We start from the raw sequence: 130,449 nt of genomic DNA, 5'->3' as shown, positions 1-130,449 counted from the left end.
CCTTGGCAAAAGTTGATTGGCAGCATTTCGTCACTGTATTCAGACACCGCTATGAAGACAAAGGAACAAACCGGCCTATCCCCCCCCCCCGGTCTCTTCCCATTCGGAATTTTAACGTTTTTCCCCGGGTCTGTTTTGGGACGCCACGTTTCGCCAAAATAAATTATACAAAAATACGAACTAGGAGTGTATAAACTTGGAATGAAAAATTGCCTCCTAATTGGGGCATGAAACTTTAAACTAAGGAACTCCCTTCCCCGCTAAGAGAGGGAGCTAAATTCCAGTTGACATATATAGCAAGAAGTGACAAGGTGTGTTCCAACGTTGACCAATGAAAAGCATAAACCATAAACGATGCGACCTAAATATTTACCGGGAAATCAGAAAAAATTAATCATCGTCAGTGAAAGAATGAACATTATAATGAAACAGATTGTATAAATCATGCTCTTAAAGCTCTTAAAGAAAGAAATATCTTGATTTTTCATAAATGGGATATTACTAAACTCACCAATGCTGTCTTCCCAGAATCCCATTCGGTCTTATCGTTCATAGTTTATGCTTTTCACAGGGTCAACGTTTCTTCAATTTGGTGTCACACTGCACAGCCCCAATACTCGTATAGGATCAATTTAGGTTTCTGGGAAACTGCTCACCTACCCCTCCCCAAACCTAACATTAACCCTTACTTATCGCTTTGGGCAAAATTTTAGGTTTGGGGAGGGGTAGGTGAGCAGTTTCCCAGAAACCTAAATTGATCCCTCGTATACACATCTCGAACAATGTCCATAGAATTAGCGCGCTGTAAAGGTTGACAGTAGCGTATTCTGTGGCTAAATAATTAAATTTGCGATTTGCAGATAAAGCCGCAATTCTGGCAGGTGATCTGTGCGTGGTCTAGGGTTGTGGAAATCTTAAAACTGGTTTTCTGCTTTGCTCTCTTCATCTCCGCCACCAGCCGGTTTCCAGAGTCCGCTGCCTAAATACCAACTTCCGTTTTAAGGTGGCTCGTAATAGTTTAGATATTCCCGTCTTTGGCATTCTATTGCTGCTACACCTGTAATGTTGAAGTATAACTTTCAGAACATCCTTGTTAAGGTTTTACTAATAAACAAATTGGAGTCACTGTGACGTCAAAATTCGTTGCCATGGCAACTACAAAAGTGGTCAAAGATACCATATTTTTGACCGTTTTAGGCTAATTACTCTAAAACTAGACGGTAAAATGTTTTGTTTTTCAAATATTTTTGTTTAAAGGACAAAAGAAACGATCTGACAACTTTTTAAAAAATTCTGTCAGAAATTTTCAGAGCCACCTTAAATTTATGCAAAAATAACGTAGCTCCGAAACCCTTTGACAGATTTTTTTAAAAATTGGCAAAAATGTTTATTTTTAGTTGGATAAAAATATGTGAAAACGAAAAACTTTCACCGAGTAGTTTTTGAGTTATCAGCCTCGAAAGGTCCAAAATAGTGTATCTTTAACCTCATATGGCGTTGCTATGGAAACAGATTTTGACGTCACCATGACCTCAAATTGTTCATTGGTAAATCTTGTTTACGTTTGTGCAAAAAGATTTTTCTTAACGTTATTGATATAGCTGTGATAGAATACCAAAGACGGGCATATTTAGTTCTGACTAAACTATTGAGAGCCACCTTAATTTAATATGCTCGCTCGGCCAAACTATCAATTTAAACTATCAAGTCAGTTCTTTCTAAAAACCAACCCGTAAATCGTAAACCGACTGGACTCTTTACACCATTTTTAGTAAAGAGCTTTTATACTCGTGTAAAGTCAACAAGAGAGCTGGATACCAAACGTTACAATCGGGGAATACCGACTCCCTATTCGTAAGGCTCCGCCCGAAAGGATACCTTTCTCAGGCTGTACATATATAAAAGGGTAAGAATTTCACGAGTTGGACTATACAAAAGCCTCCGAACAGTCGATTCATTTAAATAGTTTAAGAGTTGTTGGCCGTTTTTATACTAGAGACGAGTTATCCGTCTAGACGAGCTTCGGTAAAAATTTCGAAAAGTAGCTCGTCTAGACGGGTAACTCGTCGTGTGTCCGTCTTTATACTAGAGACGCATAACCAGACAAGCAACAAAAAATTTTGCCGAAGCTCGTCTAGACGGGTAACTCTTCTCTAGTATAAAACGGCCATTCAAGTGAAAAAGGGTACGTTAAGCGATAGACCGCACTTTGTAGGGTTTTACTGGCGTTATAAAGCCACGCGGAATGCCGCGGCGAGTGATTTACAAGCTTTTCTCGTGTTCTCCCACCATCGCAAGTGGTTTTATTACACCAGTTAAACCCTAAAAAGTGCGGTTTATTGCTTTTATGAAATTACTAAAGAAAACGTTCGTCAAAGAGGGGTATCATTTTCCTATCATTTTCCTATCGAAAGCATACGAAAAGGTACCTTTCCTGTCGAAAATGGTATATGAAAGGGCCGAAGTGTTTACACCCAGGGGACGACCCAATTTCGGCTGAACACACTGAACACACTCGTTTCTCCCATCATTTTTTATTCGCCATTTTTTAGCTCATTCTCCAGAATGAGTAATAGAGTGATACAGATGTTGACGGAAGTCTGCGTGTACAAAAAGTGATACAGATGTTGACGGAAGTCTGCGTGTACAAAAAGTGATACAGATGTTGACGGAAGTGTGCGTGTACAAAAATTGTGTGGACGGAAGTTGTAAAACGGAAGTAATTTTATATGCTACCCCTGCCCCCTTAGTAACGCCAAAAATAACTTCAGTGAAGCTCAGATGCAAATGTGAAAAGAAAGGAAATCATTGTATAGTGTAATAAATAAATTAACATCAAATGACAATTTCGGAACTACTGGTAGAACGGAAGTAATTTTATATGCTACCCCTACCCCCTTAGTAACGCCAAAAATAACTTCAGTGAAGCTCAGATGCAAATGTGAAAAGAAATGAAATTATTGTATAGTGTAATAAATAAATTAACATCAAATGACAATTTCGGAACTACTGGTCTACAATGAACCAAAAATAAAGCTTCGTCAACTACGACTACGACCCGCACGTGTCGTTATTACAAAAAATTATCAAATGTATATTTTCATTTTTTTTCTTTTCTGAGACCGCTCAACATGTCCTCGGCCCTGACCCCAATCTGTCTATGTCCAACAGAAAGTATAAAGAGCGATCTAAAAAAAATATTCAATGGAATTTTTTTGGTGCGTTTCAAGTAGAGTTGGTTTTGGCTCATGACGTGACGCAGCTGATGTTCACCCGCGACCCCGCACGCATTTCTGTACGTGCATAATAAACCAAAAATAAAGTTACGTCAACTCTCTTTTTAGAAATGCACGATCTGCGCACGTCGCCGAAAATGTATCAAATGTATATTTTTTATTAAATTTCCTCTTTCTAAGAACCCTGGACACGTCCAAGTAAAACGATAAAGAGCCATTCAAAAATTAACTTATGACGTTACGCAGCGTGGACAAAAAATGTGTGGACAAAATATGTGTGGACGGAAGTTGTAGAACGGAAGTAATTTTACATGCTACCCCTCCCCCCTAAGTAACGTTAAAATAACTTCAATACTTCAATGAAGCTCAGATACAAATGTGAAAAGAAATGAAATCATTTTATAGTGTAATAAATAAATTTACATCAAATCACAATTTCGGAACTTTTAAAAAGGAAACGTGTATCACAAAGTCGAAATGTTGACAACCTGGGGGTTTATTTTATCGTGTGCTGACACACGTAATCAAGGTTCATTTTAACGTGCACTGTTACACGCAATGAAGTCCCACCAGGCAGTCGGAAGTAAATTTAATACGCTACCCCTCTCCCGTTGTTGAGATTATACATCTACATCTACATTTAATTAGGTCGGTAAAAATCTAGAGATATCACACCAAGATTTCTTCATGGCCGAACTTATTTTTAACTTTTACTATGGAGTTACGCTTGCCATATGACGTGTTCTAATAAACGTTTATGAAGCTCACTGATAAAAACACCACATCCGAGCAGCACGTTTTTGTCTCCTGTCACGTCATCTCATTTCCCGTGACTCACGTCATCCGTTTTACACGACGTATTCGTGCGCATCTTTCTCTCAAATTTCATTCGCTGCTCAATCCATGAACAATGGTTGTCACTGCCCGGTAGATGCGTGCTGACAGAAAGGTAATTCAAAACGCAATTCAGTAATCTAAAACGGTCACAAATATTCATTTCATTTCTTTTCACATGTGTATCTGAGCTTCGTGGAAGATGTGAACTATCCAACCAGAAGAAAGCTCGTAACCACAATGTCCACACGTTTTAACAGTAAAAACATGTTCTTCAAATATCGAAATTATATTTGTCAAGAAGACGAAAAGCTTTGCAGTTTAATTACACAATAGAAATACCAAACGACTGCGATCCTTCTAAGATCGATTAAAGCGATGTATTGGTGAAAAATATTGTGAAAGCCCTTTCCGTGTTTAATTGTTATGTAAATATTCCAGCTTTTCTGTCTATGTTGTTGTTGACTTTGTACATTTTCCATCAATAATAGCGCTGAGAAGAGTAAACAAGACTGGATGTCTTCGGATGTCTCCTGTTTGCTGGCACGGAAGGGTAAAGGAATCTGCATGGATGCAAAAAACTTGACTGTTTCGCAATTCCTCCCCGCGTAATACTGATTCTCGACTTAGGATCTTCTCTTCTTATCATTTATATTTTTATTATGCTCATCGTTCCGCGATCCGGAAACGAAATACCATTTCTTTTTAAAATAACTGCTTGTGGACTTTTACGTAGCGGGGAATGGGGCCATGTAAAATTACTTTCGGCTGCCTCAATGGACTTGATCGCTTGTGTCAGCGCGTGTTAAAATACGTGAAAATACGTCCAGGGTCCCTAAGGTCTAAACAGCTCGGCAACTTGATTCACGTTGCACCATTTTTAGAAGATGTGAAATTGTGATTTCATTTCTTTTTACATGCGTACCTGATTTTGACTTTACAGGGGACTGTACTTGACTTAAGTGGACTGTACCAGTACATTTTCATTACCCACCACCACTCCCAAACCCTAACCCCCCCCCCCTCCCAAAAAAAAGGCAGAAGAATGAGCTGGCTCTAAGTGCCCTTTGATTTCTACATGACTTTGTTATAGACACTGCACCAAATTCTATAATGTGCTATTTTGTCCCCTTAACCAACTACCCCTTGTGTCTCCCAGCTTAACCTGAATGTTTTTTTTTTTCTTTATTTTTTTTTAATCCCCTTATTTCAATTTTCTCCGTTGTTTCATTATTGCAATTGGTTCATCGTTGGTCCGTTTTAGGTTCCGTGTGTCCATTCCAGTTTGGTAAGTTCTGAATCACCTGTTAATAAGACAAAAAATTATTTCAAGTCTGTTTTCGATCAGTGTGCCCCATCAGGCCGGCCCTTGGAGTATTTCTATTCTAACCTCTCTCCCTCCCTCCCTCCCCTGGATAGGATGCTAGTTCATCGCATATCCCAGCAGAGAATTCAAACAAAAATATTACCGTAAAAGACAGTTTCTGAAATACATTTTAGAAACTAAGTTGTTAAACGTTTTATAAATATAAGGTATCTGGCAACATGCCTATTAGATTATGCTGTAAATTTTATTTACTGATTCTTGTACAGATTCTATAATTGAGAAATTAAGGCACACAGACAACATCCTGCAATGCAATAGATGATTTTCTTTGTTGTCGTTGGCTACCGGTCTCCGCAATTAAGTTTTTTCTCCCTGGCTCGGGAGATTGAGCAACCACTCCTTGCGTTAACGACTTCCTAGACTTTCTAAAAGTCGTTCGCCTCTCGTTTCTGGTTTGGTGAGCACTCGCGCTTCGCCGACTCGCTTTCGCGCTCCGCGCTCTGTGTGCTCTCCGTCGCTCTCTGTGAGCTCGACTTGTAAGCAAGTCTAACGACTTCCTTACCTTGCCTTTACCTTAAATTGTAAAGAGAATTAACTAAAGATGTTAATCACGATACATTCTACTCATTTGTTTTTGTCAAGCTATACAAGTTTACAACATTTTACATTGAAAGTACTTACAGACACATCTGCAGCAAAATATCGTTCAAGACTCTACTGTAATATTTTGCAGCCGCTCCTGCCCGGTTCTTGGTGTTTATTACAGTGGCAGCGCTTTTGGTAGCAATCGTCTTCAGGTTATTCTCGGTTGTAGTGGTCACATCATCCCCGAATCCAACAACAACAACGTTGACTCCATTTCCCTGGAACATGGAAACCAAACATGCAGTAGAATTTCAGTTCGATCGGGAACAGTGGATGTAAAGCCACTCTGTGGGAATGCCACTGTAAATTCCCAGTTTTATTTATTAACATCTACAATACCGTATTTACTCAAATAAGCGCCGCCCCCGAATAAGCGCCGCCCTCGAATAAGCGCCGCATTTGTGACAAAAAAGTTAATAAGCGCCGCCCCCGAATAAGCGCCGCAGTCCCGATGCAGCGCTTATTCGAGGAATTCCTTTTAACGAAAATCAGCTCTACAAAGCAACTCTAAAACAAACTAGGGACATTCTGTAAATGTTGTGAAGGCTGCAAACTTTGCCAGGGCAGCTAGCGCCACTTCTTTCTTCAGCAAGAGACAAATACTGACAATCAAAAGACGCTATTTTTAATTACTGTAAAAGGCTAGATTTTTTGTGGCGCTCAAATTTTAAATAAGCGCCGCCCTCGAATAAGCGCCGCACTTGAGGTGCGAAAAATTTAATAAGCGCCGCGGCGCTTATTCGAGTAAATACGGTATGCATGAAAGTTTATAGTATCAGCTACCAACCTGCTACTGAGCCCCCCATTCAACAGCGACTGTTATTTCAAACCTCATCGATAGGTTTAATGCTTACAAAACTACACAAGTTGTGTTTCAAAACTTAAAAAGTCCAAGTGTGACTCAAAAAGTTGTTTAAAGTAAAGGTTCGAATAATGACGTCAATGCATTGCTGCTATTGTTAGGAAGCAGAGGTTCTTTTGTGTGAAGTAATTGGGCAACCATTACACACGTCATAAATTCCAAAATGGCGCTGCGCGGGAAACTGAAAAGTGATAATCTGTTCTGTTTTTGGTTATAATTAAATGCTATTTCCCTTGTCCAAGAAAATTTGTATTTTAGGCATTATTTCAAACAACTCAACGTCAACTTGAATCAAGAGCGGAGGTTCCCTTTAAAAAACTAAAAGATTTCCAATGATCAAGTCTTTCGACAATTGCCTGATAATCTCCCGAGGATTTCGGAATATTTTCCGATGACGAATTACACATGTTCCCTCCTCGTTCCTTTCTTAACATCACTTGAAGGCTTTTTTTTTTGCTTATTTAAGCATAGATCAACAGGGCAAGACAAATCTCTTTCGTCAAATTTTCGCACATTGCACCTTAGTTGGCCAAAATAAAATGTTACCTTCAAGGCATTGATTTTGTTGGTAGCAGTACTAGTGTTGGTCAGAGTGGTGAATTCTTGAGTCGCATCAGTCATGATCAGCAGGATATTTGGAGAGAACTTTCGGTCACCGTTGTTCAACGTGAATATCTCTTGCACCCTCGTGAGAGAATTGTCGTAGTCACCGCTAGCAGAACTAAATCCTGTTGTCTTAGCAGCAGCACGGATTTCTCCCAAGAGAGCTGTTTCATCGTACGAAGTTTGGTCGCTGAATTTCACCTTGATGTTATTTGCTGCTTTGGTTGCGATGATCCCGACGCGGTTTTTTGCTTTGGCTACTTCCAGGCTGTCCACGAGTGTAACCAGGAATTGAATGTTCTCTTCATACAGGTCAACCACGACGGCTATGTCATCTTTGGTTATCGGATGCACACACGGCGCATTGACTTAAACGTTAAAAAATCTGAGATCAGACAAGGGCATTTTTGAGAAGGGCTTTGTCGTGCAGGTCACGAAATTAAAAAAAAAACGTGCTTGTAGGATTTTTTCTTTTAATTTTTATTTTTTTAAAATTAAAACACGGCTTAGGTTCAACCTCAAATAAGACATGGTGCAAAAATGGCTGATGTAGGCATTTGTCGTCCGCCATGTTGAAACCCATTCTCGACCCCAGAGCTCTTCTCTGTCGCCGTCAGTCACGTGGAAAAGACAATAGCTCTGGGGTCGAGAATGGTTGAAACCTTATAGGCAGAAACTGAATACGCATGCTCAGCCGTTTTTGCCAGCTTAAAAGATTGCAAACGTTTTCAAGAAACCATCAAAACTAATGTGTAAATGTGTAAATTGATTGAAGTATCACTTTTAAAATGTTTTTGTTTTTAGAATGGTGGAGATTGGCTAATAAGAACTTCTTCATTGTCAATTTGTTTGTTGTTTCTTGTGGTTTTCAATTGAAATGAACCTTAACATGTGCATCAATCAGGTATTTCCTGGTAGCCGTACCACAACGTTTATATGGAACCAGGACGACGAAAAGTCTTCGCCTTGCCCATTTAAGGTTGCTTCTCATATGATCGCCCGATCGTTTCTATCGCATCTAATATAGTTTCTAAATTTTTTTTGTGTTTTTTGTTTATTGCCATTTTTTTTTCTCGGCACATTAGCAAACTTTTGCTAGGGGCCTAATCAGCCCCATCAAACCGAGGGTAAATAAATGTTATTATTATTATTATTATTATTATTATTATTATTATTATTATTATTATTATTATTATTATTATTATTATTATTATTATTATTATTATTATTATTACAATCGTAGGCGATCAAAGCGATTGGAAGCGATCGAAGGTTCTCATATGATCGTCACGATAGCCTGGTATGAGCGAAAACCTACGAAAAACAATCATTTTAGCCCTTCAAGCAGTTAATATATTTAAACTCAGAACTATTCCTTCACTTAGACGCTAAATGGGATTTCATGATCCCTGTGGCCTCGTTCTACGGGGAAGGCTAGGAAAACGACCTTGGGTACCCTACCCTACTGGTACTTCATACCTCCAACAAAGAACAGTTCGCGCTCTCCGTCAGTGCCATGACAAGTCGGCTCCAAATTAGTGAACAGTTGTGTTGCAGTGACGTTTGACGCGGAGCACCCTGTCACAGTTCCACCGGACTTCACGGCAGTGAAAAGGTAATCGCGCTGTGTTCTCGCAGCCCATGCGCATCTTTCTGCAGTCACCTCCCCTGGCATGCGATCTACCTTTTCTTTAGCAATACTGTCCATAACTGGAGCACTCGGCTTAAGACAGCCGATTAAGCCATATGCTACAGAAGGAGCAATTTCTGTAATGTAAAAAGCACTGTCAGTAATGACTCGCAAATGTCTATTAGAAACTTTGGTTCATAACAGCTAGCAATGCCCACCATCTAAAGGGGTAAAGTACAGGAGGAGGAGGAGGAGGAGGAGGAGGAGGAACAGCAGCAGCAGCAGCAGCAGCAGCAGCAGCAGCAGGAAAAGAAGGAGGAGGAGAGGGGAGAATTTCCAAGAGAAAATTGTTGTTTTTCCTTGTTGTCGTTGTCTTAAGCTATACGAGGCGTTTGTAAAGCTCGAGGTCAAAACCGAGACCTGACCGATGCTCTATTAACGGAACTATTTAACGGACATACATACAATTTTCCCGCGATTTGGTTTTGGATGGCCAATCACAACCTCGTCCACCTGGGAAGTTAACAAAGCGGATACAAGCGAGGAAACTTTTTCGGAGAGATCTGACAGCATCTCAAGCGACGATTTCAGTATTTCTTGCAAAGTAGTAGCTGACTTTATCGGAATCAGTAATTTTCGCTGGAAAGGCTTAGCTAAAAATAACTCAACTTGTGAAAACGCCGTCGCACAAATATATGGAAGTTGCACGCTCCAGGTAATGGGCTCCTGATGTAAGTTACTAGCATAAACAGTCTTAATTCTTATGATTGTTCCGTCCTGATGTGAAACATTTACCTTTAAAGTAGTAGACAATATTTGAGTCATTTCCGCCGAGTTTCTCCTGACAGTTGTCTCGAGCACCGCCCTTGAAAAACCTCCACGCCACAAAACCTGAAGAACATTGTTTATTGCCATTGACACCAAACGTGTTATAACCTCGCTTCCACGCCAACCAGGCACACTTCTCAAATGCTTGATCCCTCGTTGCGCTGTCATTGGCCATAAGAAAGCATTTGTCATTTTCCATGGAATCCATGGTGTCTGCACCACTGAGGGTAGTCTTAGAAAAACAGCCAAACTTTTCCACTGTCGGATATACCGGGATCGCGTTTTCTGTGCAAGGAAAGAAAAAATCGGTCAAGGAGATACATGAATCTTAATAGACTTACGCCGTGTTCACAATAATTATGCGTCTTGTTCACACACAGAAAACCAAAGTACCTCAGTTCGAATTATTGCGAGGGTAGTTGAAAAATATTTTCACATTAATGCCCAGCGAAAACCGTACCCAGGCACCAAGTGTGAACACAGCCTCATGATTTTTCTGACTAATTGTTCGCAGGATTTTATTAAGCTTAGCAAATATTTAGTATTCCAGCAAATTAAATTTAAAGAGCTGGAAAGTTTTAAAAGTATCAAGCAAATTGAAACAAACTGGCAGCGTTACACAAAATGTCAAAATATGAGCTTGCCATATTTTTTAATCGGATGCAGTGATTCAAAAGCCAGAGATTTGCGAATAATTAACTATGCTGCTCAACTTACGCATTAAAAAGGCTATTGTCTTACCACAAGGGAGGAAATTGAAATTATCCATGATGTCCTTTAACACGTCCCTTTCATCTCTTTCCGTACCATCGCTTTTTGTCCATTCTACCACGTCATCCGCGATCTGACCGAGTACCTGGAGATTTCTTTTGCTTCCCGTAGCTACAGCGATCACAGTTACGCCATTCGTGGGCTATAAAGCATAAAAAGTTGAATTACATTAAAAATCCACGAGTTTGTTTCTTCAGTGCGCAATTTCCAGCAATGGTACTAAGGCCTGGTTTTCACTAGCGACGCAAACACAAGCGAAATCACGCAAAAAGGACAAATTTTGATCCTTGTTTTTGTGTTTGCCGCAAGCACAGGCGCAAGTTTAAAACTGCAATGCCTTTGTGCTTTTGCTTGAGTCGAAGCCGGTTTCGAGGTGAAATTAGAGCTTTTATTTTTGCGCTTGTGCTTGCGTCGCTAGTGAAACCAGGCTTAAACAAGTGGTTTGATCATCGCTTAAAGATTTTTTCCGATTTGACAAAAACGCGAAATTCATAAAATATTGGTTTCACCACAAAGCAAAGGTTGTGTTGTTTCGGCAAACTAAAACCTTAAAAGTTAATTTAAGCTAAATTGTCAATGCTGTCTGTCAAATCAGTGCTTATCTGAGCACTTATAACGGAAGTCAGAATTCGAAAGGTCCATACTCACAATACCTTCGTTAAAAAATCCAGGCTGGATTCGTTGTGCGTTTTTCCGTCCGTAAAAATGATCACAACGTTTCGTGCGTTTGTTCGGAACTTTTTCGTCTCTTGAAACGTGTCATAGTTTTGGTGTGCATCAAACGCCTTTTGCAGTCCTTCTTCAAGGTTAGTTATGTCGTCCAGTACATCCGGGATGTAGTTGATCAGCTTTTCTACCATTTGCTGTCTTCCTGATTTTTTTTGCTGTAACTGTAAGTCGCCTACGTACTGGGCTTCTTTCCCAAATGTCATCAAACCTAGGTGAGTTTGCTCGTGTGAAACGAAGAACCTGATGATAAAGCAAAGATAACACTCCCGTTTAAACTAGCAGCTTAGAAGATGCTTAGAAAGATATTCAAATCAATGATATATTTTAGAGACATATCCTCGAAGCTCTCTTAATTCAGAGATATTTAAAGCTGAATTCTTACACTTGCTTCGATATTTTTAAGTTTAGAAAAGGATAGTGGTAGTTAAGTAGTATAGAAACTTTATAAACTATATAGCCTGGGAGGATCCCATTCTCATTTGGGATAGTCTGTGACAGCCTTCCCGCTCTGCGGTATTTTTTAGCGGAGCGGGATGGCTATTCATAATAGAAATTATAAAAAAACAATATGAAATACCAGAAGTACATTATTATGTACTTCTGGAAATGCCTCATACCGGTGTTATTAACCTAAGACCTAATAATTTCTCCTGATCCAATAACTTAGTAATTACAGAATAAAAACAAGAAAATAAAACTGTTTTGTTATGATGAGCAGAGGGTTCAACCCTTGCAGCCATCATCCATCAGCAAAGTTATGTCGCATTTGCGAATCTTATTTTTAAAAGCATTCTGCTGATCTAACAGCATATAATTTCCCTCATAACAGGATCTGAAGTTTAAATGTGTTTTTTATAAAAACTCGGTACCTGTCCATAACTTCTTTGGTAAAATTCTTCATCTTATCAGATAATACTGATCCCACGCTTTCTGTTTGATCCAGAACGATTATTACGTCCAACTTGTCACAGGGGAGAGGAACACTCAAGGCGCGTGGTTGATCTGCAGAGAAAGAAATAGTTAAGGAAAGTGTCTCTGAGAAAAATTTATTAAAGTTAGTAAGAAAATACACAAACTACAATCCCGGCCGAAAGGGTTGAGACACTTTGCTAATTTTCACCAATTTTGGTACTACAGCTCATGTTTGTCAATCCCCCCTCCCCTATTTCAATGTTGTCAATGTTTTCGTTTTATGAAAACTAAGCCTGGTGAATTGCAAACCCCATAAAACAACATTGAGTAGGGGGGGGGGGGGGGGAGAGGGGGGACAACATGTTTTTCACAAGCTTGCCAGGCAAGACATTCGCGAAAAATCTGTGAAATGCGTTTGTCTCAACTGGTTTCGTTCGGGATTGTAGCTGCTACCCTCTAAGTATAATCATTTGTGAGACTTTTTAAAATCTTTACAGCTGAGCTTAGCGTTATCCGCTGGATCTTGAGTTGCCAGTGGCTGCGCGACTCATTCTAGCACCAAAAAAAAAACAAAGTGTTACTATGCCGCACGCATCAATTGCAAGTCGATAATAATGCTGAATTGCTTTGGTTCATTTTGCTTTACTAAAATCTATTCTTTAGCTAAAAAACACGCGTTACCATTACCTATTTATATTCAATCAGTACAGAACCAAATTTCGTTTTCACGCGTATTTAATTTGAGTTCTTATGGTTTGGGTGTTTGAGTACTCATTGAAATATTCGCTTGGCCACCGATACAACAAACAGTTCACAATATATGTTAACTTCTCTACGCCTGAAATCCAGCACTTAAGGTGGCTCGATCGGATTTTTGAGTGACGATACCTTACAACTTTGAGCAGCTTGTATGTCACCGTAAATAATCCGACTGAAAATCGATCAGTACAGCTGTACTAAAGAAAGATGAAAGTTTCGAATGAGATAAGTTTCATCGAAATCGGAGTAACCATAGCAACATAATGACGTCACCACCCATTTTACACGAGGCCGATTTTCTTGTAATAGAGAGATAATTTTGAAAAAGGCTTCTAGATCTTGGACTTGACAAAGTTTTTTTGACTGCCAAGTTTAAAAAAATTCTATCGAGCGCTTTTTATTTTGCGATCATTTTAGTAAGCGAAGGCCCTTTTTCGATAAAAGAGCGAAATAACACTTCATACCAGTTCATATTCAAGCCGATGTTTCAAGAGATTAAATGAAACGATTTCTCTGAGATTTTCTCCCAAGGTAATTCGATAGTACAAGATTCACTTAAGGCCAAAATGTTACTTGATCGCGCCTTATGAACGTTTTCTCAATAATGTTTTAAGACTGCTTTGCTTTTGTTGTATTTTAGCACCTGAAAACTTCATCCAAAATTTTCTCGAAAACGCTCTCGTAAAAATTCTTCAAATTTTGCAGACGTTGAGAAACCTATGTCAAGTCCGAGATCTAGAAGCTTTATTTCAAAATTATCCCTCTATTGCAAGAAAATCGGTCTCGTGTAAAATGGGTGGTGACGTCATTATGTTGCTATGGTTACTCCGATTTCGATGAAACTTATTTCATTCGAAACTTTCATCTTTCTTTAGTACAGCTGTACTGATCGATTTTCAGTCGGATTATTTACGGTGACATACAAGCTGCTCAAAGTTGTAAGGTATCGTCACTCAAAAATCCGATCGAGCCACCTTAAAGGGACAGTGTGACAATGATTTAATTAATGCTACTTGAAAATGCAATGAAGGTGTTAGTATTTATTGGAAATCCACTAATAGTGGCCTGGCCTTGCTAAAATGTACTGTACTAGTCATGTAAACTGAAAATTGTTGATAGGTGGTTTGGTTACGGACCGATAGGACAGTACTGGACTAAAACTTTAAATTTACTAGCATGTAGTTCTACTTGGAAGACAAACACATAAAAAACACTGATTACGTTTATTCACACCGTGGAGAATGAATTTATGCCTTTCTTTTGTTGTTCAAAGGTTATGTTGTTGATTACTGAGTGCACCCACATAATTCTATCACAGTTTACACAAAAACACAGGAGACTGACTACTATTGTTACTTATTTTCGCGGGAACTTAATTTCGCGAAAATGGAACGGCCATATTTCGCGGGACTTTATTTTCGCGATTTGGCCAAAAATACGTAATTAACATAAAAAATACAATAGAAAACGCCCGACTAGTAAATTTTCGCGGGTCTTTAATTTCGCGATTTTTTGAAAATCGCGAAAATTAAGTCCCGCGAAAATAAGTAACATACTGCCCTTTAAAAACGACGAGAAGTTAAGAGATAATGCACGCGTAAGGAAGAGGGAAGACAGGAGTAAACCATAACTTGTTTTTCACTGAATTCGTTCTACTTACTTTGGATTCTGGCGGCTTCCAGGGCTGTCAAGACTGCCAAAGATACCAACAACAACCACAAGAGCTTCATTTTCGTTTAATCGCTTTCTGTATAAAAAATAACAACAGCAAGCTTAATCCACATGGGTCGATGGCTCGGTTTGCAATTATACCTTCTGTTTAAAATATCAAATCCGGCCAGGATGTATGGGTATTGAATGGTCTTTGCGAGCATGCGAGCAGAGCGTTTTTCTTTTAGAGCACGAGCATTGTCAAAAGTCAACCTTGCGAGCAACGAGCACTTTTCAAAAAGCTACTTTCACTAAAAACTGAGCATGCGAGCACTTAATAAAAATATGCGACCACGAGCAAACGAGTACCCAGTAAATTTTGCGAGCATTCCGAACATAACTGAGCCTAATTTTGCGAGCACTGCAAAATTTTGATCGACCATTGATGACCCCTTCACATACCCGATGAGGGAAGCGATCATTGACATAGACATAAAAAAGCAATGAAACTAAAAAGAAATGAGAGTGTATCTCTCTCTATTAAATTATTTAGCAACTGCATCACATAAACTGACCTTTAGAACACTTTAGTTCGTAAGGCTTTGATTCAAATGCCGGGCTGATTATATCTGAGCCGCTTACACACGAACAGTACTACTTTATTTTGTCAGGAGTCTTAGTATTATGCGCAGCCCCGCGTTCGGTTATTATGTAGGTGCAAATTAAAACAATTAAGGGCTACTTTGTGTGATATAAAAGATGAAATTAACACTGGACTGTAAATGTTTTTTTTTTCTATTGACAATGTATTTTGTTTGCGACTTTGTGGCAAAAATCTATAATAATTCAGTTTTTACAACTGAGCCAGTTTTGGCAGGGTACTCTTGTTTCGGACCTTTTTGAATAAACCTTTTTTTTTTTTTGTACTATTAGAAGAGGGTGGGGTGGCTTTGTATGAACAGTGATTCACTGTATTTTTTCAATTGGTTTTATTAAGCATTAAGCATTATTATATTAAAGTTAAACAGCTTTCTCAGCTGTTATTTAGTGGTTTCAGTCATCCTTCCTTGTTAAAGAATAACAAGGCTTGTGCTCGGAATGCTCGCAAAATTTTAGTGGGTGCTCGTTTTTTGCTCGTGGTCGCATATTTTTACAAGTGCTCTCATGCTCGGTTTTTAGTGGAGGTAGCTTTTTGACAACTGCTCGTTGCTCTCAAGGCTAGCTCTTGTCAGTGCTCGTGTTTTAAATTATGTTCTTCATCTGACAGTATCGTAAAATATGGTTTTAAGATCTGTGTTCGGGAAATTTAACGTGCTTTTTGCCGCGGAATCGCGAAGTCATTTTCGCGAAATTAAGTTCCCGCAAAAATAAGTAACAATTGGGTAGTTAAAAAGTAAAAAAAATAAAATAAAATTTCCTAATACTTAGAGCGCTATAAGAATTTCTTTAATAAAAGGTAGAATATTTCGTCCGATTCCACCGGAATATTACACCTCTTAAGAAATTCTTAAACGCTCTGAGTATTAGGAAATTATTATCATTTTTTTTTTACTTTTAAATCATGATCCCAGAGCAGGAAAACAATATTTTTGATACGAATAAGGTAACAGTCAATAATTTATCTACTTTATTATAATGTAATTTTGCGGGACCCTAAAATTTTTAAAACAAACGCGAAATTAAAGAAAATATGTCACGAAAATTAAGGACGCGGAAAAATGCTGATCTGCGTAGTATACCGCGGAGCTTTGTAGTAATAATATTACAAACAAACTACTTTTTAATTAATGTGTGTACATTGTTTTCTCAGGGATAGCGTTCACTTATTGTCTAGGTGCAAAAATAAGAGCTACTGTTGGAAACTCAAAGGAGAAATTAACACTGAGCTGTAAATGGTCCGTACATTTCAAGTTACAATGTTTCCGAGGTATTTTGTTGGGACCAATAAAGATCGAAGTCCTTTGCATCGACCTAAAGAAATTAATTTTTTTTCGCGAGATAAAATTTAAATGATTTTCTCTGAAAATTTTGTTTTCCATCAAAAATTTTCCTGAAATTTTTTTTATAAAAAATAAATAACTAAAAGTGGCTATAAGCCACTAAACTCGGAAAAGTTATTATGAAACAAGAATCGAAAACAACAAAATGACAAATAAAGGTTTGCTAATACAAATGATGTTACGGTGTCGGCTTATAGCTGAATAAATATAATAATAAATATCATAATATTATTTCAAGAAAACTGACATTAATACAATATTTCGGTTGGTGACTAAGCATGTTAATTTTATGTAATTTAACAAGAAATGTAGGTATCAGAGAAAAGGTCTCATTCTCTAGAGGCCTTAAAACAATTGCACGCATTGCGTGCATATGTCTAACAGGAAACGAGTGAAGGAGTGATGGAGTGAAGGAGTGAATTCACTTCGTCCACTACAACTCTTTTCCGAGTTAAAAACGAAACATTCTGGTCCAGGCTTTCCTCCAGGCTCGAGGAAAGACATTTCAATAAGAGATACACGAAGTATGTATCCTGTTTCCATGACAATACCGCTGGATAAGTACACGGTAGGCTCTGGTGAAGCGTGAGAGCCATCGAGCGCCGAGCGAGAGGGAAGCAAGAAATTTCGTGAAATTGATCGGTCGTGATTTAGTATACATTGCATGTACTATGTCTCTTTTTGCGTGTACGAGCTGTAACAGCCGCCATCCCTTCGAGCAACTTTCAAAGGGAGATCAAAACTGAGCATGCGAGCACTTAATAAAAATATGCGACCACGAGCAAACGAGTACCCAGTAAATTTTGCGAGCATTCCGAGCATAACTGAGCCTAATTTTGCGAGCACTGCAAAATTTTGATGGACCATTGATGACCCCTTCACATACCCGATGAGGGAAGCGATCATTGACATAGACATAAAAAAGCAATGAAACTAAAAAGAAATGAGAGTGTATCTCTCTCTATTAAATTATTTAGCAACTGCATCACATAAACTGACCTTTAGGACACTTAAGTTCGTAAGGCTTTGATTCAAATGCCGGGTTGATTATATCTGAGCCGCTTACACACGATCAGTACTACTTTATTTTGTCAGGTTTCTCAGTATTATACGCAGTCCCGCGTTCGGTTATTATGTAGGTGCAAATTAAAACAATTAAGGGCTACTTTGTGTGATATAAAGGATGAAATTAACACTGGACTGTAAATAGTTTTTTTTCTATTGACAATGTATTTTGTTTGCGACTTTGTAGCAAAAATCTATAATAATTCAGTTTTTACAACTGAGCCAGTTTTGGCAGGGCACTCTTGTTTCGGACCTTTTTGAATAAACCTTTTTTTTTTTGTACTATTAGAAGAGGGTGGGGTGGCTTTGTATGAACAATGATTCACTGTATTTTTTCAATTGGTTTTATTAAGCATTAAGTATTATTATATTAAAGTTAAACAGCTTTCTCAGCTGTTATTTAGTGGTTTCAGTCATCCTTCCTTGTTAAAGAATAACAAGGCTTGTGCTCGGAATGCTCGCAAAATTTTAGTGGGTGCTCGTTTTTTGCTCGTGGTCGCATATTTTTACAAGTGCTCGCATGCTCGGTTTTTAGTGGAGGTAGCTTTTTGACAACTGCTCGTTGCTCTCAAGGCTAGCTCTTGTCAGTGCTCGTGTTTTAAGTTATGTTCTACATCTGACAGTATCGTAAAATATGGCTTTAAGATCTGTGTTCGGGAAATTTAACGTGCTTTTTGCCGCGGAATCGCGAAGTCATTATCGCGAAATTAAGTTCCCGCAAAAATAAGTAACAATTTGGTAGTTAAAAAGTAAAAAAAATAAAATAAAATTTCCTAATACTCAGAGCGCTATAAGAATTTCTTTAATAAAAGGTGGAATATTTCGTCCGGTTCCACCGGAATATTACACCTCTTAAGAAATTCTTAAACGCTCTGAGTATTAGGAAATTATTGTCATTTTTTTACTTTTAAATCATGATCCCAGAGCAGGAAAACAATATTTTTGATACGAATAAGGAAACAGTCAATAATTTATCTACTTTATTATAACGTAATTTTGCGGGACCCTAAAATTTTTAAAACAAACGCGAAATTAAAGAAAATATGTCACGAAAATTAAGGACGCGGAAAAATGCTGATCTGCGTAGTATACCGCGGAGCTTTGTAGTAATAATATTACAAACAAACTACTTTTTAATTAATGTGTGTACATTGTTTTCTCAGGGATAGCGTTCACTTATTGTCTAGGTGCAAAAATAAGAGCTACTGTTGGAAATTCAAAGGAGAAATTAACACTGAGCTGTAAATGGTCCGTACATTTCAAATTACAATGTTTCCGAGGTATTTTGTTGAGACCAATAAAGATCGAAGTCCTTTGCAGCGACCTAAAGAAATTAATTTTTTTTTCGCGAGATACAATTTAAATGATTTTCCCTGAAAATTTTGTTTTCCATCAAAAATTTTCCTCAAATTTTTTTTATAAAAAATAAAAAACGAAACATTCTGTTCCAGGCTTTCCTCCAGGCTCGAGGAAAGACATTTCAATAAGAGATACACGAAGTATGTATCCTGTTTCCATGACAATACCGCTGGATAAGTACACGGTAGGCTCTGGTGAAGCGTGAGAGCCGGAGAGCGAGAGTCCGAGCGAGAGAAGCAAGAAATTTCGTGAAATTGATCGGTCGTGATTTACTAGTATACATTGCATGTACTATGTCTCTTTTTGCGTGTACGAGCTGTAACAGCCGCCATCCCTTCGAGCAACTTTCAAAGGGAGATCAACTCTGCAAGGTATGCAAACGCAAACAAATTTATGTTCAAGCTATACGTAACTTTTAATATCCAAGCCTTGATCTTCAAACCATATAAATCTTCGTTTAGCGTTCAGCTGTCAGATACAGTTTATAGCTTAAACTTAAGTTTACATCAAATCCATTGCCGATGTCGTGTATAGTGATGAACCAAGAGAAATGCGATCCTATTTTCAATGTTTTTTCGAAAGAAAGTAAACTATAACAGACCCATAACAATTAACGGGATTTGGTGTAAAAAGCCCGGCTGCTTAAGCTCACGTTATTATAATTTTCTTCTAGCTTGTTAGCCGGGCGGCCCAATATTTTAAAAAATAAAGGACTGATATATCAATCATGTGCAATGGAAAAGATAAAGTTGGCAACAGTGTTTGACAACATATAAAATAAAGTCTTACAAAATACATTTAATATCCAAAGTTGAAAGCTTAACAACAATAATTACAAGAATAACGCATTAAATAAGTTTACATGACGTCATTCAGTGTACAGTCCAGCCACATATACATTGTATATCATATACCTTGCAGCTTCAGTAGAACCCCAGTAACTGAAACCCTGAAGGGAAAGGAAAAACAGTTTGAGTTAGCGGGGTGTCGAGTTATCTGGGTCGATTGAATATTAAATTTGCCAAGTTAATAATTGATAGTTTACTGATTTTTCAGCACTTTAGTATACAGTACAGTATAAATTAAACTTATCTCGTCAGAAACTCTAACACAATCATAAATTCTTATGGCAAGAGTGGAAAATTACTACAGGTCAAATACATGATCTGTTTATAATTTGCTCAAATCAATGGGCATCTGTGGTGAGTTGCAAGAACCGGAATTCAGGTTATTGGGGTAAATTTGACCCAAATTTTGATCAAGGTAAAAAAAATTTGGTGCGAGTTAGCGGGGTTTTCGAATTATTTGAGTTTGAGTTAACCAAGTAAAAATGAGTGAAAAGTGGGGTCAAATCCAAGGGAAATGGAAGTTAGTTCATGTTAGCAGGGTGTTCGAGTTATCCAAGTTTGAGTTACCGGGTTTCTACTGTGTAACCTGAAAAATGGGCTCTTGACTATGCTGTATAGTGCTACCAAAAAAACTGAGGGCTCAGTTTATATTATTATAAATAGTATATTATTGCTTTCAGTGACATTGTAGCACATAATTATATACAGTACATGTATTTCAAAAGTGTGTGAATGGACAGAGATCATTGGAACAAGTGACAGTTATCTGTAAGCTTGCTTGAGAACGGTTGTTTTCTGAATGTACACTTTAAACAATTGTGCAGTTTGCTTTTTCACCTTTTTTTATGTTTTTGTTCTTTAATATAGGATTGTCGCAAGACATTTCCTTTGGTCATGTGTACATACTGTCGTTTGGAGTTCCATCTCCTAAGGTTGGTATATCACAATCAGTCAATCAATTAATTGATTATTAAATCAATTGACTGATTGATCATCAGTCAGTCAGTCAGTCAGTCGGTCGGTCATACTGAAGAAGTAGTAAAAGTAAAAACACTACGGTGCTTCCCAGCCAGTAGCCTGAATTTCAGACATCCCTCTGTGCTCGCCTGCTTGCCAGAAGGGACATCTGAACACATTTGGGCCTAATGCCGTCCGGTGACGTCACTACCCGAAAACCAGGTAGTGATTTTGATTGGTTGATTTAAAAATTATTTGCATAATTATGTGAAATTATGACTGAATTTTACCGCGCAAGGATTGTAATTTGAAAACGTTTGGAAAGAGTTCGAAAGAGTTCACCTTCCCAGAAATGAATTTATTAGTCATTTACCTTGAGTTTATTACTTTATTAGTTTACCTACGGATGAAGAATAGTAATGGAAATCGGTAGGTTTTAAGTTGGCGGCATTCGTCGCTGCGACATGCAGTGTTTTGCCAAATTTGTATGTATTCTTGTTTTGTCAACAAAGCCGCTCGACGCTTATGTCCTGCAGCCTCGATGAGCCAGTGATTTCTGAACTCAGTGCCCACAGTCAAGTAGGATATTTTTGTATTGAATTCCGTTTCTTGATGCCTCTGTAACCGTCTAAATTGATTCATTTAAGTACTCACGAGTGTGTTGTATTTGTCCGCTGCGTAACATATTATATTTTGATCGCTAGATAAAGCAAATCAGTTCAGATTAAATCGGTTCCGTAAAAGAATATAGCCTGCAGTCGATTAAAATCTCATTCATTTGTCTCAAGTTTTCAATAGTTTACTATTAAAACAATTTTATACCCTGTAATCCTTTATTGAAGCGATTTTTCTTTCACAATTTCATGGCCTCGACAGAAAATTTTCCGCATGAATTAAAACCAAAGTGTAGTGACGTCACCGGACGGCATTAGGCCCAAATGTGTTCAGACGTCCCTTCTGGCAAGCAGGCGAGCACAGAGGGATGTCTGAAATTCAGGCTACCCAGCCAGCAGCTCCAATGCTGGATCCAGCTTGGAAGTCGTCAGGAGGAACCATGGCAGACAGTTTCAGCCCCTATTCCTTGACTGCCTTCTGCCATAGCGGGGCCCCTCCCTAAGGAGGCTTCACAAGAGCTGGTGCTGGCTGGGACATGAGTTAAAAAGAAAAAAAAATAGCTAGCCGAGCCACACTTTGTCATCACGCTTTAGCCAGATAAAGTATGAGGCTTTCTCTGCTTCCTGTTGCAGGGCGGCTACCAACGTTCTCTGTTCTCTTGTGGTGAATCCAAACCGACCACGCATCTGTTAAAACAATAACTGTCCAGATGACTGACTGACTGACTGACTATTAGTCATACTGACTGTTACTGTTACTGTAGTCAGTCACTCATTCACTGACTTACTCACCCAATCAAACAAAATCAATCAATCAATTAATCAATCCAGTCAGTCAGAATGCTAAGTATTTCCATAACGCAGGTGCAAGGGGGTAGCAAAGCCAGCTCTTCTTTCCACTTTGATAACCTGAGACCATTTGGGGAGCAATGAATTTCCTGATTATTTGGGGCTTTTCTGACTTGTGAAAACCAGGTATTAAATAACTGTGATTTTTGTGTCTATTTTAGGAACACTGAAAAAGATCCAGTCTGCAAGAAGTGCACCCATAACTTTAAGACTTATGGCCAGGTAATACAAAGTAAAGTAAACTTTATTTAGGCAGGGTAGCTCATTCAGCTTGTAGGCTGTTATCCAGAGGGGCCCTGCATCTAAAACATTAACATAGACATTTAAAAAAGATGGTTGTCTCAACAGGGACACTGTAATTAATTAGTTAGTAGTTAGTTTTTAATAGTAATTCACATTTTGTTAAGCTCCTTAGAACTTTTAGGAAGGTGCTATTTATATAATTTTATTTGATATTATTTTATTTGTTATTTTTATGTGTACTATTTTACACATCTCACATCTTTGATTGTGCGATTTTATGCTTAGGCTTAGTCTTGCCATTCATACCTTTGTTTTGCCTAGTCAGTGATTGGCTTTATTTGCAGTGAGAATGACTTAGAATCACAAGCGTTAGTGTGTAAAACATACTCTGATTATATATTGATCACATACAAGATTTAATGTGGTTAAATGCAATTTAAGTTAAGTTAAACACAAAACAATGCTGGTCATGCACAGTGGTTGAGGGTCTGCAGGGGGTCGTGTACAGTACCGCCCGAAACTATTAAATTACCCATTAGCACACGGTAAAACCTCGTCCTTGCTGCGCGGTTGTGCTGCAAATTCACCGCGGTGCCGCGGTAATCATCAACGCTTTTCTTGAAGCGTCGGTTTCTTTGAATTCATGACATGAGTAATATTACATCGAAGCGTGAAAACTTGCCTTTTGTTCTTAATGAATTCTAAACAAAAGGTTAGTAAGCCTATTCAACTCTACCGCGTCTTACCGATTACCGTGGTATTGCTTGCCGAAAAAAACCCGGTAAAACCGGCAATTTTTTGCGGCATGCCGTGTCTATGCCGAGGCGAGAACGCAGTATCAATCTGCAGTTTGACCGAGGTAAAACCACGGCAAATGGGTATGTAGTTTTGGGTGGTACTGTAGCTAAACAGCTCAACTTTTGAGGTCAGCTCATTTTTACGTGCACTTTTGCCGCTGTGACTGTGCTTGGCGACTTCACTCCCTGCCCTCCCTCCCTCTCTGGTAAGTATAAGGTACCTTATTGTTACTTATTTTCGCGGGCACTTAATTTCGCGAAAATGGAACAGGAATATTTCGCGAGTCTTAATTTTCGCGATTTGGCCAAAAATACGTAATTAGCATAAAAAATACAATAGAAACGGGTTAGAATTAATTTTCGCGGGTCTTTAATTTCGCGATTTTTTTAAAATCGTGAAAATCGCGAAAATTAAGTCCCGCGAAAATAAGTAACAATAAGGTAAGTATCATGGTTCCACTGTTTTTTTCAATGTGACAGTGCCTGGTGGTTGCCGCTTACAGGGTTGTCATGGTTACCCTACGTGCTCAGCTTTTTTTCTCAAGGCTCCACTATCTTGCCATGATTTTGATGAGTTTAACATTACAATGCTTATAATATGTTCATGCTTTCACTTTTCAGCCATCATGTTGTGAGTACTGCAATATTAGAGCAGCATTTGATGGAACAAAGTGCTCCAGGCAAGTGTAAACTTTATTTCTTTGGTATACATGTAGATGTTATGGTTAAAATTTATCATCAAATGATGGTAGTGGTATTCATTCAAGTTTTGCAAATCGGTGGAAAAGAAATCTTCAAGTTTTTATTTTATATGTGATGCCTAAAATTGCTTCTTAGCTGACTTAGGACCTGATTCCATGAGCTAGGTTGGTCCAGTTAGCTAAATGGCAAGGGTTTGCCGAGATTGCCATGTGACCTGTTAAACACAACAAAAATCAACTTTGCAATAACATGACAACTGGGCCAGTCCGGTTAGCCAAGATCCAGGTACTTGTGAAGCTGGGATGCTGGCTAGCCAGGATGGAAATTTTCCATGTAATCACTCCATGTAATCAATTGTAACATTGTTGACACTTCGAATTTTGTAGGTAATCTTTTGTGTTCGTTCAAGAACGTTATTGGTCCGTTGCAAAAAAAATGTCCCTATCCTTTGTTTTCAATGAACACTGTGATTGGTTAATTTTGTTCAGGGTGCCCCGGTTCGAGTAGTGGCACTGTAGTTGTGTAATTATATTCTGTAATTTCACTTGTCTTTAGGTGTGTGAGTTCAGAGAAGAGGTATGGTGCTCCTGTTTCTTGTGATCAGTGCAAGCTGAACTGTGCTTTCCAGAAGCCCATGGAGTCCAGAGAAAAGGTCAGAAAAATATTTCTCTCCTGAAATAACTTCAGATTCTACTGTTGCTGTTTTTTTCAGAACCTAGTGATGGTTATGATGTTTACTTCTGAAAATTTTATTAGATAAGCCGCTGAAAATATAGAACCATATGGTAATATTATGATTATCATAACATTGATAATGAATATAAAGGGAAATACAAAATTGTACCAAGGGTAAAATTGAACCACAAAATTAATATAGTTTATGTTGAATAATTGTTTCCAGGATAATTTGTTTCCAACCAGCTGTTAGGTTAATCTGTAACCTCCTGGCCTGACCAATCGATGCAATCTATAATTGATGATATCAATGTCAAATAATAACAAATGATGCCAGTTGATCTATTGATGTTGGAAATCGATGACCAATCAAAGACAGAAAATTTTGTGACTTTTACATTATCTTAATACCTACAGCATGTGAAAGCATTATATTATTATAATCATATAGTTTTATATTAAAACTTAATATGATAGTTTTAAATTTTTCATTTTTATTTAACGTTCATTCAGTTTTTTAATTAATGCATATTAATTAACTTTGTATAGGTGGATGGCAAAATCCTTTGCCTTTTGTGTACATTGTCCTACAAAAGAATTCTGCATAAAGCTAAAAAGAGACCAGCTAATGAACACGAGCACCACAAGAGGGACAGGTGTGACAAATAAACTTAATATTGAAGATTTTTCTAGTTAAAGACTGGGAGCATTAATTATTTAAAATAAGTACTCCTATCAGTGAGATTCTGTTTTACAAGGTCAGTGTTGAAATTAAATGCTGGACCTCAAACATGCACCAATAGACCCTTTGCAGAACATGGTCACACAACCTTGTCAATCATAAAAAAATAGGTGGTAAAACAAAATGGTTGGCAGAAATGAAAAACGCATGATAAAATTAGTAAGGTAGCCAATTTTGGAACTGCTGATGCTTAAGCATGAGATTCTATTAATAGTGATTTGAAAGGTTGCTGAATGGCAAGCCTTGTCATCTAGCAACTTTTTCTTTACAAATCTTCTACATTTTTCAAGAAACACTCAAACCACTACAAAATATGTATTACACTTTAAGCATCAGCGGTCTAGATATTGGTAACCTTACTAATTTAATCATGCTCTAAAGCTCCATTTCTTCCAACCATTTTATACTACTACCTTTTTTATGATTGACAAGGTCACATCACTGTGTCCTGCAACTTAGGGCCTTTGGTACCTCAAATAAATTCCAGTGACAATTATTTTATTTAGATCTGGCGTTCAGTTGACAAACATGTAAGGAATGTGATCATGTTTGGATAAGCTTTAATTGTGTTGTATGTATACATTTTATTTATTACTTTTTTTTTTTTAAAAAAAAAGGAAAGACAGACGCTCTAAAATTGCTAAAACTGAAAATGGTCACAGTCCTGTTAAGGATGGCAAGCCACCTTCAGCTGCCGCTGCCGCCCTGGAGAGAAGTGGAAGTGCTAGAAATAGTCCTCTTACAATCGCACTTTACAGCAGCATGGCCAAGTGAGTTCGTACCTTGTAGTGGCCATCCATGGTACATGGTTTTGTTTTATCTTTCTATACAAGTTTATGGATTAACTAAATTTAAATTAATTTTATAATTAATTAATAATCTTATTGGGAGGCGTAAAGGCCTATCAGTCTATTGGTGGTTTTCGTAAAAGTTACAAAAACTAGTAGGGCATAGAGCAGGAAGAAAGAAAATGTTTTCTTCAAATTATAGTACTGTGCCGTAGTGTTTTTCACAACTGAGCTGTTTGTAACCAAAAGGTCCATAAACCACCATAAACCACCATAAAATCAAACACGAAATAAAGTAGAACCATCTGCATATCATTTGATTCAATTTTTTGGAGCTCTTAAGCTACATGACTGTATCACTTCTAAATTATTAACAGGCTGAAATCTAGGGCTAAATTTATGTTTTTATTTCTAGATTATGTGAAAGAATAGCTTTGTTGGATAAAGCTTTTAGATTTTAGAATTTTGATGATGTCAGATGAAAATTGAAAATAGACTTAAGTTTGTAGGGTTTTTTTTCTGGCTTAATTGTGATTGATCAGTTAGTCCTTGTACAGTGACTTAATAAGTTTCCTCATGTTCCATTTTTATTCTAACTTGTAAAAACATTTTACAGTGATGCTGCAAGTGAACCCATTGCACTTGAGTCTCACATAACAGAACTTACAGAACTTAAAGAGCAGGTATGTTTTGCAAATAAAAAATGATCCGTCAAATAAATTACTAGCTATCTCTCTGTTGACTGCACTGTTATGATATAACTCTAAACCACAGAATGGCAGTCCTGTTAGTCTGCTGGACAGCAAATTATAGTACTAGTTCCATAAATTATACATACCGGTACCTCCCCCACAGAAGGGATTTTTCTTAAAAGGACAGTGTCACCGGATTAAGTTCTACTTGAAAATGCAATGAAGATGTTAGTATTAAATTTTAAGAGGCCACTTATAATGGCCTGACATTGCTTATTTGTACTGCACTAATCGTGAAAATTGTTCAAAGGTGGTTCGGTTACTGACGGATATGGCAGTAGCAGTCTAAAATTTTGAAAACGTCTGGCAGACGTTTTCAAATTCGACAGTGCCCACTTAAAAAAAAAAGGGCTAAAGCATAAAGCATAAATTCCATTTTTTCACACCTTTTAGAATGGATTATGCCTTTTTTTGTTGCTCAAAGGCTTTTTTTTTATTACCGAGTGCACCTAGCATAGTTAACACCAAAACGTACAAGAATTCCTGTGATACTGCTCCTATAAGTCCCCCCAACCCCTCTGAAATTCCAATTAAGCTTCATACATTTCCTTAAAGTTTTTGGCCTTAGAGACCCCTCCCACCCCCAGGAATTTCCAATCCCTTCTGTGGTGGGGGGGGGGGGGAGAGCATGGACATTTTCTGGAACCACAATACATAAGTTGTGGGTTCAAATCCTAGGTACACACATACATGTACTAGACAACCATCTGTTTTATGTAAGTTTGTCTGAATGTGTGGATCGACAGTTTCTTGGTGTTGCAGGTGGTATGATCATTAAATTAATGACGTAAAATAAAGGATTTCAAAGATGATAAATACCCAAACTGCAGCACAAATAATCACAAACCAACAATAGTTTACATAATTGCACCAAGATCAACTGGTGCATTGACCAATCTTGTCTGCTTCCTGCTGTGTTAATAATTATATAACTATAATATAATTAACTCGTGCGTGAAACTTTAAGTAACTGTCTGTGCAGTCTCAATCTTTTAATTATAGTATCCCGCTCTGCACTCATACGATTGTGTGAAACCATTTACATTTTTCTTTGTTTATAACTATAATATATATAACTCAGGGGACAAAAACTTCTTTATCTAAATCCTAGTTTTATACAAATAAGTTTACTTAAAATAACAAATTTCTTGGATATAGATTTTGTTATGAAATTTAGCGATATAAAATCACGACGTTTCGACCTCTCCGAGGTCATTTTCAAGTGCGAATAAAAATATAAAATTAGCATAAATATATTAAAATAGTAAAATAGGCAAAATTGTCGGATACACGTGCCGACATCTTCACCAACGAATTGAAGAACACAAGGGATCGGCCATTGGTAATCACCTCAAGGAACAACACGATATGGCCCCAGACGACATTGCGCAGTTTTTTAGAATTTTGAAGAAGTGTCAGAGCAAGTTTGACTGCCTTATTTATGAAATGTTTTGTATCAAAGAACTGAAACCAACTCTGAACAAACAATGCGATTCCATCCGCGCAAAGCTATTTGTTTAGGTCGGTTTTTTCTTTTTAATTACTCTTTTTGTTTCTGTATTTTTAAGTTTTTTAACCCTTTTAACTTCATTAATATTTTGTCACTTATTTTTACATATTTTATCGCATTTCAGCGTTCGTGACAATTTTGCCTATTTTACTATTTTAATATATTTATGCTAATTTTATATTTTTATTCGCACTTGAAAATGACCTCGGAGAGGTCGAAACGTCGTGATTTTATATCGCTAAATTTCATAACAAAATTTAAAAATAACATTTCCTAAAATAAATTTGTATTTCTACCAAATCTGAGATGCATAGATGCATAGTTAAATTATTTATTAATCCCCTGAATAGATGCACTCAGGGGTTATATAAGATTAACATGTACCAGAAACTTCAAAGGATGTATCATGTTTCTTGATTATTTGCCTCGTACTGTTTTAATAGGTGGTGAATTTTAAAAAACAGTTGCAACAGAAAGAACAAGCTTTACTTGAAAAGGATAAAAAGGTAACAAGATTTAAACAGTTTTCAAGTAAGCAAAATAAGCAGAATCTGAAGTACCAGACGAGTATTATTATTTTCTCTGTCTTATCAAGTAAATCAATTTCATCTCATGTATGCCTTTGTAACTTTTAGCTACCTGGTCAGCTAACATAAAGTCATGTTGATAATGAAGTTGATTGATTGATTGATTGATTTAAATGAAATGCATTCTTTTGGACAGGCATTCTAGCCAGTTTTAAGAAAATGTCCTTTGAGCATGTTTCCCCCTTCATGAGTCCAATGTTCTTATTAACTTGTTTAAAAAATTGCCAGATTAATCACTTTAAAGGAGCTGTGTAACGAACAACTTAGGGTAATTTAAAAAAATTGGCAATTTTTTTTCCAAGTTTGCTGCTCATAATCTGTCTTAATCTTTGTCAGTAAAAAACCATCCTTGTTTATTTTCAGGTTTTTGCTCATAATCTGTCTTAATCTTTGTCAGTAAAAAACCATCCTTGTTTATTTTCAGGTTTTTGTTATTCCATTTTCTGTCTTAGAAATTACATGCAGTATTTCGAGGTTTTCTTCAATTTCATACTGGTACTTCAGAGTATCTCAGGTGTGACATAAATACTGCATGTCAGTGCAACACTTTTTTTTGTATTTGAAAAGATAACTGAACTGAAGGCAGAGCATTGGGCGAAAGAAAAAGAACTGAGACAAAAGATAGTACAGATGCAAAAGGACCAAGCTGAGAGGGTGGAAAACTTACAGGTAACTTGTATAAGGCAGTGTAAAGCCCTAGGGGTGTACAAATACAGGGGAGGGGTGGCAGGGGGCAGCCAAATATGTAAAAGTAACAGGAGGGAGCATGCCACCTTTTTTATGTCTAGAATTTGTGGCGTGTACTGCATGGTATTGGCATTAGAAAAGTTGTTCCAAGTTATGTTTCTCTTGGAGGCTCTAGAAATCAGGATTCTCAACGACAAGCTTATAATCCGGGGGGGGGGGGGTACTCCCATATGTGGCCTATATAGGTATGTACCGCTCAATAGGGTATGGTGTTTGAGGTTCTCGGTCCTTAAAAATTAGGGTATCCTTTTTGCTCCTTTTGGCAATGAGTTCCCGGGGTGATCCTTAGATAGGGTACCTAAATTCTATAAGCTAAAATAAATGCCCAGCTAAACCAAAAAAGGTATCTTAAAACTGAATTTTCTGTTCAGGTATTAGTAAAGCAGTTTTATAGAGATTTGTGTCTTGCCGTGCATGGTTAGCCGTTATTTGGGTCGTCATGGAACGCGTCTCCTCCCCTTGAATAGGGTGTCATATTTCGGTTTTTGGCCTTAAAAAGGGTATCAATTTTCGCTTTCTTTATCCTTAAATAGGGTCAGGGTTTAAGAACCTTGGCGGCACACCCCTATCCGAAATTTATGGGAGTACCCGCCCGGGCTTACCGGTATAATGAAACTTTGTTCTTCTGTCTGCACTTAAATGGTTTAATATTAATGTTCTTCTGTTGTCATTATTTATTTGCAGACAGAGATCAGAAACTTAAAAAAGGAAGTGGCGAAGAAAGCAAAAGAGTCTAAGCCCCTAACAACCTCTGGTTGAGTTTTGAGATGCCTGAACTAGCTTATTTTTATTATTTTTAGCAGTTAAAATACACACTACGGATATGTACATTATTAATTTTATGAGGAGGACAACACTCACTGAATCTTTTGTTTTATGAATATTAAATAACTTGTGAGAACACTGTATATTACATAAACTGTAATACAGTAATTAACTTTCAAGGAAAATGGCAAGCAATGCATAAGCACTGCTCATTCTAGATCTGTATAAATTATTTTTATCTGTTTGGTTGATACATGTACATGTATAAGATTTAATTTTAATAATTTGCATGCATACGTGTTAGAAAATATTGCTGTGTATTTTATGATTGCAGTTCAGCTAGTCAGTCTGGCCATTCTGTGACTTGATCCATATCAGACCTGATTCACTTAAACTGACTGTAGCAATGAATAAATCAGCCTCGGCTTTTTTTTTTTTCCTCGGCTTTTTTTTTCTCTTGAAGATGAAATTCAGTGGATGAATTCTTGCAACAATAATTGGTCATTTGTATGCAATCACCTTGTGTTCTGGATAAACACCAGGTTCAACTAAATGTTGGGCCTATGCATCTGAGTTTATAAATTTCAGGACAAATACAGAATGTGCTTATTGTATTTTAGCCGTTTATGAAAGATGTAAAAATGTAAACAGGTTATGATCATGAATAGGAGTAGATTCAGGGAATTGTTTACAGACTTGTAGCAATACGTTTTAATAATAACTGTAATGTTGTTTTCATATTTTACATTGTATATACCTATATGTGAAAGAAGTGTGTTATCCGGTTGTGAAGGGTTGATGGCAGAAGCAGCTAATGTTCACTGTTTTGTTTGTTTAGATTTACATGTAGCAGAGCTTTCTTCCTAATTTTTTGCAAGTGACCAACAATATTATTTATTGGAAAAATGTCAGGCTAAGTATATTTTTCTCAGTTTTGGCATTTATTTTGGAGTAAAAAAAAACGAACAACAAAGAAGATGTCAACATGCATGGCTATAATTTGCATGTTTCCAGCCCTTCACTTGTTTCTGACAGAATCATCTTGTTCATCTTTTACTATTTATTTTTACCATTTTTTATTTAATAAAATAATTGAATTTATTTTAATTAGCATAATTACAATCAGCTCTACCCATAAGGTGAAGATGGGAAGGTAAAGTCAGTATAAAGACCAATTTTATGGATTTTCTAATTAAAATTTCTTTTAAAATGTTTAGTTATCATGGATTTCATTTAGCTATTTCTTATTTGTACACTGTATTAATAATTATATGCAGTTTACAGTGTGCATATTTAAAAAACAATCTTACAATTTTACATTCCCATTTGTGAAATAATTTGAGGAATCCTTGCTGCTAAGTTTGTGAATTTTTATAACTCATTTTGCGTCGCTCGAATTTTATGTGTTTGTAAGCGTAAAAGAAACCACACAGTTTTTATTAATTTTTGCTTGTGCTCTCCACAATCATGAGCAATAGGGGGTCTGTTTTAACAAGTGCTAGACTATAATTTATATATCTCTTAATGTATCCAACATCAGATTTAAAACCTATACAGTTGATCATCTCTTTATGGACACAGCATTTCCCCTATGGACAGTTTACTTGGTCCAAGAGACCAAAATTCTTATAAACCCCCCAGGGGGGTACTTGCAGTATACATGACGGGGAGGTCCGACATATTTTTTTGGGTTGAAAATTTACACCCTTGGTATTTTTTTAGGTCAAGAGATCTGTCATGTATTTTTTTAGGTCTTAAAATTTGTTTGATTGAATAAATCAGTATCGAGGTGCTAGGTCTTGTACTTTTTGGGGTAGAAAATTTTAATGCCAGGTATTTTTTTGGGTGTAAAATTTCAGGCTCGCATATTTTTTTGGGTTCGCAATATGAGGCTCCGTCGCCCCCCCAACCCCCGTCATGTATACTGCAAGTACCCCCCCCCTCCCCTGGGATAAACCCTAACCTCTGTAGTGCAGACAGCTCCATGATAATCATGGCCACTCTTCCCAGTCCCTTTGGTGTCTGTATTAAAGTGGTTCAACTGTATCTAATTTCTTTCCAAGGAATCTTGTAAAGGATTGTAAGTTAAAATGAAAAGTAATTAGCCTGAATTCAAAACGAGCAGGGGACTGGTTTTGAAAAGGGCCCGAAAAAAAAAAAAAAAAAAAAAAAAGTAAAAAAAAAAAAAATAAAATAAGAGAGCTTAGTATGGCATTGTTTGGACGCCCCAAAATGATTTTAAATCAGACACCTATTAATATGTAAATAGGATTTCTTCTTTCTTAAAATTAATATTATCAGTATTTTATTTATCATTTTTACATAATTATTTGCCAATAAACTTAAGGTACATTGCGTGAGATGTGCATTTCTTAAACTTATGCAGCTGCAGAAATAACCATGATAATTTGCAATCATTTTTTTTTTGGCAAAAAATTAATCAAAGAATGCCTTCCTATTGGATTAACCTGAGGCTAAAAAACTAAGTTGAGCCTCCTTAAAATCCTGTAGCTGGGGTAAGTACCACCCTTATAACTGCTTGGGAATACGAGCCAAACTGGCCCCAAGTAGACTTTTTGAGCTATTAGATGAGATTAAAGGCGGTTCAAAACAGTTTCCTGTTTCCCCTATAAAAAAAAAAAAATAAAATTTATAAAATTTTTTTTAAAAAAAGACCCAAAGGGAAAAAAAAAAAATTTTACAACAAAAAAAAAAAAAAAAAAAAAAAAAAAAAAAAAAAAAAAAAATAAAAAAAAAAAAAAAAAAGAGACCCCCAATTTTATGTTGAATAATAATAAGCATGTTAGGATACAACTTTCGGCCAAATATTTTTCCAAAATTTAAGGTTGCTCTGAACCCACAGTACAAATTTTTTTAAAACTTTGCCAGAAGTTGTTTCTGATGGTGATCATTATTCCATCAAAAAATTGGGGGTCACCAAGCTTGTTTTTGAGTTATAAGCACTTAAAGCGGAAATAAGGGGTGTTTCAAACATAATATTATTCTACTGTTCCTATGGTTACCAGTGATGTAATGAAACAGACTACAACTTGTTCAGCAATGATTAGACATTTGTTTGATAATTCTATAATTGCTGCATGCAACGCTAATACAGTGAATAGTGCTGTAAACATACTCTTTTATTTAAAGCTGATTTCCAGTCCGTACTGCGCAGACTCGGGGTTTGTTTTCGTTTTTGTTTTGAACTTGAGTTACGGTGACAGCATACATGGTTTTTTAGTCCGCCATACAGTCGTTTACTTCAATCCGTGAGCTGACGTCGGTTTGAAATAGCGCAGTCCTCTACTCGTTATTTTTTGTTCTGCAGGTATCTGGCGTTATTTAATGAAGAAAAGGTAAGTTTGTCGCGGAATTTTTAGTTTTGCTTGTAAACATTCCTTCGTGTTGGGCTCCGATAAACATTGCAGCCGAGATTGCGCAGTACGGACTGGAATTCATCTTTAAATGTGTCTAATATTACTTTCCACATACACTTTTAATTAGCCTTTTGGTTATTTTTCAACTGAACTCGTCAAAAAATTATAATTTACTGACAGTTTGGTGGCAAGCACCACCGGTCAACTTTTTCTGAACTTCATTTATCAGCTTTTTTGTCCCTCAGTTCATCCTCCGCATTATACAGTTGCCTCATATATATCCTCCTTTTGTCTGCCTCGTCCCCAGGCGTCCTCGTCCTTGGTCGTCACGGTTCGCTGGTGTTGTGGGACTGACGTGCACGGTTCGCTTGGCGTTCTGGGCCTGATGCGGACGGGGAAGCGGACGCCTGGCGATCCTGTTCTTCTGCAAAATGTTCGGTTTCTCGTCAAAAGGCGTTTTAGCGCTTTTAACAAGTTTAACGGTCAAGAAATCAACACTGGGAGCTACGTGGAGTTAGTACTGTCAACATGGGGATTTTGACGGCCTTCGGATCGTTTTCGTTGCTCTATCGAGCCGATTCTTTTCAGTGTTCACTGAGGCTGGTTTCAGCAAAGCGGGGGTCCCCTTCTTTTCTTGTTGGCGAGTCTGCTCAAAATCAGATTTATCCGGAGAAATGGTATCTGGCGAAGATGAACAGAGAAAATCCACTTTGATTGCGAGAAGATCGTCAATGGCGGAGGGTAAGATCTCTGCCGTCGGAAAATTAAATTTCTTTATAGCTTCATGGGGTATTTGCCTCAATCGATGCCAGAGCTGGTTTGTTTCGTCTGGCGTGCTTCTTCCTACTTTCTTCTTTTATTTGTACCTCTTGGCCGTTAAACGTCAGCTATGTCTCAGCGCTCCAGAGGCCGTTCAAGTGCTAAAAGTGTTTATCATGTCCAACGTAGGGTCTTATGGATGAAAAACGCTTATGTACTCATAACTTTTGATTATTTGTAGTTCTGTTTTTTCACACTTAATGTGTTAGTGACCAGAGGAGGCAGGTCCTACTCAAATTTATTTTTACTGATTCAATGTAAATTAATTATCTCCCTGAAGTGTTGTCACTGTACTGCTTGAAAGCAGATATGTAAGGAGAAATAAGGGTCACTCTTTGGAGGATAAGCAGGATAAGACTTGACAAACTTGTAAAAAAAATAAGTTTTTTTGTGTGTCAAGGGAGTGTTTTAGTAGGTGTTAGAGAATGTGTGGCAAAACTTTATTCCTAAGGGTAACAAAACACTGACTATGAAGAACAAAAAATATTTTTGCCGGCCCAAGAGTATGGCTGAGATAGTGTAGGAAAATAAATTGAGATGCAGCAAAATGTTGTTACTGACTTAATCATTTCTGAATGGCCTCGCTAACCATATTCAATTTGATTAACGCAAACCTGGAGTTGCCACTTTCTCCCCCACTCCTCTACAGTCTCAATTGTTCGCTCCGCACATACCTGTGACTTCCATCGGGGGGCCTCATGTGAAGTGTGTGGTGTGTCCTTGTGCCTCTCTCCTGTTTGCCTCCCCTCTTAACCCCACTCCTTAAATATGGGAGCATCCTTAAAAATCCACATACATTCTTAGTGGCTAAAAAGTAAAAATAAAAATTACTATTTTAATTTGTAAGAAGAGAGGATAAAAAATAAGAGGGTTTGTACTAGAGTAAGTGATGATGGTGGGCCTTGGATGTCCAAGATGCTGCCTTGCATATATTTATGGAATAAATCAAAAAAAGTGTTTTCCAAAAAGTGTGGGAAAGTCACTACTCATCAAGAAGTTGAAAAGTTAGATGGCGAATATGGACAGAGTGGTAGATGAATCCAAGTGTCACTCTCTGCTGGCGTCCATCTGGCATCTCGGGCTCGTCTACAAAAAATGGAAAGGATATTTCCTTTCATTTACACTCGGATACAAAACTGGGATGGTCTTCTCTCTTGGGTTCGAAATCATTAGAATCCGTCTCTGCGTAAAGGATTAAGCTTTTTAACTTAGGTGCCTCGTTCTCCTCCTGGCTCTTCTCTGAGCTGGGAATGAGCGTGCGATGGTGGTGAAGTCCGTCGTCTTAATAAGATTTTTTTCATAAAATGTGTCCAAGGCGCTCTGTGCTGTAAAAATGCTAAATAGACGGCTCTTTGCTGTTTTTAATACACATTTCAGGGTTGATGACATTTTGGTCCGCCATATTGAATGCAAGATCTGCCAGGCGCCCGCGGCTCGCTCCCTAACCATCAATCCCCGCGCTCCCTGTTTTCCCGCCTTACCGCCCCAACGGGCACCCCAACGTCCGGCCAATCGGCGCCTGGGGACGAGGCAGTCATTTTGTTGATTGACAACCTCTGCATCCACCAAGTCTTGCCAATAGAACCTGAGCCCTTATTGTTAATATAACCTGCAACACAGAGTTTATTGACAATGCTATTTGTGATTATTATTGCTGTTGATCATTTTTTTGCTGTGCTTTTGCCATAAATCTTCTGCTTCTGACTTCCTTGTCCTGAAGAGTTCTAATCTGTGCATCTTTCCGTGTTATCTCCTCCCGTGCAGTGAGATATAAGCTTGAGATGTTCTTCTTAAGCACAAAGTTTTCATCCTTCAGTTTTTGTTTCTGGAATAATAATAATAATAATAAAAAGTAGAATTTGATTCTAATTTAGCCTTCCAATCCAGAAAAACCATAATTGCTAAATCAATAGTTTTTTAGTGCCATCCAGTGGTAAAGTATTTACTCCCAGGGCTAAGACTCAAGCTGCGTGCAGCTCTGAAAACATGATGACCCTTATCCTTTCTAAATTGTCTGTTATTGGAGCTTAAGTCTCCTATGCAGCTGTTGTCTGGGCTTGTCATGCAACTGGTGGTTGGTGGTTTTGTTGTCATAATTCTACTGATTGATGTTTAGTTTACACTCACCTCAGATTCAAGCTTTTTAATTTTTTGCTGGCTTTCTTCATAGAGTTTTTTCAACTGAAGATAAAACAAATCCAAAAAGTACTTTGCATCACTTAAAGGATAATAAACTATTAAGTGAGACAAAAAATTTGTAACAACCAAAAGCAACGACACTCAACTGAAAACAAATAGGTTATAAATAAGTTCTACATGTACCTCGGGATAAGTCATTTCTTGATTGAGGTCGACTGATAGGTCCCCATATAAATCAAAATCCAAAGAATCTAAAGAAGATCAGGAATTAATTTTATGGCAAACTAACAGTTGAAGAATAAAGAATCTGCTACGAGATCTATCCCGAGACAAACTGCAACAAACTGATAAATATTGAACGGACCGTCCTCTACGGTCTCGACAAGTGACCTCAAATTGAGCTCTTTTTGGGGTTTTTAGGATGTAAAATAATCAGTTTGTGTAATTTTTAACAAAAATAACCCTACCTTCATCCTTGACAAGGAAAGAAGAATTTCTGCTTGCACTGGCCGCCTCTGTTTCATCCACACATTCCTCGTTACTTTCCATTTTCTCTCACGATGGCGAGAGATCACTCTAACACATGGCAGAAAAAGCCAGGCGTTCCGCGCACAAACCAGAGTAAACCGAGTAGCACTGGGATTGAGTGTACTTGCGCGGGACAAAGGCCAAAAGCCCGAAGAACGGTACCTGGTTATGAAGCTCTCCGTAGTAGAGTGCAGTTAGAGAGCTGTATTCTTTCAACATTTGCATTTCAAACCTGTAGATGAGAGCAGCAGCTTTAGTAGAGATGCCACCGAGAGGAAACTCCACGAGTTGTCTACTCTGGGAAGACCGCGCGAGCTCGATTTCGCGGCGTTTCAAATGACATTCTCACTTCCTTTCCGGCCGCAAAACGCAAAACAACATTACACTCCATGGGCTAGCGCTGGTAAATAAGTTATACGATGCACGGAGCGTATGATCTATCGCTGACAAGGACAAGCGAGGGCCAAGACATCAAGGCAGGAGAGATAAATTTGGATAAGCTCTCCTTTAACTTTCGTTTCTCGAGCGATAAGGTTCCACGATCAAATCCCTGGGCGCGATCGATTCTCAATGGAGATTTTATTTTGATTGCTGAATTTGCCGAAAATGAGGGACCCAAGCCTGTGGTAAGTCAGATCTGAATAAGCTTAAATGTGAAGTGATTCACAAAAGTTTCCAAAGAGAAACATGGATGTGTAAAATGTTATTAAGTAAATTTCATGCTTGTTGTGTCGCGTGACTCACGCGGCTACGCATGAATTATTGAGTGGTTAATGCATTGATTGTTTGCTGATCATCAACAAAGTGATATTCTTACACAGCACTTACTAGTTTTTACTATAAACAAACAAGCAAACAGGTAGATAAGGGAGCATATGATCACAGTGATTCATATCACCCACCAAAACGTAAACTGGACATGAAATACAAAATTTTTATCTTCTTGTGTGTCTCTTGCTCTTCCTTGTCTTCCTTGTGGTATACAATTTGTTTTTGTGCCAGTAGGTGGCTTTTGTTTCAGGGTATTTATTACCGTAAACAGTGGCTTTATACCTAAATCTGCGTGAGGTACAAGAATGACTTCTGTTAATTTATATCTGTACCTGTACATCGAAAAAGGTTGGACTCTAAGGTCTCTAATAAGGGCCCAGGGTGGGGGGCACTCCCATATATGGGCTATATAGGTATGTGCCGCCGTGAAGGGTATGGTTTTCAAGCAGTTTAGTCTGGGTATAGGGTATAGAAATCAGAGAGTTTTGGACTAGAAAAGGGTAGCATTTGCTGGGAAACTGATCGGACTGATATGACGAATTAAGTCCAGAAACTCAGAAGAGAAAGAGGTTTTCCTACACATAAATAACTTATCGCAGCATCGTTGTTGACAGATGGTATTCCATTAAAACACTGATAGAAATACAGTTCTAAATAAATACAAGTCTGGGATAGGGTAGTAATTTTTGGTGTCTAGTCTAGTATAGGGTTGCAAAAATCAGCTGAACATGGTCTGATATACAAGAAAATCTTGACGGCAGAAAAATTTCGCTTTCTTCATTTTCGGCTTATGTTTGAAGCGAGAGTAGTGCTTTTACAGGTGTCTTTACTTCTGATTTTTGATGGTGCTTTCATTCACGTTTTGTATTTTTGATTAAATAAATTCTTTCACGAGGCGATGAGTTTCGATTCAACAGCTTTTCATGCTAGCATGCACGCACATTTAATGCAAACCCGTGAAGATCTTGCAGTGTAATGCAAGTGCTTTGCTTTTGATTTTTGAGTTGCTTTAATTCACCTTTTGCATTTGTGATAGAAAGAATAAAGACTAGCAAAGCGACGACTTTGGATTGAAAAGCTCTCTCGAGTTCGCTAGCACACACATTCATCTCAAATGGAACTTTTCTTACGAGTGAAAAAAGACAAACCGATTGTTGCCAACAAATCAGCAATCTTTCCAATCAGGCAAAAACTTCGAACTTCAGTTGACTAAACGGTGAAAACTCTCGCAAGAGATTACCGGTAATCATTTTCTCGTAAGCCGATTTCACGGTCGTCGCCCCCTCGCTGCTCCGTTCGACACAATTTTTCGTGTATCCCTCCTCCTGTCGTGTCGGGCCTGTCGTGCATGTCGCATGCGTCGCCGGTTGGCGTTAAGATAATTGCCGTAATTTATTCCAGACATTTCCGCTTCGTGGATTCTTGTGAGACGAGAATCTCGTCTCGTCTCATCTTGCGAGAAACGGGACGAGATGTGGTAACTTGCTTTTGAGCGGTACTGTAGGGTAAGGGCTTTAACTTCCCAGTGGCACACTCCCACCCAAAAATATACAGGGTGCCCCCCTGGGGAATAAGGGCCTCTCTCGTAGATCTGCTACTGCTGATAAGATGGCACTACAGTGTATGTAGAGATCTCAGTGTGTAGTGTCCTGTCTCTTATTGGTTGTTGCTAAATTTAAATGAATTTTTGCAAACTAACAAAATGAGCCTGATATTGTTTTGTCTGATCTCATTACCCAACTAGATGACAATCCCTAAGAATGGTGGAGGAAATTTTGATATCAACGCATTTGCTGTTCATGTAATGTCAGTGGATTATAATCAAGCAAGGTACTGACAGTTATCACGTATAATGGACAGTTACATGTACCTCAATGACTTTATGGCTTGCGAGTACAGTCAACTCTCTCAGACACCTCTATAAAACAGACACCTCCATAAGACTGACACCTGGTGTACAATGTAGGTCCCGTCCCTGTTGTCTCTTAGTCATTTTACTGTAACTGAACTCCCTATAAGATGGACACCTCTCTAAGTTGGACAGTTGGGGCCGGTCCTTTAAGTGTCCGTCTTGGAGAGAGTTTACTGTATTACTACATGTAAGTTACACATTATTTGCATTAGGAAAATTTAGACTACACTATCCTAAATCTTCAATTGACACAAACCCTGGAACCAGTGTTGAATAATTTACTTATGATGGATTCAGCATGCAGTGCCTGGTTTCTCCCACCCAAGACCACTTACTACTACCCTAAAGTAGACACCTTCTAAAACTGTCAAGTTTTAGAAGGGGAGGGGAGGATCAGTACAACAGGGTTTCAAAATAGATGTACATGTACAGCAGATTTCGGTTGAGCGTTTAACAGTCTTAGTTGTCGTCTTTGTTGTCACATGCAGGAGTTTAAAACCTGCATTTCAATCTTAATTTCAGAGGCACTAATTTTTCCATTGTTGAAGATACCCAGCTGTTTTTAACAGAGAGAAAAGATGGAATTTATGCTTATGTGAGTTATTTGTACAATGTTTTATTAATATTATAATTCTGCTTGTAATTCTAAATTTGATTTATTTAGTATGTAATAAAATATAACATACTTGACTTAATTTACAATCAGTGTTAACATTATTTTGAAGGTTCACCACTTCACACTATACGATATTCATGCTCGTGGTTTTGTGAGACCTTACTGCATGTGCTATATTTCTCACTGCAAAAGGTAATAGGATTATTAATTTTAATTAACATTTTAATAATTTGTAATAATAATTAGCTACCTTTTTGTTAATTATTTTTGGGGGCTTTTTTTTTCTTTTTTTTTTTGTTTTTTAAAAAATCGAAAAAGCAAAAAACTCAAAAAAAAAAACTTAATACCCGTCTATATTTTTTTTATAATTAATCAACTTACGTCATTTACTAAAATTATCTTGGTACGTCATCAACTTCCTCTTCTTTTTTACAAAAAAAAAATTTTAATTAAGTTTTGTTATATGATTTTGTTCAGTATCATTGAAAAATAATGCTTTTGCCAAATAAAAACAGTTGTGCCAATTTAAAGACTTATTGTTAATACAACCAGTATTTTAAATTTTTCACGAAATTTAGTTCCTTTAAACATATTTTTTTGGCCAAATTGCAAAATTTAAGTCCCGCGAAATTAATTTCCCGCGAAAATAAGTAACAATAACGAAGCATTCATTCTTGATTGTGGTAGACATGTCGGCTATGCAGGATTAGGGCCACAGCTACATTGCCTTCTCTGCACATTGAGTCAGGTGGCAACGATCCGATTACGATAAGCGTGATTAAAGCATGAAATTTGTCATTTGATTTGCTTTTACCATAATAAGAAGGGGTGCCCGGTAATAGAAATCAGCTCATCAGGGCTCAAGACTAACTTTTTAACTCACTGGTTTACTGGCCAGTGACATGTCAGATCTTACTATCCAAAAGTAATCTTTCACTAGTCAGGTATATTGATTTCTATCTAGAACAGTTGACTTTTCCGAGTATTTCTAGCCAAATAGCTAGTGGGAATGCTAAACCTGGTAGCCAAAACCTAAATTTCAGTAGCCTTTGGCTAGTTGGCTGGCTACCGTTAGTCTCGAGCCCTGGCTCATGTTTCTGTTTTACAAGGAGATACTTAGTTTTGACTGAAACCAAGATTTGGGCTTAACCTGTGGTACAATTTATACACAAAAAATAATAGCCGTAAGTTGTCAAATCTTGAATTGGTAGTCAATGTAACTTGGCAACTTGAATTTCAATTGAATTTGCAAGAAGCTGGAGGAAATTCCTAATCAATATTGTACATAACATTGCACCACAACAACAAAGCTGCCTGCAAGGAAAAGAACAACCATCTTGGTATTTAAAATGATTTCCAGTCCGTACTGCGCAATCTCTGCCTCCAATGTTTTTTTTACTAGCAAAAATAAAAATTCCGGAACAAAACTTACCTTTTCCTTCATTATTAACGCCAGATATCCTTGCAAAACAATAATAACGAGTAAAAGAAGCTCAACGGTATTTCAAACAGACGTTTTAGCTCATCATGAATTCTTGAACGAAACGATCCGTAATGGCGAACTAAAAAACTTCACGTACACTATCACCGAAGTGTAACATTTCAACGAATTCAAAACAAAAATGAAAACAAACCCTGAGTCTGTGCAGTACGGACTGGAAATCATCTTTAAACCTGCTATCACCATGACTCTTTTTCAAAGTGAGATTTTTTTTTGTGCTCTGACATTCACTTGATACCATTCTACTTTTGTTTATTGCAGGAAAATGTTTTCTTTCCTTGACAACCTTATGGATGAGTTTACTAAGGTGCAGTTTATTATTTAGTTTTTTATAGTTTAGTTTCTGTTACACATTCCGTAAAAAGATCTTGTACCATGGATGCAAGCCCAATATGGTATGTTCAGTTCCCTCTAGCCTCTGAGGGCTGGCCTTCCTTAAGGCATTTGTTTTATTGGGTTCTCCCAGAGAAACCTGTTTTAAAATCAAGGAAAACATGAGAAAGTAAACAAGTACAACTACAACTTGAGGTCCATGGGCTCTAACAGTGTATAAGAGCACCACAACCCTAAATAAGGTATTTCATGGCTGTACAAGTGACTAAAGTTATCAAGTGCTTAAATTTCAGGTCTCCAGGCTATTCAGGCATGGAAACAGAATAACATTCTTAAGAGACCTTGAGCAGCGTTTGCTTGATGTCATTGCCATGAAAGGTTCACATCCAGGTTTGTACTATACACTGCAACTGCGTTACATGTATAAATTTGTGAGAATTTCTCATACACTATCCCTACAATAACTGGTCATATATGTCAAATGGACAGCTATCAAAACCGTGTCAGCACATGTATGTTTTTGCAGACAATATTATTTTATAATTTGTTAAAATTAATTTAAAAAATTATAAAAAAAAAATGTCTATACTAACTCAAACTTTTTTATTTAATTTTTAGTAGAAAATTGTCTTTTAGGTGGTCTTGTTGGTCAGAAATGCAAGGTACAGTATAGTGCATGAGTACTAAATATTTATTCATTTGGTAAAGATTTGTTTTTTTAATATCTTATGTACGGTCATTTATCTTTTATAAGTTATTAACCAAGTGTGTGGAGCGCATTTGGAGAATATTGGCCCTGGCTACATTGTAGGTCTTGAAGTTATGGATCAAGGCTGGCAGTGATGTCCTTACAAAAAAACATACCAAGAGCTGATATTCTCCCAGCATGGTCTTGAGCAAGTGTGGTCAATAACTGATTTAATTGCATTCATGACTCTTAATTAATTCGCTGTTTTCACCGTTCCCATATTACCCCCAAAAATTTTTGCATAAGCATTGTTTTTAATTTCTCTTGGCATTTGCAATGGGGTACAATTGTCCTCAGAGAAATTGAAAGCAATGCTTATTGTAAATGGTCTAATAAATGCCTACTAAATAAACGCCTTGTATCTAATAAACACCTCCCCTGAAGTGTAAACTTTGAATTAGATGCCCCCCTCTAATAAACGCCCTGTGTCCTACTGTGTCTTGTATCTTACACCGCTAGCAAACTACGCATCCTATTTGTTTTGTTGACGTTGTTTTAGTTTAAGTGAGATAAACGCCCCTCTCTAATATTTAAATGCCTCATATCTATTTAACGACTCCCCTAGGACCCCTAAAATTAAATGGACACCCCGAGCGTTTATTAGATCATTAACGGTATGCAAAATTTTTTGGGGGCAAACAAGGTGTATCATGGGATCGTGAAAAAGGAGAATAGAAAGAGAGATAAAAAAAATTCATCTAGTCTATATAATAGTAATAATGGACCAGCAATAAATAAAAGCATTCTGATTGGCTGATTTAAAGTATTGGCTCTCTAGGCTGTTTCACTTGTAAAGCAATGCATATATATAGATTACTTCAAGAAAGTGCGTCGGATTTTTCACGGTGCAAAACTTTGGGAAAACGAACGAGTGAGCGTAGCGTTCATTGCCGTGACCGCCACCTTTTTGTTTTACGGACATGCACCCATTTTTCCAGTTTCCTTTACATACAACATCTATCGCGAGAAAACAAACTGCTCACATACTTTTACACAGCGATCCCTTCTATCATTGATACTGCACAAACTCTCCTAGACAAACTTTATTTAACACATACGTACATTACGTAAAACTTCGTATCGCATCGAGACCCCCACGAACTTGCGAATCAACTGCGGGGGCACACAATGAGTCAAAAAACGTTCAGAATGCAGTAAAGCGATCCAAAATCTTAGAGTCCGCATGTGTTTCGTGAAGTCTTCCGCTTCACTTATCGAACCTCTCGCCTGGATGATCTCTTCTTTAGGTTTTGCTTAGCGTGTTTCTGTTGGCTTGCTTGCCATTTCTGGCAAACTTTTGTAAAGGAAGAAAACGTGTAGCAAGTAAATAAACTGCCGTGGGAGCAAACTTGCAGCTCGCTTTCTCAACCGTGTTGGAAACCATTGAATTCTCGCACTGTGATTGGTTAGTCGTACCACTCTGACGTTGATTGGTTATATTTTTACATGTGAGGCTGTCGCGAAGCTGATTGGACGTATCGCTTTTTCATGTGAAATGAAATATAGAATTCTATTTGCAGGTTTACTGCTTAAAATTCTCGCTATATATATGATAAAATTATCAGACTTGCAAGTTGTTTTGAACAATAACACATTCAACTTTTATTTATTGTGGTTACTATTGGCACACAGGTCCAGGATGTGGAAAAATCAAAGAGGAATAAAACTGAGGAATATGAGTTCATCATAAACGAGACAAAGAAGCTTATCGAAGTTCTTAAACCTCACATGGTGGTAAGCTGATTGTTATCCAAGTCGTGTTCCAGTCATGCTAAGTTACAGGGCTCAAAATAGCAGCCTGCTAATGGCCAAAATACTCAAAACAATTTACTGATGGCAGGTAAAACTAATTTTCAGCTTCCAAGTGAAACATAAAATGTTAGGTGAAAGTTTAATGGCATGAGTCTTAGACTCTCAGGTGCAATATCTGGGTTTGAATCCCCCTACCCCACTGGAAATTCCAGTTACGCCCCACATTTTCCTTTTATTAAAAAATTTGGCTTTTGACACCCCCACCCCCTTGGAATCTTTAGCTTGACCTTCCGAGGGGTGGGTATGGATATTTTCTGGAGCTGCACAATTTCAACATGCATGTCTTAATAAATTCTCACACTTAAGACAGACCCTTTGTTGTCTTCTAAAAACACCTCATAGACTGTGTATTTTGTTGACATTTGACAGAATGACCCCAGAATTGTGAAACAATTTAGAAGACTGGAAAACATGACAGAAGGGCGGCCTCGCAGTTACACTGACGCTGATGGTTGTCCTCTTATTAAACAAGAAACAAGTGATCCTAAATTACCATGTACCTTTGGTAAACAACAACCTTCATTGCGAAGAGGTACAGACTTTTTATATACAGTCAACTCTCTCTTAACGGAAGCCTCTCTAAGACGGACACCTCCATAAGACGGACACCTCCATAAGACGGACACCTCCATAAGATGGACACCTGGTGTTGGTCCCATCCCTGCTGTTTTTCAGTCATTTTACTGTAACTAAACTTCCTATAAGACGGACACCTCTCTAAGACGGACGGTCGCAGCCAGTCCCGACAGTGTCCGTTTTAGAGAGAGTTGACTGTATGTGTACAATCAACTTTCTCTAAAATGGCAATAATTGGGACCGGCTCTAACTGTCCGTCTTAGAGAAGTGTTCTTCTTATAGGGAGTTAATTACTGTGAAATGAATGAAAAACGGCAGGGACAGGACCAACACCAGGTGTCCATCTTAAAGCCTGAAAAACAGTCTGAGCGAGTTTGGGATAACTTATAAGAATTTTTGTGGGAACACAAGTTATTATGTCACATGTACTTGAACCATTACACCCATATTCCCACTCGCATGTTTGCTTTAGGCTATACATGCATGCAATCAAGTGACTCTTATATTAATCAGTGACTAAATACAAGTGTTTTAAAAAAGGTTTTTTAAGCCAATCTGTTGTTTTCTTGTGTACATTTTTGGTGACATCTGTTCACCTTCATCAGAGGTAGTGAAAGCTCTGATAAAGGTGAACAAATGTCAACCAAAATTTAGACAAGAAAAAACAGATCAGCTTAAAAAAACGTTTTAAAACGTCTTCTACTGATCGAAATACTGGTTCCAGTATTTTCAGTAAGTACAAGTGGTTCACTTAATATATTGGAATGTTTTTAAATTTCTTTTTATAAAATAGGCATTTTGAACAATTTAATGTAGGTAATTTGTTTTGCAGCTGCTTCACTCCCAGATATGAAAGATCTTCTAAAAGGACATAATCAGGAGCATGTAAGTACAGAGCTCTTGAATTTTTTTATCCCATGCCCTGAGGAATCCAGCTGCTTTGAAGGCTGCATGGAAGCCATTTTATGTTTGGCATGCAGTATCGTGTACTTATAGTTCCAATATTTAAACCCTTTCCCCCACCTTGATTAGTCATCTTTTCTAGCTAGTAGCGGGGGGCAAGCAAGTTTGTAACCATATTCATGAAACCAATTAATAAAGTTCAAAGTTCAGCACATTGTAGTACATTGTTTACATCACATCTTACACTTGATATTTCAGGTAAAGCCCAAGTCTTTTTTACCGTCTTATCTTAACAGCATTAAACATTTACGGTGAGATTATAGTAAGCGTGACTAATTAATGACCTTACTGGCCCCTTTTAACAGATACACTTTATGCCACCAAATGTTGTGTTCTGTCTTTTGTTGCTCAGAGTAGTTTACGCTTGAACTAAGGGTTGTGACCATTTAGACTGTCAAGAAGTTTGTATTTTAGCGTGAGTTCATTGGGGAAACATGTTGGACACTCAATTAATAAATGGAAACTGGAAGGAGATAGACAACAACAACAACATCATTATGTGTACTCTTGAATTGCACCTTGTTAACTCAAACTTTTAAGACTTAAAGGGGGAAAGCTGACAAAAAAGACGGAGGTACTCTTCACGTTTTAATGAACCTCTTTACAATACAGTGGTACTGTATTGTACTGAATACTGTTAAGTACAATCTGATACAGTGAAGAGACCTGCCTCAGCCTTCACCTGTGCCCACTGCAACAGGGACTGCCACTGCTGCATCTGACTTTTTTAGCCCCAACAGACGCTATTCCCAGACAGACCCCCAAGGCACAATTCCATAATCGCTTGGAATTTGACCAATGCCCACTGTACAATCTGATACTATGCCGAGTTGTTTATGTATAATTATGTACATCTGGTTTTCAGACATTTGCATGACCTGTGTGAGTGGGGAGCAAAGGAGGGACTTAACAGATTACGAAACATCTTGAAGGTAGGTCAACTACACTGTCCTTATGTTGGGTGTAAAGTTACTGAGTGGAGGGGAACGTGGGTTTGGGCGGGTGGTGGAGGTGGAAGAAGAGAGGGTGGCAGGCGGGATTTCCAAGGTTGCGAGAACTGGGAAAAATTTTTAAACACTGTGTAATTTTTTGCAGTAGAAATAACACAAATAGGTGAGAACCACTTAGAAACAGGCAGGAACAGGAAGTATGTGGTATGGGAAGCTGGGAGTTTAGATCACCCCCCCCCCCCCACTTCTAACTGAATGCTGTCCATGCACCTTCCTTGACACTCACTACAGCATTTCTCCCTGAGAGCAAATTTAAGATAATTATCAGTTAATTGAAGGTACTGTGTAACTATGGTACATTATACACTTCCCTTCACTGATGTTGATTTTGATTTGAATGTCGTAAACTATCAACTTGAACACCATGAAATATCGTATAAAATTGCTTGTCAGTTTTTCATTTTTCTTGTTCATTCATGTGTAGCATTACAGCAGAGAAACAGCAGCACTGTTGATAGAGCAGACAGAGAAAAGCCATCTTGGTAAGAATTATGAGTCATCGGTCACTTGTTTGATGGTCACTTGTTTGATGGTTGGGACGTTAAAAAACCCACACACTATTCGCAAAGAGTAGGGCACGAAGTTCCCGGTGTTGTGGTCTGGTCTTTGTGTAGTAAATTACAGTATGTGTACAGCGCATTTGAACATTACATATGAAAAATGCGCTATATAAATTGATTATCATTATTATTATCATTAATGTATGCAGGTTTTTACCGTATTTGCAGTATACATGTACATGTAGGTTATCTTACAAGATAAGTATCAAAATCAGTTTGATACTTAGTTCAGTTTTTGTCTCCGTTATTTCAGAGCGTTTTCCTTCTCTTCTGACAATTGGTCGCAGTGTAGTTTGCAACTTTCTTCACAGCGTTGACATGTAAGTTCCAAGTTGATTTTCTCTTTTTGGGTCTTCTTGCTGATCCCCACAGGCCTTAATTCTTTCACTTGAACATTGTGTGTATATTTTATAGGAAGTGTGTTCAGAACAACCACTGGACTAATGAAGCCTCGTCAAACCCTCAGAGTCAAGAATGCCTCACAAGGAAGTCATCTGTATGAGTTTTTTCTTTTAACTAACAATAATTGTAAAGGGCATGGTGGCCCAATGGTTAGTGTGCTGGACTCGAGATCGAACAGTCTGGGTTTGAGCTCTGGCCTGGGCACTGCGTTGTGTTCTTGGTCAAGACTCTTAACTCTCAAAGTGGCTCTCTCCACCTAGGAGTGTAAATGGGTACTGGCAAACTGAACATTGGGGCAACCTAATACACTGCTGGGGAATAACTTGTGCGGAGTAGCAATACACTTAAACGCTTCACGCTACACTTGGGCTTAAAAGGCTTTACTAATACTCTACTCATCAAAAATAATACAGTTATTAGCACGTGTTTTAAGTTAACTCAAACACAGCATGGACAAAGAATCAAAAGAAAATGGAGCTAGAAGCACGCAATTTCCTGTTTACATACATGTATGTTATAAAAACAGTAAAAATAGTAATAGTTGCTATTATTGTTTATGTTTTATTTCAGTGTGGTAGCTTAGGTAGTTTGTACAGCCTGGAATCATTTCAGTCTTGTGTAGAGGATGACATTGTAGGATCTTCAAGGTCGAGTGATGGGGTTCTATCACCATTTGCACCATCGTGAGTTGTTTTTTGTTTGTTTGCTTGAATGTTTGTTTTTTGTAGAATCAACCGACTTAATACGGATGGTATGTCGTATTAGAACAGTTTTCAGCTAAGTGTCGTAAAACCAAAACCAAAACCAAGGTAATAGAGCGGTTTTCGCTTGAGTGTCCAAAGTAATTCGCGTTTGCATTACTACGCTTAGTGATTGGTTTAAAACTCTTGCGTCAATTTCTCTGCCAATCAGAAGTAAAACCAAAACCAATCGTGTCCCCTCGTGCACGTTTTCCCGCGCAGCGTGCCGGTTACATGTATTTGCTTCGAGTTTTGATTGGTTTACTTGATTGATTGCGTCATTTGTGATTGGCTAGAGTGATTACTTTGGTATTGGTTTTACGACATTCAATTGACATAGGACGCAAGCAATCCAGTGAAGAAAACCGCTCTTTTTTTGGCTACTTCTGGTCCCTTTTCCGCGTGAGGGAATTGGAGACGGCTGCACGCTTTCTAGAATCAACAGAGGCCCTGATAAAACTTTCTTATTACATGAAATTTCGCGACACGTTAATTTCGCGATTTTTAGGTGCACATATGTCGCGACACTTATATTTCGCGATTTTGCAAAAACTTTGTATTTTGGATCAATTTAATATCGCGTTTTTGAGTGAGACACAATTTACATTCTCTTGGCAATATATTTTGACATGCCTTTGAATTATTTAAAACGACTTCATCAAAGGAACAATAACGTCAAAATTAACAAAAACGCAGGGGGGGGGGGGGGCACTTAATCTCGGCAATAGCAACAACCGAGCAGTTCTCACAATGTCTACAAGTGAGTCAATTGACGACAACATCCATTTACATTAATTACTGACATATGCGGGTCACTTAATATTCACGTCATGTTATGTTCGCGACACTTATTGTTCGCGTCACTTTAATTTCGCGATTTATTTAGAATGAAAGTGTCGCAAAAATTTTATGTAATAAGGTATACAAAAAAAGAACATAAACCTAACAGTATGTCTAAAGGTTAAAAATTTAAACAGTAAGTTTTTTCTTCCTTTTAGCTCTTTATTTCACGCTGATCTGCAAAGAGGAGAAAGAATGGAAACTCTGAGCTGTGGCAGCTCGGATTCACCCAACGATGCCATGTCTGTTAATTCAGATACTACTCTCACCGCTACAAGGGAGAGGTTATCACTAGCCGACTATGCCTTTATGGACGAGGATTCCCTGTCAGACAACAGCGGACCACGCTATAGTAGACAAACGAGCGCAATCTATGAAACAAACGTTAGCATGCTTTATAATCAATTCAAAGGGAAGAGTTTAAGTTTAGAAAGTCTGGCAACTTCGTCTGGTTATGCAAGTCCAAGAGGCCACCACAAACACCACAGAAGAAAACACGACCATCCTATTTTGCAGATAAAAAATTCAAGCCCGTTATCTTTGTCAAAACCAGAGAGGATTCCGAATACCAATACACTGGATGTTCCTTCTAGAAACACAAGCAATAGGAGTAACCTTTTTGTGAAGCATTTATTTAAGAGAGGTAGAAGTGTAGAGGGCTCGGACAGTTCCTCAGCAAGTGGAGAAGACAAACTACTTCAAAGAAGATTGCTCGTCAGCCCAAGGTTAGAAATACAAAGGACTTGATAACTTTCTAACTTTTTTTAAACGTTTATTGTTATAAGTTGAAATTAGTCGAAACTGAAGGGCAAAAGAAAAATGAAAAGTTGTAAAGTATAATAAAACATTCATGCCTTTTGTTTAACTTAATCGTGCTTTGAACAAGCCTGTCTATCTGTTTAAAGGGACATGGTCAGCGTTCATGTTTTGAAAAAAGTCCACCTCGACCCGAAATCAAAAATACGCGTAGAGAACCTTCAGAAATCTGCTTCAACTTTCTCGGTGTATTTTTTCTCTAAATTTTCTTATTTAGTGAAACACTGAGAAGATTGCAGCATATTTCTGAAGGTTCGTTTTAAAAAAATTCCATCATGGACTATTTTCAAAACGTGAAAACTAGTGTCCAGGTCAGCGCGGTAAGAACGCTGACCATTTCCCCTTTAAATTTTCCTTTGGAAACAACTGTTCGAACCTGCGTGAAGGTTGTTAATTGAAACATGAAATGCTGTTTAGGACTTAGATAGTAAAATTAAATGTTTTATTCAGGACAAAACTTAGAAATTACATGTAATTATAATCAACCCAACTACGTTAATCCTGCTTGAACAAGGTTAACTTCACCTTTTCAAGAACTTTTTGAAGTTTAGCTTAATTTATATTTGTAAGAGCACTGTACAAAGTTTGCATAAAGTTATTGTCCCTCACAGACCAGAAAGAATTCGACTTAGATGCTTTGCGGAGGAAGTTTCTCAGCCATTGGAAACATACTCAGGTAATATTAAAGAGTTCTAGTTCTGATATTTTATTTATTGTGTTTTATAGATCAGAAGCATATCACCACATACCTAGAAGCGTGTAACTTCCCTTTATGACCTCGGGACAAAGCTGGGGATTATTAGAGCTCCCAGCTGACCAATCAGGAACGCGGATTCTAAGTGTTATGCTTCTGATAGATATCGTTATTATCTTTGATGTTATCGGTAGAAATAATAGTCGCTAACAATTATATAAAGACTGTTTTACACAAAGCAATGAAAGAACCCATGTTTGGGAGGCGCGGTGGCCTAATGGTTAGCGTGCTCGACTCCGAGTCGAACGGCCCGGGTTCGAGGCCTGGCCGGGGCGCTGCGTTGTGTTCTTGGGCAAGACACTTTACTCTCACAGTGCCTCTCTCCACCCAGGTGTATAAATGGGTACCGGCGAATTTACTGCTGGGGGGTAACCCTACGATGGGCTAGCATCCTATCCAGGGGGGGAGTAGCAATACTCCTAGTCGCTTAATGCTACGGAAACCGGGATAAGCTCCGGCTGTATGAGCCTCATGGCTCGGACACAGACTTTACTTACTTACTTAACAATTATATAAAGACTGTTTTACACAAAGCAATGAAAGAACCCATGTTTGTACTCTGTATTCACTGTTGCAGTACATATCTGAGAGTTGTAATTATCTTCATATCAGGTTCTAATGTGTTATTGTTGCGGAATAACTTGAGCTGTGGTGTCCATTTGCTGTATGCTCTGCTTCGTGGGAGACCAGTGGTAGTCCTTGCTGAACCTCGAAATGAAAGGTTTGTACTTTGTACACTCCAGTTGATTGGAGAACTTGATGATTTTTTCATGACATACAGAATATAACTTAGCAATTTCCATAGTTTTAGGGCGTCTTCTATGATCCCGGTTGACCGGGCTGGCCCGGTAACCCAGATCTCGGCTCACTCCTATGAGAAGACGGGACAGCCCAGTTACCGAGATCTCGGCAACCGGGATAAAAATTTTCCAATATGAACACTCCAGCCCGGTGACCGAGATGAAACCTTTTTGTGAGAAAATAGCTTTGCTTTCGCAACTGGGCGGTCAAAATGGCATAATTTTGCCTTGTAGGTATTTCTACTTAAGAAGTACCTTATTACATGAAATTTTCGCGACATTTTAATTTCGCGAATTTCGCGATTCCAAAAAAATCGCGAAATTTAAGTGACGCGAACAATAAGTGTCGCGAACATAACATGATGCGAAAATTAAGTGACTCACATTATGTCAATAATCAAGATAGAATAAGTTTAGTACCACTGAAGGAAGAAATTATCAATCTTAATGGATGTTGTCGTCAATTGACTCAAGAACAATAACTCATGCACGTACAAGCATAACCTACTTGTAGACATTGTGAGAACTGCTCTGTTGTTGCTATTTCCAAGATTTTAGTCCTGCCCTTTCGTTTTTGTTAATTTTGACGTTATTTTTCCTTTCAATGATGAAGCCGTTTTATTTAAATCAATGGAATGTAAAATAATATTGCCAAGGAAATGTAAACTGTGTCTTACTAAAAAACGCGAAATTAAAGTGATTCAAAATACAAAATTTTCGCAAAATCGCGAAATATGCGCACCTCAAAATCGCGAAATTAACGTGTCGCGAAAATTTCATGTAATAAGGTACGCGAATGAGCTTTATTAGTAAAGTTACAACTGTCGATAAAGCTACAATAGTTACGAATGATGCAACTTTATGTGTCGCCATTTTGGTTTCTTTTCTTGAATTTCATCCCGGTCAACCTGGCTCAAACATATGAACAGACGACAAAATTCGTCGTGGTAACCGAGAAAGCCCGTTTACTGGGTTCATATAAAAGAGGCCCAAGTATACTTGTGGTTTAGTATTCTTCAAAGAGAAATAAAAAAATAAAATAATATAAATTTAACAGAGATTTTGAGAAAATCTTGATTAAAGTTCATTAAAATTAAATTGTATATTTTTTTTCTCTTTTATTTTCTTTATCAGAGATGTACGAATTGTTATTTCCTCTCTGTGGATGTTTGTACCTGAAAATATGAGGTTTGTTTCTTAATCTAACTGATAAAATTGATTTTGCGTTATGAACGCTGTCGTAAAACTTTAACTGGTATGTCTTACTTGTGTGCAGTCATGGAAAAGCTGTGGATCCGTGGAGAACCAAACCACTCCAGATTGCTGATCTTGCATGGCAAGTACAACATGTTTATTTGATTTTTTTTTGTGGGAGCTTTACACAATTTGATCTTTTCTGTGGGAGCTTTACGTTTGCAAGTAAAGACATTTGAAACGCTCTCAGTAGTAAGCAAATTTTGCCCGTTGAGGGAGAGCAGAAGAAACCAAGTTGGAAATGCGAAATGTTGTTTTAGAGAACTGCCAATCATATAGCCAATAAGAATTGAGTATTTTGGTTTATCGTATAGTTGTAATATATAGCCTGGTTTACACTTGCGATATAACGACATTCTTGAGTTCTTTCCTTATGTCGTTATGCTTATGTCATTATGTTCCAACTATGTCGTCTTGTTATGTTGTTCGCACTGGTGACATAAAACATCAACGTGAGGTGTTTTTTATTTTTTTTTTGCATCTGCGTGACCTTGCCGTTATGTCGTTAGGGACCGTTCATTTTTTAGGGGGTAGGGGGGGGCTGGTAGGATTTGATAGATAGTCACTATTATATATAATGACCCCCCTTCTTCATCGAAAATATTTACCTGGCCCCCCCCTCGAAATCCAATTTTTTTTCGATGACCCCCCCCCCCACAAAAAAAAACAACAAAAAAATAATGAAGTGAAATTAAAATATATCGAGCCTTGTGACTAAAGAATGTATCAGTGTACAAAAATCACATCCCCAAATAGCTGGCATTGCCTCAACTGTTTGTTGTAGATGCCGTCTGTTAGTATGAGTTCTCTGCATCTGTAACCAATAAGCTGTTGGGTTGAGTTAATGGCGTTTGTTACATAACAAAGTAGGGGGGTCCGGGGGAATGCTCCCCCGGGAAAATTTGAATTTTTAGAACCTCAGGAATGTCATTTTGGGCATTCTGGCAAGATTTTTTTTACTCTTTCAGAAGCCTCTTTACAACACTCCAAGGTATAATTATTTTTAGTGACCCCCCTTACAGACCATATTTTTTTGGCTGGCCCCCCCTTTGAAGCCAAATTTTTTTGGATGGCCCCCCCTCAAATCCCATCAGCCCCCCCTACCTCATAAAAAATGAACCGTCCCTTATGTCGCTAGTGTGAACCAGGTCTATCTTAGTCAAGTTAGCTAGTTTTTATATAGAAATGGTGCTCTAAAACATGATAATTATAAGCTTTTTTGCTATTGTGTCAGCTGTAAATCCTTTATAGTAAATGGTTTGAATAGTATCAGTAGTTCGTATAGTGTGATCGTCCGGGTGAGAGTAGTTTTGTTGTTGGTGACTGGCGTTTCGACAACCTGAGCGGAAGTGATCTTCAGAGTCAAGTGAAAAGTTGTTGTCAGTTGATGTTATAAGTCTGGTCCGTTGAAGTTGATTGGTCAGTTTAGCCGTGATGTTATTGGCTGTAAGACTCGTGTAAAGTTTGTCAACAGAAATAATTGGTCAGTTTCGATCCGTTTATTGTTAGTCAAATTAATTTAGTCGTTCTGTTTGCGGTCCGTTTGTCGGTTTTGTTTACGTCGTGAATAAGTCGTTTGTAAGGTGCAGATAGACTAGTTGTTGACATCTGTTGTAGGCGTATCTTCTAAGTTTGTGTACTTCATCTTTTCTGGTGCTGTAACAAAATACAACTCTTTTGGAAAAACGTTTTCGCTTTTCTCCAACAATGTAATATTTTATCCCAAAACTGCATTCCCAGTGAATCTGTGCACAGTGCTGGGACTGAGGCCGGAAACATCAAAGAACGGCAATATAATTGACTTAATTTTCCTTGTTGCTAGATTTTTCATTTGGCTCTGCAGAAGTAAGGAAAAAATCCCAGTTGTAGAAAGTTTTATATCTTTCTTAAAATTCTATAAGAAAGAATTAGAACCTTTCCATGTAAGCTAGCTCTCTTCTGATTTTCTTTCAATATATATATATATATATATATATATATATATATATATATATATATATATATATATATATATATAAGTATAACAGTGATTTTCTACTCAGTAACGTTTCATATGGGCTTTAATACAGGTCTGTACTTATATATATGTCTATACTTATATATATGTAGGTGGTCTCTTTTTCTTTTCATTGTCTCCTATTACCCTCTTCCCATCACGAGCATTTCCAACTCATCCATAATTTCATAGCTACGATTCAGCGGAGATCTTTTATCTGTTCTTCATACTCTGTTGAGTAGATTAGGTCATATCTTATCTTTTCATTGCAATTTCTCCCCCCCCCCCTTTTGTTTTTTTGTTTTTTTGTTTTGTTTTTTGCATGTAAGCTTTACATGTCGCTCAAATATTTAACTAATTAAATGCTTTATTGTTTACAAGTGTTATGTAATTTAAGGAAAACAGTGTAATAAGTGACATATTACAAGTGTAAATTGTATATATAATAAGCCAAACATCACATGTAACTGAGTAGTATGTAGTAAGTAACTGTCGTTAGTGTATTAGTAGTGTAAGTGTAGTGTACTTGTTATTGTAAGCAGTGTGCTTTTTTTTTCATTCAATAAAAAAAAAAAAAAAGTTTGTGTACTCCAGTTTTCTAGAGTCAGTCGTTGAAAATAGTTAGTACTGTAGATTAATCTTTCTCGTTGTATTTTACTTCCAACGCTAATTTTTGCAATATTTTCACAAACAGGTTGAAACTTGCTGGGCTTGCAAAGAACAAACACTTCAACATGGTCCCTAAATCTGTTAAGGTAAAGAAAAACACTGCTGCTTGCCAAGTTGTAGGCCATTTGACGACAGTCTTGTTTCTAAAGATTTTATTTTTTATCTTTACAATCAGTTTACACGGTGTTAGCGCATGAACCTCTACACGCTGTACCGAGAACTATCTTCCTTTATTCGTCCCTTCTGGTTACATGCAAAATGTCATTAACACGGTTTTACATGTACATTTATAAGTCACTTTTCTTTATTTGATTTTTTTTACATGTATACTATAATAATGGTAAAACGCGTAGAGACTTCGGTTGCATGCGTTTCGGCATAAGAACTTTAATTACACCTTATTGCAACGTATATTGATTTTCTTTATCCAACCTTTCAGAGGTTTGTTTCTGTGCTGGATTTTGAAACAGATCTCATTGTGACGCCACAGTACAAGGTTTGTATACCTGTTCAATACAATAATAATAATATAATAATTTAATACTTATTCGGCGCAAATTAGCATGTGAATATGATCAAATGCGCCTACATCAAGTTAATTTAAAACTTAAAAAGAAGAAAAACAAACAAATTTACAAATATTATATGAAGATATATAAGAATACAATTAAAAACTTTCCTAGTATAAAAATCGAAAACTCAAGATTAAAATTAAAACTAAATCTAAAACTAAAACTAAAATTCGTGGAATTCATGCTAAAAAGAAGCTCTAGCTGTAACACGCAAATGCCTTCTTGAACAAGTATGTCTTAATTGTTCGTTTAAAAAGATCGTAGCTTTTTATCGATCTTATGTCCGATGGTAATTTATTCCACAGTCCAGGGGCTGCTACTTGAAACGATTTGTCTCCTAGGGTTTTCTTGGTCTTTGCCCTTGATGGCTGCAGCAATAGTTCCTTGCAAGAGCGCAGGTTGAATCTTGTTTGGTCTCTGATCTTGATCAAGTTACAGATATAAGACGGTGCAACGCCATAAATTGCCTTAAAAGTTAGGATCAACATTTTGTACTCGATCCTAAAACATACCGGAAGCCAGTGAAGACGTTATAAAGTAGGTGTTATGTGGTCAAATTTAGGTGTCTGACTGACTAATCGTGCCGCACAATAGAATGACTTAGGGAACAACGGTTATTGTCACTGAGAAATTTCAGTAAAAAGTCAGTTGTAGTTACTGTAAGGGTTTAGTTGCATGGAATCTTTTTCTTGCAATATTATCTCTTTTCCCTCCACGATGAAAACAGCTTTAATTATGAATCATCCGTTGATTTTAAGAACGCTTGGATAGACAAGGCAACGTTAAAGGGACTGTGTCACGGCTAAGTTAATTTTATGTTATTAATTTTTGTCAAATATTCGCTATCAAACTAAATGTTTGCAAAGAATTTAATTCTATGATTCTAAATAACAAAACCATAGCTTCATTGCAGCCAAATGTGTCTCCCGGGCATAATTATTTATAGTTAAAAGCAGACAAGATTATCTTTGAAAACTGTTCCGCCGGACCATATTTCAAAAACCCACATCGCAATCCGTTTCAATCTTCGACACTTTTGGCCATCCGTACCTTCTTTTGCATTTGGTGTATTATTTAAATATTCCTTCACTATTTTAAGAGGTTATTTTATGTATTTAAACGAATTTGATGTTCATTTCCTATGCCTAAGTTTGGCTAAAATCCGTGACACTGTCCCTTTAACGACGTAATGATTTTGATTTTCCATTCATTTTTCCTAAAGGACTGCATGTAATGTCAAATTCATTTCGTTAAAAGTGGGATAACGTTTAGTACAAAAATCTAGGTTCTCAGTCAGACTATTTTCCAGTAAAATGTAAATAATCGTGACGAAATAGCACATTGTCTTATTGACACTATCACTACTAAAATAAAAACTGTTTATTAACAGGGTCACTATCTCCGTTCATTGTGCAATTATGCCAACCAGTGGCCGGTTAGTAACAACTCATATATAGTCTGCAGTAACTACTTTCTGTTTTTTCTTGCTGCCTTGCTGCTAGCCTGTTTTTCTCGCCCGCCTACGTTTTCGCTCTCCCCCAACTACTGAGAGCCTGGAACAGGCTACCTTGCTGCCTTCTTACCTGTTTCGAGTCCTTCCTTCCTTCCTTAAACTAAATATGACAGTTGTCACATACTTATTTTTAAAGCACATTTGTACTATGTATTGATATTTTCTCTTCTTTTTCAGACAAATGCAGCACTTGTAGCTTTTGTTCATAGGTAACCGTCTTTATTTAAAATATAGTGGGCTTTATGTTTGCAGAAGTTGCTTTAGCTACGGATATAACTTTTCTACAACAAACCACGGTTTACACATTACAAGGTACCTCAATCAGTTCATTGTGGAACTGGCTATATCTTAAGACATCGACTGGACTTTATCATGAAATATAACGAACCCAAACATAACGGATAAACCCTGTGGAACTAACCATTTTTCTGATGACGCATTAATATCTTATTAAGGTGGCTCGACCCAGTTTTTTCATAGCGATACCAATCAACTTTGTAACCCTCATACTTGAAGGAATTAATGTCAATGACATATCCACTGCATCACATGGATTACACATAGACTGAACTGTAGTATGATATAAATTTTTTAGAGATCGGAATGAATATCACGTGACAATGACGTCACACAGGTGTTTGCTCTGAATCGAATTTTAGCCCGTAACCGCATTTTCTCTCGAGATCCTCCACGCTACGTATACCTTGGGTGTTTGCCTTCAGCTCTGCGGAGTTTCATCAAAATCTACAAGAGGAATTTTGAAATATCTTGGAATTTCTTTTTAGATGGTCTAATTTATGCGTAAAATAAAGATAAGACTTCATATAAAGAAATTTGCTTCTTTTTGATGTTTAATGAAAGTCTTTAACCCTAGTTCCTTTTAAAAATGTCCCATATCTGATATCCAAACCGTTAGAAGGAGGTACACTTGCGCGATTTCGAAAAATATGAAAATATATGAATCATAGTGAAGCTCAATATTTAGCTCTATTTACCATTTGTACGGCTACTTTCGCAAAAAGCAATTATTTCAAAACTCGTCGATGAATTTTCTCCAAAATTTTTCAGGGTGGCAATTGATCAGTACACTACACAATCCCTGAATTTTATGCTCATTGAAAACTTCTAAGGTTGTCTAACATAAACGCAAAGTTGAGTAAATATTGAAGCGATCTCGTAGTTTTGAATGACAATGTTTTGATACAGAAAAAGCGCGTGTGTGGTTTCTGCCACTTATGTATAGTGGCAAATCTCGACTCACTCGCTTTCTTTTTCACGTTTTTCTTTCAGCGTTTTCTTGGAGCTGGCAAATAAGTCGTATGTGTATTACTACTGTTATTGCCTGGGAGGTCTTCAGTGGAGCTGTTGCAAGAGGTAATTTCGGGTATTTGTTTGAAAATAAGTGTATCCTATAGTAAAGAACTTATTTAGTTTTGGAATCTAATCAACTGAATCGTTATCACTCCGTTGTTTTACAGAAACCAGCGATCAGACCCGGGACTTGTTGTAGAGGTTCACGGGGTAAGACGAAGAAGTGTACTTAGTTAGTTAGTCATTTAGAGGTTAGTTGGTCCATAATGCGTAGAATTTTTGAATACTTTTAAAACGTTCTTGTGTTCTCGATTTCTTGTTTATTTTCAAACAAATAACTTATGATTGTTGTTAAACCATATTTATTGCAAAATCGGTTCCTCTTTGTCCGTAGGATGGCTCTGAAATTTTAAGCAGACTGGGTGTGCACTTTTCTGATGCAAAAATTGTTCAGGTAAACTAAAGGGCAGTTTTTGTACACGTGATCATTAGTAACTTTGGGATGGTCAAAATGTGTAATTTAAGAATTGTTCCTGCTATTGTAATTTATTATTTGAATTCTGTTGTAATGTGTCACCTGTTTTATTGTTTTTAGTATTTCACTGAACTCATCAAACAACAGCAGATTGATTATCATCAGAGTCTTTCTACCGAAAAAGGTAAAGTATTTAATTTTGGGTAGAGTCATGTTTTCAGCAAATAATGCGAGTTAGCATTCGTTTGGCTGCTCTTCCCATTCCAGAATACTTGGATTTTTATTTCGCTATTCTGCTCCTGGGAGCAGAATAGCCGAAATATCCCAATATCGGAATATCCCAATATTATTGCAGAATGTCCCAATCGAACGTGCCCTAAGTATTGGTCGAGTTAATTTGCTAACGACACACTTTTGACTTATGTAATAACTATGTGTTTCATCATGCAGGGCAATGGTAGAATATATATGTTTGTAAAGAAGCAAACTTCAGTGGGAATTCCGTCTCCAAAGAATGAATGGCGCCGTAGCTTGTTGGCACTCAAAAAAGTTTTATACGGGGAGGCTCCGCCCCAAGCTCTTACCCCTTACCCTTTTATATACCATTTTGACAGAAATTGTACCCCTTTCGTATACCTTTTACTGAAAAAAGGTACCCCTTTCATATACCTAAAAGACGTGACATAGCCTTAGAACAGGACGTTTTCTTGTCATTTTTATGAAGCGCTTAATAAATTAAAATAATACAGCCATAAAGTGGGTCTGTTCGAAATATTTTAATTACAGGCCTTTTAAAAAACCTAAATGACGGATTTTCATACCCTTTCATATACCTAAACTTGTGAAATCGCTACCCTTTTATATACCTCAAGCCTGAAAAAGGTACCCCTTTCGGGGCGGAGCCTCCCCGTATAGGCCATTATATGGAGTACCCCCCCCCCCCCGGGAGCTTGTTTCAGGCATTCGGTTAGTTGGGGAGCGGCGCGGAAAACGGAAAGCGAAACTTAAGGGGACGGGTGTGTGGGTGTGTCTCGCCCCAAACCCCCTTACCACTCGCTAATCCAGTTTTTTCGTGTAGCTCTCCAACTAATTGAACGTCTGGAACAGGCTAATGGCGCCGCAATTTACGTCAGAGACGTTCTTAGCAACCTGACGTTTCGTAACAGCACCATACTGCTAATCTTTTCATACGAGCACAGGCTTACCAACTGGTTGCTCTTTGTTTTATGGTCCTGTGATACGAGCAACAGTTTTCCTTTTATGTTCGACTTTAAACGTCCAAAGTTAGGGAATGTTGAAATACTCTTGTCAAAATAATTTTTCGTTATGTCTCAATTAATTTATTAGATTTTATTGGAGAAGGAGCTCTGACGCCGGAATCAGGTGGGTTTTACTGCAACTAGTATGGCACTAGTTACTACCAATGTTACAGTTAATGTCTTGACGTAATGGTAACTCTAAACAAACTGTTGTGCTATGTCGGCAAGTGACTGAAAACACACGAGTGCATTCTCAACTTGGAGAAGACCTTTTGAGCAAGGTTTTTTTTTTGACAATACTCAAAACGTGAGCAAGAAAATGGTGCATTTTTTTCTCCGAGACCCGCTCATTCGAACGTCAGGAGTAGTAATGTACTACACTCTGAGGCAAAAAATTTTTTGCCTTAGAGATTTAGTACATAACTACTATCAGCACTGGATTCCAAAAACTGAAGCCAAATCTGAAACCAAAACTGAAGCCAAATCTGAAAAACTAAATCTGAAAAACTAAATCTGAAGCCAAAGTGAAAAACCTAAACTGAAATCAAATCTCAGAATCAACCCTAGGTCAACCCAAGGTCAAAAAATGGAAACCAAACCTTGAAGCCAAATCTATAAACTAAACCTTGATTAAATGATAAAAATAATCTTTGATTATTTTTGACAATATTTAAAAAAAACTTCTTATACTCTTTTTTAAAAATCTTGCATCTTAGTGCGTTTAATTATTCCTTTTATCAAGTTGGATTCTAGTGCGTTTAAAATGAACGTCTTATATTACATTTTCAATATAATATTTTTGTATTTTTATCAGATTTTTGAACATGTTTTTATGTAGGATCATATTTGATATAATACCGAGATCAGTACAAATGTTAACTAATCTATTTGATTGTTCCTTTTCACTTAATTGTAAGAAAAGTGTATTGTCTTTAATGCAATGTTTTTCTATGATATTCATCATCTCAACGAATTTTTCTTTGATGTAATTTGATGTCATTATAATATTTATTATACATTATTTTTTATATCTCTTTTATAGTGCGTTTAAAACAAACCTCGTTGACATAATGAAAATCAAAACCTAAGATAAACAGATGAGTTTGTCTTTAATATCCATAAGGATATGTTTCTATACAGCTATCCGATATGTATTTTATTGTGCGCTTGTCATATCCAAAGCTGTATACTTTTTCCTCATATTTGTTTACAATTTGTTTATTCTGTCTGGTTATTTTATTTTCATTTACTAATGTGAGTTCTTTGATTTCGTTCTTTACAATTTTAATCATATTTGCGTGATTCAGTATCTGGGAATTTTCATGGTTTAACCTGAAACCTTTAATAACACATTTCTGTTTATTATTTCCATATGTGAAACTGTAATTCTTTGGACCTCCAGAAACGAATGAATTATTTATAGCTTCACCCTCTAATTCATCTGTTAAATCACCTAACATATCACCTGTTTCTATCACCTTACTATTTTGGGATTCGATATACACAATACTATCTGTATCAAAATATAATACCTGTTTATCCAAATAGTCAAGTTTTTCATACAACATTAACCGTGCACTGCTAGTCGTGAAACAGGCTACATAGATATTTGTATTATAGGAATTATCAACAAACTGATCCTTATAAGTGTAACTCATCTGTACCATCTCATCAGTTATGAAATTCATGTTTAAATTACCTAAAGTATCGTCGAGAACTACTTGATAAAATTCATTTATATCAGTTACGTATTTACATTGATTCATGTTATTTCGTTGTCCAAATTTACCCCAAAGTGAGTTCAAGCACATTTTTGCAATAGCTCGTAGACCTGAATTTTCATGTAATTCACCTAATTCAATGTCTAATTTATTTTTGACTTTATTTCTGAACATCATTTCTTCTTTGTCATTTTTAAAATTATATTTTGTTGATTCGAGTTTTAACTTCAGGAATTTTTTTATATAACCTTTGAATAGATCATCGGATGACTTCTCAAAATGCCAAACCTCATATATTTTTATAATTTTATAGCCTTTTTCAATGGCCTTATTGACCTCATCTGTTGTCCATGTGCCTACAAATGCTCGTTCATTTTCACTATGTTGGCATCTTTCTTGTTGTTTTGATTTAGCACATGATATACACAGAGGGAACATTAGCTTTTCAGCCTTTTCACATTTGATTCTCTGAGGTAAAACAGGATGGTATAATTCTCTTGGGGGTAAAATTTTGCATTTTATGAATCCATACCATTTCTTATCGTATTTTTCTGGCGATATAATTTTTTCAGGATGACCTATGGGATATTTTTTGTAGAACTGAACTGATGGATACAGGGAACAAAAATCAACATATTTACCACATTCACCTTCTTTGAATTTATACAGCAGTTTTACAGCATTTGTTCGTCCACCATAGAAAGCATCTCTCGGGTTTAGTGGGGCAATCACTTCTCTATTCCAATCATTTTTATAATATTTTTGGAAACATTTATCATTTTTTAATTTACATTCCCACATTTCAATAAGATTGTAACCAGCAGATGTTATTTTGTTATTTTTAGCTTGTGTTTTATTATACAAAGTGCCCATATCGCATTGATTCTTATTATTGATAACATCAGGTTTGTAACAATCTGGACAACCATGCCAGAAACAACCTTGAAATTCATAAACAGTATTTGTTTCCTTACAAAAACCATCAACTTTTAATTTGTTATTGATGAGTTTTTCACCTCCTGCCAAAGCATGCTGGATCTTAATATTATTTTTCTTGCTTATGTAATCAAGCCATGCAATACTGACTGCACTATGGTTTTCTGTTTGAACAACATTATCAACCACAGCTATAGTATCTTTTGGCATATAATTACCTCTGTAAATAGCCATGCACACCCCAGCAATTGTGATGTATTTTAGTGGATCGATATTTTCTTGGATCATGAAATCTTGTCTGAATTTTAACATACACCTTCTTAATATATCAACATCTGACCTACAGTATTCAATTATTTCTTTTTTGAAATCGAAAACATAATTTTCCTTTACACGTTCATCATACCATTGTAAAAATTTCTGTCTATCGTGGGTTTTCATTTGATTATACCCATAATGCTTTTTAGAAGGTATTTCTCCTATATAGTTTTGATTACAAATTTTGTTGAAATAATGTGGGAAATATCCTTTTTTCAGCTCATCTAAGCCAAACGTTTTTGGAAACGATGATAAGGGTTGTTGAATAAAATTTAAACTGTCGATTATTTTGATTCTTAATTGTGAAATTTCCATCATCATAATTTTTGCACCATTGTAAATACAGTAAGGTTTAAAACCATTATCAATACACCATTTAAGAATAAAATGGGAGTCGTACCCTTTGGAATTGTGAGCCAGAAGTGTGTATCCTTTATATTTTTCATTAAGAATACCACTACAAAAACTATTAATATCATTGAAGATTGATTCATTACCATTGAAATCATGGCCGATAGCTAAATTAACTTCATGTGTTCCAGTGTTTTGTGTACATTCGAAATCGAAAAATAAATATTTTTCATTATACGTTCTACATGAGTAGCAATAATCTTTTCGTTTTATGTTTTTATTTAATCTGCAAGGATTTTTGTTATCTTTGATGCAATTTCCACCCTTACACTTGATCTTTTTCATGAAACATTTATGTTTGCTTTCACAATAGCTATTACAATTATTACACATTTTGTAACCACATTTATGTATTTTAATATATGGTTTTAGGATGATTTGATTGCATTTTAAACATTTTGCTACACTGGTACACACTGAATCATCATCATCTTTTTTCGATCGATTTCTTGTATGGTTTTTAAAGCAACTTTTACCATGAAAAACACGATTGCAGTGTTTACAGGTAACGTCTTTACCATTGCATTTATTACCGTCTGGGAAATATTTAAAGCAAGAAAGGCATTTTTGGGGGCATTTGTGTTTATCACGTCTTGTATAAGCTTTTTTGCAACTATGACAGTAATATGCTACATTTAGAAAAGCTGTCATTGATTTTATGACATCAAAATGATTCCGTGTTTTGTATAAATAAATTTTGTTAATTTTACCATTATTAGCTGTATATATGATTTCATTAAACTGCTCAGAATCGATAATGTTAATCTCAATATCTAAATGTGATGCAAAGCTATTTACATCTTCTAAAGAATTTCCATAATCGTTAATTTCAACATTAGCATTATTATGAAGTTCTTTGGCTTGAATTTCTTGTAGTTTTCTGCTTTTATTGAACCCATCTTTCAACTGAGTTGTGGTGTAATTCTCAGGGTGTAAATTAGCATAAGCTGTTACAATGGCCCTAGCAAGGCATATTGAGTCGGTGTTTTTTATGGTGATAATACATTGCTTTCTATTCACTGTTTGTATTGATAAATATAATCTTCCTTTACCACTGGGTATTTTGACAGATTGAATAATTATTATGCAATTTTCTAAATCTATCTCTTTATATTCTAAAGTATTGATTATGTCTGAGAGTTGATTTAACTTGAAATCAGAAATTTTTATCATTTTTGTTGATATAGGATTATTTAATTCATCATTTAAAATTACCAATCTGAGTCTGTCATTACCTTTTAACTGTCTTTTCTTTATTGCCATTTCAACCGTTTTTTCGAAAACACTAAAAATTTCATTTTTATTGCTTATAGCATTTTTACGTACATTTATTTTGAACTCATTAGTGTAAGCATTGAATTTTTTATTTTCGGTATTTCCAATTTCAGTTATTTTAAATAGAGGCTGGTCATTGGATGTTGTATCATAAATGCTGTCATCGAAATTAAATTCATTTGTGAGTTTAGTTCTTGAAATTGGATTTTGACTGCTAATCAGCTTCTTGTGTTGTTGTTTAATTTTGTTCATCATCTGTTTAAAGTGAGCTTCTCTAATTGAATCTTCCATTTGACTGAGTTGTGCATCACGTATTATACTGTCGTTTTTGTCCCGTATAGCCTTATCCAAAGTCTTATCGTTTCGATATTTATGTACTTTGTTAATCACTGCTTGTCTGGTACTCTTTTTCACCAAATCCATCCATGAAAAACCCATTTTTTTAGCATCAGCTAGGTAATCATTGGATAATTGTTTGATAAAGCTTATTGTTTTAGTTTTTGGTTTGGGTTTGGGTTTGTTTGTTGGTTTCTTTATTGGTTCAACTATTGGTTTGTTTTGGGGTTTTGGTTTGGTTACGAGTTTGGGTTCAGCCTTTGTGATGCTATCAATCAACACTAAATTACCAATACTGTTATTATTTTTGTCACCATTTTCATTTACAACGACTTTATCATCAGGAATTTCGTTATAAAATGTTCTAAATATAAAGTCTTTCACTAATATCTTTTTCTTGAGATTATAAGGGTTATCATAGTCTTTTTCTGCGATATATATATAAGGATATCCATCTTTATCAATAGCCGGTTTTACTACTTTCATTTTTGGAATATTGAGTATATCTCCATCCGAAGTAGAACTAAGAGTGTTATCAACACTATTTATAAAAAATTGTTTATTGTTATGATCAATGGTATTTTGTTCCATATTATAATTAGAGATATTATTTTTAATAGCGTTTTTAGATGTGAGTACTGATGAGATCATATCTTGAGTTTTTAGCGGGTTTTTAAAATTTTTTTTTTCCATTTTTTATACTATATGAAATTATTATTTCTTTAAGTGTCTTATAGTAAAATTATTTTTTTTTATTTTTTTAATTTCATGTTTTTGAATAACTAGATATATTTATATATTTAGTCATTGTTAAAGTGCATGAAAGTGTTTTATTGTGTATTGTTATTATCAATTATTTCAAATCTATCATCATCTTCTATTGCTTTGATAACAGCATTTTTGATATGTTTTTTTGACTTCAAATGTGTCCATTTAGCTGCTAATGAACTATCGTAATTACATATATCGCATTTCCATCGTTTATTTAACATATACTTAGTCTTTGAATTTTTGATAGCGTTTATTCTATCAGCGTCGTTATCATACTTTAAATTTCTTCCCATTTTCTCTTATTATACTATAAATGATATTTCTTTATATCTTTTACTATAAATATATCGTGCGTTTAAAAATAACCAGTAATAAAATATTATTGGTTGTCATCAACAACGATTACAATATAATGACATACTGTGTAACGACAATTGGTCTTATACAATATATGGTTACATAACTTGTCATTATATTAATATAGTGCGTTTAGATATAAACAGATAATTATTTTCTTTAATATATATATAGAATGACTGATATAACATTAAATATCAAACACCTTTTAGAATCTGATCAAAGCTCGAATGATATAGCCTTCATTAATAAAATGTATTGTATTCAGAGCATCCTTAAAACAAATATTTGTATTATTAAAATGCTATCTGAAATATCAAATGAAGACAAAAATCATGTACGTTTAGAGTGTATATCTAAAAACCAGAAAAAACGTGGAAGGCCTCGTAAGGATCAACATTAAATACATAATTATTCAGTTTACGGTTTTAGCCATAAGTTATAAATGATTAATGAGTAAAAGATGGTTCCACAATGTTTTTAATGACGTGATTTCTATTGACCAATCATATTTCAACAAGTAAAAAGTTTTTTATTTATAAACTTTTTGAGTAAAGTTTACTCAAAAAGTTTACTCAAAAAGTTTACTCTAAAATTTACTGCCAAAAACAGCTGTGCCGTGAAGTTATGTGTGTTATATATATATAATGGTTTGTAATTCTGAAATCCACGATGAATTAAAAATTTTAAAAGAACCTATATGCCCTTTATGCGATCAACTATTGATAAAAGGTAACAAGGATGCTAAGCCATGCTGTAGTAAGCAGGATATGTCAAATCAAAACGGTATTAATGTTTGTATTAATTGCGGTTTGGTTCATGGTTCTATTTATTACAATGAGTATTTCGATTTTTACGAGAACAGACACAAAATATGGCGTAAAAGCATCTATAATCGTAAATACCATATTGAGAATGTTTTAAACGATTTATGTATTAAAAATGGAGTTCAATTGTCTCATAATCATCGCGATAAGATTTACAAAGTGTTTCATGAGATCGATACTATTCTTCCATCTATAAATAAAAGAAGAAAGAGGATGATCTCAACGAAATATATTATAAGACAGCTGTTTAAAATGCTTGGTATACCATACAATTTCATCTGTTTTACTAAATCAAAAAAAACGCGAGCTTTTAATGATCGGTATTGGGGTGAGATTTTAGCATTAAAATCGGCTGAGATTGCACGGATTATTCAGTAAATTTATCATCATATTTGAGCAGATACCGATCGATTATTGGACCGGTATCGCATATGTAGTCGTCAGTAGTTTTCATCATTAAAAAGATATTGGATAGTTCATATTCCCCCGTTCTTAACATGAATTTTATTGTATTAAGCAAATGCTGATAGCTTTGATAAGCAAAAATTCCATTTTGAATTTTTAAATCGAGATTCTGATGCTGAAGCCAGCCTTGTATCAATAAAGCTCCCGTGCTGATTGCAATCAGGCTGATACCACCAGTTGAAATTGACGATACTATGCCTCCTGAAGCGAATAAAATAGCCAGCGAATTGCCTATTAATTTCAGCCTTCTAAAGCTTTTTGTAGCTTTTTTATAACACCAACACTTTTTATGATAAACTTTGTAGTATTCTTTCAATTCTTGAATTTGCGATTGATTTAACTTGTCACTAATATGGTTCCATTCGAATATATTTTTGCGTTGTTTTGTCATATATTATTGATTAGACAATGTTTTCTTTCTATTTTTAAATCTGTTGTATAATTTTCTGATATTTTTAATCAACCGTTCAATAGTTTTCAGCATCTCATGTATTAAATCTGCAGTTTTCATATAATAGTGAGTTAGATAATTTATTCGAAGAATATACCCATTGTTTTATCTAAAAATTGGACTTTGTGATACTCTCGACTATTTACTGACATTGCTGTGTTACTAAAACCGATTCTTTGTACAAAGTAATCTGAAGAAATTTTAATGCTAGATGTATTGATATTAAACCCAGAAAATGTTTGATCAATACTCATAACATTATTGCAAACAGCGATTCTAAATTGATCCTGTATCTTTGTATACCAGAGATTCATATATTTACCTATATAACCATCTCTAATTTGCTCTGTATATGAATCTAACCCATAATCGAGGAATAGCTTATTCTGCTCCACTTTTAACCATGGGTATTCAAAGCTACTTGCATCGATAAATTCAATTTTAATCCTTTTATTATCACCGTGTTTATAGCCATTTTTAAATGATATATATATAGTGTAGTCGTTGGATTCAGTGATATTTTCATTTAAATTAATTACGAAAACACCAAAAAAACCATTCTTCGTATCAAAATCAGCTAGCATTTTTGATTGGTAAAACACAAGACCATTATTTAATCCAGACACTACAGCACCGTTACTATCTGCCATGATGAATTCAGATGGATCCGTTAGATCATAAAAATACTCGAAAATTTTATGGTAATAGCTGATGTTTCTTTTTTTATCCATTTTTAATTCAAGATCAGACTTCAAATTGTCCCGAAAATTTTTTAACTGTTCATAATTAACAGCTTGGTCATTAGTAGTAGCTGGTTTAATACCATAAATAGTCTTTGTTTTCATATCAATTGATGCATTGAAAGCTATTCTATCATTTTCAACATAATATAGCTGATCGTATATCCTAGGATCAACGTTACTCTGATAACCTTTTATTCCATAAATCACGATATATGTTTGTAATTTTGGGACATATGCGTTCCCTGATTTCATCTTTAAAACGATATCAACATAGAGATAATTATTAGGATGTTGCTGATATTTATTAATTTGTGCTATTGTTCGACTATATCCATCATAAACTCGCGTAGTTGATTTGTCGATGTTGTCGATTGATGATACAATATCGATATCTAGACTATCATGATCTATTTCAGCTGGAAAAAATAGCTCGAAAACCATTGTGTATCGATTGATTGGTAAACTATATACATTGATACCTAATCTGCTTGAGTAGTAGCCTTTATTGCTGTCAAGTACCAGCTTACTGTCTACAACTTTCGTATTGATCTTATGGTATGAATTCGGATGATCGATTAAACTGCCTAACTTTATATCATCTTCCTCGCTTAATTGATTGATACTATCGGTCATTATATGGGCAAACGTGTTTTCTTGGCCAACGGAAGTTATATGACTGCTATCAACATGATCAAGCATATATTTTTTGTTTACAGCGTCTGTATCATTGGTTGGGTTTTTTAGATGGGTTATATTATACCCACCCATATGGAGATTTGCCTGCATCATGTTACTACCGTGAATATTGAGCCTATTTTGTATGCTCTGAGCTAAGCCATTACCAACGGATTTAGTTAGAAAAGTACTGTCTACATATACCTTCGAAGCCTTACTCTGAATACTGTTAGATAAAATAGCTCCGGTATTTTTGGTTAAATATGTATTATCAGTGTATGATTTGTCTGCTTTAAGCGCGTCTCTTGAGTCAATATATTCTTTATTCATTACGTTAGACATATTGCTATAGCCTTGATCGAAATTCGGGACATTTATTATGCTGTTAAACGTTTGTTCGTTATTGGTACTAAGATCGGCTTTATCAGTGAGTTTGTTGTTTAGTTCTGTTTTGACTTTATTGTCTTCTAATTTTACGTATTCAACATTCGGTATTGATAAGTCGTTATACAACCCATCATAGTAAGCTTCAGTGTTCTGAAGTGAAAGTCCAACACAATCAAAAGTAGTTTCATCTCTATTTTTTTTTAAACAAAATTGATTAAGATATCTCTTATTAATAGCACTACTCAAGTCTTTTGCATATGAATCATAATCAGCATCCACTGCAACGTCATCTTGTGTCTTTAACCCGAATATTTTCTTTTTGTCCATATAATAGTTACCATGGCTAGTCAATTTAAAACCAATTGCAGGTTTTGCACTTTGAGAATATTTAGTTGATATAAAATCATTTTCGTCATTAATGTAACCCATCTATGTTAATATATTAGATTATAATGTAGATTCGTCGAAATTCTTTTTTACGGTATTTTTTTGTTTGTCAAGAAATAAAAACTCATATTTTTTGAGTTTATCAAACAAATTCGGTGATATCAGATTTTCTCTTGCAATCATCTGGAGGTTATTTTTTGTCGTGGGTGGATATAGAATCATATGAGAGCAATTTAACCGAATTTTTTGCGGAACATCATAGTAGCTTTGACTCAGATATATAGGGCTAATCTTATGATGTCGACCATCAGTAAAATGGTTAGCTATTTTATCTTGAATTTTGTTGTTTGAATTCATCATATCGTCAAAAATAACAACTTTTCTGTTATCATCTTGATACTCATTTGTATTTTTTATATCATCTTCACCACCAACTTCGAGCACATCATAACCTACAAAACCAGATATTTCCTGCATCAACTTTATAAGATCTTGAATTTTATCTTGATGCTGATTAGGGGTATAAATATATATTTTATCATAAAAGACAAGCGGTTTTCTCAACATGAACATCATTAGGTTTGATTTACCGCAATTGCTACTGCCCGCTACGAGCATTCTATAATCTTCGCTTATAAAATCGCATAACTTTCTCTCAGGCTTATGTGATGATTTTCTGTCTAAATTTGGTATCTTCATTTATATTATTTAATTATATAATATGAAAGACTTCTGGAAGACTGATGAAAGACTGATGAAAGACTTCTGGAAGACTAATGAAAGACTGATGAAAGACTTCTGGAAGACTGATGAAAGACTGATGAAAGACTTCTGGAAGACCGATAATAATCTACACTAATATATATATAAATGAGTCTATTAGCTTGGCAAAAAATTGCTGAACAAAAAGAAGAAGTTGAAAATCAAATCAAATCAATTAATAATCAAATAATGTCTTCAAAATTGGTAGATCAATTAGGCGAAATCAAATTCGCAAAAATGTTTAAACCAGTGACATCTCGTCTCGACACTCAAATTGAAGCAACTAAAAAGTTGGAAAATAAAGGGGTAAGAGAGGGTGATCATCTTCCAGAAGATGAGGATGAGGATGAAATGCCCGATTTTGAACCACCGCCACCAATTGATGAAGATGAAATGCCCGATTATGAACCCCCGATACCAATTGATGAAGATGAAATGCCCGATTATGAACCACCGTTACCAATTGATGAAGATGAAATGCCCGATTATGAACCACCGTTACCAATTGATGAAGATGAAATAGCAGATTTTGAAGCACCATCAACAACACGGAAGAGAAAAGAATGGGATCCCACTTTGATTAATAAGACTGACCAACAGGAATTAAACAATCTACGTAAAAATCTTTCGGAAGATAGACGGCAGATTAATGTTTTGCTTGGGAAATTAAATAAGAGTGGAAAAAATTATGTTAAAACGGGAAAGTATCGTGGGCTATCATATGATGATCTATTAAAACAATCAGATAATTTTACAAAACAAATTAACAATATTGAAAACCAGTTGTTATTAACTAAGCAAAAAATACAACGTATGGAATACAAAAAAGTTCCTTTTTCAGCTTCGGAGTTACGGGAAAAATCGGAAAAATTGAAAAAGACCCCCAGAAAAACTAAACCTAAGATAAAACCAGCTATAGAGAAATCATTATTTGATAAGATAGAGGGTATGAGGAGGGACACAGCGCCTGATTCTGATAGAGAAGAAGATGAGTGGGAAGGTAGTGGTCTAGCCCATAATTATAAGGCTATTTATTACAGAGACCCTGAAAAACTTATTGAAAAATTGGATATAATTTGTGGAAGCATATCCGCTGGAAATACGAGTTATGAATTAAAAAACCAAGGTATTACAATAATAGATGAACTGTTAAGAGTGAAAAGAATTACAAAGCGTCTTTATGAAAAAATTTATAACAACTATTTTATCTAATTTAAATATATATAATGGAAAAACATTTGATACTTAGTTCATTCAGGGCGAAAAGACAAGCCAATAATTATAATCAGAAAGCACATGATTTCACTATTTATCTTGAACAGCCACTTTTCTTGGATCAAAATAAAAATTATGAAATGGCACTGGATGAGATTATAACGATGACATATAGTTGGTACAATATCGCATCCTCATTCACTAATACTAAAATAAGATATCGAAAAACCGTTGGTAGTGATACAAGTTTTAAAAATATTGAATTTCCTAATGGAATGTATTCATATACAGACATTGATACTTTTTTAAAAAATACAACTGGTAAAGATGGTGATAATTATCCATTTTCAGTTACGTTTGATTTATCATTATTTAGAACAATAATAACCATAAAGCCAAATTATGAATTAGATCTATCTGTATCAGACTTTAATTTGATTCTGGGTTTTGAAAAGAAAATTTTAACTTCAGGGAGTAATATAAGTGACAAAATACCTGATTTAACAAGGAGCGTTGATATGATATGTATTCATTGCGATTTGACTAACAGATCCTTGACAGATGAATCCAGAGATGTATTATTTTGTTTTAGTATCATTGCACAAGGCATTCGTAGATCATTCCCTTTCACTCTTCAACCAAGACGACTAAAATTTTCACCAATTAATAAAAATAGTATTGATTCAATCAGACTATATATAACCGATTCGTATAATCGTCCCATTGATTTAAATGAAATCGATACGGCGTTTCATATCGTTATCAAAGAGGTGAATTAATCTAAACTAATAATATAAAATGAATCGAGTATACGAATGGTCAAAATTTTATAACCCTAAAAAAGGTTTATATCAATATCGCCATAAAGGATCAGGTTTAATAACTAATGATTTATCAAATATCGGACAATATTCTAAAAAAATGATAAAAGATATCAATAAATCACCAATAATCAAAGCACAAAAGAAAAGTTTAAAAACCGTGTTAAATAGAAGTGAAAAAGCTGGGGATCTTATTTTGAAACGATTAGCACAATTGAAGTAAATTATCTAATCTAATAATATAAATGAGTTTCAGAAGCATAGAAAATGTTGAAAAAGTTGATTATCTCAGATTCAATCTGCAAACACCCATTATTCAGCCGGCAAATGGCTTATATCAGGAAAAAACAGGGTATATATTCAATATGACTGATCGTTCTTCTTGGTTCGATTGGTATAACGGATACTTTATCGTCAAATACAAACTTCAAAAAAAGGCTGATGGTACAGCTATCGTTGCCAATGCTCTAGAAACACCTGTGCTAACGTCAACGATAAATGATAGTTCCAGTATTATAAATCACATTATGATAACTTCAGGAGGTAAAAAACCTTACGATGGTAATGACCTGCATAAAATCTGTTTCATAAAAGGATTGCTTGAATTTTCTGATGACTATAGTCGTACAGTAGCTACCAATTTTAATTGGTATCTTGACGATAGAGCTGCATTAGTGGGCAATTTGACAACAGCCCCAAAAGTAGGAGCAATTAAAAGAGGTGAATTGTGCGCACAATCAAAAGACGTATATGCGTGTATTCCGTTGAATAGGTTTTCCATTTTTCAAGAACTACGAGATAAAATGATACCACCTATGCAAATCGAACTAAACATAACACTAAATGATGATAGAGAATTTATTTACAGAGTTGGGGGTGCTGAAACACGATATGTGGTTCTAGATTTTCAGTTATGGCTACCACGTTTGAACTTTACATCAGCAGGACAAAAATTAGTGAATAGTAGTTTTTTAACAGCAACAAAATGGACATATTTAAGAGAATTTATTAAACATTCATCACCAACAACTGCTATTTCTGGGATATATCAAATTACACCAGCTATTAAAAATGCAAAACATGTTTTTGTATATCTGCAAAGAAACAAGTCAAATAATGAATTAGAAAATCCCTTTATTTTTGATACTTTTAAAATAAATGCGGGTGATAATGCATGTACACTATCTACCTGTCGATTGCAACTTGGGAATTCATATTTTACTCCAGAACTAGAGTATGATTGTGATTTTAAACCAAGATTATATAATGACATTCAAGAATATGCATTCAGAACCAACGACTACAATACAGGAACTCAGTTAAATTTACAAAATTATTCTGAATTATTTCCTGTTATCTATTTCGATTTAAGAAATCATAAGGAATCGGTTACTGATGATCCAAAACAGTTATTGTTTCATTACAGATTGAATGTACAAGCTACTGACGATTATATGATATACGCTGTAGTTCTTTATGAAGAAAAAATTGTAATTGACAAAATTGGGAATGAACTTATTTTTATGTAATATTTAATCTAACACTATTATATATAGAGCAAGACTATGAGCACAAAATATATTTCAACATATATTCCTTTAACAGAAGGCCAAATGAAAAAGCTAGCCAGAGCAATCAAAAATTCAAGTGAAGTGAGTTTATTGATTGATAAGCATCAGATCAAAAAGAAGGGTAATACTGAGTTATACCTTACAAAAAGACAAATAACACGGCATAATAAAGTAAAAAGTGAGGGTAAAGGCATTACATTGAGTTTATCTAAAACACAAATAAGTAAAATGCGAAAGGTGATTGGAAAAGGAATTCAAGTCACTCCCCCTCAAGGAGGGACAGGAATGCAAATAGAATACCCTTATTATTCACCACAAATCATTAGGAAACAAAGATCAAAAAACGGTGGCAAAATTAAACTACCAAATAAGAGAAATGCATTATCTTACAGACCGCCACCATTCATCGGTTCTTGGGGTGAATATGATAAATTTCTTAGAACAGGTGGATTGGTGCTTCCAAAAAAAAAGATCTTGAAACCAAAAAGAAAGTAAGAAAGCCAACATTCCATAAGAATATACCGATGAGTAATTTTGATCTAATAAAATGGTGCAGATATTTAAGCATCCCAATCAGTGATGTTTTGTCAAGGGATGAAAGAGTACCACATAACCATAGACAAGCATTATTTATTTACAATCTTGAACCATCTTATATGAGCGGTAGCCATTGGGTTGCAACTTATGTAAAAGATAAGGTAATCAATTATTTTGATAGTTTTGGTATGCCTCCATTTCAAGAAATAGTCGATCACGCAAAAAAGAAGAATTTAACATTGATACATCAAAACAATCAGATACAGAATATAAATACAACCACATGCGGATACTTCTCTTTATACTTTCTTAACGAAATGAATAAGGGGAATTCGTATTATAATTTATTAGAAGTGTTTGACATATATGACACAATGAATAATGAAAAATTCATTCAACATTATTTCAAAAATATGTAACGTAATATATATACAATGACTAAATCGTATTGTGTACGTGAAAAAATAAAAACTAATTCAGTTCCTAATTCTGAAAAATATATGAGAACAAAAAACAATCGTTTAATACTCAAATCGAAATGCGTTTCTTGTGGTATTACTAAAACTCGTTTTGTGAGTGAGAAAAAAGGACGAGGAGTTGGACAAAGCATTAACAAAAAGATTGGTGATAAAATTCCATTTTTTCAACAGGCTCAAGACTTAGCATCGGGTATCATGTCAGTTACGGGAGCTGATAAAGATCTATTTAAAAAATATTGGCGCGGTGACTTTGCTAAAGGTATATTTAATAAAAAAAGCGGGATTCAGACATCTAATTTTTGGAAGCCCGCTGGTGCATATAAAAATGAAAATCTCGACCCAAAATGCAATTTCAGTGAGTATAAAAATGGAAAATGGATAAATCATTATTGCGATTAAATATCTAATCAATATATATAATGTGCCAATCGTATTGTCTATCGTGTAAAAAACAAACCAAATCATTAAACTCTAAAAAGGTAAAAGCTAAAAATGGTCGGCTTATGGAAAAATCAGTTTGTCAAATATGCAGGAAGAAAAAAAGCAAATTTATTAAAGGAGGCGCTCTTGATATACATAAATTGATTGGGAAATTGCCAAAACCAAAAGCCGGCTGGGTACCCCATGGCTATGCCTTTTTGGGTCCTTATAATCCTCTCGAAAAACAAGTAAAATATGATCCAAATACAGGTGAAATACTTCAAATATTTCAAAAACCGACAGGCAGAACGGATGAAATAGCGATGAGGCATGATATTGCATACAGCGTTTGTGGAAATAAAGCAAAATCTAAACAACTAAGTTGCAAGCATAAAGCTGACCAAAAAATGATCCAAGAGCTCGACTCTACCCCTTATTCTCAACGTCAATGGGGTCATACTGTCGCTCGTAATGTAATTGCAACCAAGGCTAAAATAGGGCTCGGTGTTAAAAAGCCAAAAAACGGAAAACGGCGTTGAGTAAAAATGATTGGTCTCAACAATTAGCCGATGAGTTACATAAACCAATCAGACGAAAATTTAAAACTAGAAGAGTAATATCAAATGGAATTGACGACATATGGTCTGCTGATTTAGTTTTTATGGATAAACTTTCAAAATGGAATAAAGGTTATAAATATCTATTGACTATAATTGACGTATTCAGTAAATTCGCTTGGGCTATACAATTGAAAGATAAGAAAGGTACATCAATAACTAACGCATTCAACAATATTGTCATTAATGACAAACGTAAACCTGAATTTCTCTGGGTCGATCAGGGATCTGAATTTTATAACAAAACATTCAAGGAATGGCTAAAGCAAAATGATATTAAGATGTATTCCACTTTTAATGAAGGTAAAGCTGTTGTTATTGAGAGATTTAATAGAACTTTGAAAAATAAAATGTACAAACAGTTTACTATTCAAGGTAACACACAGTATCTTGAAATGCTACCCATACTGGTAAAAGAATACAATAATACAAAACACAGTTCAATAAAGATGACACCAACAGAAGCTTCAAAGGAAAAGAATCAAGGAATTGTATATCTTAACCTATACGGTGATATGGAGCCATTATCAGCTAAACCAAAATTTAAGGTTGGTGACAAGGTCCGAATATCTAAGTATAAACGAATTGTTTTCGATAAGGGTTATACACCGAATTGGAGTGAAGAAATGTTCGTAATTACTAAGATCCAACATACTAATCCCATTACATACAAATTGAAAGACCTCAGAAATGAGGAAATACAAGGTAGCTTTTATGAACCTGAATTATTAAAAGCAAAACAGGATGTATTCAGAATTGATAAAGTCATTCGGAGGGATTATAAGAAGAAACAAGCTTTAGTCAAATGGAAGGGTTATAGTAATGATTTCAATATTTGGATTCCATTCAAGGATTTACAACAAATTTAAACGCACTATAAAACATCACATAAGAAAATAAAAATATATAAAGTATTTGTATAAATGGTTAGATTTCAAAGATATTTTTGTGAAAAAGATAGACAGGATGCTATTAGGAGAAGCAAGACTCGTTACATGCGGTATAAATCATGGATATGTGATATATGTAATGGATATGACTACAGATTGGCAGGTAAATGGAGACATCTTTTAACACAAAAACATATCAACAATAGCATTATCCATGACATGGATACTGACAATAGATCATAGGTATTAGGATCAGGGCTGTTATGCTGTATAGAAACATATCCTTATGGATATTAAAGACAAACTCATCTGTTTATCCTAGGTTTTGATTTTCATTATGTCAACGAGGTTTGTTTTAAACGCACTAAGATGCAAGATTTTTAAAAAAGAGTATAAGAAGTTTTTTTTAAATATTGTCAAAAATAATCAAAGATTATTTTTATCATTTAATCAAGGTTTAGTTTATAGATTTGGCTTCAAGGTTTGGTTTCCATTTTTTGACCTTGGGTTGACCTAGGGTTGATTCTGAGATTTGATTTCAGTTTAGGTTTTTCACTTTGGCTTCAGATTTAGTTTTTCAGATTTAGTTTTTCAGATTTGGCTTCAGTTTTGGTTTCAGATTTGGCTTCAGTTTTTGGAATCCAGTGCTGATAGTAGTTATGTACTAAATCTCTAAGGCAAAAAATTTTTTGCCTCAGAGTGTAGTACATTACTACTGTCAGGAGTAAGATAAGATAAGATAAAAACTTTATTACCGTGTCTGTGTGTTTAGCCCTTATGGACTAATTGGGGACACAATTAAAAGGGAGACAAAATTCGTTATTCCCGTGGAAACCGTTACTAGCCACGTTCAGAGCAAGTTGACCAGATCCACAAACAAGAAAAACTGGTTCAGTGAATCTATCGAACGTTCTCTTGCTGTAATGCTTACCTTATTGGGTCATGTGAAGATTAAAAAGCGTGAAAAACTGATTGCTTTGAAGTGATTTTTACGGTTTCTCTTTCACAGATACAGTCCCTGAGAGAAAATCGCTATTGGTTAGCACAGATCTATCGAAGTGTGCAGTTTTCCGCAATGTAAAACCACTGGAGTTCACGTGATCTCCGACCGACCTTAATTGCCTATTCACAAGATCAAGAATCGATCAGCAACGAGTTTTTTCTTGAAGGCTTGTATTATTCAGGTGCGAAGTATGGTTGTTCGAGGAAACGGATCTTTAAGCTACCTGATACTTTTTGGGCTGTTGTATAGGAGTAATTTGACCGGGAACATAGGAGGTGGTCTTTGCTGGGGTCAATGTTTACAGTGGATCGAAACCTGCTACAAACGATGCATTCAGAAATTGTTACATTTATAGACTTGTGACCAGAATTGCTACATAATTAAAATACATAGGCTATTGTAAATTTGACATTTCTCGAATTATCTCGTCTCTGTTCATCGTATTTTCCTCTACGTTTGTCACCATAACATAAGTTTGCCTGGCTGACTTGATTTTCGATAGTTTTTTTTTTTCAAATGTGCAATCAACAAACCCGACAAAGATCGCTGTCGATATTGTTTTGTGTGAAACACTCTTTGAAATGTGTTATTTCATGCATGTAACACTTTCTTATATTTACTAGTAAGTCTTTAAAATTCCCCTTGCCTGGAAATTTTAATCCGCTTGAACCGTTTTTGGCAGATTCAATGTTTTGGCGCTTTAACATGGAGTTTTAAAATTATTTGATATTTTTTATGAAATCTATTTTTACATAAATTGTATAATATATCTAGCTTGGAAAGCTAAAATTACATTAATTTAAAGATTATTTTCAGAGTTTTTAAGGAAAAGAAAATAGTTAGGAAATGTTAAAGTAAACAATTCAAGTTTTTTAGCGACAAGTTTAGAAGAGTTGGTATATATATTTTTTAGGAGAATACGCATTGAAATTTTTAATGAAAGTCGGAAAGTTTTATCTCTTTCCTTTATTCCTATCAACAATATCTAGTTTCTCGTTGCAATATCAATATAAAAATTACGAAAATATTAAAGTGCCGAGCCAGTGACAAATTTGAATGCATGATAGTTGCTTTCCCCAGAATAATATACCAAAGTCTAATTAAATTAATCGTTATGCTGTTAATATGTATAACTATTAATAATAGTTTAATTTAATTTAATTTTAATTTAATTAAAAAATAAATCACTTATTTTTGCTGTCATATTTTAGGTCTTACATCTGTAATAAAGAAATCAGAACTTGCCAAAATCTTGAGTTCGTTGTGTTGTAAAATAGCTCCAATCCCAGCACCCACCTTTTCCATGTGGAAAGAAATGCATCCAGGCCACAAGAAAATAACTCGCGCCTTATATTTAATCTCAATGTTACAAGAGAAACACTTACATGTAAAGCAAGTGACCTGGCTAGTACCTTACGCATGTGCACGGCCATATCAGCCGGCAGTGGCAGCCATGGACAGCTAATTTGGCCTTGTTAGACTTAATCACATGCGTCGTATGGAGTTGGTGCTTAAAAATGTTTTCCACACGCCTCGGCAGTAAACGGGAGGACTACATAGGGTTTTTAGAACTATCGCTGTCCGACGGCTATGCCTTGCTGATGAGGCCTAACCGAGTTAAGGCCGAAACAGCTGCGCATGGCTGCCACTGCCCAGGTGAAGTGGCTCCCGCTGTGTGCATGCGAAATGTACTGGCGAGGCCATGGGTTTGTGTCCGAGTGTGACACTTTGTGATCCTTTGTCTGTGTGGTTCTCAAAGTTATTACAAGCTCGATAGATTGCTAGCACGCTTCGCACGTGTGTATTTGACTGTTGATCGTCAAACGCGTGGAAAAACGCGAGAGAACTGAGAGCCACCGCAAAACAACGGGAGGAGCGGAGGGCTGAGTTTTCTTTCGTTTGCCCCCCCCCCCCCCCCCCACCCAACACTACCCCCACCATGCTTCTCGCTCGCTGCTTCTTCCACGTTTCTTTTCTTTATTTTTTTTTTGGTACAGCACTCTAGTCCTAAGCGCCGTTGAGAAAAAGTTACATTAGTGAGATGGAAACGGAAACTGGCACAGGGCGGATGATGATTAGAGGCAACTAAACGAAAAGCGCGTTTACACGACAGAAAATTGGGTACCGACCCTGTCATGTAAACACGCCTTTATGGCCCCGCTTTGATTTGACTGTTTCTCTACAGAAGTGGTCAGGTCCGGACCAATTTTTTGACGGGTCCGTACTAAATTTTCTCTGTCGTGTAAACGCGCCTGTAAGCTCTTAGGTATCCCCGTCCGGCTTTACAGCGCTTTCGTTTCTCTCCTTGTGTTTTCAACTTCCTTAGGGGGTTCTGCGGAGGAGGGAGGCCCCTACGCCAGTATGATGCCTACGGACGTTTTAAGGACACCTGTGTCATGTAATTTTTGGACCAACCAACCGTAGCTGTTCACCCCTCGCGGAAATTTTGATCTGACGAAAGTCAAACAACTGAAAGTTACTATAAATCGCCCCACCCCCTGGGACAAGGCAAGGAGTCAAAGCCCTCTCCATAACTGCAATTTTGTCTTGTTGTTGTTTTGTGTTTGAGCTCTGGAGTGTACTTATTTGAAGCATAAGCGACTTGACTCCCACCAACACTTTTAGTACGATTGTGACACTGGCACAAGTTGAAAAGTTTGCGAATTGCGAACACCGCCCAGGCTTCTATCTAGTACAGCTTTGATGACATTTTTCTAAGACAATCTACTTCAGGTTCCCTCTGCTGGTCATGGCCTGAGATCAGGCATGGAAATTTGAGGATAGGAAGGAGTGTTGATGGATATTCTAAATTATTATTCAACAGATGCGCGCGCTGCCCATATATGGTCAAAAAGTTAACGATATGTCATCCGTACATAACAGATATTTAGTAAATAAACCCCTTCAGGCGGCTGGTATATTGGAGGATAATGCCCGAGGCTGAAAGATTGTCGAAAAATGAACAGTTGGCCGAGAAGCGTAGCTTCGAGGGCAACTGTGAAATTTTGAGGACAATCTTTCATCCAAGGGCATTATCCTCCAATATACCAGCAAGCCAGAAAGGGGTTTATTTATTTTATAACCCTCCGATTAATTTCTTCATCGCGCTTTATCGCCAGTAAATTTATAGGAAAAAACCTACGTAATAAACCCGGCGTAACTGTGGTTGAAACAAATGTAAGTTGATTGGTTTACGTAGTTTTATAACTGTAAATTCATTAAAAGTTAGAATTGAATAAGGTGACTTCATTCGTTTGTTTTGTGTTTGCCTACAAAATCGGGCGACGGATATCAAATCGGACGGGGTATATTCGCTGATACCCGTCGTCCGATTTTGTACCACGTGATGCGTTGTGTCCAATGAGCGCGCGCGAAAATTAATCGGTGGGTTATAATCTGCGATATTCGTAGGTTGCGAAGATTAGTCCGAAATCTTGTAAAGCGCTGCATAATTACAGTTTTTCTAGGTGTAAAATGTGTTTCGTTGACAATTTGTTGAATAATAAAACAATAATCCTGCTCAATCTTGCGAAATATCGTCTGATTTTAGCCAACTCGGCCTACGGCCTCGTCGGCTAAGTATCAGGCGATATTCCGCGCGATTTCGCACGATAATTGTTAAATACTTCCAGAGCTCTGCTCCGTTATTGCCTCAATAGCAACCAATGCAAGCAAGGTAGCTTACGCCTGACCCAAACGTTAGTTCAGTTAGTTAGTTCACAGGCTATTTTCCTGGTTCCTAGCCCGAATTTCAGCAGCTTCCATCGTTTCATGTGTGGAATTTAATTCCCAGAAAAAAAAAAAAAAAAAAAAAAAAAAAGAATAGCCGTGTGGTTGGTGGCAAAAGCGATGGCAAAACTGCAGCCTCCCTTTGCTCTGGTACCCTGTCTTGTATTTTATGAGTAAACATGTAAAACAGGTTCTTTTATATCATTCAAAAACCTGAGTGCACATGACACAGGTTAGCAAGAAAACAATAAATAATACACAAGATTAAACAACCGTCGTTTATTTTTCCATCATCCACACCTGTCCTCCGCAGAGGCTTCTGTTGCATTCGCGTTCTAGCTCGCGTGGGAAGCCTGTGGAGAGGGAAAGGTAAGGGTGCGCAGTGTTCGACGGGAAGAAGGGTTTTCCTCCTTCTTACCTCCCCACGTGCGCCCTTCGTTCTTTCATTCCCTCAGAAGCCTCTGCGTTGAAGATATGTTAAGAACAGTAATTACATTTACGTTTGCTTAAAATTAAATATTTTGTACTCTACTGAATGAAATATGGGCGTTGTGATTAATATGTACATTCTGTTTTGGTGTTTCCACTGCAAGTTTGTAGGACTTGGATTGTTGAGTGAACGAACGAATCATAACCAGTGCATGTGAAATCATAAAAATATATATTAATGAACAATTAATTTATATGTACAAGAAACTATAATAAACACTATTCAAAGAATTGAATAAAAACCTATGACGTTAACTGGTACTTTTCAGGGAATGGTTGTAAAGTTTTTATTTGGATACCCCTTGAGGAGGGCCTCTATTTACCTGTGCAAGGACCTTTTAAATGTCAGCAGTCCACAAAATTAAAAAAAAAATGTGGAACTTGTCAACTATGGGAAAGATAGTTTTTTTTTACGCAAATAAACACCATACTGAGGTATATAGGGCTAATGTGCACATTCACATGAGTGTTCAAAATTGACTGGCCACAATCCCTGGCCAATGGTGGCTTCTAAAGTCCTCTTCTCTTAAATCACCTTTGAGGCAATAGTCAAAGGCAGTTCTGCCTGTTAGGTGCTGATTAGGTCATACAGTCAAACCTCTTTTATTAAGGTTTCCATATTACAGAGGTGAAGTTTATAAGAATTTTGGTCCTTTTTGGACCAAGTAAACTGTCCATTATAGAGGGGTGTCCATATTATAGAGGTGTCTGTAAAAAGAAGTTTGACTGTAAATGTAAGATTCAGGAAAACTTTGAATACCTCTAATAGACAATAAATTAAGATTTCCTAAAATCTCACACCTTTTCCCCTTGATTGTACTGTAAGTAAAAAAATTGTGTGCGGCAAACTTTGTCCTATTAAACACTATCTACACCTATAGCTGTATGCCTGTCTGTTGCATAGCAGCTGACTACATCAACAACTACACCTTTCAAAGTACATTTGATTAAGTCTTGAGTTTACACACAAATGTTTATCACACCTTTGCTAATCACACACATACAGTTTTAAACAGTAAAATTTTTCACATATTATTTTACATCTTCATAAATATGATAAAATGTTCTTGCTGATGGCCTTGAGCAGAGAACTGGACACAATCTATGAGAAGAAGTCATCGTCATCATTTTGTTTCCAGTTGTTGCTGTCCTGTTGCTCGCCTGGGGTGTACTGAGCTAAACCCATTGATCTTAGGTGAGCATCATGCATTTTCTTTGCACGGCGTGTTCTTGCTGACATTTCTCTTGTTGAAATTTGAGGAGCTGTAAGTTAAAGAACCACATCAATCACAACTGTAACAAAATTCCAGGCTTTGATTGGTTATCACCAGCCTTTAGCATTAGTTAGTTATTTCACATTGTTGAACAATTTTATTAATTGGTAAAGGTAAAGGTAAAGTCTGTGTCCGAGCCAAGTGGCGCATACAGCCGGAGCTTATCCCGGTTTCCTTAGCATTAAGCGACTAGGAGTATTGCTACTCCCCCCTGGATGGGATGCTAGTCCATCGCAGAATTACCCCCCAGCAGTAAATTCGCCGGTACCCATTTATACACCTGGGTGGAGAGAGGCACTGTGAGAGTAAGGTGTCTTGCCCAAGAACACAACGCAGCGCCCCAGCCAGGCCTCGAACCCGGGCCGTTCGACTCGAAGTTGAGCGCGCTATCCATTAGGCCAACGCGCCTCCCACATTTGTATTAATTGACCACTCAGTAATTTCTACTGAAAGAAAACTCTAAAAATCAGTTTTCAAAATTCCCTGACTTTTCCCTGACCTGATAAAACTGAAATTGCCCTGACAAAATAAATACAAAATGTCACTTAAAGTAGTGGGCCCAGCCTACGTTTCCAAAAACACAACACTAAGATCACATTGAGTTGAAATGTTTCTTCCAGCCATCAGTGATATAAATTCAGAGGTGTTATTAATATTTATTTCATTTTTGTTATACTCCTGGGTGAAGAAAGGTGCAGTGAAAGGAAAGAGTCTTCTCCAAGAACATAACAGCACTCGAACCTGGACCACTTGTTCAGGAGTCCAGCACACCTGAACCTGTAGGCCACTGCATTTCTACACCTTTTGGACAAGTAAAATTGAATTTTTTGGTGAATTTCCTAAGAACACTTACTTACATGTATATGGCAAGCACTGCTTTTGTCAAAATTATAACTACATTTCCATCCCTGAAAACAGTATTTAAAATGACAGTTCAACCCTCCAAGTTAAGACCATTTTAGTCACCATGGCGACTAAAATTTTGGACCTGGCGACTAAATTTGAACCAAGGGCGCCAGCCTGGCGACTAAAATTGAGAGGAATGATTGAAAGTATCAGCTTAATTTGGTGACTAAAATTTTCACTGGCGACCAAAACTTGAGTAGTTGGGGGCAAAAGGCCACTAAGGAAATCAAAGGCTCTTCGAGCAACCTCATGGTAATTTGGTAATTCGATGAAGTGCCGACCTTCGCATTTTTTTCTAAATAAGTGTCCAATAAAGTAATTCAATCTCATTTTATTTGCGTTTGAATGTTTTATTTTTCCACATGAGTTGCGTCATTGATGGTTCGTGCTCTCAGGTTTCGTAGCGCTATTCAGTTTTCACCACAAAAATATTTACCGGTTAGTGTATTACCTTTGATCCTTTTTAGCGTTAAGTAAATTTGTTTTGTGAATATCTGTACTTTTCTGTCAGCACGTATAGCGTTATTTTTGAGCAGCGGATAAAATTCGAGAGAAAGATACGCCCGAGCACTTCGTGTTTCTGCTCGACTCAAAAAGATGAAAAACAGATGACGTGACACGAGGTGACATCACACGAAACAGAAACGTGCTGTGGATTCAAGCTGTGGATGTGGTGTTAACTACAACACGTCACATGGCGAGCGTAATAATTTTTTAACCGTAACTACGTGTAACTCACTCACAGCTGCTATCAGTAATGTCACAATTTCACTTAATTTGCCTTTCAATGTTTTCTTGCGTGAATGGGTCATTGATAGTTTTTTTTCTTCAAATAAGCGTTCAATAATGTGCCTTTGAATGTTTTATTTTTCCATGGGAATTGTGTCATTGATGGTTCGTGCTCTCAGGCTTCGTAGCGCGAATTCTATTTCATCACAAAAGTGTAACCTTTGATCCATTTAGCATTAGGTAAATTTGTTTTGTGGATATGTTTACTTTTCTGTCAGCACGTATAGCGTTATTTTGAGCAGCGAATAAAACTTGAGAAAGATGCGCGTTTCTGCACGACTCAAAAAGATGAAAAACGGATGACGTGACACGAAGATAATGTGACGCGAAACAAAATCGTGCAGCATGAATGTTGTGTTTACAATAAAGACGCGGTAACTGCATGTAGCTTATAGCTGCTATCAGTTATGTCACAATCTCACTTCATTTGCGTTTGAATGTTTTCTTAGGTGAATGGGTCATTGATAGAGTATGCTCTACGGCTTCGTAGAGCGAATTCTATTCTCTTTTATCACCAGAGGATAAGTGTAATTGATCCTCTTTCGATTTGTTTTGTAAAAATTCAACCTTGTTCCCTGAAAGAGAGAGACCCTGCGGAATGAGGTTATAGGATAATTTGTTTTTGATTGACATGTGCTGAATGGCATTTTAAACAACCTTTCTGTCAGCACGTTAATGTATGAATTAATTGCGGTTTAATATCAGAATGGAGTGACGGAAACACGTCACTTCAAGTTCGCGAATCATCACTACACCTCATTACCATTCGGTAAAAAGTAAACTTGGAGGGTTGCAGTTTGACAACGCACATGTGACTATGTTATCCAATAAATAAATAAAAAAATATTATTGACATCATACCTCCAGCCATTCTAAGTTTGTTGTTCAAGAGATTTTTCTTGTGTACCATATCAAATTCATCAGATGGTGACTTCGTGTTTCTTGTGTCTAAAAAGTCATCAGGTTGACTCACTGTTGAAGCGCCTTGAGTACCTGGGCTGAACTTAGGTTTGTCTGAATATGAAAAGTTCCCTCTTGCAATACTCCATGATTTATGATCTGGAAGAAAACAAACAACAGTAATATTACGATAATTTAAAGGTCAAAGAGCTAGCAATTGTATCATCTTGATTGAGGATTACAATAATTATCTAAGTACGGGGGTGCTAGCCATTTAAAAGGAAAAACCAGATGTTCTGGTAGAAAAATCAAATGGTTCACGTCATTTCATTTGGAACATTTGGTTAATTATGGGCCACTGGTTAGTGTGATACACTGTTTGTGTTATTTTATAAATAAGTCTTTGAAGTGAATAAGGGTAGGTTTTTGAGCCTTCTTTTGTCTATAAAGCCAAGTTTATTCGTGAAAATGTTTACGCATAAAATTCCCAAATGGATGGTTTGTGTAAATGGTAAGTACCCCGATCTTTGCTGAAAGTGTCAGAAGAATGATCATTCTCAGCAATAAAAAGTCGATTTTGCAGCTAAAAATTCACTGGCATAGCAAAGTAAATTAGAAAATTATACAGCGGATGCACTTGGCCTCTTAACCAAGGGATTTTTTTTTCTTTTTTACACAACAAAGCCTTAGAATGTTCAGTGCTATTTAAAAGGCTGATAAAATGGATCCTACAAATTATATGCAATGCAATGCTGTTAAGGTACAAAATGTTGAAAAACTAGAGAAACTAGAGTTATCAATCAAAATGTTAAGATTTTGAGCAAGTGACTGAGCAAAATAATTCCAATGCAACAATTTTTTTGGGAGTGTTATTCATTTTACTTGCCCACTGTTTTTAATTAATACCTCAGCCACCAGCTTATACAATTTGCCATTTTCAACAAAATACCCCCCCCCCCCCCCCCCCCCCCCTTCCCCCCCCCCCCCCCCCCCCCCACACCGAATCTACTTGGTTTTATTAGTATTCATTTTATACAAATTTCTGAGGCTCTTTACACATGTAAGTACTATATGTTTTGAAAATGGCTCACAGAAAGTATTGATATTTTAAATGTTATGTAACTTGACAGATTTAATTTCACTTTTAATAAGAAACGCTTGGCAAAATTTCAATTTGTGTATATTGCTAACCCTAATTGTTTTTTTTTTTAAGTATGAGCTCTTGTTTGAGAGAGCAAGAAAAGCTATGGGAACTTTCTAGAGCTGTTTTCAGTTCTCTTCACAAATGTTTCCATTGCTCTATGGAAACTAAAAAAATATAGAAAAATATAGCTTTGAAAATATAGCTTTAAAAAAGGGTTCTTTCGCCCACCAAAGGATACAAAGTACATTTTTCCTATAATGAAACAGGTTACATTATCTATTTGAATGACAGAAAACAATTTACAACCTGAATCTGATAACCAAGTGCCAAATAACAGTTTATTATATACTCACGAAGTAACCAATAAGATCCATGCACTGTAAACTACATAAGTTTCTAAAATTCTGAGTAAATTTTCAGTCTTAAACATTATTAATTTTGTTTTGAGTTGACAAGTTCAGAATTTGCCATGATCCTAAAAATGCAGGTACTGTATAAATTACTGGCACGTAACATGTGAAACTTCACAACATAATTTACAACAAAATTTTAAAATGTGTCAAGACAAAACATCAGTCAACTTCTAGATTAATCCTAATCTCTGCGTTTACACAACACATGCAGTTAAGTTTACATTCTTTAGTTGCCAAAGCAAACAGAACCGTGTGTTACATCTACATGTAATATCTTTAGCGTCCTTGGACACCAAACTTTGTCAAAATTCATTTACACATAACGGCAGCTGAATATGTACAACATATATTACTAATTAATATAAAATCGACTTTCACACAGCCGGTGATAAAAATTGTTTTTCGCAGAAGCCCAATTAAATTAAAAAATGTCACCAGAAACCTTGTCGTTGGTTTAGTATAAAACACTGTTTGAAATGAAAACAATATTCTTACCACTACTTGAGCCATGGAATTCGTCGCTATGTCCTTTGTTTAAAATCGAACCATCTACATCTCCTGTCCCTTAAAAATAAAATTTTGAAAAATTACATGTACTAAGCATGCAAGAACTGTCTGGTAAATAATAATGGCTCAAATTAACCTGGGGTAAGAACAAAACAGTCATTGACAACGGTCACTGAACCCTGAAATTATCATTTCCCAAGAGAAATAAAGAATCCAAGTCCGCAATCTTATGAGCTAATTATTTCGACCAATATTTTACAAAAGTTTATACCTACCGCTCAAACCTCCATGCCTAGAATAATACGAAGGCGTCGATTTGTTTGTGTTTAACACCGTTCCTTTCTTGCTTGCCTGTGTGACCTGAACGTTTTTGCGTATACTCCAGACATCGTCGAGTTCGCAACCTGAGAAAGTGCCGGGATAATACAAAATGAGTAACTAAGCTTACAAACAAAACAGCTTACACACGAAAATCATTACAATCACTTATTACCTGGCGAACTGCGAGTATCCTTAGTTTTCAGAAACTTATTTTTAGGCTGTAGAGCAAGCTCTATTCCATTTTCATGATCGCTATCGCTGTTACCCCAAGGATCAATCTTTTTGTTTTTTCCAGAGTACAGAAATTTACTTGGCCGACCACCTAGAATCAAAAACAGCGCACATTATCGCAAATGCCCAAGAACCGTGGCCTCTGCTGTAGTCGAAAAGTTAAGTGAAAGTAATAACTTTCATACCGTCAAAGTTTTGGTCGTCTGAGTGACCAAATCCCCGTTCTGTGAAGGACATAATTTCTCCTCATCGTGTTCGTAGTGAAGAAGGCATTTATAAAGCGTCGGCAAAATAAAACTTATCTGTGGGATCCAGTCTTTTCGCTAAATGAGCACAGGTAAACCACATCCAACAGGCCACCCAAATCTGCCGTCGAACAGGCGACCGGCCTTCCAAGGTCTTCAGCTTCCAACGAGAAAAAGGATTAGAGGGTTAGAGGGGTATCTTTGCTTTACGTTATAAGTCGCATTTTAGTTTGGTTAAGTTCTCTTTTTTAGGAAAAAAAAACTGTCATATTTTATACCAAAACAATCCTTTCGACCACTCGCGACCAGCTGTCAGCAGAACACTCCCCCTCCAGGGTAGCCTAAGGATCATTATACTTTCCTTGAGGATTACGGGGACTACGACTAGAGGTGAATTTTGGCTTTTAGTTGTATTTCATTTCAGCATTTTTTTACGTATGAAACTAACGGCTCTAACTCGAGCCATTCCGACCATCTGTCTGTAGAAACACTTCCCCTCCAGGGTAGGCAAAGGATTATGTCATTTTCCTTGACAACCCCAGGACGCCGCTTACTTAAAATGTGCGCGCTTTTATAAACAGTTTCGAGAACTGTTTCGAGAACTTCTTGTTTTGTCGTGAAAGCCCCACAAGATCAAAACACTAGGCAGCGATGTCAGGGAGTACACCGCGAAATGGACGGCCAACTTCAGCAAATATCAAGAAAACGCGAAAAACAGAGGCGATCACGACAGAGAATGAAATTGTTGGCGCTCGAGGAAATACAAAACCGCGAATTGCGCCGTCCGTGATAGATCACGGATTTCATACCGATAAATACAAAACTCACTATAGTGCTTGGACACCAGTTATAAACAGTGCTTCAAACAGTAAGGTAAGATAGATTTGCAAAGCTTCAAATTGTAATTGAAATTTTACGGTTGTTTAGCTAATAGAGTGTTTAAACAACCAATTTGAGCCATTGTGTTATGCCAGTTTCACAGTGTGAAAGCACTTGTGCTAATTTCAAGTTTCAATTGTGTGTTCCTGTTCTATTTCTCTGTAGATTTTCGTGGAACGCTTAGATCTGATCGGACACTGGGTAAGGCAAGCACAAATACTACGAATTAACGGGAAAATTTGCAAACCGTACAATTTTTAAGTGTCTAAATTTTAATTGCACTGGGAGTCGTGAACTTATGTCTAATTTATACATCGCAAACTGTAGCCCAAGTTCATGGTCTGTAAGCATTAACCAATCCCTGCGTGGGCTGATGGTAAAATAAATTGGAATTTTTTAAAGTAGGATTTTCTTTGTATTTTACATTGAAATATGAAATAACAGATCTTCACACATCGAAAAATTTGTTTAGAGAACCGGGAGGGTTTTTTTTGGTGGGGGGGGGGGGGGGGGTAATGGGAAGGGGGAAGGACCAACAGGACCCCAAACCGATTTTAGGAAATGGGTGAGACAGGAAGGGACTTTTTTTAAGCATTTATATCTTCGAAAAAATATTTATGTTATTTTAGGTATTATTCTTTCAAACTATACATTTCTTACCTCATATATTCTTAGTGAATGCAGTTCTTATCACAGGTTCTGTAAAAATTGTGAAGAATGAGCTAGGTAAAAATTATTAAAGAGGTCAAAAAAACAAACAGAAAATCCGGTCGAAAGGGGGGTCTAGACCTGGGCTGGAGGGGGGTATACTGACCAGGGAAATTCCTGCAGAGGAGGGGGGCTAACAAGACTGTCATCTGTCAAAGGGGGTGTGGATTTTTTTTGTGAAATAACACATTTAAGATGAAGACTTTTCATAAACCTTAAAAGAGAGATAGTATACAATTTTATATTTTTCATTTGCAGTTCTCTATGTGGACAGATGCCCAACGAAAGAAGTTCCTAACCTTCATCCTTAAGAAATGCACAAAATCACAATTAAGGTTTGTAAATGAAGGCTGGTTTAAGAAGCAACTTCCGATTCACCATTTGGACTATACAACTGTTTTGCCGCGGTTTATATCCACGTACATATTTACTTTTCTGGATCCAAGAAGTCTTTGTCGTGCAGCCCAGGTGTCCTGGCATTGGAAATTTATAAGTGAACAAGATGTGATCTGGATGCCAAAATGTTTACAGTTTGGCTGGTATTTGCCATACACACCAAGCGGCAGAGAGTATGGATGCTGGAAACACCATTACATCATGTGTGCTGGTTCTCTCGATATGGAAGCTCCATCCAGGATGGTAGGTGCTAATTTTCTGTTTATTGATGCTAGAATATGGCTATTTCTGTTGTAATACATGTAATTTTTAAACAGGGAAGACAAATCAAGCCCTCCTCCTACCCTGGAGGAAACTCAAAATTTAAAATAGTAACTAGCGATCAATGCCACTTGGAAGTAGCACTGTCAGTGATAAAAGATTATTTATCAACTGCTCAAGGGTTGTGCTGTGTACATTTTTTTAATTATTTTCTACAGGAAGATCAGTCTTCTATTTCAGGTTTCTGGCTACTAAGTACAAATTAAAACTTGGAAATTTTATTATTTCTATAGGCAGAAACATATGGTCAGTTTGCTGACAGCAGTACTACAAAACTGACACAAGAAAAATACATCAGGCAAAAAGATGCAGAGAAGAAGAGGAGGACCAAAGAGATTATATACTACAGACAAGGTACAGAGACTTCTAATCAATGCAGTATTTATAGCAAAGCTTTGAACTCTCTTCTCTGCCTGGGCAGGGTAACATAAGACATGCAGTGCATGATGGGAAGGAGTTCTAGAAGCCTTTTCCTCCTTCCCACCTTTCCATGTGCACACGTTCTATGATCCCCTCAGTAGCCTTTGCAGAGGAGAGAGAAATTATAAGCCGGATTGTACCTCCTGTTTTTGGCCTGAACAAAAAGGTCAAAGTGTTCTACTCTAGATTGGGAAGTCCAGGTTTGAAACTCACTAGAGTTTGTATGGTTTGTTCTGTACCTCTATCTTATCAGAAGAATATTGTATACTTTTTAGTAAGTAAATAAATTTCTGGGCAACCTGACAAAAATTCTGAAATGAACATGTAACCTGCGATAGTCATAAGCATTCCATCCAGGGAGGTGTACAGTAGCAATTTATTACTCCTTTTAATGCTATAGAAACTGGAGAGATAAGTGCTGGCCTCATTTAGCCATATTAAGGTTCATCTGATTGGGAATGGAACAGACTAAACCCTTTGGAAGGGAGGAAAGGGGAGGGGTAGCTACAGGGAGGAGACTTCCATATAAAGTGATTGGTTTGGAAGCAGAACATTTTGAAAAACCGCCCTAAAAGGGTCAGGAATACACTTTTGGGAGTGAGGCACAAGTTCGGTTTTACCCTCTAGAAGTACTAAATGAATGTACACAAGCATGCCAACAGCCACCTCCTTGACAAAAAAATTGTTTCGTGACTTGCTCTAAAAATTTATTACCTAAGAGGTGTATCAAGTAAACTGAAAATTTAATTTGAAACACCTCAAGCAGTAACCCCAGAAAGAGCACCCACCTCCCCCCCCCCCCCAACCCGGCTGTTGTCCTTACTAACATAAAGTAAGCAATTGACTGTGGGCATCATGTTAAGCTCAGTTTTTCCACTTAAAATCCATTTGATAGCATTTGTATGAAAAAAAGATTCATAAGAACATTACCATTAATTGTGGTAGTACTTGGTGCCAATGGATATTTTACTTCTACCTCACTTTCATCTTTATATCTCCATTTGTTCCCTTCTATTTATATTTTCATTACCAGAAACTCGTCGCCCACCTTGGTTGGACACAGATCCTCAGCCCAGTGACTTGGAGAATGCCAGGAAGGCTTTATTTTATGAACATAACCCAAATCAGCCTCATTCCCCTGACCAACTGAGAGCTCAGAGACTGGGACTGAGTACCAGACCTCCACACAGAAGGTCACGCACTGCTCCCGCGCACATGCGTACAGAGAAAGTGGAAAAGGTAATGAGTACACTCGTCTGAGTGTTATTGAGTGTTCCAACTCTATAACCATTCCCTCTTTTTAATAATGGTTTACACATTTTCGTCCCCAAAGCCACTTGTCCCTTTTAGCAGGCTGAGCCTGTGCTCGAGAAACAAGTGGCTCTGGGGACACAGTTTTATTGAGTACATTTTACCAAAGGGAGTTTCAAATCAAGTCAATCATATCAACTATTTAAAACTCCATTGGTATAACAAAGGGATTTTAAAACGGCTCATTTGATTGGCTTTTCCTTTTGTAAAAAATTCAGCCAATCAAATCATGTGTCCCCAGAGCCACTTAATTGTTTCTCATGATCTTGCACAGGCTCAGCCGGCTAAGAGGGACAAGCAGCTCATGGGACGAGATTGTGGTTAACCAATTAGATGATTTTTGTGGTGATGCTGGTTGTGGTGGTAATAGGGTGGGCAGGTTAACATAAAGACCAAAATTTCTCCATTCCATTCCTGATCCCAAGAATTGGTATCAAAGGTTTTTAAATCAGAGATTTGGAGGATGTACATTTGGAGGACTTATTAATTATTGGAATGTTACGATTTGACAGGTCGGTGAAAATTATGATGTCAATGGAAACATAATTAAAGAAGGCAAAGAACCGTTACATCCTTCAAAGCTGACCCTAACAGAGGCATTAGCAGCTGAATCTGGTGGTAAGTTAAGTCTAGCGTGTGCTGTGTTAATTTGATATTAAATTATGCTAACATGCAGGTATAGTTAGAGTATTTAATCGTGCTTGGTGATTCATTTGTTTTGCAGCTGACGAGACCCTGGTGGAACAATCCTGGCCGAAACCAGCCCCCAGGTCCCCTGTGCGACGGTATGTCTGCTCCGTGCTCCACCGTTTTCAAACACCTTTAGGCAGCTTTTCTTTCTATTTCGGGAAATTTCGTTCATATTGAAATGTTAGTATGGGCAAGGGTAGATAAAACGGTGGGTGAGTGCAAACATATTCCCATTTCCTCAGATAAACGAGTGTTTTTATTTTTTAAATGTTCCGCATCCGAATCAAAGTCGAAGTCCACGACCAAAGTGCTATGGCAAATGGCGCCGACGAGTCCCCACTGATATCGCTATTTTCAAACACGTAGAACTTTTTTAGTAATGCTCCAAAAGACTTAGTAAATCGTCAGGATTACTGATACCGGCAATGTATCAAACTTTGAACTGTGAAAATTAAAACCTATCTTTAAAGTACTTTTCTTGTTTTTTTTTTTGCATATTTCTGTCGTTTGACTGCGGTCAAGCTCCGTGCGCGGTCCAGCGGAAATGAATCACCCGATCTGATTGGTTAAACGAGTCGTCTAGATTTTTCATGTTTGGACCGCATTTTCTAGAGGAATAAAGCTTGTGAAGTCCAGTTTGTAGAAATATTGACTTCCTCTCTGTCCACATGAACAAAACGATGAACTCGGTCAGTATTTATATAGTCAAAAAAGTTTAACAGTTAGACTACGAGCCCGAGTTTTCTTTGAGCGAATTGTCAACGAAGCGCAGCCAAGTTGACTATCGCTCATAGAAAACGAGGGCGATCGTGTTCTAAGGCGAACAGAAAAACACCAAACAGATTCGCAGATTTCCAATAGAACACGGCTAAGTTTTTTCCTAAAATGATACATTTCTGTACCTCTGCGTGGCCCAGCAAAGCCACAAAACAAGAACTTAGACGTCAAAGGAAAAACGCTAAAGATATCAGTTAAGGCGTCGTTGATGTATTCTTCACGTAGAAAAATTCTTGAGAAGTCATCCCTTGTGTTTGTTCTTGCAGACAAGATCTCACTTGTGGTATTCATCCCAGTGCGCATGATTCAATGTTAACAACGAGAAATACGCAGGTAATAAATATACTTCTATCTTCAATTGTTTTATTCTTCGTTTTGATTTCCATCAGTTCCTCTTGGAACAATTTTGTTTAAGTCGTATATTGTGCGAAAAAAAAATCGAATCTGAAATCTCAGGTTGACACTTAATGTTCCTATTACAGTCGAAGCTCTCTTAACGGACACTCTCGTAAGCGGACAGCTCTACTTACGGCCGCCTTGTTTGAAATCCCGTTTTACGCTCCCATACAAACTCTGTATTTTTACATTCTCGTAAGCGGACATTCCCGTAAGCGGCCGCGGACACTTTCTGAGATAACGACTTAGACTTTTTGTTGTTTTTAAGCTCCCGTAAGCGGACATCCCAAAGAAAGTCCTTTTAACAACCTTTGTAACTTGTTTTTATCAATCAACTTCACATCGCCGTTCGTCACAATGATTTTACAGTAATTACAGTACCATATTTCAGTGTTTGTTTTGTCGTTATCCACGTCCGTTCGGTTTTTGTTAGCTGGGCAAGCTCCCGTAAGCGGCCATCTATCCCGTACACCTCTAGTGGTCGCTTACGAGAACCATTCTCGTAAGCGGCCAGCTCCAGTTACGGACACTTTTTTCGCGTCCCGAGGGTGTCCGCTTACGAGAGCTTCGACTGTAATTGTATTTTTTGTAGGTGTTTGGCGTAATCATTTCATGCTTCATCGTTTTGTAATTCTAAATAAATGATTAAAGAATACACCGTTAATACGGGCACTGTGCAATTGCGAATATTGAAAACTTATTGCGTTGTTTTGCCACACATCGCACAATGTGCGTTGTAAGCTTTTTACTTTTATTCTTTTTTACCTGTAGGAACTTGGGAGCCTCACTAGTCCAGCCGTGATATTTATCTCGTCTGAAATCCCAGCAGCTGAGGTGAGAATTTCCGGCATGCAGCAATTGGGTTTGAGCAATATTTAACAGTTCTTTGTCAATAACATCAATTTAGTTTGTACCTCGTTGATATACCTTATTATAGGAATGTAGGAACATAACGAAGCATTTAATTAACGCGAATTCTCGTGTGGTGTGTGCTTAAATGCAGTTTATTAACGCGAATTTGTTGCGTAGTAATTTTAATAGCAAGCTGCGCTATTAAAAAGACAAAACAACAACGTCCAACAACAGAACTTGAGGTTTAATTCTGATAAACCATACACAACAAAGATATTTAAACAGACCAGATAGTGAATAGTATTCAATGAATGGGTCCAGGATGGAATACATCCCGTCCTGGCCGCCTCTGTTATCCCTGCAGCTTTGACTGAGAAGTAGATGATGTGTTAACATAACTTACCCGGAGACAAAGTTGTCTTAAAATAACAATGCTGTAAAATAGTGTGATTTTAATTAACAATGAAGTAAATTAAGGTACATGAAATTAACGCAAATTTTTGAAATTCGTGTTAATTACATGTATCGTTAATTTCCTATATTAAGGTAACATGGCAATGTTTGTCAAATTTACCGTAGTGTATTTTATGTCAAATATTCGACCCGCATTAAATATCAAAACCCAAAAACCATCCTTTTGGCGTTGCAGATGCCTATTTAGCTAATATGGGGGCAGTACTATAGTGTCAGTAAACTTTATCCACCTGCCGTTGTACCAGCCTTGCAATCAATCTAGTTTTACAACACTTAGAGTGACGTCTGGTACGGCAGCAGACAAGCCAAGTAGTTTTATTCATCGTTGCGTGGTCCCCTGCATCCAAACTGTTTTTATAGGGAAGTAGCACGTCCCATTTCCCCCAAGAAAATTCAGATTGGTAAAAAGTTTGGCTTGTGTTTAACCACGATATCGTCTAGATATAGCCGTATTTCGTGTCTGATTTGTTTTTCTTTATGTTAGCTGTTATTAGAAGCTGTATCGTTTGGTGTCATAGCAATTCCGTATGAGTATGAAGGCACAACACTGGACGCCTTGATGGAAAAGTTAAGACTGGCTCTGCACGGGAGACAAGCCAAGTAAGAATTTTCTTGTGATTATGAACAGTAAACTGATCGGAGAACTTAAGACGGAATCCACTAGGAAGTCGAGTAATATTTATAAAAGTTGGACAAAAATCAAGTACCAGGATAATTTAAATCCTATTGCGTTATTTCCTACCCTTAATAAAAGGTAAAGATGTAAGTAATTATCCGTGATAACACCAACAACAATTTCTTATCAGAGCCTGAGAAAATGAATTTCAAAGTTCACAAGCTATAGGCAAAATCTCACGTGTAGCCATTTTGTAAATTCGTCTTAAGCGATTCAGTGGAATTCAGCGGAACTTCGAAACTTGTTTTCGATGTTTGGTGTTGTTAGAAAAGATTTCTTTTGATAAGATATTTGAAGCAGTAACAAAAAAGTTTGCAATAAGGTGGAAAAATTCTGGTACAACAATTTGTTATCAGAGTCTGAGAAAATGATATTCAAAGTTCACAAGCTATGGGCAAAAGCTCACATCTTTTAAGCGATTCATAGGAATTCAGTGGAACTTCGAAATTTGTTTTCGATGTTTGGTGTTGTTAGAAAAGATTTCTTTCGATAAAATATTTGAAGTAGTAACAAAAAAGCTTGCAATCGGGTGAAAATAGTTTTGATACATAATTTTGTCCAATAACTACTCGAAGTCCTGGCGGATTTCTTCTTAAATATTATTATTACAAACCTAAGTAAAGGGACGTTTCTCTAATGTCGCGTGGGATTCAACCCGAAACATTCCATATTGATGACGTAGCTCTACAGACATCCGTGCAGTGTCTCTGATTGGTTGTTATTTTCGCGCGAAAGTTTAAAACCGAGAAATAACCAATCAGAGAATTACACGGATCTTTGTAGAGCTACGTCATCAGTGTGAAAATTTTTCGGGTCAGGGGCCTGTTTCTCGAAAGCTCCGAAAACATTTCGAGCCCGTAAAGCCATTTTATATTATCTGTATTTTGAAAACAGAGAAGTGTTTAAGGCTAAAAGTTTTTATGAAGGAAACTTCTGTTCATATGAAAAATATCACGTAATTAAACAGCTCTGTAGTTATAAGGTTTGAGATTTTGCTATGGCTTTTCGGGTGCGAAAACTTTAGGGGACCTTCGACAAACGGGCCCCAGATCTCAGACGTCACTTGAGCGGGAACGAGCTCGCGAGGAGAAACGTTTGCTCACTTATGCCTAACAAATTCTTTTTGATATTACGGTGCGAATCTATATCTGAGTATTGTCTGAGCATGTCGTTTAGGTAAGTGACTTTGCTAGTAAATTATGGCGTGGCTACATGTAGACAACCTGAAGGAAAACTTTTAGAGATTTCGCTATTGTTTTGCCGAATTTTGACCTCCTGAAGGGGAACGCTATAGAAGTGGTTGGAAGTTTGCTCAATACTATTTTTGCGCTGCTAATGCATGTTGTTTAATTGAAGAATAAATGTATTTGTATCAAACATGGAGGGCAATTTTTTTTAGAAACGCAATTCGAGTCTGAAATTAGTATGCTATCCCTTATGACGTATTTGTTTGTTTCAAATTCTCACAGGAGCATTGGTGTGTTTGCCTGGGGAGATTCTGGCACTGTACGTCTTGTAAAAGGTCAGTAATGCTTGCAGCTTCATCTCGACAACCAAATTCCTAAACCGGCAGTGCGGTCTTCAGCAAATATATCTTGTAAGAAGCACTTGAAAGGTTTTCGATATAAACTCAGTCAGGTGTACATATTCTGTTTTCTGCTAATCTTCGTAAAACACTTCAAGGTTTTCTTAATTTCCTCAACATTGAGGGATCGTCCAGTGAAAAACCTATTTTGTACTGTTCTGTTTCTTTAATCAGAATCCGTACGGCCCTCGCAGGCACTTAAAGGCATCTAAAAAGAGTTTTGATGCGTAGCACTCAATAGTTACAATAAATGTTCAATAAGTGTTTTTGGAGTGCAAAGATAGTTTTTTTTTAAACAGACGTTTCGGGGAAACCCCTTCATCAGTGTAAATATGATTTAAAAAAAAAACTATCTTTGCACTCCAAAAACACTTATTGAACATTTACTTAAAGGCATCTGTACGCTTTCCATTAGTCATTAACAACGTAAATTTAAGATGTGCTGTCAGTAAGATCATTCACAGAACTTTCTTTAGAGTAGTGTTATGGATTAAATTCTGGAGAAAACGCCCATGTTTCTTCACAACTTGATGGAAACTTGCAGATTGCCGACTCACATGTTTTTAATGGTTTTCATCTAAGAATATTCCACTTCTCCAGTTTGCGTAATAGCCTTTTGTTTGCAGGTCAAACGCTGTCAGGAGAGACGATAAACGAGCCGAGTATGCGACATTTCTGGGAAACTGTGACAACCAGTGTTACAGCGCGAGAATCAGGAGGCCATGTGGACATCTTTGTTCCTTTGGTAGAAACAGGTAAAGTGTACAACCCGAAAATTAGGGGTGGAAGAGAAGTCGTTATTATGTGCGTAAAAGACAGGTAGCTCCCCTGAGCCTGTTACAGCCTCTTTATGTTTACTCTCCGTCATGAAAGGCTTGAATTAGTTTGCCATCTTTCCTGGCCAGGATAAGTAGAGGCAGTGTAGCAGAGTGGGGAAGGGCATAAATTGGTTCAAACCTTCATCACGAATTGAACTCTTCGGCTGCGCTTTGTAACTAGGATAATATCCATTAGAATAATTACTTAGTTTATGCTTTATTACCAATACTTGCAGTGAAAGCCTCAAGGGAGAAGCGATGACGTAATGATAAGTCCGCTGGACTCCGGATCAAGCGGTCCGGGTTCGAACCCTGACCGGGGCCACTGTGTTGTGTTCCTGGGGAAAACAGTTAATACTCTCACAGTGCATCTCTCCACCAAGGTGTATAATGCTGGGCTAGCCCTGCGATGGACTAAGATCCCATCCAGGGAGGAGTAGAAATACTCCTAGTCGCTACGGAAATTGGGATGAGCTCCGGCCTGATGGGCCGCTTGGCTCGAACGCAGACGTAACATTACCCAGCCGCAATAAGCACTGCGGTGCTAAGTAACCTCATACTTAAATTAAGTCATTTAGGAATAGTAAACGACGTTTCCCCTGTCTTTATTTAGAACAAGGCATGGATCTTTTGGTGCAACTGGGCCTGTTGACGGACATGCAGTTTTCATGTCCAACCGGAATGACAGGATCGTTTGCTAGAGGTGATGCTATTTCTGACTAATGTACTGTTAAGTGTTGTCACAACACGAGTGGGATTATTTCGGAATTTTTACAAGCGATTTGAAATGCAAAATTGACACTATGTATATCGTAATTGTGTGTTCTTGGTATTTATTAGTCCACGCAAACAAATTATGTTGGCTGAAAGCGCAAATTATATCCTATACACTAAAAAGCGTGTTCTTTTCCTCGTTTTTCACAACATGTCGTCTTGCGTTGTGCTTAAAGCGGCCGTAGTTTTTACTTGGCTGTTGAATATAACGGTTACTGTGTTTTTAGGCCCTGTCCACAGGTATCCGTTTTCTTTTGAAAACGGTTTGTTTCCTTCCTTTTCGCCCGTGCACACGAAAACGCTAATATCGCTGTCGGAGCATGTGCATTTACCAGTAAAATAAGCCCGCAAGACAACAAGTGGCGTTATCGTTTTAAAAAGTTCCGTTTTCAGCAAAGGTTTTCACCGTCCACTCGCGGATACACGAAAACGGAGAGCATTGCGTTTTCCGTCAACGGATACGTGTGGACGAAAGGCGAACAGCAAAGAAAAAGTTTCGTTTGCAAACGGAAACGGATACGTGTGGACGGCGCGTAATCTTTTTTCTATGTTTTGTGTTTGGTTAGAAAACTCGTGCTGCATGTTCTAACCACTGGCTGGCAATGAAACAAAACAATCAGGAGCAAACCCACCCGCACTGGTTTTGTTTTGGTGCTACGGCCGCACTCTTTTCAAAAAGTATTGAAAAAGTCACTTGCACGATGCAGCTCATGTCAGAATGTAAGTTGTTCTTCTGCTTGTTATTTTCGATTTCCGGCTCTTCCACAGTTGAAAGTGAGTGGCTGTTTGTACCTAACAGTGGTTCTCCTCCGTCTCTGTATTTCAATCCGACAAAACTTGGAGCTTGGTCAAGCACAGTGGATTACATTGAGGTATGTCAGTTTGAAGATTTTTTTTTTTTACAGTAGCAGTATATCAACACTCGCTACCATTTCTTACACAGTTTTAGGCATAATTCTTAGTTTGCTTACTTTTTTGTTTTGTAGGAATGCGTTGATGTTGTAAAAAAGAATCTCAACTGTTTCTTTAGTGAAGAACAAAGGAATCTGGCCAAGCGTCTTGTTGGTAAGTTGCTGTGAAAGGGAAGTATTTCCATTAGTATTTTGTCAATTAGTAAATGCTTTCTAATGATATCTCTGTTTAAAGGGCGTATTGACTGCTCCTCGTCCCCGCGCTCGCTCCCTCCCTCGCGCTTCTCCGCCTCCCCCCGTGGGGGCAGTATTGACTGAACTACAGATAACAGTACGGTTGTATAAAAATCACATGAATGATTAATAACAATGCTTGTTACAAAGCGGGGTTACGGACGCGTTACGGACTTGCTGACAAGGAAACCAATTTGAATTTTGTAAAGGCGCCACTGGTCGCCGCTATCAGTTCAGTTTTTATCTCAACTCGCCCTCCACCTGACCCATAAAATGTGCTTGATTCACTGTCGGGATGCTCAGTGGTTTGCTATGTCCCGAAAATGTACTTAAATTTCCGTTGTTTCGGGTCATCTTAGACTTTCTCAAAGTCGTTCTCTTCTCGTTTCCGGTGGTAGTTGCCCCGGAACTCACGCGTTTCGCACTCTGTGAGCTTGACTTGTAGGCAAGTCCAGGGTCATCCAAGACAATCATGTAATGAGAAACGTACATGTAACACTTTCTTTTTCCTAGGTGTTGGTCCGTGTTGAACCCACGACCTCCCTCTCTGCGCCCTTGCACCTTTTTGAACTAAGCTAACCAGGCAGAGGTTATTTGCGACAGCGTTATACATTTTTTTTATGTCATCGTTTCAGGGCAAATCACGTTTGAAGCCTTAGGAATGTGCGAGGTGTACAGAGTGTCGGAGATTGCCTCTGTTCTGGTGGATGCAGTCATCTCTTTGGGAAAGGACAATGCATCCAAAAATTGGGTAAAGACAGTAGAATTTTCTCCAGACTGTTCTAATTAAGTGAAAATAATTAGTGTACATTTTAGTTTAGTTTAGAACAACCACTTGCTCTCTGAAATGCAATGTTCCCTTTAAAAATGAACGCCTGTTTATCTGTTTAAGGTGGCTTGTCATAGTTTAGATATTCCCGTCTTTGGCATTCTATTGCTGCTACACCTGTAATGTTGAAGTATAACTTTCAAAACATCCTTGTAAAGGTTTAACTAATAAACAAATTGGAGTCACTGTGACGTCAAAATTCGTTGCCATGGCAACTAAAAAGTGGTCAAACATACGGTATTTTTGACCGTTTAAGGCTAATTACTCTAAAACTGGACGGTGAAAGTTTTTGTTTTTCAAGTATTTTTGTCTAGAGGACAAAAGAAACGATCTGATAATATTTTAGAAAATTCTTTCAGAAATTTTCAGAGCCACCAAATCAAAGCGCCCCCAGGCCACAGGGGGGCCGGTGCCCTCAGGACCACTCTGGGCCCGGTGCGACCAGCGGGAGTATGCTCTTTCCTCAGCTCCCACCATCCCGGAACACGCCTCCCTAAGAATCCCTAGTCTTCGGCAAAGCGCAAGCTGCCCCAGGCTTGTTTTCGAAAAATGTTACAGTTTATTATTGTGTAAGCCTTCAAAAACTCTTTACATCCTCGGCTCCCTGTACATCAAATTTTAACTGAGCATTATTCTGGAAGTGTAGGGTATGAAGTTCTCATAGTAAATGTTTTTTGTTTATGATTATGATTTTGTTCTCGCTCTTTTCACACCAGAGTGACCCTGTGAAGGGACTTATTGATTGTCTGCAGAGACATGGACACAAAGATACGAGATTAAAGAAAGTTCGCAAAACAATGGTAAGACAATGCTGTGTTGTTTATGTAAGCTTTCCTTACAGGTTAACAAATTAACTAACAGAAACTTTAAAAACTTTCAAGACATATACATGTAATGGACAGAAACTTTAAAGACATATGCATGTCATGGACGATAAAAAAAAAGAAATGCAAGTTTTCTCGAAATATTAATTCCTTTCTCGGATTGATATTTATTTTTAGTTAATTTCGGGAATGTCTTTGTACATCAAGAGAATATCGTGTTGATTTTCTGTATTCTATATTCAATCGGGGAAACAAGTGCCAGTTGATGGCGACATCATTTCTCCGAGAAGTGACTGAGCCCGCGGTTTCCGTACCAGAAGTTGCTAAGCAACATGACGAATTTGTACGCGCGATTGCTTTCGGAGTACTCGTGAGCGCTCGCACCAGTTTTTGATTGGATGAAATAATCGGAAACTCTTCTAGTGCTTCAACGAAGATTTGCCAAAACCGGCACTTTTTCGGCACTTATATTGTATTCTTACCTAGTTATCCAAATTTACAAGTCGGCAGTTATCTAATGTTAATGTCACGCAGTTATTCAAGTATGTTCCTTTCAATGTCACGTACGGTGATCTTAAAATGTAACACATTTACAAAGTTCTTTCAGAAATCTCATAGCTTGAAGGCATTATCCACAATAAACGCAAAATATTACACTCAACAAAATCATTTTAAATTCCCTTCTGAAAGGCCTGTTCATGCCTGCATACATCACAGGGTTTATTAAACTGCTGATGTTGTATGCGTAAGGCACAAGCATCGAGATTTCCCTCGGGATCGTCCCGAGACTGACCCGTATCACCATAATTATCACTGCTATGGGAATCCAGAGGATAGCAAAGGCCAGCACAATAGCGTACATCATCTTTGTAATCTTCACTTCTCTCATCTTCATCACAGCCTCTCCATTTTCTGAGGCTTCGTCGACCTGGCCGTCGCCGTTTTCATTCTGCGCGTCTCGTGGAAGTATTCGTTTTATAGCTCGAGAAACTCTGCTGTAGCATACAGCTGCTATCAACAAAGAAATCGTGGTGAAGGTCCCATGGATAGCCATGGCGTAATTTGTTATCTTGTGCTTTAACGAAAGAACGCAAACAGCGGAACTAGGCAAAAAAGCGAACTCTGCAGCCCCAAAAGCAAAAGGTAACAGGGTCACCAAGGCGACGAGCAACCACAGGCAGACCACTATTACAATGGACGTTTTTGGCGCGAAGATTTTTTTGAACAGCTCAGGCTTGGTAACCCGGATGTATCTGTTAATGGCCGTGAGGGACATGGTGCTAGTAGAGACGTGCATCAGGAAAATAACGGAAAATCCGCAAACGAAGCAGCCCGAGTTCCCAAACTGCCATTTACCGGTGTAAAGGGTGACCGCCACAAACATGTTATTGGTGACAAAGCTAAGAATGTCGCTAATCGCAAGAGCAATGATGTACACGGGTGTGAATTTTCTTAAGAGTGGATTTCGTAAAAAGGCGACAAACACCAAGATGTTTCCTAGGAAACCAGCCATGGCTAAAATTGACCAGGAAATAGATTCCAAAGTGACTCGAGCGAGGCTGCGAGGAGGAAGTTCAAATGACGACATTCTCGAAATCTGCAAAGGAAATGAAGTGAAGTATGTTTGTTAACCACACACAAAATTGTTATTTTATTATTAACTTCCCTGTTCAAGAATACGTAGCTCTTTAAAGGCGTTTTTAAGCGTTGGTAATAACCTTTAATCCCAGTTTGACTGCGGATGTTTAGAATGATCGGCATAAGAAGATTTGCTATTTTGGTGGTAGAAAAATACGAATATAATTGGGCATTTTTAGACTTTAAAAGACGCATTTTCACTTGTTCGTCTGGTGAAAATTGATTTTGCTTCTAATAATTTGCTGTGTTGAGGTCCGAATGCAGTTTATCTAAGGCTAAATACGTTGCAAGCGTTCATTCACTGTCGCGCGGTTTCTTTGTGGCATCCATTTATCCAATAAGATCAGTTTTATTCAAAGACCGTTTATAGTTCCAAAAGAAGACTAAAACATTCGGGATTAAAAGGGCGGATATCATTTTCGTTTAAAGCACACTCCAGGACGTGCATCAACACTATATACAATTTTCTACTGCAACGTTTATCACAGATATGTGTGGAAAATTATAAAATGAAAAAAGGAAAGTAATTTTAGCAGAAAAGAGTTCCTTTATTAATTTATTTGAAACCTCCGCATCACAAGCGAAAGGCATGACAGAGTTGACATTAACTCAGAACTCCTCATTAAGGGCGAATTTCAAATAAACTGTTTTTGTATATTTTTCATCCTCATTGTGGCTCTTTGCTGATAGCGACAAAGAAGGCAAAAATAGTGTAATCGCCGACAGCCTCATTTTACATATATTTTCATGAAGAACATTTAAATTCTGGCCGTCAAATCTATCAAAAAAGGCTTACAAATCTAGCAAGAAACTTCATGATGAAATAAGTAGCTATTCAGATTTCATTTTGTGAAAATGTAAATGACATGCATCGTCAAGTGTTCTTAAAGCTTTCAATTCATCACCAAGATTGAATGAAACGCCGACTGCTTATGCGCATTATGTAAGGATTTAATGAGAGATTTTCTATGCACGTTCTAGAGATTTAAAATCTTCTGGGATTACAATGTGATTATTTCCAGCTTCAGGGGTTACTTTTTTTGCGCGCAGTAATTAGATTTATACCCAACTCCTTGCTACGTTTTTTAAACAGTGCGCCATAACAGTAAGTGTTTTATTCAAACTGAAGAAGGTTTTGCTCCGTTAATGTCCTAGTTAAATCGTGAAATAGCAGTGACACCATATACAATTCAAGAACTGATTCTTACTATTACTCGATATTTAAAACGAAATGCAATTGGTTAAACTTGGTATGTCTGTAAATTAAGGTTTCTTTTTCACTCATGTATCTGTTAAAAGGCGCAAGTGCTTTTACCAGTAGTTTAAATAAATTTAAAACTTGTGAACTACGTCGAAATGGCTACGATTTTTATAGAATAATTTTAACCACTTACCACGCTTGCTAAATCTGTGGATAGCTTTGTTGGGATCCCAAAGGCAGAATTGGGCCTGTGTTTTTGCGTACTAGAGATCAAAGAGTTGACTCCATCTATCTTTGTCTGTGTCTGTAAAGACGGCAAGAAAACTGTTTATGCTGAGCAGTTTGGGCTTGGTACATGCTGTGACGAGATCCAATCACATCCGTGCTTTAGAACATGTTTGTGAAATCTGATAGGTTGAACTTCTGATGTCGGAAACATCGATTCCTGGATATACGTTGTGTTCACATAAACTACCAAAGTTAAACGTACAAAACTGCATGCCGCGTTCACATTAACTTAACATGTTCATGTTTAGTTTAGCTAAGTTGAACAGTTAAAAAACCAGTTGAAAAATCTGGAAGCGTGTATAATTAAACAGTTTTACCGTATTAAAGCTCGCACTTGTAGTTTCCGTGACTATCATTTCAATAAACCTTATTATAAAAAAAATTAACGATACATGTGAAAGCGTTCACTATAAGCATTTAACCAGAACGTTTTTAAATTCGCGTTAATTTTATTACGCGTAAATTTTGTTCGCGTTGGTAAATTGCTTCGTTATATTCCTGTAATAAGGTAAAGACCTTAGTAGGCATCTTTTATGAGGTTGAAGCTTCTAGAATTGAAAATCAGTTTTAGTTTCAGGGTTTCCGGCGTTTATACACATACTGTATTTATTCAATTAAGCGCCCTGAGGGTCTATTAAATATTTGATCTTGAGAGTGGGTGCTTATACGAGGTGGGCGCATATTAAATTTTCACCATTTTCAGCAAGTAGTAAGTTTATTTTGCAACAAAACCACAAATAATAACAAAATGTGAAGATGTACCTAAGCAGAATTTAACTGTGCATTAAAAGTTTTCTGTAAAATACTAAGAAAACTCGATCTTGGGGAAAGTCTCTTAGATTATTTTCAATCTCATTGTACAACAATCAATACTCCTCTTGTGCACTTCATTTTTTTTTTTTTTTGGGGGGGGGGGGGGCTTGGGATTGATAATGATAATGATTAAAAGGTTCTTATTGCGTTAGAAGTGCCTACTAGTCGAGCTTACAGAGCGCGAAATGATACTACTACCAAACCCGAAACGAGAAGCGAACGACTTTGAGAAAGTCTAGGTAGGCGCTTATTCGAGGTTGGGCGCTTAATCAAATAAATACGGTACGCATACACAGTCCTGGCAGCTTTATTCAAGAGTTAACCATTTAACCTTAAGCCTTGAACCCAAATATGAATGTAAATATAAAGAATAATCAATTATAAGCTGTGAAATAATAATAGATTTGAGCAACATACAAAAGATGTACTTCATTTTCAGATTCAGACATTCAGAGAAAACAGGCGTGTGTTGTGTTTACTAAAAATAAACGCTAAAAAGAAATCTGGGATTAAGGTTAAATTGCCATGTGGCAAGTTCAACTGTAAATTGTGCAAAAATAAAAAATAAAACTTTTTCAAGGTGAGTACCAAAAAAAAAAAAAATTAACAAAAAATAGTTTTACTTAAATATAAATTCTTAGTGTAATTCTTGGAAGAAGTGTAAGTTGTAAATTTAATTTTCAAAACAGAATGTCGTTTACTCCCGAAATAAAGCAAGGTGTAATTTGTCTCTTTTTGTGGTGAACACACACTTGAATGTCTCTCTGGCTTTATATGACGGTTATTGAGCGGCATACAAGTCGAATAATGAAACGTCGTTTTCAGTTGCAAGGTGTTCACTGGAACAGACTCTCCGTCTTTTAAAAATGTCACTCAAGGTTTTCAGCAATCGCCTAGCTTATAGTCACTCTACCTGCTATGACAAAATATTATGCTCAACATAATCATTTTAAATTCCCTTCTGAAAGACCTGTTCATGCCTGCATACAAAACAGGGTTTATTAAACTGCTGATGTTGTACGCGTAAGGCACAAGCATGGAGATATCCCTCGGGATGGTCCCGAGACTGACCCGTGTCACCATGATAAGCACTGCTATGGGAATCCAGAGCAAAGCGAAGGCCAACACAATGGCGTACATCATCTTTGTGACCTTTACTTCTCTCATCCTCATTAGAGCCTCTCCATTTTCCGAGGCTTCCTCGACCTGGCCGCCGTCGTCCTCATTGCGTTCGTCTTGCGGTAGAATTTGTTTTATTGCTCGTGAAACTCTGCTGTAGCATACAGCTACAATCAACAGAGAAATAGTGGTGAAGGTCCCATGGGTAGCCATGGCGAAAATTGTAATCTTGTGCTTAAACGAGGCAACACACAGAGCGTAACTGGCCTGAAAAGAGAATTCTGCAGCCCCAAAAGCAAAAGGTAACAGGGTCACCAAGGCGACGAGCAACCACAGGCAGACCACTATTGCAATGGACTTTTTTGGCGCGAAGACTTTTTTGAACAACTCAGGCTTGGTAACCCGGATGTATCTGTTAATGGCCGTGAGGGACATGGTGCTAGTAGAGACTTGCATAAGAAAAAGAACGGAAAATCCGCAAGCGAAGCAGCCTGTGTTCCCAAACTGCCATTTACCGGTGTAAAGGGTGATCGCCACAAACACGCCATTGGTGAGAAAGTTAAGAATGTCGCTGATTGCAAGAGCAATGATGTACACGGGTGTGAATTTTCTTAAGAGTGGATTTCGTAAAAAGGCGACAAACACCAAGATGTTTCCTAGGAAACCAGCCAAGGCTAAAATTGTCCAGGAAATAGATTCCAAAGTGACTCGAGCGAGGCTGCGAGGTGGAAGTTGGAATGGCGACATTCTTTTTGCGTTTTTTTCCCCTCAAATTCTGCAAATGAAATGACGTAAATTCGTTAGTTCACACCGAATGGAATGTATTATGTTATAGCGGAGCTCCTGCGCACGCGAGCGCAATCCCACATCTAAGAATCGTCGAGCCGAAATATTTTGGATGTCACGTGATTGCCCGCCTTTCCGTCCTTCCGTACTCCACTTGTACTGTGCGTGCGCGAGCTGAGCCCCCTTCTCCTTAAAAAAAGGAAAGTGGGTAGAGTAGAGTAAAGTAAAGTAAGTAAACATGCAAGTGAAATAAAAGAGGAAGCAACCATTTACTACCAGTAATTTCCTGTTTGCAATACGTGATAATTCGAGATTTCAACGTTGTTATCGTTATTTACAAGTCGGCACTGTGTTTTCAGGCTTGGCTAAATCTATAAATTAGTTTTCCTGCCTTATAGAGAAGCAATTTAAAGACTAATAGAGAGATTATTGAAAGCGTTTTAAACTTTATTGTTTTATTCCCAGCCGTTCCATCTGCTGTTATCTTGCGATTATCAGCACAAAAACATTTGATATTTTGGCTTGATGAAAATATTATCGTTTTTAAGACTTAAAGGCGCATTTCCACGTCGTCTTAGCAAAAAAGTATTTTTCTTGTAATAGGTTGTTTTTCTTATTTTCACTGAAGATTTAGATCGCTATAATCGTTCATCATTATTACTTAACTGTACTGCGGTTCTTCTTTATGGTAGTCATTATAGCAAGTTTTTATTCAAAACACAGATTTGTATACTGTAGTTCCGAAAAAGACCAATTCATTCCTTTTAGATTAAAAGGGCGGTAAGCAATTTCGTTGAAATCCCGGTCAAAGATTTGCGTGTGTTTGGTTGAATCGAACTTAACCATTTCATAATTTCCGTCTGTAACTCCTACCGATAACAGTAATGCGAAGAAAGTTAAAAAAGAAATTAAAAAAATTAAAAGTTATGTAAGCAGGAAAGAGATCTTGTCGTTCATTGATTTCAAATTTGCATCACAGACGCAGGTCAGAAATTTTTGACTCCCATTAAGGGTGATTTATCAATTATAAATGAATTTAAAGCAAAACAGGTTTTAAAATCATTGCGGAAACTGTCTGCTGGCAGCGACAAAGAAAACAAAAATAGCGCAATCTATAACAGCACCATTTTACATATATTTCCATGATGAACTTTTAAATGTAAGCCAAATCTGCCAAGAAAGGCCGACAAATGAAGTAAGGTACTTCAAAATGAGACAAAACAAGTTATTCAGATGTCATTTTGTGAAACTGTGAATTTAATGTTTTGTTCTTTGATTGCTGAGGTTGAATGAAACGCTGTTGACTAAAGTGCATTATGCAAAGATTAAAGTCGGCCGGGAAGACTGTTATACGCGTTTTAAAGATTGAAATATTTTGTGATAACCATGAATCATTTCCAGCGTTTGGCGTGTTTGTAGACAGTGACTTGCCAAGAACTAGTCATTTTGCGTGTGGTAATTAGATTTTAATTTCCCAACTCCTTTCCTGTTACCTAAATACTACGTTTTTGTAAATAACGCACCATAACTGTTAGTTTTGTATGCAAACTGATTAAAGTTTTGCTCCCTTAGCCTCCTAGTCAAAACATTAAAAGATGGAGACATGCAATTTGAGTTCTTAAAATATTTCTTACTTGAGATTAAAAACGAAATACATTGGTTGAACTAGGTACTGTATTTCTTTGAGAACCTTAAGACATGGAATGCAACAAATAAAATTCACGTAACTTAATTGTCGCTGATTTGGAGAATTTGTGAAACATTTCTTCCAATAAATTTTCACAACATGAAATTGTCGCGAATTTGAGGATAATAAGAAAGATAAAACCCAGGAAGAAAAAAAAAAAAAAAAAAAAAAGAAAATTTTAGGAAAATCGCAAACAGGCCCAAATATTGATATCACGAAAATTTCAAGTAATTTGGTATAGTTTTCTCTTTCTCTCGTGCTTTTACCAGCAGTGAAATAAACTTACACCCTGTAAACGACATGGAAAATTGCTCCGAATTTTAAGTGATTTTAAGCTACTTACCACGTTGGAATCGTGAACCCACAAGCAAAATTTCTTGCCGGAGATCAAAGCGTAGATTTCATCATTCAATCTGCTTCTCAATACAGACATAATAACTTTTTAGCTGAATAGATTGGGCTCCGTATATGGTTCGATGCATTCCTTATATGGTACAGAATAACTTTGAGATCCAATCACATTCTAGCTTTGGACTATGCCTCCTCAAATCGAGTTGGTTGATCTAATGTTGTCGAAAACAGTGATGTCTGATTAACGTTGTGTTCACACTAACTACCAAGTAATTGTACGCCGCGTTTACATAACCTAACGTATTTAGATCAGCCAAGTTAAAGAAATTGAAACAACAAAAGTAGTAATATCCCACTTGAAGTTTCCGGAAACTGTCATGTCAATATTAATTCACAACTTTTACAAGGTATTCACAGGCTTCTAGAAAATCATTCGACAAATTATTCGAACGCGTTGACAGGTTTACTTTTCACCCGTTGAGCATTGAACCCAAGTTTGAATATGAAAATAAAAAAGTAATCTATTATTAATCGTGAAATTTTAGAAACAGACAAAAGATACTATGTTGATGTTCCAAGAGAATATGAATGCCTTTTTCTGAAAAATGCCGCTAAAAAGGCACTTAAATTGAATTATCATGTAGCAACTCGAACTCAGGCAAGGTGTGTAAAAATGAAAAAGAAAATGACAGTTTAAACTCGTTTTTTAAGCGTAAAAAGGGAATTCGACCAAAAAGAAACACTTTTCCCAGAAATTATGGTAATTGTTGGGAAAGGTGTTGAAAATAAGGAAGTATTTTATGTTCTCAATAACAGGATGTCAAAATAGGCCAAGGTGTAATTTGTGTTCCCTTGTTTTGAAGACACACTTATCTCTCCCTCTTTATATGACAGTTAATGAACAGCATAGATATCAAATAATGAGAAATCAATTTACAGTTGCTGGGCGTTCATTGGAGCATTTAAAAATAAACTAAATAAACTGAGCCCACTTGAAGGCCCTGTGGATATTGATTTTCTTTTTTCCTGGAGCACCTGCGCAATCTTGGTTTTTATTATATAAGCTCTCGGGAAGTAAGAAAAAAGTGAAAATTGATCATTTTCATTTGCTATGTTTCATGTCCGTGGGTGTTCCTAGAGGTTTTTATGTTGCATTCTATACCAGGCCGTGGGGCATGACGCATCATGAACTAACTTGAATTCATAAATTTCAATCTTACTTCTAGCATAGAACCGAAACTATAGTTCGGTAAAATTAAAGTCATTTTAATGGTGGGTAGATTTTTTCACATCTTGTAGGGCTTACAAAATCAACTTGAGCAATATGTACGTATTGAAGTTTGAGATTAAAAAAACCTGACATACGAACACAATATCAAAATAATTCTGGCCAGCAAGAGATTTACTGCCTTACCTAAGTCTGATACGAAGTCTGATAGGAAATCAGCTATAAAGTCTGATAAAAGCGCTGATTTTAAGTCTCTTTCCTTCAGACATTAAGTCTGATGCGAAGTCTGATATGAAATCAGCCTTAAGTCTGATAAAAGCGCTGATTTAAATTCTCTTTCCTTCAGACAACACAAGAGGAAGTTACCTCAGATATGGAAGTTGTTGATGGTGATTCCGAGGACGAATTTGCAACAAGACAATTTGAAACTAAAGTAAGTACGGAAAGTTCGGGGCTGTAACTTCAATTAAAACAACATTACCTTAACTATCCGGATACCCTTGGCTTGTTATGAGAAGGAGGTTTTCTAGATGTTTTTATTTTAATTTTTTTTTCTTGATAAGGAGTTCTGATTTTGGCGTTATTTTTTTTAATTCAAACAATAATAAACGTTTTCTGTAGCTGCAAACTATATGGAGCCCTTCAATATGGCCTTCTCAGTAAAAATTCTTTGGGCTTTCCGCCCATTTTTTTCCCCTTCCACATTACGTGACAAGCTAAAGGGATGTCTGAGTAGGTGGCTAAAGGCAATAACGTTTGTTTATCATAATATTTCCTTTACAGCTTTGTTCTTATGTTTTAAACCTGAATATCTCAGTGAGGACACTTTCTAATCTGTCCTTTAGATCACGTAAACAAACAGCTCAATCGATCATTCGTATAGATATGAGAAAATATTTTCCCCTTTATGAGTGAAAACAGAAAAATGGACATTTAATGTTACGTTCGCAGCTGCAGAAAGAAAAGCATTGCTCTAATTTTAGCTCGACTAATGTTGTTCAACTTAACCAAGTTAGTTATTTGTTCAGAAAATTATTGAAGGGAATGCGTCACGATATTTTAAGTCAGTCGGTTCTTTTTATGTACAAAATTACCTTGAAATTAAAGGAAAGGGAGGATAATCCATTACGACTTGCCCTTGCGTTCATGGGTACCCGCTCCTCAGTTCTTTTCTCAAGTAAAAACGGAATGGCGGAAATTTCCATACCATTTGCGAGTTTCTCTTGTTACTAGTTCTTTTTCGGGACAACAGCGCGATTTATTAATTAATTTATTTTTTTTATTATTATTATTATTTTTTTTTGGGGGGGGGGGGCTGATATCGGGGAAACCCGTACTTTCATTCAAAAGTTTATTAAAGTACGGGTTTTTCCGGGGTTTTTTTTTCGATAAATGCTTAGCCTCCATTGTGGGAGTTAAGAGGCTTTCCCAGGAACGCAACACGCGTACATTGGCTTGACTGCATAAGCCCTATGGGACTGCACGTATCGGTTAAACACGAGAGTTTGAACTCTCCGACTCTTGTTCTTACCAAATCCTTGTAAAACAAATCGAATGTTTCCAAATTTAATAAATGGTTTTTTTTTGCAGGAACTGTCCTCTAAGCCTTGTACAGGCACATCAGCCGGCGAAAAAAGGACATTAGTAGCCCACGAAATATTGTCAACAGAAGTGACCTACATGAAATGTTTGTCGATAATTCAAGACGTTTTCAAGAAGCCTCTTCAAGCTTCCCTCGCTTCCAATAGGTTCGTAATAAATTTTCTTTTGTCCACGTATATTTATGACTATAAAACGTTCGTTCAAGCATTTAAGACAGAAAAAAGAATGTACATTTCTACGCACCCACTATATGCTACTTTTACAAGAAAAAAATACTATACTTGAGCGTTTCATAATTTGGAAATTTTGGTTTTTGAGGAGGTAGGTATATTGGTACCCTGATGCTATACAATTTTTTGGGCGGTAAGGCACCTCTTGACCTTCGGTTGGTACTACCCCATGCGCCTAGAAAAAAACCTCAGTACCAAAAACTGGAGTATCCGTTAGGCATAAATAGATTGTGCTCGGCACTTTGGCCTTTTGGCTTTTTGAGCCTTGTTGTGTCCAGCAACCTAGGGCCTTTTCTTTCCTGCCTGGCAACAATTGATTTCCGTCCACCATGGTCGTTTCTCGGGACTGGTTTTTCGCTGCCATGCCTGCCGCCGGTCATCTGTTTGCTGGTGCGGTCACTTGTCGCTCGGTTTCGCGGGGGTCGCAGCCCCATTGAGGTTGCCCCGCGGGGCGTCTTAGTCCTCGCGCTTCGATTTCTGCGCATCACGTCAAAACGACTCGGGCGCCTTTCTGTTTTGGTGGCAACTTTTGTGCACTTTTTGGTTATTGTGAAGCACTTTTCCTAAATTACTAGCACATCTATTCATGCCTAGTATCCGTAGAAAAACCCTCGATCAAGGCGAGAGAAGCAACAGCATTGAACAAACTCTACCTACATATGACTCCTTGTTGGAATCGATACCGGGCTGAATTAGTTGAAAGGGGAGGGGGGAAAGGGGGTGGGCTTACACCATCATTCGCCATCCTCCCTCTCTAAGATGCGATTTGATTATCGACTCCGGTTTACTTTTCCGTTTCAGGGCCATAATCAGCTCTGCCAACATTCAGAGTTTATTTGCTGACAGTGAGACGTTACTGGCCCTTAGCAGGTATGACGAACCAATGGAACTGAACAATTAGCTTCTGATGGCTTTTGGTTTCGTCTCATAAAGTTTTTATTCCACGCGCCAAGAAAACATGCTCTGTATTTAATTAAGTTATGAGCAAATACTGGTGACAGTAGTTCTTCAAAGAACATACCACTGTTGAAATAAATTGTTAGAAATATTATTGAAACTAAAATAATTTGGTGAAATAAATTTTAAAAAAAAAAACATTCAAATGGAAAAATCAGACGCCATTCCTGGGTAAAAATTTCCCTCACGCCGCTAATTTGGATCATATGACGTCACTCGAGTCTCAGCATCAAAATGGTCAACCATGTGACGTCATAGGATTCAAAATGGCTACTCGCAGGAAGTTCAAAACTCAGCTTGGCTTAATTTGTATCTAACTTTTCGCTTAACACTGAAGTAGTGTTTTCCCTTCCATTTCAGCTAATATTTTCATTTTTAAACTATTTTTCCATCAATTTGATAGCAATATTTGATCAAACAGTGATAGATCCAATGTGTAGCTATCTTTATAAAGCTGGCTTGTTGTAAGATAATTTGTGTCACGGTTTTAATGATTGTTACATATGGTACTGTTTCAGTATGCTGGTGAACGACTTATCGAATCGTTTAGATGAATGGAATTCACATCAAGTAAGTCAGCAGGGGTTCCCTTTGACGAGAACAACTCTCCAATAATTTTTTTTTTTTTTTTTTTTTTTTTTTTGGGGCCCCCCTTTTTTATAACTTTTATTTTATGTATAAAAAAAACAAAAATTTTTCATTTTTATTATAGACGTTAAAACCGTCTCGAGACAGCTTTAACGTCTCCACAGCTTTTTAAAACGTCTCTAGCATAAAAACAACCAATCTGTAACAAATCACCAATCTTAACTGTACCTGTACCATTTCTGTTCACTTTTTTCAACGCATATCCCCGCAGCTACAAACACTGTGCTTGCTTTTCGGGCTTTTTTACTACCAAGTTATTAATTCCTTTCACTAATAACTGGAATTTTGTGATATGTCGAACCGTTAAGCTTGACAAAAAACAATGTCAAAGAAATTCGGAAGTTGGAGGTAACTGTCTTCATTTTAAAAAAACATTCTCACACATTTCGTATGCATCGACAAAACTTAAACAAGTAGTTTGCTTGCTTGTTTGTTACTAGACCTAGCTTTTACGATGGTCTGCATGGCGTTTAACCCATAGCTGAAACTTGGTCAAAATTTTAACTGTCAGCCGAGAAATGATGCGTTTTTTCATTGACAGCTGAAGTTTGAGATCTGCAAAATTTACTGATAGCTGAGAAATGGACAAAAAGTTTGCTTAAGCTGAGAAATCGCCGAAAATTGAGCTGACTTCCTGCATCCACATCCAGACTTTTTTTAGGAGTCAGATCAGTGAGAGAGCAATTCAAATGTACGCGAAAGTAAATGGGCTAAACAAATGTTAGGAACTGTTAATATACTTAATCCATTCCATTTTTAGATGCTGGGAGACATTTTTCTGAGGTTTACAACTCAGCTGCGAGCTTACACTAATTTCCTCAACAACTATCCTGTCACGCTTCAAACGCTTGAGCGGGTAAGACGCTGTTAATATTTTATTGTGCTTATGTGTTTTATTTTCTAAAAACCTATTTTTAAAGACTGAGCTTTTCATTTTAAAATCTAAATGGTACAGTCATAGCGTAACATACCGCAATAAGCCCCCCCCTCCCGCTCCTAAAAATATAAGCCCTAAGACAGCTTTTCCAAAAAAAAGTTTTGTTATCAAATTTGTTTCGTAATACTGCGGAATAGAAAAGCGTAAGTATTTTTTTTAAGTAATGAATAAAGAATACAGTACAATCCCGATTTCTCAGACTTCCAGGGAAAACGAAAATTGCTTCGAGAAATCGGGGGTAAAATTACAGAGAAGTGCTAACCAAAGGAAACGAAAATTGCTTCGAGAAATCGGGGGTAAAATTACAGAGAAGTACTATCCAAAGAAAATGAAAATTTGTTCGAGAAATCGGGAGTTTCGAGAAACCGAGGGTTTGAAAAATCGGGATTCTACTGTTGATTGAAATAGACAGCACCCCCAGTTCCTACAATATTTGTCTTGCTAGTTGCAACATACTAGCAAAGTTGCATTTTATTTATTGCTGCAATCTTTGTTTAACATTTCAACAGTGTAAAGAACAGAATCCTCAGTTTCGTTCATTTCTCAGTCGCCAGGAAAAGCAGCCAAGCACAAAAATGATGAGGTAAACTGTGGCAAAGAAAGTGTTGGGTTCCCTGTTTGCGTACAGCTAACCTTTCTTTTGGAGCAGGGGGCAAAAGAATGGAGCTGAAACTATTTCTTTTAAAGTACGATGGAGTTTGCAGGGAAACAAATAAATGGGTTGATTTCCACTCTGTACCGTCTTATTGTGTTTGTACCTTTTTAGCTTAGTCTTAATTCTTCTTTACATTTACCTTTATAGTTAACCCTTTTAGTTCCAGATTCGAAATGTTATTTCTCCTTACCTATCGCTATGTTTTCTTTTACTATCAGTTATGAGGATTCGGTGGTTCAACAGAAAACATCCTCTAGTCAATTTTTTGCTTATTCCAGTATGCTTGACACACGGAAATTAGATTTGGTCACGAGCTTTTTGATTTGTCTCGCTTTTCTCCATAGTTTGCCTGAATTGCTGTTTCTCCCAGGAAGAAGAGTTAAAAGGTCAGTGAATATTGTTCAGTGGTACTGCAAAAAATTGAATTCCTTCTTCGTAATGGCATGGGGCGCGCGGTGGCCTAATGATTAGTACATTGGACTAACCATTAGTTATTAGACTTAACACGGGTTGGAGCGCTGCCAGGGCTCATAGTGCCTTTCTACACCCTGGCGAATTTAATGCTGGAGGTAACCCTGCGATGGACTGGCATCCCATCCAGTGGGGGGAAGAAATACTCGTAATCGTCTAATGCTATGGAAACTGGAATAAGCTTCGACCTGATGGGCCACTTAGCCCGAACGCAGACTTAAACTACCTACCTACCTACCTACCTACCTACCTACCTACCTACCTACCTACCTACCTACCTACCTACCTACCTACCTACCTACCTACCTACCTACCTTCCTACCTTCCTACCTACCTACCTACCTACCTACTGTGTAATATAAACTGAAATGCTGGAATATTGTGGAAGACGTAATATATCAAACACGAGCGACAGTATTTCATCGGGATATCCAAACACCGAGAAAGAGTTGAAAATACGACGAATAAAATATATCTAAAATCTATACTAATCATCCAAACCTCCTTCACGGTTATGATTTTCCTTGTTTTAACTTGATGAATTATTAATGCGTTTGAGAAGCATTAGTCTAAAATCACGTAACCGGACAGCAAAAATCTCTGTAGCATCCCGCTTTTTTCAGCTATTAATACTTTTAAACCACTATCTTAACTACCATCAATACTTCTAAACAAGTCGCTAACTGTTTTTTTTTTTAACATTTTTCTTCATTTAGCTACGTGGAACTCTTAGAGTCATTCCTGAAGTACACCGCCTCAGATCACATGGATCGGAAAAACCTGACTCAGGCTATCGCGAAGTTCAAGGACCTCGATAGTTTATTTCGACAGGTAAGAATGCTATGAAAATACGTGTCGTATTGGACGATAAAAAAACTAGCAATGGTTTATTACAATTCCTGAGTTTTGATTGGTTAACAGGCAATGGTATATGAGCTAATATTCCATTGACCACAAATATGGTAGCCGACACGCGTCAACGAAAACAGCTGGGAGCTCAAATATTGCAATTCTTGGGCGTTTTAAATAAAACAATTATTCCACTCGCCCTCGTTGGATATGAGATAGCTATAGCCATTTCTGCGCTATACGCACCTCGTTGGCTATCTACCATCTCATATCCAACGCGCGCTCGTGGAATAATTGTTAAATATCGTTTCTTTCATGTCAGGTATTATTTCATCTGCCACTTCTTACTTCACTCTAGTTGACCCCCGCCCTTTAGTAAACTATTACTTTTGAGATTTACTTTGATTTGAAGAATGAATAGCACTTCTATGTGTTATAAAGAACGTAATTTCCAGTTTGTTTACTGCCATTGCTTATCTCAATATGTTCTTCTGCAGTACAAAGAACGCTTAGAGAGGGAGAAGTTTCTTCAAGATTTGCAAAAAAGAATTGTCAATTGTCCGGTAAATCTTATTCCTTTTTATAATTCATGTGAATAAGTCAAATGACTTCTTGTTAAGGGAATGAATTAAAAATGGCCTCTTTTTACAGGTACTCGCAGAGAAAAGTCGCCATTTTATTCGCGAAGAGGATGTCATTTTACTGTCAACCCCAAGCATTGGTAAACAAGTAAAACCTGAGTTTAGGTAAACAATTTTTATCTTTATCCGAATTATGAACACTGGTTTGTTCAGCCTCTCTCCTCCGTATTTTTCACAGGCAACCCAAGCTCACCAATATTGGCTTGGTTGATCATTCCAGTCTTATTGCCCGTAACTGGTGTTCCTGTCACCCCCGCGCTAATGGTTTTGTTCAAATTGTCCTTCATAAAGTATTCGAATTAGGAGAGGGGGGGGAGGGGGGGGGCAGTCACGAGATGTATAAACGTAAATCTGTCAACAAAAATCTGTAAACTTGTAATTATCCACAACTCAATCTGAAACCTTTTCTTGTAAAAAGTGTCTTCTATTTTAGCGGCTACTAATTTTAGCGATTTTTTGAGAGCAAGATTTAGCGACTATTTAATTGCGATTTTCCAAAAAATTTAAAAAGTTAGTGATATTGTGTAACCAGTTTTTAATGAACATATAGCTAAGATGGAAATAAATGTTCAGTAAAAGAACAAAATCGCTTACAATTGAAGGAACATAGTCATTTGCATTGCCAGAAAGAACAAAGCTACCGGCATCTATTTTTTTTAAAAAAATTCAAGTCGGGGTGGGAGGGGAGGTACTTAAATTTAACGTGTATTAAATTTGACCGAGACCAATTCAGTTTATCGAGCACTAAATTAAGCGATTGTAACCGAACTCGCTAAAATCGCTTAAATTAGTTGCCGCTAACAATAGTAACCTTAAGGTATTTCTTCGAAAGAGTGTCGCGGTGAAAGGCTCTCAAATAGGTCATAACCGACATTAGCCAATCGCCATCATAACGTCTCTTTTAAAATCCCCGGTTATGGCTAGCCTTGTAGAATGGATATTTTTTGGACATTATTTTGCTTTGTATTGTCCGTCACTGAAGTTTGTTTGCTTCTTTTTTACGTCAGAGTTTATCAACAAGTCGGTGACCTTGGTTTGTTTCTGTTCAATGACGCGCTGGTGATAGCGATACTGACCTATAAGTTTGTTCCTTTTCAAAGACTGGTTCAACGAAACTATAAGTAAGTAACGTTGTGATAGTGTCTAGCTTTGCATTTGCTAATCAATCGACCTTCTTTTTGCTGTGATGGTGTGGTTAGATGAAGCTGAGATCTGTGTCAGCAAGCCTAATAAGAATATACTAATAAAAATTTACCATCTTTATTATTTACTACAAACTTGATGAATTCGACATTGCTGATCCTAGCAGTATGCAGGACGCGTGTCACTTATCAACCTAGTTAAATGGCCCAGCTCACAACGAGTCTCTCGTAGCTCAGTTGGTTAGAGCGCCCAACCGGTAACTGGGAGGCCATGGGTTCGATTCCCGTCGGGGACTCAGAATTTTTCTTTGTCCCATGCTCTAGTCATGTTGAACACTTCATCTTCATTATTTATTACCGAGCTTTAAATTTACCATCTTTATTATTTACTATAAACTTGATGAATTCGACATTGCTGATCATAGCAGTATGTAGGACGCGTGTCACTTAGCAACCTAGTAAAATGGCCCAGCTCACAACGAGTCTCTCGTAGCTCAGTTGGTTAGAGCGCCCAACCGGTATCTGGGAGGCCATGGGTTCGATTCCCGTCGGGGATTCCCGTCGGGGAATTTTTCTTTGTCCCATGCTCGAGTCATGTTGAACACTTCATCTTCAAGAATATACTACCTTTTTTATAAAGCTTCTGCTGTATCTCCAGTGGCGGATCTAGGGGAGAGGCCCTGGAGGCTAACCCCGAAAGCCCCACCTCTCCTCCCATAACCACCACCTTAAGCACATCTGGGACCAGCACTGGTCTCCCCAGAAACCACTGTCTCGTGACACCTTTCTGACTTAATTAAACTAAGATTCAACCCTTTGTTTGAGTGGTTTGTGTCACCCACTGTTAAACATCTCTCTTATATTTCTACCAAGCTAACTTATAAGACCGTTACATACCGTCAAATTCCGAAAATACCCCCCTCTCAAAAAAAGCCCTCCTGAGGGCTTATATTTAGTTGTAGCCCCTATTGTAGAGCTTGTTTTGTATTTTACATTGCGAATGTAGGACTATTTTTTGTGTTTCACATCGTTATGTTTAGAGAGTTACTATGTGGTACTCCTGTATGCACCAGAACAATTCAGTATCCCGTCCAAAGGGGAAACCAAACAATTTTGGAACGACTGGTGTGCAGAAGGCCATAGTTTCGATTCCTGTTGGGTTATTGTGCGTAGCTTGTGTCATTCTAACTGATAACTTCGTTTCCTTTGTTTCCTTCCAGGTTCCAAGCATGTTTGACGTTAAAGAAACTGAAAGTGGAGAACCTAGCAGATTCAAAATGTAAGCTCGCTAGTTTGTCATTTCTTTTCCATCGTGATTTCGTTACTCTAGATTACGTGGGTTGTTAATAAATGGCACGCAATGCATGCAGAAGCGATAACATTCCACCTGGGGTGTTACATTATTTTGAGAAAATTTGCCAAAAAATTAACGTAAACAAAAGTAGCTGACACCTTGTGCGTGAAAAAACTGTGAGCCAATTGCAGCTTATATTTTTTTAACATTAGAAGCAATGTGAGTGATTGTATAAATTAGCATTCCCCTTCTTGTCTCAACAAAGTTTGTGTTATATTATAGCGTGACATCCGATAAACGACATACGATACACGCGAGCTAGCCTGCGAATATAATTAGTCTCCTCTGTTTATACATTGTAGTGATCCTTTCCAACTGCACGGGGGTATTTTGCTTTTGTGTTCTACGCGGTGATTTCTTGTCAAGTAAAACTTGGTTTCGGTTAGATAACGCGAAACAGACGGCAGAAAATGCCGCCGTCATGACATAAAGCGATGACGTCTTCAATTACGTCCTCACTTAAAAATGCCACGTATTTATTGTAAAAAGAGTGGCCTATTAAAATCAAGACTATGCTGGTAAACGAAGTGTTATAGATGATCACATGTGACAAAAGGGAATTCATAGTGTGGAATATTGTGATACATACCACAAGGTTCTGGTTCTGTGGGTTCAAGTCACTTTTGTGTGCTTGTTTCTCTCCGCTGTGAAAAATAATTTCATTGATTCTGTCATTTAATGCTTCATTGGAGAGATAGAACCCATAGCTTCATAGCTCAGTTGGTAGAACATCGCACCGGTATCGCGGAAGTCACGGTCACGGACCCGTGAAACAAGGCCAGACCACAACACCGGGAATTCCGTGCCCTGCTCTTTAAGAAAGAATCATTGAAGCCCCGAATTTTTTTCAGGCTTCTTTTTCCAAATTCCTTAACAATGCTTGTTTCTCTCCGCTGTGCAAATATTTGCATTTATTCTGTAGATAAACTATGTAATTTAATGATAATTCAGACCTTCAACGTTGAAGACCTGAGTTTTTTTTCCAAATTGCTTAAATTGGTGGGCCCATTCTATTCCCTCATTGGAAAGATAGAACTCAGAAAAATCTCTCGGCTCCCGCTGTATGGCTCTTAACCTCTTCCACAAAATACATTACTAACATTTTAAATTTGCATTCTAGATGTAAAAAACGCTTTTACGATCGTGTCGCCAAAGAGACTGTGGTTGTGCCAGGCCCACTCTTGGGATCAGAAATTTCAGTGGATTTCAGTTTTAGAAAGTTCCATCATTGCTGCCCTGGAAAAGTCTTGACTCTTGCAGTCTTAGCTCCAATCGTCAATTCTCCTTACTTAGTGTCATACAGTTGTGAGAAATTCGTAGCACATCAAGGCAAAGCTGCGTTTTGATCGCTGTATGAATTAGCATAACCCAGTAGCTGACTGCTGGTAATCTCACAATCTGATTGGCTACGCAGCTGCCGTCTATTTGTCGTTCGCACAACGCAGTGACCGACTATCTGATTGGCAATCTGACTGGCTACGCAAAGCTGGCCAAATTTTCGTTAGCATAACCCAGCTGCCTTCTATTGGCAAAAAGAGCAATCTGATTGGCTACACAAGTGATAGACAGCTCTCATAGCGCACGCTCAGTTTTTCGCTGAATTTTATCAATCAAAAACTTCAATAAACCAATTCTAGCGATATTATGTGTTTTAAATATCGGTCAGTGGGTTATGCTAACACAATTAGACGGCTCGCTCTCGGTTTCTATCGACTTTGAAATTTGGCTCGGAGCTTCGCCCCTCGTCTTTGGTCAGCTGATAGAAATCTCGAGCGACAAAACATTTTTTGCGTGGTTTCTTCTGTTGCTCAGAGTAAAATTAATGTAAGTTTATTATCTTTGATATAAATTTGAATATTTCAAGAAATCTTTATGTAAATGGATTAATATAATTGTAATGTTTGCAAAATGGAGAGTGGACTTTATGTATACAGAGAATTATTTTTGTGACAATTTTATCATAATATATTATAAATTTATTTTTTCGTTTGATGTTCTTGTCATAATAAAAAGAGAGTGATGAATTAAGCGAATTCTGTTGTGTCGTTAAAACGTATTCGTAAAAAAAATGTGTATTTGATCTAGACCTATTTTATAATTTAATTTTATAATGTAATTTTCATAAAAAATTTCGCCACAAGTAAGTTACCGCTGCCATCTTCGAAAGAAAACTAGGAGCTGCCGTTTGGAAAAGAAGTAATATCATAACATCAAGTCATAACCAAGGTTATTACTTGTTAGAGGGTTTTGACAGATACAGCTGGTAGTTCTATAAAGAGTGAATAATTTGCTGCTCATATAATTAAGAGGGACTGACATGTAAACTCTTGAAATGTTAATTAATGACTGCTTTCTTTTAAAATGCGCGTGTGGTTTATTTGAATAAAAAATACAATAATTTTTATCAGCCAATGCACTGCAAGAAAAGGAAAAGCACTAGTTCGAAGATATTGCACACCTAAATACTTTGATATTTTGTACGGTAGGTCAAAATATCCAACGAAAAATTATAGGAAGAATATTACTCATCAATAAATAATTTTTCGGTTTGGGAACCGCCAGGAGTTTCCTTCCTTATAATTATCATTTCAAAATCTGTATGTGGGCGGCATTAGCCACAACATTTTCAGGTGCTTTAACAATCAATGAATATTTAACCAGTTGATTTAATGTAAAAGTTTAGCTCCTGTAAAAAAGCAAAATGTTCTGTTCGTGCTTCTGTTGATAACGAAATTACGGTGGAACGGCACATCAGCGAAAAACTGTTTTATAAGTGCGTCTTCAATTTAAACCCTTGTGTTTTTAATATGTGGTTTCCGTACTATCTTTGTTTAATTTTATTTATTGTTTTCTCGAGCCAACATTTTATTCTTTTGTTACCAAACAACTAAGCGTGATTAATATTTGTTTCAGAAAGTATATTCTTTGCTGCTCTTTTGAAAACCGAATTTTCGGATCTAGAGAAGCGCTTTTCTTTTGGCGAAAAATAGAGTGATGAATTTGCTAGAGCTTATTTGCAATGCAAAAGTTGAGTGCCTTTTTCAGTCGCAACTGTGCTTTTTTTCTTCTTTACTTAGTAAAACCTGAACGTATTGGCGGCCATATGAACTTATGGACAGGTGTTTGGCTGAAAAACTTCCATATGCAAATTTAACAGTTCCTGTTTAGCGAGTAATCATCGCTACAAGTCTGTAACCGCACGCAATATCGTTCACGATCAAGCTTGGATAATCTACTACTCGAGCCAGATTATCATCCTTTGATGTATTTAGAATGTGTTCTTCCGAAGAAAGACAACATTAATTCAGTTTGGGCATCAAGCGTAATTCTGACAACCGAGCAAAATGGATTCATTTTTGTCGCTGGATGAGCTGTATCTTAGTTTCCCAAACCAGGAGTTTAACTCATCGAGGAAACACGGGCTTAGAGAAGAAGACTGCGATATTTTGCGGGGAGCTAGCGACGACCGCGGCAACTCGTGTCACCACCGAGCGGAAGGCAAGGACGAAAAACGCAGGCTAAATGGGCCGGCTTTTCTCGCCGCCGACTATGTCGTGGCGAATGACGAGAGAGAATCTTATGCTGGTAAACTGCCAAGTATCCGTCCCGCTTTCGGCAAACAGAAGAAAGGACACAATCGAGCGGAATTTAGCTGCATCGATGTGGACGATTTCTCAGTTTCAGGTCAACCAGTGATGTTCAACACAAGAAGAGAGATGAAAGAAACGACAAATTGTAGAAATTATATTCCGTCTCCAGGACACCACAACTGCCCTGTCGGAGAAAAATGGGAAAATAATGCAGTAGAGAAAAAATCCTCAGCTTCGGCTAATTCTTGTAATGCTTTTGTTTATCGTCCTCGCCAGTTGTCGCTTGGAAGTTATGCTGAGCTGCACGGACGGAGCTACCAGCCAGCAATATTTAGCTCGCCAGTATGTTCAAAGCCGGGACGTCCTTCAGAGCTGCCCGAAAAATTCGCTAAATTTTTAGAAATGGAATTCTCGATCATCAAAGGAGAGAAGGTAAACTCAACTCAACGGTGCCGTCTCCGATCAGATTCTGTGCCCACTCATCAAAGAGGCCCACTTTATCCCAACTCAATGGACTTGAGAAGATCGCAGAGTCCTTCCGTGCCGGAGTTGAGAAAACCCGTAATGAACAACGCTAAAAGAAACATCAAGGAAAGCTCAAGCAGTAGCATAAGCACGAGACGGGATAGTCTACCATCCCCGAGACTTCGCAGTTTCTCTGGCGGAGTAAAGTGGGAAAACGATTCTGTTGCTGAATCTTTTTTTGTAAATAGGAAAAGCGCGTCAGACTCGCCAACCAATTCCAAAGTACCCCCCTCCAAGCTTGATTTGAAAGGAGGAACACAATCGTTACCCTCGGAGCAGAAGGTGTTGATGACAGCACCGCCAAGAGATGTGTCCCCTCGTCTGTCACCCAAGGAGCTCGGTAATCGAGCACTGTTTAGCCCGTCAGCCACTCGACACCAAGTACAGCAGCTACCTTTAGATCTTCCCGAAAAATTCACCAAATTCATAGAGATGGATTTTTCGATCCCAAAGGGAGAGAGCGTGAGCTCGACCCAAAAAGTCCAAAAACAAAAGTACAGTGTCGCGGTAGACTCTGTGTCTCCTCGTGAAACAGTGTCACTTTTTCCCAACCCAGCGGAATTGAGAAAGTCACAGAATCCTTCCTCCCTTTTACAAAGAAGAGGCAAAGAAGAAAACAGTTTTCATTAGATTTGTAGAAAAGGCAGACTAAGTTAGTAAAACAAATATATCTCTGATAAGAAAATTAGTTTTCATTATTGACTGACTAAACATTTGTGAAAGTAATACAGCGGAATCCCAATTTCTCGAACCTCAAAAGGAACAAAAAATTGTTGCGAGAAAATCTGTAGTTCAGGAAATCGTGTTTTTTTCTTTGAAGGTGAGGGGGGTGGGGGGTGGGGGTGAAATTGCGTTGTTCCGACTAGTTAAGCTAAACGACTTTTGGTTCGAGTTATCGACAGGTTCAAGAACTCAGGAGTCCACTTCACCTTAAATTTGTGGTTTTGTAATTTGTAGACCTTTTTATTGTCCGCATTATTAAGGGCCATAGGTTTGTTAGCTATAAATTATTTTATGCAACCATGGGGGGGTTTTTTTTTTTTTTTTTTTGGGGTTTTTTTTTTTTTTTTCCCTTTTTCGGAGGGGGGAAAAATTTTTTTTTTTTATTTTTCCCCCTTTTTGGGAGGGGATAAAGATCATGGAAGTAAAAAAAAAATTAATTTGCGTTTTAGTTATATTTTTCGCCCTTTGCGGTAGTCGGTTAACCCCATTCAACCCTCACCACTTTAAATAAAGACCTTGGTTTTTTTGTAATAAAATGTTTGAGGACAGAGAGACTCGAACTTTGATGACTGTAGTGCTGGTTGCAATATTTTGCATTCTTTTAAAACAAAGCCTATGTAATCCAACAAGAGGAACCGACTCATAAACAAAGCAGGATAACGGTATCACTAAGAAAACGAGAAGAATTTGACTGTTCTTCTAACATTCAAATGATTTATTCAGCTTATAAATAATAAAAATACGTGGTCTATTTAAGAAATGAAAACCATTTTCCTTGTTTCTAACGAGTTTATAAAACACGTGTGGAAGTTTGGGAGAACGAGAAATGCAGTGGAAGTTCTGTGCTTCTATCAAGTTTAAGCATAACCCACGGCCCGCGAATATTAGGCAAACGCACAATCTGATTGGCAACGCAAGGGCGGTCTAATCGTCAAATAGAGGTACGACTTTTGGTACGCGCTTCTTTACAGGGTGTTTTCTAACCTGGTATACAAAGCGTGCACATTTGTTGATGAGCTTCGCCCGTTTAAACGTGGTTGAAAATCGGATAGGGACATCTTATTTTGAATTCGGACACATTGAAGACTAAACATTGGAAAAAATACGTCTCTGTTTAATATTCAGGATGCAAAGAACTAGAAAAATATGATAACAGACGGGAGAAACTGGTTTATTTATTATAATCGAGTTCTTTTTTAATATCAATAACAAATAAAGTTTCCTTTCAAAGAAGCGGATGTCTGCGGATGTCTGCCTACATCTGCTAACGATGGAGTGTCTCACACGGGAATTTCCATTGTCTAATAACAGTTTCTTTTTTAAGGGTGCACCTGCCTTGTCCCCAGGCGCCGAATGGCCGGACGTTGAGGCGGTAAGGCGGGAAAACAGGGAGCGAGCCGCGGAGCGCGTCCGCTTTCCCGTCCGCATCAGGCCCAAAACGCCAAGCGAACCGTGCACGTCAGTCCCACAACGCCAAGCGAACCGTGCACGACCAAGGAAGAGGACGCCTGGGGACGAGGCAGTCGGCAGAGGGTGCACTTACTATACGTGCAAACAAACCTGACTTGGTTGACGCTTGAGTAAAATATTTTAAAAACTGAACGTAAACAACATTAAAATAAGAACGAAGTGAACTACAGTAAACCCCGCGAGTAAGAAGTTCAACCTCCTTAGCCTTTCATTTGGAAATAGGTTCTTATTTTCAAAAGACGATTTAAAATGTTTAATTTTATGGAAAAAAAAAAAAAAAGGTAAGTCGACATTGGTGATCCTCTTTGGAGACACAGGAGTCTACCTATGACCCTTATCACTCCAGTTGCAATGTAAATGCCAAAGTTGAAAATCATATAATATCATTATTAATACAATCACATCTGATAACTATAAATAAAATAAAATGGTATGCAAATTTCATATAAGGAAAAGGTTGAATACCACTAAAAATTCTATTAGCAACAATGTAA

General features: G+C 37.1%; 6 protein-coding genes and 1 long non-coding RNA gene across 7 annotated transcripts; 3 read left to right on the top strand and 4 right to left on the bottom strand.

Annotated features, from left to right (window-relative positions):
- Positions 1–5,140: 5,140 nt before the first annotated feature.
- Positions 5,141–7,556, bottom strand: LOC144657112 (uncharacterized). The gene is made up of 3 exons (XR_013571466.1): positions 7,451–7,556; positions 6,079–6,260; positions 5,141–5,374 (listed from the first exon to the last, which is right to left on the bottom strand). It is a non-coding gene; the product is annotated as an uncharacterized LOC144657112 (long non-coding RNA).
- Positions 7,557–19,403: 11,847 nt separating this feature from the next.
- On the top strand, positions 19,404–31,218 carry LOC144656088 (protein FAM76A-like). The gene is made up of 11 exons (XM_078516315.1): positions 19,404–19,581; positions 20,926–20,990; positions 22,640–22,700; positions 24,140–24,198; positions 24,776–24,872; positions 25,445–25,551; positions 26,255–26,407; positions 27,042–27,108; positions 29,131–29,193; positions 29,842–29,943; positions 30,706–31,218. Exons 1-11 carry the CDS (start codon positions 19,504–19,506, stop codon positions 30,778–30,780), a joined length of 927 nt encoding a protein of 308 aa, XP_078372441.1. The 5' UTR covers positions 19,404–19,503; the 3' UTR covers positions 30,781–31,218.
- A 5,304-nt stretch (positions 31,219–36,522) lies between these two features.
- Positions 36,523–37,728, bottom strand: LOC144656091 (uncharacterized). Its single transcript, XM_078516318.1, has 4 exons — positions 37,589–37,728; positions 37,305–37,372; positions 37,110–37,163; positions 36,523–36,807 (listed from the first exon to the last, which is right to left on the bottom strand). Exons 1-4 carry the CDS (start codon positions 37,668–37,670, stop codon positions 36,631–36,633), a joined length of 381 nt encoding a protein of 126 aa, XP_078372444.1. The 5' UTR covers positions 37,671–37,728; the 3' UTR covers positions 36,523–36,630.
- A 38-nt stretch (positions 37,729–37,766) lies between these two features.
- Positions 37,767–81,441, top strand: LOC144656077 (guanine nucleotide exchange protein smcr8a-like). The gene is made up of 31 exons (XM_078516299.1): positions 37,767–38,275; positions 40,165–40,250; positions 40,855–40,927; positions 41,058–41,140; positions 42,711–42,756; positions 43,076–43,172; positions 43,401–43,444; positions 45,163–45,264; positions 45,712–45,874; positions 46,751–46,803; positions 47,080–47,132; positions 47,747–47,813; positions 48,316–48,373; positions 48,705–48,771; positions 48,866–48,947; positions 49,424–49,536; positions 50,592–51,158; positions 51,861–51,925; positions 52,616–52,724; positions 53,938–53,991; positions 54,080–54,139; positions 56,748–56,808; positions 57,162–57,218; positions 58,685–58,729; positions 58,985–59,016; positions 60,098–60,181; positions 60,286–60,328; positions 60,513–60,572; positions 60,714–60,777; positions 61,941–61,976; positions 80,234–81,441. The coding sequence occupies exons 1-31, from the start codon at positions 38,069–38,071 to the stop codon at positions 80,323–80,325; spliced, it is 2,823 nt and encodes a 940-aa protein (XP_078372425.1). The 5' UTR covers positions 37,767–38,068; the 3' UTR covers positions 80,326–81,441.
- Positions 81,442–84,220: 2,779 nt separating this feature from the next.
- LOC144656090 (uncharacterized) lies at positions 84,221–91,256 on the bottom strand. Its single transcript, XM_078516317.1, has 6 exons — positions 91,116–91,256; positions 90,872–91,021; positions 90,654–90,782; positions 90,367–90,435; positions 88,276–88,473; positions 84,221–85,708 (listed from the first exon to the last, which is right to left on the bottom strand). Exons 1-6 carry the CDS (start codon positions 91,165–91,167, stop codon positions 85,548–85,550), a joined length of 759 nt encoding a protein of 252 aa, XP_078372443.1. The 5' UTR covers positions 91,168–91,256; the 3' UTR covers positions 84,221–85,547.
- Positions 91,257–91,317: 61 nt separating this feature from the next.
- Positions 91,318–126,192, top strand: LOC144656075 (epithelial cell-transforming sequence 2 oncogene-like). Its single transcript, XM_078516297.1, has 30 exons — positions 91,318–92,048; positions 92,220–92,255; positions 93,021–93,401; positions 93,713–93,833; positions 94,933–95,138; positions 95,723–95,828; positions 95,935–95,995; positions 96,944–97,010; positions 97,845–97,907; positions 98,884–98,999; positions 100,545–100,597; positions 101,287–101,415; positions 102,092–102,181; positions 103,021–103,124; positions 103,239–103,317; positions 104,033–104,148; positions 104,943–105,026; positions 114,508–114,594; positions 115,752–115,909; positions 116,795–116,863; positions 117,469–117,520; positions 118,359–118,454; positions 119,045–119,118; positions 119,535–119,576; positions 120,378–120,492; positions 121,008–121,073; positions 121,162–121,256; positions 122,159–122,272; positions 123,514–123,572; positions 124,768–126,192. Exons 1-30 carry the CDS (start codon positions 91,827–91,829, stop codon positions 124,896–124,898), a joined length of 3,192 nt encoding a protein of 1,063 aa, XP_078372423.1. The 5' UTR covers positions 91,318–91,826; the 3' UTR covers positions 124,899–126,192.
- Positions 105,175–108,349, bottom strand: LOC144656086 (allatostatin-A receptor-like). The gene is made up of 2 exons (XM_078516312.1): positions 108,083–108,349; positions 105,175–106,647 (listed from the first exon to the last, which is right to left on the bottom strand). Exon 2 carries the CDS (start codon positions 106,636–106,638, stop codon positions 105,679–105,681), a length of 960 nt encoding a protein of 319 aa, XP_078372438.1. The 5' UTR covers positions 106,639–106,647; positions 108,083–108,349; the 3' UTR covers positions 105,175–105,678.
- Positions 126,193–130,449: the final 4,257 nt, after the last annotated feature.

This window comes from Oculina patagonica, chromosome 6 (assembly GCF_052425735.1).
Source record: "Oculina patagonica isolate OP01 chromosome 6, crgOcupat, whole genome shotgun sequence".
NCBI lineage: Eukaryota > Metazoa > Cnidaria > Anthozoa > Scleractinia > Oculinidae > Oculina > Oculina patagonica.
Note: the sequence above shows the minus strand (reverse complement) of the source record. Positions and strands in the feature narration are given on the sequence as shown.

Excerpts from the sequence above, each read along its gene's own strand:
- LOC144656088 (XM_078516315.1), top strand. The coding sequence starts at position 19,504 with ATGTCTCTTTTTGCGTGTACGAGCTGTAACAGCCGCCATCCCTTCGAG. Across the intron at positions 25,552-26,254 it reads GAGCACCACAAGAGGGACAG|GAAAGACAGACGCTCTAAAA; the intron begins GTGTGACAAATA and ends TTAAAAAAAAAG. Across the intron at positions 29,944-30,705 it reads AGAGGGTGGAAAACTTACAG|ACAGAGATCAGAAACTTAAA; the intron begins GTAACTTGTATA and ends ATTTATTTGCAG.
- LOC144656091 (XM_078516318.1), bottom strand. The coding sequence starts at position 37,670 with ATGGAAAGTAACGAGGAATGTGTGGATGAAACAGAGGCGGCCAGTGCA. Across the intron at positions 37,373-37,588 it reads TTTCCTTGTCAAGGATGAAG|ATTCTTTGGATTTTGATTTA; the intron begins GTAGGGTTATTT and ends GATCTTCTTTAG. Across the intron at positions 36,808-37,109 it reads TTAAAAAGCTTGAATCTGAG|AAACAAAAACTGAAGGATGA; the intron begins GTGAGTGTAAAC and ends TTATTATTCCAG.
- LOC144656077 (XM_078516299.1), top strand. The coding sequence starts at position 38,069 with ATGCACGGAGCGTATGATCTATCGCTGACAAGGACAAGCGAGGGCCAA. Across the intron at positions 38,276-40,164 it reads ATGAGGGACCCAAGCCTGTG|ATGACAATCCCTAAGAATGG; the intron begins GTAAGTCAGATC and ends TTACCCAACTAG. Across the intron at positions 46,804-47,079 it reads AAGGACATAATCAGGAGCAT|GTAAAGCCCAAGTCTTTTTT; the intron begins GTAAGTACAGAG and ends TTGATATTTCAG.
- LOC144656090 (XM_078516317.1), bottom strand. The coding sequence starts at position 91,167 with ATGTCCTTCACAGAACGGGGATTTGGTCACTCAGACGACCAAAACTTT. Across the intron at positions 90,783-90,871 it reads GGATACTCGCAGTTCGCCAG|GTTGCGAACTCGACGATGTC; the intron begins GTAATAAGTGAT and ends GCACTTTCTCAG. Across the intron at positions 88,474-90,366 it reads ATTCCATGGCTCAAGTAGTG|ATCATAAATCATGGAGTATT; the intron begins GTAAGAATATTG and ends GTTTTCTTCCAG.
- LOC144656075 (XM_078516297.1), top strand. The coding sequence starts at position 91,827 with ATGTCAGGGAGTACACCGCGAAATGGACGGCCAACTTCAGCAAATATC. Across the intron at positions 97,908-98,883 it reads CTGAAATCCCAGCAGCTGAG|CTGTTATTAGAAGCTGTATC; the intron begins GTGAGAATTTCC and ends TCTTTATGTTAG. Across the intron at positions 102,182-103,020 it reads GACAGGATCGTTTGCTAGAG|TTGAAAGTGAGTGGCTGTTT; the intron begins GTGATGCTATTT and ends GCTCTTCCACAG.
- LOC144656086 (XM_078516312.1), bottom strand. The coding sequence starts at position 106,638 with ATGTCGTCATTTGAACTTCCTCCTCGCAGCCTCGCTCGAGTCACTTTG.